This window comes from Hirundo rustica, chromosome 6 (genome assembly GCF_015227805.2).
Source record: "Hirundo rustica isolate bHirRus1 chromosome 6, bHirRus1.pri.v3, whole genome shotgun sequence".
Classification (NCBI taxonomy): Eukaryota; Metazoa; Chordata; class Aves; order Passeriformes; family Hirundinidae; genus Hirundo; species Hirundo rustica.
The window spans coordinates 27,649,789-27,791,429 of NC_053455.1; the positions used below are offsets into that span (position 1 = coordinate 27,649,789).

Genomic DNA, 141,641 nt, shown 5'->3' on the forward strand with positions numbered 1-141,641 from the left:
ATGCGCTGAGAGGGGGGCGGCCGGCGGCGGGGGTGCACCCGGGGCTGGGGAGAGAGGCTCACCCAGGGAAGAAGACTAGAGAGGGCACTCGGGAAGGGTAGGGGTTGCGAGGTCGTACCCCGGGAAGGGAACACGCCCGGCAGCTCCCAGGCGCCCGCAGAGGCGCGCCGGGAGCCGCCGGGCAGTCGCCTGCCCACCTGGGGGGGCCGGGAGCGGCCGGGGCACCCCCCCACTCCGCCTCGTCTTTCTCTCCTCCCCTCCGCCGCCTCCTTCCCTCCCTCCCTGCCCGCCTGCCTGGGATGGTGGAGGGAGTCGGGAGCACCCGGGAGGGCGGCCCTGGGCGCGGGGGGCTGCTCGCCCCGGCCCCGGTGCGGGGCGCGGTCCGCGGGGAGCTCCGCCGTCTCGGGGTCCCGCAGCCCCCGGCGCCGCCGCAGCTGCCGGTGATGGCCAAGGATGTCCTCGGAGGGGGAAGCCGAGGCGGCTGCTGAGAGCGGGCCGGGCAGCACCCCCGCGCCGGGGGCCGCCGCCGCCGAGCGGGAGGAGGTGAGCGGCGGCAGGGGCGTCCGCCCCGGGCCGGGGGAGACCGGAGGGGCGAAGGCAGCCCGGCCGCGGGGACGGGGTGCAGGGCCGCGGGGTGTGGGGAGCCGCGGCGGAGGAGGGCGCCCCGGCTGGGGGCGTTCGCGACGCGGGGAGAACCGAGGAGCGCAGCTAGAGCCCGCCCGGGTACCTGCAGGCGCGGTGCGCCGTGGGGCTGCCCCGCCGCGCCCTGCCGTGCCGGGGGCCGCCCGCGGGACCCCCGCGGCCGCGCCGAGCCCCCGCCGCCCGCGGGGCTTTACCGGCGGGCACCGCCGCCCAGCCCTGCGCCGGCTGCCGGGCTCGGGGCGGCGGCTGGGCCAGCGGCTCCGCGCCGGAACGATGCAGCGGGGGCGAAAGGGAGCCCGCCCGGTGGAAGTTTGGCCAAATGAGCCCCTTGGGGTTTGGCCTAGGAGAGCCTGCCTCCTCCCTGGGACTTGTGAAATGGTCAAGGAGACTGCAGCTCTGCGAGGCACTGCTGGAGGTGGCCGGAGGGACACGCGGGGCACGAGAACGGGCGTGCAGTCTGGGGCTCTGTGGCTTTCGGGTGTCTGAGGGCAAACAAGGAGGTCATGCCTCTCCTTCTCCCTTGGGGCCTAAGCACTCCAGTTGTCTAATCTGCAACAGAAAACAGTGGAGGAAATATAGCCTAATATGTTTCTTCAGATCATCTGTGAAGCACTTAGTGTGGCCTTGCACAACATAGAGAGGGAATAATGGATGTGTCTGAGTGTTGACACGGAATCCTGAGCCACAAGGTGTTGGCCAGACAGAACTGCAGGGCTGCGTGACAGTAGGTGACAATGTGTGTGTGCTATCCTGCATACTTGAGACCAAAAGCTGTCCTGTTTTAGAAATACCTGGGATTTTCTTCTACGCCTACTGTAGCCTATGCTTCCAACAGTTTAGACAGGTCTGCCATTTACGTCATGTAATCTATGTGCAGTTCATGGAAGTGAGTGAACTTTCTTCATAATACGGAGTTAAAAACGAGTGTACGTGCTCCTAGGAATGCAGAGAGCAGCTTGGAAACAGGCTTAGAGAAGAGAAAACTGAAAACAGAAGAGAAAGCAGCCCTGGAACATTGCAGTTAGTCTGCTTAAAGCTTTTGTCAACAGGTCCCATGGCTCATCAACAGTCACATAATCCTGTAGTCAAAATCCAGTGGCCTCAACAAAACCTATGTGCTGCTGCAGGATACTTAGCTGAAAACCAAACAGCAGTTTAAACTACCTATAATTGAAAATTGGCTTTGCAGCTCAGGTTGAAAAAACTGTCATCCATGGGTGAAAATTAGGGTTTTCTCCTGTTTGATTGCTTTTTAAACACCTGCGACACAGTTCACCGTGAAGAGCTGTGGCTGGATCCAGGATACAGCTGGTGTTCCAGCAGTAGAGCACACCAATGTAATTACAGCCCTGCAGATGATCAATAGATATTTAATGCTGGAAAGGATTTTTAAATTCATTTGGTCTACGACCAGGAGCTACTGAAGGCTTTCCAATGTATTAAGTCTGCCATAAAAACATCTAAGCCATTTGTAGAAGGAAAGTACTTGATCTCTCTGCTAAGCACTATCTGTATCTTGCTTCATTCATCCTGTTCTCAGTTTTTCTTCTGTTTCAACACACACATTTGCACATGTGAGTCTATATCTCAAATGCCTGTGATATCTTAACACTACAGTCCTACAGTGTTTGTCTTTCCTCATGCCTTCCTCATCGCCATGTAAATAGTCTTTTTGCACCCAGGCCTGCAGTTGTATGTAAATGCCCTGGATTGGTATTAAATGGGCATTTCATGGGCTCCTCTGTTAAGCCTTGTCATTTATGGATTTCACTTAGATCAAATGTGTGGACCTAGTGGTAACAATGACCAAAATTTGCCTTTTTTGAGTATTAAATCAATACAAACCTGAGCTAGTAACAGAGAATGTGTCTGGAGCTAGTAACAGAGAATGTGTCTGAAGTCATAAGGGTTTATTTTTGAAAGAAGGACAAGCAAAGCTGCAGCTGCAGAGCAGGAAGGAGAGCAGCAGTTCAGTTACCTGCCTCGGCCCTTGTCCTCTGCTGCCAAGGACCACGTAGGTTTCCTGCTGATTTCGCTGAATATCAGAGCAAGCCCGCAGATTACCTGACAGTGCTCTGGTTTGGGTTTTTTTCTAATGAAACATTATTTGCTTGAGCTGAATGACCTGGAACAGATGTGCTTCTGTTATTAGTGTAGGATTCTGCCATTCCATCAGCTCTTGTAAAGAGGAATCAAGATCTTTCAGGGGAGAGTATGCAAAGGATTCCTTTTTCTAAATGTTTCTGCAGTTACTGCTGAAGATTGATTCTCTGGAGACACTTGCCTTTGCTTTCCTCTCTGAAACAGCAGCACCTGCTGCTCTGTACTGCCCTGGTTAAGCAGTAGGCCAGCTGCTTTTCTTGTTTCTGTGAGAGCCTATGCCTACACTGAAGGGTTGATAGTGACTTTTCTTAATTTCTGCCAATTTATAACTCAGTTGGGAAATGGTCTTAAATATTAAAATATTTAAAAATTAGGTGGAAATCAAGAGGGTTTTTTTCAGGAAAACAAAGCTTGTGAGTAGAAACATCATTTTTTTGTTTCCGAAGCCAAGTAATCACTGAAGAAAGCTGAAAGCAGCAGCCACTTGACATTTTGAAATATGTATTTGTCTTGTCTGTACTGGCAAAGTCAAACAGCAGTTGTCCATGCCTGTTTTTATCTTCTCTTCCATATTTAAAAACTTAAATTGGGTATGACATAATATAATCAGTTAAGCTATTTAAATAAAAGGGAAAACCTCATGAGTCAATGTTCCTGAAACCCACAGTCACTGGCTTTCTGATGGAAATTTTACAGAAAAGAGGGGCCACTTAAAACTGCCTCATTTGCCTTGTGTTGCCACTGCAAAACACAACAGGGGCTAATTTGTAAAGTGCTGCTTGTGGTCTCAACAATGCCAAAGGGGTGTTACAGGTTAAGAAACCATACACAGTGTTTGTTTGCAGGCTACAGCTTTACAGGCTGTCAGATCAGAAGGGTAGCTGGGACTTTTCCTCTTCAGTGTGCCCTTGGAGAGACACCCTCTACTTGGGGCATTGACTCCATTTAGTTATCCATATTTTTTATCCTTCCCCCCAAACATTTATTTTATATGTCAAGGCTTATTTGATGGCATTGAAAACAGCAGGCATAAAGCCCATACTAACAGACAAGTTAGCTTTGGATTGTCCCCATCTGTGGGCTGAGTTGTCCCGAGGTGGCTGAGAGGTTAAGCAAAAGCTGCTGAGTTACCATTGGGTATCAATCTCTAGAGAGGGGCTATTTCCTTGTAAACCTCCTCCTTCAAAAGCTGCCCAGGGCACTCACACAACAGACACTGCCCAGAGAAGTGTAGGAAATGAGTGGGACATGATTCCCAGGAAAACTCTTCTGCTTCTCCTTGGCTCTTCCAAACCTCGTGCAAAAACCTGCTCAGCTAATCCTCTGAATGAGAGGTGCTGGTTAGCCTTGTGGAAGGCCGTCACCATCCCAAGTGAGTATGATTGACCAAACAGTTGCCTTTTTAAGGCAAAGTGCATGATATTCTCCCTCTTGCATGAAGGTCAAATAGGACAGGTCCCCTTTCTTCCCCGTCTGCCCTTGGTCTATTCAGCAGATAAAAACCAAAGAGTGCTTCTCATTCCTTGTTCCAAATTATTTCCCTCATAGAGACAAAGGAAAAGTCCATCAGAATTGGCAGTATTTTTCATGATCCTGCAGTTTCAGGCAGTATTTGCATTGCAGATCCTGTCATAAGAAAATCCATGCTGAGCCTTTGCATCTTTTTTCTGCTTTTGTTCTTTTTGTTGTCCCACTTTATCTTCTGATCACATGTATCTTCCTGGGGCCCTGGAGTTGGGTGTCTTCTCTGCATTTCACATGACAAACTGTCGAGAGTTTTTAAAAAATAGATAGGAAATACCAAATGAATGTGTCTGAGCTCTGAAGGGCAGCCTGGTCTCCAGCTGTGTGGGCCACTGCAGGCAGAGTCTTCTGCTCCTCACCACTGAGGAATGAAGTGAATTGCTCCATCAATTCACTTTTCCAACCCCTCCAGCAAGGGAGTTTTCTCAGTGAAGCGCTGGACTGTAGCAACTGTGGAGCTCATGGAGTTCTGCTATTGGAGGGTTTCAAGGACAATTTAGGCAAATGGCTGTTAAATGTGTAGAGGTCACTTGATGGGAAAGGGACAGACTAGGTGACTTGGTGGAAGGTCCCCTTCAGACTTTGTTTCTAATGCTGTTCTTTCAGGTGGACAGACAGTCACCTGATACTGGTGGAAGAGCAATGGGTCTGCACACTTTCTGGAAGCCCCAAATACTCTCCTTGTTCTCCCTTTCTCACTTCAGAGACCCCAGAGGATGATCTCCCCCAAGAAGGGAAGTGTGGATACCAAGGATGCTTTGCAATCTGTGCAAGCCATTGCAAGAGTGAGGTAGGAGGTATCTTCTCCCTGGAAATGCAGCACTTCCCATCATCATGTTTCTACATCTTGAAAGAAAATAGCTCAGAAACAGAGAGTAAAAGGAGTAAAGCATCCCCAAGTAATCCACAGTGAGTAGGGCTTGTTTCTCCATGTGTTCTAACACATTGTCATGAATTGACATCAAAAGTAGTGGCTGCTGAGCTATCACCAGCACTGTAAGGCCCTTCAGTTGTTACAGTGACGCTGTTGTGACACAGCAGATGAGGCTGTGTCTGAGTTTTCACAAGTTCTACTTTTTGGATAAAGTATGGTTAAGTAGTTAATTAGTTTTTAAGTTCTAATAATGGAAAATGTAGTTCACTTTCAGACTCCAATCACTCGTGCTCCTCAGAGCTTAAGACTGGTGAAGTTAAAAATAGCACATAGTGAATCTTTTTGAGGTCACAGTTGCTGCAACAGCTCTGTTAACTCCCCAAAATCCTAACGGGGCAGCTTCCTTTCAGCAGCGCTCTGCAGGGAGCCAGCCATGTGTTACAGCGAGGATGCTGCCGCAGTGGGGCTGGACAGGTCTGCAGCAGCATCACGCAGTGGGGCAGGGGTTCAGGCTGCCTTTGACAGGCGCCCATGCCAGCTCCTCCCTGAGCGCCGGCTGCTCTGCCCACAGCTCATCTCCCCTGCAGTAAAAGCAAGGAGGACAAGTGCCTGAAACAGGCGGGACAGATGACGAGTGGGAAGGATGGAAGAGCCTGGCTGCGCGTGGCACAGGGGGCTGGCAGCCTTCCCAGTGTGGAGTTAGGGTTGTGAAGCAGTGTCTGATGTAGCTGGCAGCCTCTCTCAAGGTGCCACACGTGCCACTGGGAGAGGATGGGGGGGCTCACACCCCCTGAAATGCGTGAACTTCTGACCTCCGTGGTTTTACATCAGGTGGGTAATGCACAGAGAGTCCCACCTCACACACAGCACCGTTCCTGCACAGCTGAGGTGTTGCACATCCCAGTGCAGGAAAGATTGGTAATACTGGGCCTCAGGAAGACGAGCTGGAAACAGCCACCAGCTGGTGAGAGCAGGGTCTGGCAAGGTAGGAGCTGACAGCGAAGGGCAAAGAGCAGGTCATGAAGGGTCCGGCTCCTGGCAAGGAAACCAAGGGTAGGTGATTGAGGTGGCTGGCAAATGAGGAGTCTGGATAATGTGACCTTACCAGGGAAGAGAGTGGCATTAGTCAGAGGCTTCTGCAGGTCATGGCTTTGAGAGAGAAGTGATTTGTGGTGATGGATTTATGGATGGAGGCCTTCTTCATACTAGTATGATTGATTGCCCTTAGGGGATGGCCCAAGAATTGTGGAGTACAACACACCCACAGGAATGTCTCGCCCATACTGCAATGGGCAGAGGGAGCACAGAGCACTGTGGAGGCTGGGGTGGCAGCATCTGCTAGTAGAGTCCTGCCAGCATTAAGGGCTCTCTAAACACCAAAATAAAGAAAACAGCTCCCTCATGGCTTCCTAGAGGTGAGGTGGCCAGGCAGAAATGCCAGTGCCTGGTAGAAGAGGAGTGTAGTGAGGGCATGTGCTGAAAGGGTGGGGATGCCCGTCCATCTTCAGGCCTGAAGTGTTCCACAGTTCTCTGCAGGGAACTGTCTGCCAGCAGACCAGGGCAAGGAGGTGAATCCTCTGCTTCCCACCAGCTGGTGCTCAGCGTGGCAGGGTGCAACAGCTCGCATGCAGATGATGTACCTTCCCTGGAGAGTGCTGCTGCAATGCTCATGTGAAATCATTTTATAAGTGCTATTTTTTTCAGTGTCTTCAGGAGATGTAAGAAGGTGTGCTGACAGCATGCCATGGGTCAAAGTCAAGGCAAGAAATAAAAGCCGGGTGTCCTGGCTCTCAGGATGCCCTTTAACCATTAGGTTTTTCAATGAATTTTCAGTGAAGTTTTCACCTGCTGTGCTGTCACATATTGCTGCAGAATGTGTCACAGAGAAGCAAGAGGGAGGGAAACATTATATTTATAATGAAAACTTGTTTCTCCCAGGGAAGCATTAGCTGCTGGGATACTCCCTTTCCTTAACCAGAGCACCGTTATAAAAACCTGACAGTGCTGGGGTCACAGCCGTGTTCAGCAAGGTGCAGAGATGGAAACACACTCCCCGAACCTGACAGAGCAGCTGAAGCCTGAGCAGTGGCTGTGTGTTATTGCCAGGGATGCTCAGCTCAGCAGCGGGAAGGACCTGGCATGGCCACAGCCTGAGCTGCAGCAGCCCAGCACCGTGGGGCTGGCACTGCTTCTGCTGAGGTGTGGCTGAAGGGCTCCAGCTGGGAAGTCACACAGGGGAAGGCTGGGAGTTGACAGTTCAAATCACAGAGCCGTGTTGTTCTGGTTTAGCTAGATAAAAGGATGGCATTGCAAATAAGTGAGAATAAAAATAAAATCCCGTGGTTCTGGCCAAACTTTCATTCACAGGTCCCTTTGAAAGACTTCCTCAGACTTCACTGGAGCTTGGATCAGTCCTGGATCCTATTTCTCCTGAGAACTTGAGAGCTGTTTCTATATCCTTCATTTAAATCTCAAGGTGTTCCTTTAGACTGAGCAAAGATTAGAAGGGATTCATAATAATGAACTATTTTTCTCATTTATGAAGTCTCTAAACAAGAGACTTTCAATGACTAAGCTGCAAACTAGAGAACTGGTGTGGAACTAACACCTCTCTGGCTTCCTCCTCACAAGGATGTCTTTACTGGCTCTCTGCTTTCTTCCCTAGGGCAGCTGGTCCATAGCTGTTGTCCAGCTTGGCTTCAGATCGGTCCCTCACTTCTCCATGTTGAGGCTGAGGGAAGGTTGGGCAGGACACAAGACCCGTGGCAGTGGTGAGAACACCAAGGCACAGGACATGCTCCTCAAGGATGAGGAGAGCACCAGCAACCCCAGCAACCTGGGTGTGGGAAGGAGCAAGCTTCCATACACCACTGGACTGTGACGCTAAGATCCCCTGCTGCAGGCTGACGCACAGCACAGCGCAGGAGGACACACACACCTGCTGGAGCACAGCCAGCCTCCTCTCCCTGCTTGCTCCTCTCTCACCCCTGGCGAGCTGCATCTCCTGTGTAAAGGTGGGAGCAAAGCAAGCATTACAGGATTCCTGTTGTACCCAGATGAGACTTTGCCAAGCACAGAGGCTGGCAGATAGCTACGCTCCTCTTCTCCCTTCCCTGCTGTTCCCATCCCTCAGGGACTGAAGCAGTGGGAGCTGGTCCCACTATCCCTTCAGTTTTCCCTGGGCTGGTGTCAATTTTCCCTTTCTCTCAGCAAAGCCACTGAGTGGGCAGCAGTCAGCAAGCTGCACCTGGCTGATCCCCGGGGGCTGTGGTACTTTGGTGCTGCTGGCAGCATGCCAGGGGTGCAGGGAGCTGGGTCTGGCTTTCACAGGCTGGAGCACTGCTGAGGATTGCTCCGCTCTGCAGCCACAGGACAAACGGATGGATGGATGCTGCTATTAGCCCTTTTTTTAGTGTGTCCCTGCAGTGTGGGAGCAGGGGCAAGGGCACCTGCCTGGGCTTCTCTGTGCAGTGTGGCTGGCTGTGGTGGGGGGCAAGTGGCTGCCTAGGCTTGAGGCAGGCTGCAAAATACCAAGTGGCACAGGCAGCTACGGCCCGTGTCATTTGCTTGGCCTTACTAATCCCACAGTGGCTGGGAACTGCATCCCAGGAGCTTTCCTGCGGTTATGTGATGTTTTTATCAGTTAACTGATAAGTGTTGAGTGGGTAAGCCACTTAGTTATATCTGGAAAATTTACCCTAGAAACCACTACTATTCTATTACTACTAGAAACCACTAATATTCAAGGCAGGGGAGTAGGTAATATGAGCTAAGTACGGTGGGTGCTTCAAGCGTAGGAAAAAGAGCTGTTCTTGGAGTTACTGCCTTGTTCTGAGGCAGCTTGAATCCCAGCTTTCCTCTCCTGATGAGCTCATACACAGCATTGGCATTAGTGGGAAAAATCCTCTGCCTCCAAGTATGCTCTTTTTATTGGTGTGGAGTTGAAAGCCAGTGGCAGCAGCATCAGCAATTTGGGGGGAAAAGCAGTAATTTTGTTAGTGCAGCATTTTGGTGATCTTGTTAAAAGCTGCCACTAAAACAGTCCTAATTTCTATTTTGTAAATCGTGACCATTTTGTTGCTAGGATTCCTTGGCACTGAAGATGCAACTGCACAATTTTCCTTGGAGCAGCATCACTTGTGGATGTGTCTAGGGCCAAATTCTTCGCAACACTCACATCTGCACCCTTGTATTGTACTGAGTGCCTTTCCCATCCTGCTGCAATGAGCAGCATATATGTTGGCAAGGATCCAAATGGCATATATTTCTGGGATTTCCTTTATTTCTGCTCAAAGAACTCAGAAGTATCCTGCAGGACCTAATCCTGAATCTGACATTTTAGAGTAATGTAGGCTCCTTCTGTCCTGACCTCTGCTTTCCTCCTCTTCAGATGCTGGCTTGAATTCATGAGGATGATTGGTGTGAAATAACACACTGTATTTGTGTGGTATTTCAGGGGCGTCCTAGCATCTGAAATTCAGGTGGATCAGCAAGGTTTGCGTCTTTTCATAGTTCTGACTCGTCCTGCAATAGGCTCTGCTGCTTAAAGGATTTAATGCTACCATTGTGTGCACCTACCTACCCTGAAGTGTTTCCCCTGGCAGCTCCCTTGATGGAAGGAGGAGATTATGTCTCCACAGGGAATTAAACCATGAGAAAGCAGACAATCCCTTCTCACCACAGGAGGGCAGTTGCCAACGCCTGAGCCAGTGACGCTACAAAACACGTGGAGTGCATGATGCAGGTTCTTATTTTCAAACCTAGTGACAGCATTTCTGCTATACATTGACATCATGGCCCTCATCTGCAGGATGTTTTTATTCTCACAGGAGTTTCGTGGCAGAGGAGCAAATAGATGTGCAGCAACCAATCTGCTGTGTGTTCAAGGACTGGAGGGATATAATCTTTGATGCAAAATGCGAAATGTGCCCCCCCCCCCCCCCCCCTTTTTTTTTTTTTTTTTTTTTTTTTTTTTTTTTGTTGTTGTTGTTGTTGTTGGTTTTGTTGCCTTCTATCCCTTGTATTTCCCTTTCCTTGCTACTGGCTCAGCAGGAGCTAGGAGTAATGGGCTTCTTGCTGTTCAAGACGGATGGCAGGAGGCATTTTGTTTCAGGCTCCCCAGGAGGGGATTGATGAGATGACTGTTGTAATATCTCCCTTTCTCCTTATTACTGATGCCCCATGTGGTGCCCAGATTGGGTCACGTGGTGGAGGAGCGTTTCTGCCCACGATTACACCGAAGTCTGGGCTAGCACAGCCTGTCAGGCTCCTTCTCACCGTGCTAATGAGCATGGGACCTGGGAGTTCATTTAGCCCTGGAAAGCAGTGAGGGGTTGTGCTTCTCCTGCAATTGTCATCTCCCTGCTCAGCCAAGACTTCTTAGGCTGGTCTTTCACCAGGATCACCTAAGGATCTAGAAAATGATAGCTACACCCACATCTGTTGTGGCTGCTTGGGGACAGTGGATAGAAATCTCCTTGGTTTTGCATCATCCCTGTCCACTGCAGAAGTGGTGAGGCCCTTCTCAGCACCAGAGGCTGGTCCTGGTGAAAGGGCTCTCCTCAGTTCTGAGTAATAGCACAGCCTGGGGCTTTTCTAGTAAGAACTCCGTGGTCCTCTCTATGTTACATCCTACCATCAGGAGGTGGAACATTTTCCCCTGCCCTGTCTTGACCAAGATTGAGGAGTCTGTCATGGTTAGGGACAAAATTCTGCTTTCATCCAGACTCTGGTCACCACCTGCCAAAGTGTATGACTTGTGGTTATTGATTACTCTTTCCCTCTCAGGTATCTCATTGGGATATATTAATCACAAGCATAAATCCACAGGGCAAGTTCAGTTATGACTCGTGTTAATTTATCCACCATTTTTTCTTCTTTCTTATCTGATTTTATCTCTTTTCTTCATAGTTCTCTGTCAGTGTTTCCCACATTCTTTTTTCCCCATGGACGGGAAGATTTTTCTTGCTAAATAAGAGGGGGAAAAAAATACAAGATTAACTCTTTGTTTACATGAATAATCACAATATGTGGGGTTGTTTTGTTGAATACAGTAAAGTCACTCTGTAGCCCCAAAACCAGGTTTTGGCAGAGAGCAGGAGCATGTTGTGATGCCACATCCTGCTGAGACATTGCTGCAGCCTCGGCCCTGCAGCGTGCTCTCAACTCTTTGGGAATCTCTGGTCCAGTTTAGCACAGCCTTATCCTACCCCCCCAGGCTGTGGGGAGGAGAGAGGGGCATAGGTCTCTTTTTTGGAGAAGTTCCCAGCAGCGAGGAAGCGAGAAAGCAGCTATTCAGGAGTATCTGCTTTCCAGGCCATGGATGGGCCGGGGTAACTGCTGGCTCATAGGATGCTTTGGTGCTGCCAGGCTCAGTGCTGCCTCCATTAATCTTCACCCAGGTCCTTTCTCTGGGTGTGATTCCCTCCTGCTCCTGCCCAGGCTGACTGGTCTCTATCCTCACCTGCCAGCCCCCTAGCCCTGCCTCAGTGGCACTGGCATGTGGAGCGTGTCCTGGCTATCCTTTTCCCTCTTTCACTTCTTCCCACCTTCCATGTTTCCCCCTCATTCCTCTAATTCCATTTAGGCCACATCTTTGCTGCTCTCTGTTTTCTCTCATTTTAGACATGATAGCATTTTCCTTCAGCAAATTTGCAGCTCTAGAGGTCAGCCACCAAGGACAAATGCACACAGGATTTAAAAGGACAGGAAATGCTTTTGATATGACATCCCCAAAGGAGAATTTTAATGCTTTTGAAAACGGGGAACACAGGTTCCTGCCTGTGAACCAGGCACAGACAGCCAAGCTTGGGCCCCAAACTGTCCACGAAACAAACAGAATAAATTCATGCTGTGGCAGCACATTTTCTGCTTATACAGCTCATGCAGGAGTTTTCAAGGAGAATGGAGAATAAAGTCTGACAGAAGAGGAAACAGTCATTTTGTCAATAGACACATATGGAGAAATAGCAAGGATAAGGCAAAATTATAGATCAAATGTGTAAAGAATGTGACTCCAGAATAGCTTGGTGTATTTCCTTTAGACATCACAGGCTATTTCTTCCCCTTCTATTGATGTCAGTTTGGCAACTTTCAGTTCAAATTTATTGTGCCGGTCAAAATCGGCAGGGGACAAAACAAGAGTTTTTTCAGTGTCACCGTAACCATTAGCGTGCCCTGAGCACTAGTGGGGCAGCTGGAACGAGAAATGCTTCAAGCCCACACTGCTACGCAGCTACTTCTGGAGTAAAATACAGCTACTGATGAAGATCACACATGTCAATCTAGGTGATAACATGCTCTGATGAAGCTCTGAAGGTTTTCTCTTAGTATGGTATGCAGAACTGCTCATGGAATTATTCGTGGCAGTGAACACTGGAAATGTGAGAAGCACCTCAGTGTCCACATAATGCTTACAGCCTTGTTTTTGTGATTGGTACTTAACTCTGTGAAAGAGGTTGTCTTGTTTAAGTTAATGGGGTATTTAGCTATTAGACTGGCAGAGTTCTGCAGGAATAATTACCAGATTTGAGACTGTTCACTGGAATTAGGCATTAAATCACTGCTGGTAACATTTACAGATGGCACAAACATTAGCAGGCAGGTCTATAATGATGAGGTGAGCACAGTTCTCCTTAGGGATCTCCCCCATTTGACAATTTCGTTACTCAGTCTGAAGCCAAATCTGACGTTACACATTTCAGGGGGGAGAGTGCAGCCAACATTTCAGCTGTCCTCAGAAAGAGTGACTCAAAAAATACCTGGGAGCTGAGCGAATGAGAGGTTGAACATGAACTCCTGGGATGTTGCTGGGTAGAAATCTCATAGTGCAAATCTTGAAGACGGTAAAAAGGGGGAATGAGTGGAAGTAGAAGGTGATTTTAATTTTTGGTATGATGCCAGTGAAATAAGGGCTGAAGTCCTGTATTTACTTGCAAAGTCCAGACTTAAGAGGACTCTCAAGGTGCTGAAGGCAGAGCAGAGCACCAGAAAGAGCTGGAGCAGGGAAGTGAAGGACTTGAAGACTTTGGCTCCTTTAAATGTCAAAAAGAAGGCTGAGAGATGTCATAATCAGAATGGAGGAATCTCTTCTGAGTGAGAAGGCAGTCATGTAAAAGAAGTCTTTTGTCATTTGGAGAATGGGCATCCTCACTGCCATGAATGGGGGCTGAAGTGAGACAAAATTACAAAGGCAATTTGTAAATTAAAAAAAAAAAAAAAAAAATTTACAAAGTTCATCACCAGAACAAATTTCAAAAAGAATTGCAGGTTCTTAATTTCTTTTAGGCTATCAGTTAAAACAGAGTGTATTTATGGAAGATGAACTTTTACAAACTGCCAGTGGTTTCTGGGCTGACCATAGGATGGCAGAGTGAAATTGCATTGCCTGTGAGACACAGGAGCTAGGAGGAGAAGGCATAGTGTCTCCCAGTCTTAAGGTGTAAATGTAGGTTGGGTTGTAATATAAGCTGAACCTTCCTGACCCAGCATAACTGTACAAAGTTATAGGAGAAATTTTTGTGACTGCCTGTAAGGGCTGAAGAACTGTCTGGTTGTTTGTTGTCTAGTAAGGATCCCTGCCACTAGTGGATGGCTAGTGGGTGAGTCCTGCTATCAGGTGTGCTTGGATCCAGAGGCCAGCAAAAACAGCGAGCCAACACCGGCAAAACAGAGGCACCAGAGTTTCAGGTTAGGCATTCAAAAACCTGGGCTGGTGGAATCAGTTTAGGCTTCTCTGAGTGTGGCTCTTCCTGCTCCTGCTAAGTGGGGAGCCCCTTTAGAAGAGCAGGGATAGACAGACCACCTTGGCTTCTGCCTTGAGGAATGAATTTGTTCCATGCACCCATCAAGAGAAAAGGGACCTAGAGTCATAAGCACAATTTGCTTATCCAGAAATGTGTTGTTCTCATTCTTTAGCATCAGTGTTACATTTTGAATAATACTTTTTAAGGAAAAGTCGGGGTTTGAGGGAAAGTAATTTTTTTTTCATTCTTGGCCACCCGCCATGCAGTCACTTTCAGGCTCACTTAGGGTGGTTACCAGCTACAACTTATCTACCAGTGTCCTAAATCTGGTCACTGGTGAGAAGTCAGGGGATGGGTCAGGGAGCCAAAACCCTGACCACCACCAGGGCTTTGCTCCTGCCACCAGAGCACGCTCGGCTCCAGATGTTAACCAGGAGGTGTGCCAGGCTGTGCACTCCCCATCGACTCTCTCTCCACCTCTTTACACCAGGCAAGACTGACAGCCCAAATCCGCACACTCCTACAACGCAGAGCACGTTTGAATGGTTTTAATTATGGTTGCTGCAGCCAGGACCTGACCTGCCTGCTGTTGAGCCAGGAGGAGCTGGGTGGGTATGCCTGTGCAAAGGAGGCTCCACCTCAGCCCTTGCAAACCTGCTTTTGATCTTGGGCATCTGCCATCAGAGGGTGCCTTTGAAGGCAATTGCCCTTTCAGCCCCTGCCTGGATGTTTTATCGTTTGCAAGCTGAGTTTCTTAAAGGAGAAGTAATCGAAATGTTGCCAGCCTGGAAACTCCTGTCTCCTATAGGTGTCAATTGAAATTCCAGTTCTCCATCAGCAGTTAGGGATTTCCAGACTGTTTTCCAGTGACTGTGGCCACAAATTAAATAGCATCTATCATTGTGGTGTCTCAGAGTTCTCCACACCACTAGACAGCAAACAAACCATATAGAGGTGATGAGTGCTACACAGTGCTCTGTCTGAGCTTTCTAGAAATGATGGGCCAAAAAAAAATCAAACGTGGAGAAGCGCTGTAGAGCTGACTGACTGCCTGGGGCCAGGGACAGCTCAGGGCAGGCTATCCCTAAACCTTGTCACTCTTCACAAGGTTCACAACACAGACACCCACAACCCTCCCTACTCATGGCATTTTCATCATTCATGCCGAGAACTGCTGAAGAATTTGGAAAATTTTTTTTTCGTTACTGTTTTTAAGTATTCTCAAGGGTTAAGTGAATTTTTGGCATATGATTGTGGATAGTTTCGGTACGAGTTACCAGGAGTTTCCAATCCAGTCAGGTGCAATGAGAAGGGAGGCCTCTGAAAGCAGTTCAGCAGCATGCCAGAGACTAGCAAGATGTTATTAACAGCATGTGTATTTAACACAACTAGAAATTCATAAACAGTGATACTGACAGCTCAGCTGTACTGCTTCACGGCATTCCATTCATAACAGGAGATTTTTACAATTTGTACTGTCATCAGACCAGGTTGGGACCTTTTGGGTGAAACATTTGAGTTGACAAATCCATTCCTCTTCAGAATATGTGGTTGTAGAATCACAGAACAGTTTGTGTTGGAAGGGACCTTCAAAGCTCCTGTGGTTCCAGCCCCTTCCATGTGCAGGGATATGCTGCACTAGACCAGGTTGCTCAAAGCCTGTCCAACCTGGCCTTGAACACTTCCAATGATGGGACATCCACAACTTCTCTGGGCAACTTGTGCCTCATTTAATCTGTCAGGATGTTTCTCAGGTCAATGCTGGAAGCAAAGTCCAAAGCAAGAGAGGGAGGACATCTCTCTTGGTTTGGGTTAGAGAACCAAGCCCCTTAGTCCTGGCTTGCAGACAAAGTGCCTGGCAACTGAGCCTCCATCTATTCTTGTCTCCGGCTCTGGCTTTCTGTCAGGTCCTCTTTCTTTGCTTTCTGCAATTGTGTTTCTCTATTAAGATTTTCCAGGAGTTATGCTTTTATTCCACATCAAAACATCACAGATGCCACAGGATTCCTCAAAGGATGCAACTCCTGTTCGCTGGCTAGCCCAAGTTATCATGGAAATTATTAGTTTCCTTAAGCATTTATTGTACTCACCCAGAAATACAAGCTTGCCCTGCTTCAATCTGAAACACTATGCACGGAAAGAAGAAAATTCCATGCAGTACCACAAACATAATTCTTGTAAGAAGGTGGTATGTTAATTAATAAAGTCTGGGAGCCACTGGTTTAACATATTAATGAATTCGTTATGCAGAGAGAGATTAAAATATATATTTCTTTATTAGATTTTTGAATGTCTGATACCTTTATTGTAGTTATGTTCTATTTTGTGTCTTTCTTACAAACATTTTAACAGTGTTTCTAATAGTATCATTGTTAGCTAGTATATATGTTAGATAATTATTTCAGCAAAGAGAAGGAGAAATGCGGGGCTATAGGCCAGATGAACATGGTCAGAACTTGAAACAGGCGAGACAGATGTGGGGGTAGACCCTGGAAGAGAGATCCTTTTATAACTGAGAACCTGCAGACACTGTGCTTAGGAACAACAGCAGGAGTGACACAGAAAAGCCAGGTGAAAGAATTTGCCTTTTTTACCAAAGAGTTTTGAACGTGAGGGCCCTGCTGAACTAGACTGGTAGGTGCGTGAATCAGATGTGGCAGCGGGCTCTATGGCTGCCTGTCTTCACTAATGCAGAGAGGAGAGAAGCTGCCTTTTTTGCAGGCTGCTGTGAGAATAGTGGAGAAAATCTGTCTTGGGCTGATCCAGCCCTTTCAGTGCAGTGGGTTGAAGGCCATTTTTGAAGTGCCTCGAGAGGATGCATACAGAAATGTCATCTTGGACCTGCAAACCTCTGAGCTACTGCCAACCCAGCTGGGTGCTGCTCTGTGACTGGTGGAACCAGAGCTATCTCATCCCCCAAAGGGGAGATGGCATTGCATGAAGATAAGCACATTAGGAGGCATTTGCCCACTCTGATATGGCCTCTGATAGCCCTAAGCAGCAGGGCTGGTTGAACCGCTCCTTGGGCAGAAGCCAGCCTGCGGGTTGTAAGCTGGGCCACAGAGAAGTTGTTAGTCAAAGCAGGTGAGATAAAGGAAGGTGGGATTGCAGTGCCTTTGGCAAACAGTGCTCTAACTGACATGGGACAGGGCCAGGCTGACAGTGCTTCCAGCAAATAATAGAAAAAAAATGGGGTTCCTGGAGCTCCACGGACGGCTTAAGCAGTCAGCTTCCACTGAAACTGACTGCTGGGCATTTTTTGGTGGGTCTACACACTGGCACTGTTCACTGTGTGAACCATAAGCAATTTTATCCCTTATATATATAAGGACAATATCCCTGCTGTTCCTTCTGCACAGTCTCAGTTGTAGAGAGTAGAGAGATGTTAATGTTTAAAGTTTTATTCACCTCAAAAAACCTTCAGGGGAGGAATTAAAAAAAAAAAAAAAAAAAAAAAAAGGAAAGAGCTTTGCAGTCCTTCATTACAGTTTATATTTTTGCATTACTATAGAAGTTAAAATCTCTAATTTCATGTCAAGAAGAGACAAAGAATAAAAGTCAGTGATTTCCAGTGGGTTTCCCATGAGTCAGGAGAGCCTGGGGCTCTGGCCTGGGGTCCAGCATACAGCTGGGGCAGAAGCCTGCATTGGGGCAGTAACCCACTGAGACTGAGCAGCGGGCATTTGATGAGAGTTTCAAGAGATGAAACTCCTCATGACTGCACATTGACTGCACATAGGCAATTCACTCCCAAAACTTCTCTAGTTACTGTTTAGCTGATTTCGGGACTGCCTGAAGCCACCTTGTGGCTTTCCTCTAAATTTCCTGCAATAGGCTAAGAAAAACAGCCTTATTCTTACCTACTTTTTCGCTGCCCTACCTACAGAAGTTATGTGCCCTGTACTTTATAACCCACTTAGCTTCTCTACATCTGTTTTAGCTGCTGTAAAGAGAATATGGAAGCCAGAATACAGCCGAGAATAATTATACTTTGTTCTGACACATGTACGAAAGTTTTCGGATAAGAATATAAACTTTTTACAGATTCTTTCTGGTTGCATCAGGAAGAATCAGGAGCCAGATTCTGCCCTAAGTCCTTGTAAGTGTATACTGGTGTAGCTTCTTAAAATCAATAAAATTACTCTGCACTTAGACAGTGTCAGATTAAAAGCTATGAGATCAAAACCAAACCCCATGAAATCTAGTTTTGCAGTGTTCACAGCAAGTCATAAAACCCTCTATGGTTACTTAAAAGTGGTTCTCTGTCTCAGGGAACAAAAAGAAAAAAAAAAAAGGAAAAGCAAAGCAGTACTAAATCTGACCCTACAGCCCTGCAAAGTTAGATGCTAATGCTTCCATCTTATTGAGAAGACAGCAAACTTCTCTTTCCAGTGGCGCCATGCTATTATTTCCTGAGTTACAAGATGCTGCTTCTTAAATTCCTTGCTGTTTCAAGATCACTTACTGAATTCTAACTGCTGTAGGTCCAAGAGAAGCTTTACTGTGGGAGAAATTTATCTGTGGAGAAAGAAAGAGAAGACATTTCCTGAACCTAGCATCTGTTGGCATCTACAGAGCAGTTTGATGCATTAAAGATGGGCCCTTGGGAGAAGGAGTAACAGTGTGCTTCTATTTTTGCATGAAATTAGGCTCGGCAGAGGGCATGATGATGCATGAGTATCAGTGTGTATCTGCTTTCTCACTGTCGTTTCCTCAGTTAGGAGAGACGCAGAGGATGGCAGTAACAAAAGGGATGTGAGCAGCCCTCCTCATTGCCTACTAGAGCAGTGGGGACTTTTTTCACGCACTCTCTACAGACAGACAGACAGCTGCCAGCCAGTGGTGTAACTCACCCTGCCGCTGCTCTTTACGGGGACACAACTCTGTTTCTGCTGGCTGCTTGGCTCCATTCGGCATTTTTCTTTATAGCTGAACATTGTGTGACAATGCAGCTGATTCACTGCACCAGGGCTGGGGTAAGGACTGCAATCGTGCCCTGTCAGGGGACAAAGTGAGAGTACAGGAGTGTGAACCCAGCTCTGCTCCCCACCTGACTTTGGGGACTTGAAAGAGGGGGGTGTGCTGTTTTAAATACTCATGCATGCGCCCTTAGCTTCAACACTGAAGCTTTCAAGTATTTTAGGTCAGAGCTCGTGTAACCAGCCTGAAGCAATGCTGCATCGTGCTGTAATCTTGACACTTTTTTCAACTAAATGTGCTTGAATCTAGTCATTTTCCTGATGGCTCATCTCCAAGAAAATGGTGTCGATCATTTGGTAGGTTTCAGGGTTGGATGTGAGTCAGCTCTGAGTCAGGCAGCAGCTTTAGCTGCGTGAAGTGCTGGTCCTCCTGTGCTGGCACAACCTGTGGGGCCACAGCTCTGCGACAGACGCTGCTCCTGAGCCTCCCCAACAGCAGCATGTGGGAACTGAAGCACGGGGGACTCACAAGGCACTGGGGCAATTCCACAGCCCCACACTTTTGGCTGTTCACCTGCTCAGCACCCTCGACCTCTGAAGATGGCAGGGTGTGTAAGCGATGCTGGCGGCAGGCAGGGAGAAGGAGATGGGGACCTATCTTGCTCCCTGCAGGGGTGCCCGTCTGAGCAGGGTGCGGGCACAGCGAGTCACTGCTGCACAAACAACTTCCCTCCCCAGAGCCAGAAGGAAGCAAGGAAAGAGCTTTGTCCAGAGCCCTCTGTCCCTGGCAGGGTGTTTCTGTTTATATTGACATTTATATTAAGTAGGGTGGTGTCCCAGTTCTCAGGCAGCCAAGAGAAAAGCCAGACACAGCCTTTATGGCAGCAGCCAGTGTGTGTGTGTAGTGCAAAGCAGCGTGACTGATGGGTTCCTCGCTCTCTCTTTGTCTTTCTCTCCCCTTGCACGGCGGTGTGATTGAAGCAACGCCCCGTGAAACAGTCCCTGAGTGCTTGCATGTGCAGAGAGTCCCACTGGAAATGCCTCCTCCTCTCCATCCTCATGTATGGCTGCCTGGGTGCAGTGGCCTGGTGTCAGCTGGCCAGAGTCACCAAGCTCAGCTTCGATAGCTCCTTCAAGGGCAAGTCTATGATCTACCATGACAGCCCGTGCTCGGACGGATATGTTTATATCCCACTGGCCTTCCTCTCCATGCTGTACGTGGTGTACCTGGTGGAGTGCTGGCACTGCCACGTCAAGAGGGAGCTGCAGTACAAGGCAGACGTGGACAGCGTGTATGAGTGCATCAACCGCATGCAGCAAGCCACTCCGTGCATCTGGTGGAAGGCCATCAGCTACCACTTCGTACGGCGGACCCGGCAGGTGACGCGGTACCGCAACGGTGACGCCTACACCACCACGCAGGTCTACCATGAGAGGGTCAACACGCACGTGGCTGAAGCTGAGTTTGACTACTCTCACTGTGGGTACAAGGACATCTCCAAGGAGCTCCTGGGCTTGGAGAGCTATACAGCCACCAAGCTGAGGTTCACCAAGTGCTTCAGCTTTGCCAACATTGAGTCTGAGAACTCTTACCTGACTCAGAGAGCTCATTTCTTCACTGAGATCGAGGGGCTAGACGACTACATGGAGGTGAGGGAAGGCATGCAGCTCAAAAATGTGGATTTTAAAGAGCTCATGATGGCCTACGGAGACCCGGATCACCTCCCGTGGTACGTGTCCCATTACGCTTTCTGGGTGGCGGCTATCCTGATGATCTCGTGGCCGCTCAGGGTGCTCATAGAGTATCGGACCGCTTACGTCCATTACCACGTGGAGAAGCTGCTGGGGCTGGAGTACACGGCGCCCGCGGCGGCGGAGGAGCCCTTGTACCGGTACCGCATGCCCCGGGACACCACGCAGGACAGCACCGAGCTGGAGTGGCACATCTGCACCAACAGGCAGCTGATCCCCAGCTACTCGGAGGCCATGCTCATGGACCTGGCCAACTCGCCGGCCTACAACAGCTACGCGGTGTGTCGGTACGGCGGGACGGCCCACGGCTGCGAGCGCTGCAACCGCGCCTCCAGCACCTCCTCCATCTTCTCGCGCCACGCTTTCCACAGCTGCAGCGGCAACTCCCGCCTCTCCCTCAACACCAGCCGCTTCTCCCTCTGCCGCATCCATGGCTCCCACAGGACAGGCCTCTGGAGGAGCCGCAGCAGCAGCATTGCAGACCGGGGCTGCCAGGATGAGCAGTGCTGCTCCTACTCCAGCCAGCTGGCTGTCAACGAGAACCCCCCAAACTACCACGATGCCCGATTCTTCCCTGTCCTGATCGTGCACAGGCCGGAGGGGCAGGACAGGCGGCATTTCTACATCAGGCGTTCCTCCTGCCTAGAAACCTCTCTGTGACAGGCCTCCGTGGTTACTTGGCTCCTCTGCTCTGGGACGGGGACTGCAGAGGTGACGCCGGTGGGGAGCCTGCATGCGTCACTGTCTACAGCGGGTCAGCAGGACGAGTTTCAGCTCTTTCCCCTGCCATTGCAAGAGGACATAGAGACTCTGACCGACGCCTAACCTCATTTCTGAGATTTTCTCCCCTTCCACCTGGTCTCCCATGTCTTTAATTCCCCATTCCTCTCACTCTTTCACTCCTCACCCTTTCTCTGCTCCTTGGTCCCCTGCCTCTCGTCCCATCCCACCCTTATTCTTTTTTTACATTTCAGTCACAGCATTTGGTTGTTGTGTCTGCTGGAGGATTTTAAACGCTTGTGCTTTGCCAGTACATTTGCCCTCCTGGATGCTTTGCAAGGTAAGAATCTCAGATAGAGCAAAGCACAAGGCACACGGCCAGCCAGAGTCAAGTCAGAAGGAGAATTCATATCTGCAGGGGCTGAGTCACCTCCTGCAAGCCCCAAACAAGGTGCTTTTTAAAATTTTTTATTTTTCCCAGTCTTTTTTCCTCTTCTTCTCTCATTCCTTCTCTCCTTTGCTCTTCTCCTCTCACTTTGCCCTCGTCTTCCCTTTTTTTCAGTTCTCTCACTTCTGCTTTCCAGTTTTTCTGGGGTTTTGCCGGTGAGGATGTCTTTCAAGGTGTAATTATCTTCCACTGGGAAAAAGTAAGGTATTCATGACACAAATGTCACTGACTGCTCACACAGCCACAAATGAAGTCCCTGAGAAGTGCTGAGGACTTTCTTTCAGGAGCCGTGGTGTACACCGATACTGCAAAATGCCCTTTGCTCACCCTGCCCTGCCTGGTCTGCAGCAGAGAGCTGCTGCATTTCCAGCTGCAGTTTACCTTGTCCAGCTCCACCCCTGATAGCAATCGTTGACAGCCATAATGTAGATTAGTGCCCTATTAACGCCACTATTTTTAGGACAGTAGACCTGGTTTGTGGTTGTCTCATTCCTTCGACTTGAGCACAGCAGCACAGCTTGACAAGAGGAGAGGGGCTGGAGAGGAAAAGGTAAATACGGTATTAACCCTCCCACAGAGAGTCTGGAGCTGTTAGGAAGCTCTTCCACCCACAGCATTTATTACAGCAGTTGTAGGACTGCCTGCATTACCTTTCAGCTTTCTGTGTGCCCTGGGGAGGGCTTTCGGTCTGTAGCCCACTACACCTTCCCAGGTGACGTGTGGTGCCACCCCAGCCCCAGGCAGGAGCCAGCCCCACTGGCCACTCCTGCTGGGGCTCCAGGCTCTTCCTGCAAGGCTTTCCCTGGAGCAGGTATAGCACCTTCCAGAATTAGTGCCAGCCTCTCCCAATCCAGAAGGTGTCTGCTCCTGACAGAGCATGCCACTGCACTCCGGGCCGTGGGCTCTGCCCCCCTGGCCCGGCCCCCTCCGAGAGCCAGGGGCTGGTCCGAGAACCTTGTGGCCGCACTGAGGACACACCAGGGACCTCGCGCCGGCCAAACCTCCGTCCCACAAGGGGTGGTTGTGTGCTGAGCAAGCTCCATGCCATTTTGACACCTGGCTGGTGGAGATTATTGCCCACTCTGACTCACAGGAGAATGCAATACGATCGTAATACATACGGTCACTTTCAAAACCGGTGTTGTCTCACCCTACCTTACAAGTAGGTAAGAAACTGAGCCCCCAGAGGGGTTGGCAACAAGTGCTTCCTCCCAAGTCCATTTTGTGTGTATCAACATGTAATATGAAATTTGTAAAGTCATATTGATATGTGTAGATTATGTGTAACTCTGCATACTTATATGGTGATTTCTTATGGCATTGACTGTTGCACCACGTTAAATACATTTTGGTTTTGTTCGATGACTCTCTTTTGATGTGCTGTGTTTATTTCAACTCCAGAAATGGAAACACTGGCAATACCTGGCTAACCTGCTGCGAATGGTGGCACCATCAGAAAGGTTTTCAAAATTCTTATGAGCTGATCTTTTTTAGGGTAAATACTTCATGTGTGATTTATGTGACATTTTCATTATGACAGCTTGGCATTTATCACAAAAGACAGATAACACATATGATGTGTTAGTTTGTCACCTCTAAAAAAAGAACCATCCCAGACATGTGGAGGAACAATGTTTGGGCTTGGGGTGATGATTATGATTGAGCTGGGGCTTGAAACTTAGAGAAAAATCCATATTTAGATCCATACAGTGACCCAATCCTAGTCTTCCTCGTCTACACCATGCCACCTGCCACACCCAGGCAGAACTGGGAGAGTTTGGGAACTAGGAAAGGATCAGACTGATCTCAAAGCTCAGACTCATACCTGATATCCTTGTGTTCTGAAGACAAAGTAAATGCAAGTCTTTAACAGAGTTCCCTGTCCTTCTCTTTACTCATGCAGAAAGTTAAAACCAGCACATATGAAGGATGTAAGAGCTGGACAAAGCTGAAACAGAGAGGCTGGAATATTTCAACACAGTTTCTTACTGAAGAAGGTGGTTGAGAGGAAGACAAGAAAGAAGAAGGGAAGAGATGGTAGAATCATATAAATTAAAAGAGAACAGAGTTCAGCTGTAGCTAAGAGAATTCCCAAATGAGCAGCATAACTCAGTTATTGTAAGCTTAGCCCAGACACAGCAGGATGAGTTTCAGCCTTCTTGTGAGCTGCTGTTGCTGCTGCAGCTACACGTGGCTTTAAATGCCAAGGTCTTGGGATGGCCAGTTTTGTCTCACGTGTGTGCCAAGATGTAGAGCTATATTTGGGTCCTCAGAAGTGGCCATGTTAAACACTATTATTATCTGACATGAGCAATCCATTATGGGTTGGGCAGAGAATGGAGACAGTTTATTCTCAGTTTAGTCCTTTTCAGTGACCTGAAAAGCCACGGTATTGCCCAGTAGCTCTCAAGTTGTGTCCTTGGCAAGTTTTGGAAAGTCCTCAGGGTTTGTGCTTCCTCAGTCACTGTATTCTGGCCCAACTTTGGGGAATTCGTTTGAGAAGCCATCCCTAAGCTGCAAAAGCCCTCACATACATGGAGCCTCCTCCTGTCACTTGCTGTAGCCTCTGGTGGTGACCAAAAAGCTGGGAGCAGCTTTTGTTCTAGACTGGAACTAAATATGCTGGCTTCAACAGACCTCCCCTCCAGGAACCTGAATAGCCATCCTGAATCTCCTGCACTGTAGAGCAGAGCTACTCCTGTAATCCTTGCAACCCTTGAATGCAACTTCATCCTTGCTCTTGCCATTGCTATGGCTTCCCGATGCAGGATGACGGACCTGCCGCCTAGCAATGGGGGGGTTAATGCTGCTTTTCCAATCCCAGCTCAGACGATGGAGTGGACAACTTGTTGAATCCCAGTGCAAACCAGGCAGCTCTATAGTGTCGCTGTAGGACACAAAAGAAAGATTAAAGACTCCAAGTATTTCAGAAGGCAAAGAGTACAGAAGGCTTTATTGTCTAATTCTTACCCCCTTTTATAAGGTGTTCCAATACAGACTTAACACGATCGGTGAATAGGAACGACACCTCTCTAATCCCATTGGTGAAACTAGAGAAACAGCAAAACACCACCTGGAGAAAGATTGTTTTGGGAAAGGATAGTTGTTTTGCCAAGACTGTTTTGAGAAGGGGCTTTCTCAAGAACTTTTCCCTTGGGAAAGAGTTAGCACTGCTAGCAGGCTAAAATCTCTTCAGACTGAGAAATGTCAGGCCCACACTATAGAAAACAACTTTTACAAAATGCAGGGATTTTCTGTTCAGTCTCACCTTGACTGCTTTGACAATGGAGCAGAAGCATGTGGCAGCAGCTTTTGTTGACCTCTTAGGGTTATGGCTTCTCATGTGGAAATGGGGGGTTTGGGCTTTTTCACTGGGATAACCTGTTCCAGATGTCTTGTTGGGTCTCAGTAGTTAGAAGAGGCTGAACAGTAGAGGAAGGTGAGGAAGTCCAGCAAATACTTCTCTTCCTTCTGCCTTCTCTCTTTCCCCTCCCTTTTGTCCTTTCTTCTCCTTTTCTTCATCTTCAGAAGTCTCCCACCAATGGGCATTCACCTCTGGATAATTGTATAGCTCTTCAGGTATTTTCTGGAATGTACCTTCACTTCCCACTGCATCTGGTGAGATGTGGCAACACGCAGTTACAGCAGAAGTAAGGGAAAGACTGTAATCCAGAGAGCCAACAGCTGTGTCCTCTGTGTGTGAACAGTGAGCACTGTCACTGATGTTACAGCCTGAAGAATAAAGCCATGGTGCTTGATTCAGTGCCACAAGAGGCCAAGATAATTTATTTGCCTCCAGTTCCTAAAAACATTTAAGAATCACCAGTTCCTTTGCTTTCTGCATGGTGATATTGCACTCCCATGTAAGTTTTCCCACTGCTGTTTGCACTTCAACTGGCAGTGGGTGCAGAATTTCAGTCCAATTTTCATATGGCTCTTCCTGCCTATCACTGTTAACACAAAGCTCTTCTCAGAACAGCTGAAGTCAGATCCCTTGATGGGGAAAATCCCCCTTGATCTACTGCTTCCAGAAAAGCTTTGCTCTCTTACACCAACCCAGAATCTGGCCTGTGCCATGTCACAACAACTGGAGCACTTCCTGAGACTATGGGACCAGTGTAGTGTAAACCTCTGTAATTGTAGGGCTGGAAGAAATCATTAGAAGGAAAGCACCACAGAAACATGTCATTATTCTAATGGCCATTATTTTTTTTCTCATGAGACAACTAAAATCTGCAAAAGTAGCTACCTTCTGGAGCGTGCTATTGCCATAAGTGCAGTAACACACCATGTAGCTGGATAGGTACATGGGGGAGAGGCAGCAGCGACAGCAAGTGTGCATGAAGCTTTTAGCAAGCACCAGCACAGAACCTCTTCAGCCCAAGAGCTGTAGTGATCCCGGCGATTTCCCCAAGTGCAACTAGACTTCCTACGAGCACTCGAATGGATGGCTTTGTCAGTGTCTCCTCCCAGCTACCTCATTGCAGCAGGAGGCACTGGGGAGGGAGTGACATTTCCATTCCAGCAATGAAATCTTCTTGGCATTGCTCCAGTCCCCTAGGAATTCCTATCAGAAATGCAAATGACTTAGGGGGAGTGGCGATTAGAGTTTGTAATGGAATTATATGAGGTTGTTGTGCCTCAGTTTCTCCTTCGCCCTCCTGGGGGTAATGCAGTTTCCCTGCACTCCTCGGTTTAGCCAGGTTTGCAGAGTGTTGCAGGAGCTGCTGGGCAAGCGCTGCACGCTGATGGCTGTGGCAGAGCTAAGAGCTGCATCGTGTTGCAACGATATTGCTCCTTATGGCGCCTTTCAACCCAGATTCTCACCGTAACTCCTACGGAAAGGCAGCGCCAGATTTTAAAAAAAAAACTGTTTGTAAGTGACTTTTTCCACGCCGTTCTACTAATCCTGTGGCAGCAAAGATCTCCCTCCTAAGCTCTCTCCCTACTTTTCCGCTAGCGGAAAAATGGTCAAGGCCGAGCCCATCCTGCTTGAAGGGCACGGGTGGATCTCCTCACCTTGCCGATGCTCCTTCACAGCTCAGCCGCCGGGATGGGGTGACCGGCATCCCCGGAGCCAGGGGCCGAACGGTGAGGAGAGCGTGGCCGAAGCGAGGAGCTGGAGAGGGCCGGCCGAGGGAGACGGGGCTGGGGATGCTGTGTGCATGAGGCGGGGCTCTGCACATCCCGGCGCAGCCTCGGCTTGGGGGGGTGAGTCCCGGTGGTGGCCCCAAGTCCTCCTCCCCTGGGGGGCTGGATGGTGCGCCGGGGCTCCAGAGGGGCCACATGAAGGTAGGAGGATAACCGGTGCCCCGGCAGCTCCCGCGGATGTGGGTCACCCGCTCCCGGCGCTCTGGAAACCAGGCCGCCCGGCGGAGCAGCCCTCGAGGGGCGCCGCCTCCACACACCTCCTTGACCGCTCCCTCCCCGTCCTGCCCCGCTCCGTCCCGTCCCGCCCTCCCGGGGCTCGGAGCCCCGGTCCCGTCCCGGGGCGGAGGAGCGGGGGCGGCGGGCGCGGTGATTCGCCGCCTCGGGGGCGGTGGGCGCCCGGCTCATGCATATTCATGACGTGATGTCAGAGGGGGAGCACAGCGCTCGGTGACCGCCCGAGAGCGCCATTTCCTGAAGGAGGCGGCGGCGGCTGGGCAGGGGCGGACGGACGGACGGACGGACGGACGGGCAGACCCGCAGAGTGGCGCCGCGGCGGCCGAGCCGGCAGGGGGAGATCGCCCGGCGGCGGCGACCGGACCGGACCCGACCCGAGCCGACCCCACCGAGCCGCGCCGTCGCCCCGCAGCAGGTTCTCCCGAGGCTCGCCCCGGCCGGAGCCAGAAGTTTGAGCGTCCCCGAAGCCTCCCGGGCGAGCCCGGTATCGGGCGGCGACGCGGAGCTGCCCCAGCCGCTGTCGCCGCCGCCGCCTGCACGGGCGGTGGGAGCCCCCCGCGGCGCCGGGAGCAGGGGGGAGGATGGTGGTGCGGGAGCGATGGAGCTGAAGCGGAGCATGGCGATCCCGCGGCTCCTCGTGCTGGGACTCTGGGCTGCGGCACTCCGGGACGTCGCTGCCGTGGCAGGTGAGCGGGGCTGACGGCCCGGTGGCTGCGGGGCGCTGCCCCCCGAGACCGGGGCTGCGGCGGGAGGGGCTGCAGGGCACGGCTCCCGCGCCGGACCGGGTCTCCCCGCGGGCAGCTCCCGCCTCGCCACCTCTACGAGTGTCGGCAGCCCGCTGAGGGTCGCCGGGCAGGAGCCGCCGGGCGCGGCGCCGGGGCGCCCGGTCCGCCCGGTGCGGCGGCCGCGGGGCCTCGGGCAGCCACAGGTGGGCGTCGGGGCCGGCGCATTTTGCCCCTCCCGGCCGGGCACGGGCTGCTCCGCCGCGTTTGTGGGACCAGCGACGTGGCGCTCGGGAGCCGGCGGCGCCGGCGGGGAGCCCGGGCTGTGCGAGCCTCGCCCGCCTGCGAGCAGAGTAGCGAGTAATCCTCCCCGGTGTTTGCGGAGGTATTGCGCTGGTATGTGCCTAGCGCGGGCCGTCGCCGAGGAAAGCCGGGCAATAACGCATTCCTGAGTGGCTTTTGTTGGTTTTTTTTTCCCCTCATGAACTCATTTTCCGAAGTTTCCCAGTCGGCAGGGAAAGGCAGCGGGCTGGAGCGTCTCGGCGCCCCGGCCAACCTCCTCCCGACTTCAAGCGGGAGTTTGGGCTCCGCGCTGTCTGTGGAGCGATGTGCGTGCCGTGGCACGGAGCTGGGGAGGCTGTGACACGGGCTGGATCGCTAGATCAGTGTCCTAGGGAGTCTGAGGAGCAAAAAGCCTTTACCTTGGCGTGCATGAGCAGACGTCTTCCTCTCTCTCCACTTCCAACATCATAAAAAATGCATTCTGTTCTTAGGCATTAAAATACTCGGAGGTAGCAAGTTTAAAAAACAAACAGATGTGTCATGTATTTTGACAACTAGTGTGTTCCCTTGCTGTCGATTCAGACAACTGCCTGTTAAGAAATTATATACAGTTCTATTTCCTATCTATACATTTCACAATCTGCAGCTCTCACAGGCAGGCTTGGCGGAACCTATTTGGATGAAATTACTTCTTGCACAGTCAAGAATGTTGTCAGATGAGAAATAGTGAGTGGGAGAGTAAAATGAGGAATAGGTGGAAATTAAAATCCCTATTTGCCTCCTATGTGATTCTTCCTGATACCTGCAGGAAGAGATGCTGCAGCCAAAACTGCATTTTTGACCTGTGAAGTTATTAAAAATACCTGTTCTGTAATTCTTCATTTCAGTTGAAATTGATGGAGGGATTATACTTGGACAATATGTACAGCTCTGACCGAATACTTGTACTGCTTGTTAATTTCCTACATCACTTATTTCTCTGCTAACTGAAAACTATGAAGGATCTCTAACAATATTTCCTGGTTTAATTAGTGGCTAACTCTTTCAGCAGGGCAGTCTGAAGGATGCTGAGTAGTCTGATTTTCCTTTAAGGCACCTGTAATGAAAAATGTCTGTCAGCTTTTGTGCGCGTGTAGCAGCCTGGCCGTATCAGTTTTCTGTAACGCAGAGAGAGCTGCTATGAAGCTTTCATGTTGCATTGCAGGACTGTGAGTTGTGAAAGGGAGGATGCTTTCTGGCATGCACTGGGACATGTCGTTTGTGTTACGTTTGAGTTAAGTAATGCAAGGTTAGATCATCCTCACCCAAGGTGATCGAATCCTTAGCCCAGCAAATGAGCTGTAGCAACTAAACTCAAATGATCAGCTCGCCTGTTTTCCAGTGCTCTCCATGAATTTGGTAAATGACTAACAGCAGATAGAAAGACAGAGTGTCGGGAAACCAGCTAGGGAATCTCATTAAGGAAAGGAATAAAGACCTTCTGCCTGTGTTCTGGGTTTTCCACTGGTACTCATCTGGGTACAGGCTACTGGTGGCAGAGCGCTGGCTGGTCCCACAGTGCTGGTTTTCCCTTCTCCCAGCTGTTACAACCACGCTGTGAGTTCCTCTGCTGCTCCTCTGCCCTGTGAGGTGGTGCCCTCATGGCTGTGGGAGGGTAGCATTTTAGCAAAAGGGGAAGTGGCACATCTGAAATCTGTGTTGGATCACCAGTAAGGCTGTAACAGAGTTTGAGAGCAACAGGGCTGCTCACTAAGCAGTGCTTTCTGACTGGCTCTGTGGGCTGTTAAGGCACGCTGTGAGAAGCTCACCAACCAGTGAACTGGGTGAAGTTGTAATGTACTGTGATACTTGGCCAGGCAAGAGTGATGGAGTCATTTTTTTCTGAAGGAGTGGAGTCCACTGCCAGGGCATAATGCTGTACTAAGCTAGACCTGTTCTGGTCTGTCAGTCCTGTGCCACTGCATAGGAAATAGCCACTCTCCCTAACAAAACTAACTTTACATTTATTTTCTACCTTCCTTGCTTTCCCACGGTCTCCTTTGATCTTCTGGTTCCTCCTTTATATGCCTGTCTTTCTTAAATGCGCTTAGATAGTTGGCTTCCATGTCTTCTCATGGTAACAAATTCCATACATTCGCTTCTGCTTGAGGGAAACACTCCCCATCCTCCCACACATGTAACAGTGCTCGGGGCCAAATTCTGATCGCCTCTGTGTCAATATAAACCCGAGCAGTTTCACCAGCTCTGGCTCAGCTGCTTTGGGGTCGCAGTGGTGTAGCTCTGGGTACGGTGTGGTCCTTTGGCTGGACTGAAGGGTCCTCCAGGCGGCTCATTCAGCACACACCCACATCACGCGACAGAAATATCTGTTCTCTACACAGTTCTGCTCCTCAGTGAGGTATGCTGTGGAATAGGCTTTGCTTTCATGGATTTTGCAAATTGTAGAGAAGCTTTCTGTAATGCAGAAGAATAGTGTACGCTGAATAACAAGACATAATTGATTCTTTCTCATATCCAAGCTCTTTACAAATGGAGCACACAATGGAGCAAGCATGATGATTTCTTAGCAGCACAAGAACACCGTAGCTTAAATCCAGGCCTGGGGAAAAGAGGGAGGTGTGGTAGAGTGTTGAACGGATGCAGTTAGCACTGCTGGATCGCTGACACGGCGAAGCTCCCGGCGTTTCTGTGCGTCTCTGCTTGGGCACTGCTCTGCAGAACATCACCCTGCTGTTACAGGAGTTGAAAAAAACCCCCGTGTACACACTGAACCACCACTTTCCTCTAGCAATTGTGCTTTCAGTGCTTGCATTTGCCTATTGCTTAGCAGACATAGTAGAGCAGTGCTGAGACTAACACACTCCTCTGCAGCGTGTGCTGGTAGGGTATGTAATTCCAGACCACCAACCTAGAGTAATTTGCTGTACTCCAACCCCCCTTCTTCTGGGGGTGGGGCGGAGTAGTATTTTTTTTTTAGGTATGAAATTTACAGGACCTCCAATCAAATTAAAGGTGTCCCAGGGCCAACCCGTGAAACTAAATTGCAGCCTCGAGGGAATGGAAGATCCCGAGATGTTGTGGATCAAGGACGGAGCAGTGGTGCAAAGCGTAGACCAGGTGTACATTCCAGTAGATGAAGAACACTGGATCGGCTTCCTCAGGTACAACAGATGCAGAGAAGGAAGAATATCATGGAAACTATTGCAATGTTTTCTGCTGTCAGCTATATCTCTGCAACCACAGTGCCCTCGGTGGGGCAGAGTCCTTAGGTCTGCAGTTCACTGTGTGGCAAGGGCATAACTGAGAGCAGAACTGAAGCCACTGAGTGCTGAGATTTTATCCACTGGAACCATATTGGTTTTCTGACTACTGTGGGGACAGGTGCTTTGCTAACGCTTGTGATGCTTGAGACGTGACTTCAAGGTGAAAGGATGGTCTTGCTTTGTTTGTTCATCTTGTTCTGCCATGCAGCAGTTTAAATAGGTTTTCTCTCTCGTACTCATCCTGTTCTCTTACTCTCTCTCTTGAGCTGTCAGTCTGCCTAAGGGGTGAGGACTGTTGATTGAAATGAGACTCCCAGGACTTCATCCCCTTCCTTTCTTTGGGGAGGAGTGTTTGTCCTCTGAACCTGGTTCATTTTGCAATGAATACTAATTTATTCCTAATACATTTATACTACGTGATATCAGTCCTTCTCCATTCAGAGGCATAAAACCTTGTGCAAAGCAGATCTCTGTCCCTTTATTTCAGCAGAAGAGGTATGTCAGCTAGTTCTGGAAGTACTGAGATAAATGAGACCCAACGTTCTGCTTTGTCTTTTTTTATGCATTATAAGAGCTTGTACAGGCAAACATACCAACACCACAAGAGCTCAAAACTGTTGACTTACTGAGAATCACTCTTTCCTGAGCTCTGGCTTCATCTCCTGTTACGTTTCTTGAACTGACATTGCACAGAGTCTCCAATTCCACCAGCTAAAAGTCTTTGTGTTAAAGCTTGTCCGTAAGAAACGTTTTGGTAGGAGAAAACAGCTGTGCACAGTAAAACTATTGCATAACATTATGTTGTGGAAACAGTTTGTATTGAAACAATGCTGTTTACTACTTCCCCCCAGTTCCACTAGTTAACTCTATCCTTCACAATCTCATTCTGATCTCCTTTCTTGCCTCTTGTTTTACTCCACTGAGAACTCTCTGCAGCACCGGAGATAAGTTAAGGTGCTAAATCTGGATGTGTCTGAATCTTTCTCTCCTTTTTCCTTTCTTCTCCTAAAGAGATCATTCTACCACCCACGTGTGACTCTCTGCTGTGATCACTGTGTTTCAGAACATGGGCAGGACAGCCGATGCCATTTGAAGGTCCAGCTCTGACAATCGGGCTGTAGTGGGTCCATTTTGTGCATTTCGGCAAACACTCTCCCCTTTCTCTCTTCCTTCCTGAGACGTCCTTCCCCTTCTCCGAGGAGGACTGCTAGCGTTAGAAAGGTGGGCATCAGCTCTGCGGAGGATCCCTGCATGGCAGCGGACGCATGGCCGCACGTCCCGCGGGGAGCAGTCAGCGCCGCTGCGCTGAGGGGCTCTCGGGGTCACGCTGTGGCCTTCGGTAGCTGAGACCTCCTCGCTTTGGGACCAGATCCTGCCCTTGCTCACCGTGCAACAGCGTAACCCCCTGCGACCACAAACTGGGAGGCCCAAGGAGTTTTGCGGAGCGAGCCACTCTTGGGGCCAGCATAGCGCCGAGCGCAGCTGAGGCGAGGGGACCCTTTCCTGACCCATCTGTCCCTGTACGAGGCTGTTGCCAGTCCTGTCACCTGAGGCAAAGCAGTCGAGCTCGCTGGAGGTTTGCAGCGCCGAGTTTCCTGCTAGCTAAGGTGTTGTAGGCCGAGCTGTCGCACTTGAAGGCTAGCTAGGGTCATGATTCAGGATGGAGGTGACCCCTTCCTAGCCTCAGAGGACGCAGATGACTGGTTTTCTGCGAGGATGTTTTGGAGGAAGACTGTCTGCTCTGCAAGGACTGACTCTCTCCGCCCACTTTAGAGAGGAGCCTCCCATCTCTGCTGTTTTGCCATGTGCTTTGTGCTGGCTGGCTGTTGATCTCCTCCCCAGAGCTGGCTGTGTCTCAGTGGGTGTTTTCCATGCATCTGGTTTGCCAAACACTGGAGGGTCCTTTGGGGCAAAAACATGCTTTATCCACATAAAATATCGATATGGCTTTTGACTTTTTTCAGCTTGAAATCCGTCGAGCGGACAGATTCTGGGAAGTACTGGTGCCAGGTTGAGAACGGGGGGAAGAAGGAAGAATCACAACAAGTGTGGCTCATAGTGGAAGGTAAGGAGGAGTAGTAGTGCTGGTTTCCTTTCAGGGCTGACCCACCAATATACTCTAGGTCGAAGTGGTGAGAGCAGATTGCTCCAGTGACAGGCTTCTTGGCTCTGAACCATTGCTGCTGACTGCAGGGAAACCGCTCCAGAGCAGGAGTAAGAACTAGGAGAACTGCTTCAAAGGGCAGAGCTGTCAGTTCATTGCCTTCTGGTTTTATTTTGGCATGTTAGGAAACAAGATCTTTTCATGCAAGCACATTTCTTTCCAGCTTTTAAATCCATTGTTGCGGTCGTCTCTAAATAATTCATAGAATGGTGAATAGTTCAGGTTGAGAGGAATCCATGGGGCTCATCTGGTTCAACTCACTTCTCTAAGCAGGGTCACAGTCTGTTTCTGTGTGTCAGCCAAACAGGTCTTTGTGGGCAGGGTACAGTTTTAACCCAGTTGTGAGTTTTGTGAGGAGCGCTGTACGTCAGCACTTCATAGCTGTGACTGCTCCATGTGGCACTTTTCTGCCCGGGGTTGTCTGATAAGAATGGCTTCTGCACGGCTGCCCAAAAGTCACCCGAGGCAGTGTGGATCTTACTGCTTCTAGTTTCATTTTGCTTGAGCCACGATTCTGTTAGATCCTCGGAAGCTAGTAGTCATTGGATGGCTTAATATTTGGTGAAGAAGTTGACAGGAACAGTGCATTTACAGCAAGAAGTAGTTTTTTTGATGTGTTTGGTAACATTTTGGGCCAGAGCTGAATTGACAGTCCTAAACAGGGGGGAGCAAAGGAGGGTGTTGTGGGAGGTGATGTGATCTGGGTGTTTTACAGCAAAGGTCCTGTTCACTCAGAACATGGGAACATTCATAGCAGCTCTCACAAGAAGGGTAACACATTCTGCCTTCTGTAAATCCCAGGCTTTTGTCCACCTAAATTTTCAGGCATAGTTTCAACTGGAAAACATTGTTTACAGCTTAGAACACTCTCTCATGCAGAGTTTCTGTTTCTGTCCAATTATTGTGGCCTGCTCCAGGGGTGGCTGCATTTGCATGGTGGATGTATTAGGAGAGATTGGGTAGCTCAGTGTACTAAGCTGTCTGAGAAAAACATGCCACCCTTCTGGACTGTGCAGGCAAAAAGTATCAAAGCCACAAAAAACCAGCTGCAGTTAGGTAAGGTGGAGTGTGTTGAGAATGAAGGCCAAAGCTTACAGCAGAAGAGAAAAAAATGGAACCACTTGCCTTTATGAGAAAAACAAGTATGGCAGAAGGTAGTTAAACTTGAACTGGGCATGTAGTCATGTATAAAGGGAGTTGGTAGATAAAATTAAAAATTAACAAGCAGTGATAAGGGGTGGAGTCTGAAAAATGTGTCAGCTTTTAGCATAAGGAAACACCTGGGAATGCAAAAGCCTGTCAGAGCCACCTTCGCTGTTATCTCTGCGTATTTCTCCCCTGGATGTGCCAGCTTTGTGTAGCAGTGGTTGCTCTATGGATATCAACTGTCCTCTGACTGAGAGAGGATCTTTACTCTGGTGATTTGCAGCCTTCAGTAGGTGCTGACGCTTCAGTGTGGCACACAAACAAATGTGGACTATTGGTAATCTAACTTAAGGTGAGCTTGACCGGATTTCTATGCTGTATAATATCTGCTTAGGGAGTCTGTATCTGCCAGATTTTCTACCAATGGTATTTGAACTGTCTTTACAATAAAAATGTTTTATCTTATGAAACACTTTTTAGAATTTACAGAACCAAAACTGTTTTGAACCTGTTTCCTGGTTTAGAAACTAGTCTCTGGCCTTACTGAGAACATGATACTGTTTGATTCCTGGAGAGGTGATCTCAGAGGCACACTGTGGAGTGTTAAGAAAACAGATTGTGTTTCTTACAGAACTTTCCATCTGAAATTACACCTCTGACTATGTGGCTGTTCCTGGGGCTGCTAGCCCCCATTGTGGCCACAGTCAGAGACCAAGCCACACCCATGTGGACACATTCCCCTGAATCAACACTGTCTCAAAACTGAGCTGTACATAAAAATCAACTTTAAAGGTTGGATACTGGCTTGGAAGGGGGAATAGGTGGCATCATTTCCTTGTTTTGCTGCTGATTTTCTGACTGCTGGCTGCTCAGTGCCTCCATGGGGCATCTGTGGAAAGGATGTGCTGACACTCCCCTCTTGTACCAGGAACGGGCAGGCTAAATGTGTCATGGGCAGCGAGCTGTCCAGGTAACATACGGACGGGGGCAGTGCCAGTTCCTCAGCTGGATGAGTCAGCTGCACTCCCTCAATTATGAAAGTTGTTAATTGTGGTCTTGTCTGCTCTGTTTAGCTGCTCCCAAAGTGAGAAAACCTGCTGAGCTGGGCAGGATCTTCCTGAAAGTTTACCTTGGGTGTCATGACAAATGGACAAGAGGCAGGGAACCTGCCCACAGGTAGAGAAAAGGTGATTATTTTCCCTTCTAGCCTTCCTTGGAGAAGGAGAGCAAAGCAGGCAGAGGTGTTGCAGCTGGTGTCTCAAAAGCTTACTAATTTTTATTGTTTATGTATGAATGCAATAAAAAAAAAAAAAAGAAGTAAAATATGTCAGCAAAAACAAGCAGTGTGCCGTGATGATGGATATACCTGTCCTGAACGTTAGCCTTTGCACAGATGGGCACTGACATTCCTCAAGAGACTTGGGTTTAGACCTGTTTTAGTCTGTTCATTTACTTACTACTCTAAGGGAAGGAGTCAAGGTAGGCACAAAGGAACTGCTGCCTGAACTGAGTCTTTCACAGTGACTGGACAGTCAGTGAAATACTGAGGAAAGCACTTTTGGCTGTAGCTTGGGGGAAACGTCAAATGTTAAGCTTCTAAATCCCTATTTAGACACCTGTGTTAATTGCCTGCTGGAGATGCTTGGGCCTGTCACCTTTGGCCTGGAACAGACTGTGTAATTTCAGCATTGAATGCACAGTGTTGTCAATTCCTCTGTTTCTGTGAGGCAACACGTCAGCAGCTTCCAGAACACGCTTTTTCCAGTTGAGAATACCTGGTTTTGATTGGGGTAAGTGCTGTTGGTAGCAGCAGTGTTTGACACATGAAGATTTCTGTATAGAAGGGAACTGAACATTTCTCTGGGCCTTCAGCTCTACCACCGATCATCAGAAGTACATACTGACTGTCCTGCATGGTCAGCACTACTGCTGATGGCTGGCAAAATTTGTGCTGCTGGTTTGGAGCACTGAAACCACGGGAGTTTTGGCACTGCCCATAAGAGGAACCACATCTCTTGATGTGTTGAATTACACTCAGCCAGTGCCACTTAGAGGTGACCTAAGGTAGGTAGCGTTGCAGCTGCGTTTTGCTCCCCGTGGGCCTAATCTGAGACGTGTTGTACCAACCAGGAGTCTTTCCATGGTGGGGAGCAGATCGTTACCGAGAGAGCCGTGTCCGTGGATAGCCTTCAGCTCCGAAACAAATTACCCCTGACTCCAAGGCAGCCTGGTTGTCGTGGTGTCAGAGTGTGCTGGAAGGCATCTCCATTCAATTAAGCTCCAGAGAGAGCATTGTAAATGCTCCCAGTCTCTCACCGCGGGGATTCTTTCCTCATTCATGGGTTTGTTAAAGCCGGTAGTTCAACACTTTCTCAAGCTTCAGTTTTTAATGCATGGCAAGAATATCTGCAGCTGGATTAGCTGTCTTTTAAAGTGGTGTCTGCCACCACTAAAGTTATTGACTGTTGCCTCTTTAAGCTCCAATCTCTCCAGCTGGAAAATTGAGAAAGCACTACCACTAAAAGCTGTTTCATAGGGGGGTCTTGAACTGAAAGTGGTTTTTCAAAGGCGTTGTGGGAAGCAAGCACTCTTTTCTCTCTGACTTCTAATGGCAGTATTTAGGCATTCGTGCCCTGAGGCGATCCAGCCTATCGACCCTTGGTTTTTGTGAAGGGCTTAGAGGGCGTCGGATTCAGCCTAGCAGCAGGACAGATGGACGTCCAGTGTTGGTATTAGTGGAAGTGAACAAGAGGCAGTTGCTCCAGTTATTGTCACTTGTCTGTTGCTTTTCCAGGTGTGCCCTACTTTACTGTGGAACCTGAGGATGTGTCCGTGTCCCCTAATGCCCCATTTCATATGGCCTGTGCTGCTGTTGGTCCCCCTGAACCAGTGACAATTGTCTGGTGGATGGGAGACTCTAGAGTGGGGCTTCCAGACGTCTCCCCCTCCATCTTAAATGTGTCAGGTAAGGCTGCTGCCGCTGCAGGGGATCACTTTGAGCACCAGAAGAGGAGAAGAGCTCTCTTCTGATCGTGCCCTGTACATAGTGTGGGAGTGGTGTTTAACTCTGCATTAAGGGTTGAGTGGTCATGATCACTTTAAGATATTATCTCGAGGGGTGATGGTTGCTCAGTGTTTTCTGCTGGCTTGAGGCACACAGGCTCTTACAGAGTTTGGGTGTGACTGGCACTCTTGTTGAAGATGCTGCTGAACAGATGATGCGCTGGGTGCCTCTTGTTCCACCTTGTGGAGGGTGTTCATGGCTATATGAAGTGACTCTGTTGGTGCTGTTTCTCTTGGAACTCTCCAAGCATTCACATGTACCTCTTTAAAGTAACTTTATTCTAGTTAGTTGTCCAACAGCCTTGCGTTATGTTTTCTCTTTGCTGCTGTTTTATTATTCTCTGTGGCCCTGACACAAAGTTGAACTAGTTGAACTGAAAAAGTTGAACTTTCATTTAGAAATAAAAGGTTTTACAACTAAGAGTCATCTCTAGGGCCTTTTAATCAGTGTTGATACAGTTACACCCAGGATGAGTTATTACATGTCTTTGGCCATCCTTTGAGCTATCCAATCCTGTTCATGATTCCCTTAGAACCTTATTTATTCGCAAATCAAAACATGGCTTGTGATTTGAAATGGTTTTAATCATCCGTTCCCTCTCTTAGCCACCGATGCTGTTCTAAGTTGGAAATGAAAACTGCTCCCTAATGATATAATCTGCCTGTTGAAATGGAAACTGAAAAGATGAATAGACAAAAGGGGAAAGACAATAAAAATATAAGTTGCCGTTCTTCCACTAAACTCATCCCATGGTGCCTCACAAAAATATCTGTTGTTGGGTATTGGAGGCCTGAGACAGGACATCTAGTTCTAGTGATTCTCCAAATAAATTGCTATTTTACAAATTAAGTGTCATCAGCACCTTTTTTGCTTCTGGTGTTCTTTGGGATGTCCCTTGGTCACACCCTCCTTCAGTGCACGTTCACCCTCTTTAGGGTGTCCCTTGGGCATATCTTGCCTTTCCAACTGAGAACATGTAGCAGAACACAAACCTGCACGGTTGGATTACCAAAGCATGTCAAAAAAGAAAACAACCATTGCTAGCTGAGGAAAGGATCACGCTCTGAAGAAAATAGTAGCAAACTACTTGGCTAGAAAGCAAGCGTTTAGAAGGTTCAGCAATGTTGTATTTGGAAAACAGTGCTGGCATGGTGCTAGGGAACATGCAGTTCCTGGTTTGTGGTGTATTTTGTAATTTCCTCAGGGCAGGGCTGTGTTAGTTTCTGTCTTGGGACAGACCTACCACACCAGGTGCTGCTCTGCTGTGCTACCTGGCCTTCAGGCTGCTGGCAGCATCTTCCTCTGGTTCACAGGGATGAGAGTAGCACTCTTTCCTCTCTTCCATTACACCTTCTTTGCAGGGCTGTTAGTCCCAGGCTTGGGAGGTGAGTCCAAGGTCAGAGACACTGTGAGAGCTACTCTGTGCAACCCTGAAATGTTTTTCCTTCCTAGATAGTATGCCCACAGTGAGCCAAACTTTAACTTTTCTCAGATAGAGCCTTTTAAGGCAACTGAGGGCCAAGTCACGTTACAACAGTTGCTGGGCACAGTTCTCCAGGCAGCCTTGCAAATCTATCTCAATTCTGATTCATTTGCCGTATCTGTATGTGTCCTGAAACAGCCAGACGTCAGTAGGATGCCATGGGATGGATGGATGCTCACAGAAGACATTCTTACTTGTATCACCCCTGGGAAGTGTTTCAGTGCTGACACAGTAGCATTTAACTTCCTTTGTGTGTCTTCAAAAGTCTGAGGGACAGGTGGGCATTGACTAGAAATAGGCAGCATCTAATTAAAAGTTTGTCTGGGCTTATAGCCCAGTTAGAAGATGAATGTTGCTCAGGTGTAGGCTGAGGCCCAAAGCATTGGTCTTTGTGTGAGCTCACACTTCAGCACAATCCTTGCTCCAAAGATGCTCACCAGAATATGAGAAGCGGACATCTACTACCTGAGCACTATGAACTGCTGTCCTGACAGATTCTTCCTTCTTTTTCAGTGCTTTCTGACACTTCTATGAAAGCTTTTCTACATTGCTACACTCCCTTCATTAAAAATGTGTTTAGCACATTAGTTACATTGAAATCTGCATGCCTTTGATTGGCACCCAGCTCACCCCTCCAATTCCCTGTACAACTTGAGCTGGATGTCACAAATAATTGAAATTCTGCTGGGGGTTGAAGTTGGATTATATAGCTGTTTGTGTTTCCTTTCCTTTTCTTGGCTGATCTCCAGGTATTAATCAAAGCACAGTTTTCTCCTGCGAAGCTCACAACGTGAAGGGATTGTCTTCATCTCGGACTGCCACTGTTCAAATTAAAGGTGAGACACTGGCTGCGAGAGACTGGGCAAGGGCCTTGGGTTTGCTCTTTGGGGAGGGAAAGTTGGCCTCCGTAATGCAAGGAGTTGCCTCAAAGCTGCCAGCACTGGTTGGAGCTCTCAGCAGCTGAAACAATGCTTTGTGTTCTAACAGCAGTTCCCACTTCCTGTGCAGGGCCGTATCCTAGGCTGTTGAAGATAATCCACATCTGATTCAGGAGTGGAAATGTGATGTCAAATGATAGCTTTTCCTTGAAAAGAAGAGAGCTGGAGTGATTGAGTTGTTTGTGAGAGGTGAAGCTGATGTAAATTTATAGCAGGGAAATCTTTCCCTCTTGGAAATAGGTGGGTCTTGTTAGAGCTAAAGAGGCCATTACTTCTGCTTGCTTTTATTAGCATCACATTAGATGCTGAAAAAAGTCAAGGAAGGTGATCACCCCTGGCCAGTAGGGTCTGCTCATCCACACCGGGTTTATGAATTTTATTTTCAAAATTCTTTGCTCTTTAAAAGCTCATTGAAAACAAATAATTCCTAGCCTGTGCCTGTTGCCATTTGAAAGTCTCCAGGCTGATGTGACATTTCCTCTGTTCCTCCAGGTAACTGAAACAGGGATAATCAGAGCAATCAGCTCTTCCCCTCTTCTTCATGTCAAAATGCTTCTCATTCGAATTTTTAGCATGCTTTAATGCACTTTTAATTACATGATCATCAGTTCCCGGAGAGGCATGGCACAAAAATCATTTGTTCTGAGTGGTAGCTTGTTGATCAGCACTAATACAAGCAATCCTTTATGTCTGGATCAGTATCATAACTCACAGTTGTAGTAGCTAGTGTTCATTAAAGGACAGATTGAAATCCAGCTGTTATCTACTGCTCTTGGAGTGTGTTTTTATTCAGGATGTTGTGGTTACCGCTATGCCAAGAATATGCAGTACGTTGGACTAGTAAGATTTATAACTTAATTTAAAACCGCTTGGAGTTGTTGCCTTAAAGACTTGTCTACACAAGGGAGGTAGTTATTGTAGGGTATATCTTCTATGGATATTCTATCCTGGGATAGAATTTAGTTCACAAAGCTATTACACTTTAAAAAATCTTGTCAAGCCATAATTTGAAAAAAACGTTTAGCATAAACAAGCTTTTAAAGTTTTTAATGTCAATATAGATTATTATTGTTTTAACCATTAGTAAGATGAAGGGGTAAAGACCTCAGAATTCTCTCATTTCCCAGCAATTATGTTAAGCTGAAAAGTGTTCCTCAGGGGTCATCAGCTAGTGAATCCACACAGCCTATTTAGGAGCGGCATATTGCCATTGCACACTTGTGTCACACACACATGTTCGAGAGCCGAGAAGGAGCAAGCTTAAGTCACTCAACTAACATTGCTCCAGTATGTGGCATGTCCTAGAGACAAAAATTCAGGTTTTGAATAGCAATTCCAGTGCTGTAGTCATAAAAGTTATGTCTGCAATACCTCAAAGATACGTCTCAAACAGTAGTTACAAATTTGCCTAAGTGACGAGGCTTTTCTAAACAGAAAAGCTTTGAAGATGTAGTGTGGCCCCGTTAAAATTAAAGCAAAGCTCCTACACAGCGGAAATAGGGCAGTCCTAAATAATATTTATTTAGTTCTCGATCTATGAATGTGCAGAATTCAGTGAAGTTACTCCTGGGAGTAGTTGTCTGCACATGCACGTTCATGGCCTTCGTCTCTTACACAAACCCATCTGCTAATGAGCACTCTTAAATCTTTCTACAATTTATTAAACGATTAGTTTCTTCTGTGTTTCCAGAGGCAAATATTTTTGCTGGGACGCTGGCAAACTGTTAACATTTCTTCCTATTTGCTGCTGTTGTTATTCATTGTCTATTCTCTGTAGTGCCCACAATGTGCTGGGTGTACTCCAAGCAGAAAATTACTGTTATTGTAGCCCACGGTCCCCTGCCATTACAAAGCCCCATTGTTAGCCACTCTCTAAGCACAGAGGAAGTTAACTCTCGTTATGTTAACTCAAGGTCCTGTTTTCTGACAGGCTTTTCTGTCCTTTATGTGTGCAGCTAACGCTTTCAGGGTCGTATCCCGTGTTTCAGAGCACGGCAGGAAGCAGCCGCCCGCGGTTTTTTCCCAAGAGATGAGGGGACGGTGCATGCGGCCCTTGCCTTCGGAGCCAGGGAAAGGTGTCCGCAAGCCAAGCCCTCCTCCGCCACCGGCTCCTTTACACGCGGGCTGCCTTAGCACTCGGTTATTGATCCGCACCCCTTCGGGCCTGCCATCCCCTGCTGAAATGTGCACCTTGCTAAACCCAAAAGTTACAAATGCGTCCGAAAAAGCTTGAGTTAGGGGCGATCTTTCGGCAATACCCAGCAAGCAGTAAAAGCAGGGGGTTTTTCCCCCTTAAAGAACTTACGGACCTGAACACAGAACATCAGAAGAGAATGAAACAAAGATGCAGGAAAGTCTTAAGTTAACTACCGACGACCTCATTGCCCAGCTTCCATCCCAGACCCTTGGTCTGCTGCCCATCCCCCACCCACACGCCCTGTTCTTATCCAAGTGGCAGGCCCTGCCCTGGGTCCTGGTCACTGGTTAACCAGACAGCAAAAGCTTTCTAGGGTTAATCTGTGTCACCATCTAGTCCTCTCCTCCAGGCCCTCTGCAGAGACCTGAGTGTTTGGGCTCTGCATTTCCCTTGCAAGATGCCCCTGTGGATATGCTGAAGGCAGCAGTATTGTGGTTGTCCTTGGTACACTGAAACACAGAGGTGCTCTGGCAGGGTAGACGATGCAGCTGGAGAAATCCTGGCTTGCAATTACTTTCTCTTGCTGCTTTCTGATGGATACAATTTGGGACATGTGGAAAATTCAATCTGCAGTCAGAGCCTTGTCCTGAAGATGAGTTTCTGAAGGAAGACTCCTGAGGGTACAATTTGTTGAGATGCGGCAGGAAAACTATTACAAGCATCAGTATATAATTTTTTGAAATGAGAAGAAGGTCAGGGGAGAAGTTAGTATTCATGAAGCTGCTAATTTTGTCAGGAGTGAAGTGCCTGAATGAAAACTCAGGGGTGGAAAAGAGACGGTGACTGGAAGGATAGGAATTAACTATGTGGAATTACAGTGAGAGGAAAGGAGAAGTCAAAGGGAAGCATCAAGGATCCTGAAAGGAAGCCAAGCAGTTTGGCGCTGTGCTGTGGTGGTAGGAAGCACGAGCCTCTGACTAACTGTCCAGTGTCAGAATCCTGATTTTGTTCCTGGCCCTGCCCTCAGTTTGTGGAGTGGTATCAGCCATGTGTGGCAGGCACTCCCTTTGTCTTGAATTTCCCCTCTGTAAAAAAAGAGTTTATTAATCCCAAGCCTGAGGAGGCAGTTTTCAGTCCAGGCTCTGTCCCAGAGTGTTTCAGTGGGAGTTTGCAATGGACACCTGGAGGCAGCACAAAGAGGTCTACTGCAAATCCAGCTCCAGGGTATTCAGGTCACCACAGCAAACCACCCTCCACCCGGTGCTGGCAGAGCTGGTGTCAAAGGCTGGACTGAGAACCCGAGGTGGGATTTTAAAGCCCTGATTTAGTTCACAATATGGGTCCACAGGCAACTCTGTGCAGGGCTGAGTCATGCCCTGCATTGGAGGGGGCAGGGAAGAGAGCTGAGTAGCAAAGGTGTAAACATCACACACTGACATTGCTATCAAAGAGATCAGCCACTGCCTGTGTGCATCAATGGACAATGTGATACTGGCTGACAATAGCTTGTCCAATGTTAAAATAAAAGTTTCATTCGCAACAAGTCAGGGATACTCTCTAAAAATGTGATATTTTACCACATTTCTGTTAGTGATTTCTTTGCATAATTTTTAGCCTCAAGCCTCTTCCACGTCCGTGTGAATACCTGCTCAGTTCTGTGCACACTGAAAGGTCTCTTTGTTTCCTTTCTAGCCATGCCTCTCCCGCCTCTCAACGTAACTGTAAGCCAAGTCACCAGCAGCAATGCCAGCGTGGTCTGGGTGCCGGGATTTGATGGCCGCGCACCTCTCCATTCTTGCACTCTTCAGGTATGGCCTCTCTGGGTTGTGCCCTGCCCTGCATGAACGGTAGGACTCTCCTAAGCCACATTTCCTGGGCCATCCTTTGCTCTCCCAACTTATTAGCAATGTTTCAATTCTTAATTCACAGCCTTAAAACATGAAAACTTAACAGGAGGCAACTCGTAGGTGCCAAAGAGCAGGTCATGAACTTCATGCTCAAAAGTTCAGTGTGAAAGACTGGTCAGGATCTCCTCACCAGCAGGTTACCAGTTGCTTCGTGGCAGCTGCTCCATGTAGGTTGTTACACTGCAGCACATGTGAGGCACACAGCACTCTGTGGGAAGTGCCCTGGAAGAGCTGCAGCTGCAGGGAGCCCTTCCTGCACGGAGCAGTGGCCTGTGACAGCTTGTTCCAGTGCAGGTGCCTGTGAGTGCCACACCAGATCAGGCCTGTGCTCTGTGATGTGCTGGAGGAACTGCAGGAATTTGGACATACCAATGAGTCCAAGGGATGAGGAGCTTGCAAAGTATAGGATGCAGTATAGGAAAGGTAGGAATGATGGAGGCAGATTGGGGTTTTTGATACAAGATCAGATCTATTAGTATGTTTTAGAGCAATTTTAAGCCCTGTCTCTAAATCTTGATTAGTTTTCCATTGTCAAAGACCAGTTCTTCCCAGAAAATCAAGCTTGATACTATTCTGTAGCTCTGATAGGTGCAGAGTACTCCACATCTCTGAAAAACTGGTCTGCTTCTTGAAGTTCCTGAGAACAATGGTATGTGTCCAGCCTCAGGCAGAGTTAGTTTCTATCATTGCATCCTTAGCTGTAGAATCAGGTCAAAGAAAAGGTGAGAAAATAAATTTATTTTCTCAGTGAGAAAATAAATGGTGATACCCAAAGCAGGCTGTGCAAACACAGCTAGGCACATTCCCCATGGATTTATTTGCCAAGCCCCTATGCTTTCCCTACCTGATTACAGCAGCATTGTGAGCTGGAGTGGAATTTCTATGCCGTGTTGCCAACTATGCAGAGGAGGATTATAAACTTAAGGTATGCTGGAAGCAGTCTAGCTAAATTACTTGCAGTCCTCTTTTTATGTGGGGGGAAACCAGAGGTTTCATGTCTGATATCTATTATATTTCAGAAGTAAAAGAACTCATCATCTACTTTAGCTCACTGGCAGAAAGAGCTCCTGAATACGGCTGGCCCTGGTCTGTGGGGCCAGCCTCTTGTTGCTGCTTCTGTTCTTGTTTGAAGTTGGAAACTGTTTTCTTCCTCTGTTTTACAATGCCGGTTATCTCGAGCTGGAACAGCCTATTCTCTCTGGCTTGCACGCTGCAATGATAATCATTCTGGGGTTTAAGTTCTCCCTCTCACTTTTGGCAGGGGCAGGGGTGGGGGATGGGACATGTGGAAAAGAGGCTGAATCAGAGCAGCCCAGTTTCTGTCAGCTCAGCAGTCTCTCACCCCTTTTTTAAGCCTTTTCTGTTCTATTTGGGGAGGACGGAGTTCCTGCATTTGAGTCTGGGAGCGGGATAACTTGGCAATGACCCTGCGCTGTCAGAAAACCATGCTTCCTCCGACTCCCACATTGAGAGATTCTGTGTGAGGCATTGACCTACATTTCCATGTGCAAATGCACATGTTCCTGGCTCCTCATGGTTGCACTTCTGCTGGGAGTCTCCCAGAAAGAGAAGGGGGATTGGAAGTTTGCTGTGTTTTTCTGGCACTCGAGCATTGCAGGGGGTGCCCCAGGGGCACCGTGTTCAGACAAGCAGATTGCTTCTGGGGACAGGGCAGGGAATGGCAGCGTTTTCTGACTGCTAACACAAGCCAAGTTCCAGGGTGTGAAAGGGGCAGATGCAGGAGCATCAGCTCTTGGGAGTGTTGAGCAGAAATACATCCTCCAGCAGACAGGGTCTTACAGAAAAGTTGTCTTGTTTTTTCCGCGCTGTGGATGACACTGATAATGACAACAATATGCTTTTCTATTCAGGGAACTTGAGCTTCTTCCTTTCTACCAGCCAAATAAATCAGTGTGCCAAAAGTGTGTGTGAGAGTGAGCAGAAGGGCAGTGAGAAAGGAAGAAAGGCTGCCATATAAAATACATAAAGTCGATATGACTGTTTCACTTCTGTCAGTACATCTTGCTTTTACTCTCTGCTTTGCTATTTTGTATGCACTTGAGGAGAAAGTCTGAGCCTGGGAACTATGCAGTGATTTATGCTATTGTTAGAGCAAAAGTAGGAACACTGACTCTGTCTGTGCATTAAAAGCACATGGTGATACCAGATTTAAATTAACATTCATGCTGCTTTGAAACTCAGATTTGGAAGCGAGAGAAAGAAGGGATGCAGGAGTGGTAGGAAGTTTCTTTTCAGTTTAATTTGAAACAGGTTAGTTGAACTAAGCCACCTATGTCTACTATGTCTCTCATCCACTACAAAATTGAAGATACACAAACTTCTGGGAAAAAGAGTTTGGCAAAAGGTGACAGTAGGCAACAGGCAAGTTGCTCTACTGGTTTTCATTCCCCAGATTTAAACAAGCCTCAGAAGGCGGCTGCTACATCTCAAAGTGACAAGCACATTTAGTTTTCTTTAAAGGAATAATGATCAACTGTAGAAACTGTAACATAGGGAAGGAAATGTTTTAAAATATGGAACCAAATTTTCATCTGGTGGAAAATTTTCATACTGCCCAAGTGACGTTGCTTCATGATTCTTAGTTTGACTACTCCCTTTTCAGTATTTTAAGCACCACTGGTGCTATATTTATTCTTACACATTCCTAAACTGACAAATACATGAATTCTTATCCATGTGGACATGTTAGTCATATTGTGTAAGGTAACACTCATCTCTGTTTCACTCTTGGCACAGGTAGCTGAGTCACCAGATGGCCAGGAGGTGTCCACTGAAGTCACCCCAGTGCCACCCTTTTCCTATGCCATGCAAGGCCTGAAGCATTCCACCAACTACAGCGTCCGTGTGCAGTGCAGCAATGAGATGGGCAGCTCCCCTTTCACCGACAGGGTTTATTTCCAGACCCTGGAGCTTGGTAAGAAACAGCAGACAAGAACAGAACAGCAGTTCTGCACCTGAAAAAGAGATGATTATGAATGTCATGAATTTCTTCCTGATTCTGTAATACGGGAAACATTGTGCTCTTACACTGCTCATCCACTCGGAGGGTCTCCCAGGACAAAACAATAATACGCAGTCAAATGTGGTTAACGTCAACGATGCATAATGCAGGAGTTGACCCAGCCATGGGGCTTCTGCGTGCTGCTCCCGTTAGCTCTGTGAGATTCTTGGGAGCTTGAGAGAAATGAGAGGTGCTGGCCTGTCTTCTCCGCCTGAAACCACAGAGTGCTGATGGCTTGCAGTTGTTCTCTCCTCTCACACCCTCTCTTTTCTGGATGATCTCAGGAAAGAGAGTGAAACTGCCATTTTCAGTGTGGGTAGTGCCTTGTTCTCCTGCACAAGTGATTGTGTTCTGTTCTCTGCTTTCAGCTCCAAACAGCACCCCTCAAAATATCCATGTCATTCAAAGAGATCCTGGTCTAATTTTGGAGTGGGAAGGTGTGGCTCCAGATGTGCTGAAAGAAAATGTCCTGGGATACAGACTGGAATGGATTCAGGATAATGTAACTCAGGTAACAGATTGAGAAGGTACTGAGCCATTGAACACAGAATTGCAGAAGGTTTATACTAAGTCTTCTAATTAAGGTCCCTCATCCACACCAGAGGATTAGATTGCTGACATTGCATTTGTGTAAATGGATCTATTCTGACTTTAGGGAATGCCTCAGTATTTGACTTCAAGACATAGGAGCATTTCCTCCTTCCTGGCATATTCAGAATTCCTTCACTTGAATGTTCATCTGCAGGCAGACCAGTTCTCTGCCATTCCTTGTGCAAGAAGGACAACACAGAGAGAATCCACTTTGTCTCTCTCTGCCTCTTTCCAGGCATTGCAGGATGTGGGTTTTCTGTCTCCTGTGACTGGGCCTTGGCTTTCCAAATCCTAGCAGCAAAGGTGTATTTAACGAGTGAATGAGTTGTGCTGTAAATCACAGAAAGAAGGTTGTGGATTCTTTAGCTTCATTTATAATGCTTAGGGAGTTGAAAGGACCCTGGCAGGGTAGAAGGCCTTTCATTTGTTCTTTGGCATGGACCTTTCCCAGGTATCCATCTGCCTTTGAAGTTCACAGCATTTCTTATGGTTTCTAGCTTCCTAATAGGTATTTACCAAGTGCTTATTAATGGAGAACAAGCCTGTAATAATAGACAGCTAGAGGGAAAAGAGACTTATTTCCTATTTTGTATGACCCATTTCACACTAGGTCAGCGTCATTGACTTTGATGGTATTTTGAGTTCTCATTGAATTTACTCTGTGTCAGTGGTGGAAGCCAAATATTCATGGGTTTGCTGCATGAAGAAGATCCATAAAAATACTGAAAAATATGTTGGCCTTGCTATCCCAAGTGAGAACTGGCGCTGAAATTCAGAAGCCGTTTAGGATTTTGTCAACAAGTTAAAACAGACAGACAGACTCCTTTCCTGGATTAAAACCACCAGATGCTTTACAGTAAACCACAAGGAGGAGGTATATCTTTTAATAGCAGAAAAAGCCCATATTTCTATAGCAACGTGCATGGGAGGACCTCAAAGGAAGGAATTATTAAATCTCCTATCTCCCTTATGCCTTGGGAAACTACTAGCAATTTTTGGGAACAGAAACGCAAGACAACAGCCCAAATCTCAGGCCAGACTGAGATAAGGACTTAAGTCACGATTCCCAGCCCCTGTTATAGCGCCAGTGAAGTTCTGTGCTGGGTACTGTTTTGGTTTGAAGGTGAAGTTTTGCATTAGATGCCTTTTAAGACAGTTCACAGTTCGTTGTCATTTGCACTCAGGGCGAGATGATCGTGCAGGACACGAAAGCCAATCTCACCATGTGGAATCCTCTCAAAGACCTGATTATCAGGGTGTGTGTGCTGAACTCTGCAGGGTGTGGGCCCTGGAGTGACCTCTTCCTGCTTGAAGCCCAGGAGGTCATGGGTGAGTGTCCACTATTTTCTCCCTTCGCTTTGGGAAAAAAGTCAGATATGCTGGGACTGCTGTTTTTTCTGAGTCTTTTCCTTTCAGTGCTTACTACTTACTGAAACACGTGGACTTATACAACAGCACACTTGATCAAGGAGACTAGAAATTCAATAATCTTTAAAGAGCTGGTATAAACAAAACAGTTTCTGGCATCTACTGTGTCTTCTTGGAACACGGCTTTACTGCGCTTACTGCAGAGCAGCAGAATTATCTATTGTGTGCAGACACAATAGATAATATGCAAATAAAGGTTTACACAGATTTACACAAGTAAATGTAACAGAAAACTCCTCTAATACAGATTGTCTTCTTTGATTTAATTTTATTCCATTCCTGGCTGGGTTTAGTGAAGCCTGATTTAAGCCACGGCCACTTGGGGGTTCATAATGGTTTTACTGAATGTATTTATAGTAAACCAGTTTAGCTGTCTCCATGGAAAAGCTGAGCTACTGGCAGAAGAGGAAGATGATGGTACAGATGCTGTACCATGCAATCTGAACTATGTGGAGGGGTTTCTTGGGAGCAAAGAAGGTGCACATGTGGAGGGCAGCTGGGCTCACCTGGGGTGATTTGCTTGCTTCTTGTATTTCACAGTGAGTGAGAAATGGGAGGCAGGCTATGAAGCACGGCAGGATGTTATATGAGGAGATGGGTGGAAGGGAGAGAATGCTTTTGCTTGTGAAGGGAACTGTAACAGAACTAAGAGGAAGATTCCAAATAAAGATACAGATTCACGATAAGAAGTCAGTGAGGTGTGACCATACAAAAATTCCACAGTCTCCTGAGGTTTTGTTTGCAAGTGCCTGTGGCACAAGATATCAGTCTCTAATTTCTGATGCTGACCCACCTGCTGCTGCTATCTTCCCACTCCACATGTCTCTGAGGAATTACATGGACATTGAGTTCTGCTGATCCCTCCACACTGAGGGTTGGCAGGGGGACTCTAGGGGGGAGCTCCCAAGCAAGCAGGAGGTGGGGGATACGGGCAGAGCAACCAGTAGAGAACTGTATCCTTACTTGCAGTAGTGCATTTAATGCCGGTTTTAGCATGCACATTACGCAGGTCCCTTGACAGCCCAGTTCCTGCCACAAAGTCAGCACTGAAGGTCAAGAGTGAGCACACAGTCACTGTGGGATCAAAGCCTTCAAATAATTTAAAAGAGATTGAAGGGTTGTGAAGATTCAGAGCTGACCCTACTGAGGTTGGTCACTGGCTCCACCAATTTTTTCCTCTTGCTTTTTTGATCGGGATTTTTCTGTGGCACCCAAATACAGACAAAAGTATCTGAAAGAACTAGGAGTTCCCTTTGGAAAATGGCCATCACTGGCAAGAAGCCCCAGCGAATGTTTAGAGCTTGCATTTTACAGGGAGCTGGAATGGTATAATCCTGACAGCACTCTATGTTGTTGCTTGACTGTTTTTATTTACAAACTACTTCAAAAAAAGTGGCATCAGGAGTGGTGCTTGTTTTGGCCAAATGCTGTTTGGAGGCACATATATTTCTTCACAAGCATAACAGGCTGGAAGTAAAAGTTCACCGTGGAAACACTGACAGGCCTTAAGCAGCAGAGCTGCAGAAAGACTGCAGTTTTGTTTCAGGCCTGGTAGAAAACATAAGTCGCTTCCTTTCCTAAAATAGCAAACTGGCACTGGTTGCTTTATGTGAGAAATGCCAGGGGTGGTTTCTGACCAGCTCCCAGTGCGGCAATAGGGATGACTAAGCTCGTATAAACTTTTAGTCGAATTTGTCATCACAGCAAAGCTAGTGGGAGCTCCACCCTACTTATGCTGAGATCTTGTGTGCTATTAACAAAGATTGTTTTAATATTTTCAGAAACTTTCTCAGTAGAAACCACTTTTTTTCATTGCAGAGCAAGGAACAGGGTGGTTTAATAGCCTTTTCTTATCTGTAATCTTCACTATTGTAGGCAGGAGAAGATTCTTAGATTATGTTCTTTGCGCACCTTTGAGATACAAACTTTCTGTGAAATAAAAGGGCTCATCATCAAAGGGCTCCTAAATTCTCTTCTAAACTCTTCTAATAATACTATCTTCTCTCTGCCTTGTGCAGTCTTAAGTCATATGCTGGTTGAAAAAGGTGTGCAGGAGATGGGAGAGAGACAGAGTTGAGAGAGGAGAGGCAACCTGTGGGCTGCAGCCTCCTCTCAAGCTCAGTGACACAAGTGGGAAGCAACGATGTGTGGGGCAGAGGAGGAGAAGCAGTGAATTTCAACATTCATTTCTATTTCTGATACATTTGCTATAAACTGTGGGATGGGCTCCTGGTTCCCAGCAGTTTAGAAACAGGGAGAATACTTTAGTTTTGTTCTGTTTTCTTTCGATACACACTCCTTTTGGAGGGGCTCCCCAGAAGCTGACTTAAATCCCTGCTCTCTCACCAGAGCAGGCAACAGACAGAGACTAGAAAAATAAGCCGAGAGGTTTGCCTCACCGGAGGGAGAAGGAAACCTTATTGTTAATTATCAGAGAGGACCTTTTACATCAGTGTTGTTAGCTGTTTCTACCCTGATTGTTAGGCATAAACAGCCCAAGTGATTGGCTTGGGAATTATGGAGGGGGTTGGAGTTACCTCTGTTTTATTTGAGAAATGCAGCTTCTATTTCTGATCTCTCCCTCCTCATAAACAGCCTTGAAGGCTGGGTTGAAAACTGGAGCCAGAGGGAGTATCATAAACCCCAGAGCCTGTAAAGCCTTCTGGGTAGTAAGAGTGTGTGAGTCACTGAAGGAGATAAGACGCTGGAAAATAAGTACTAAGGATCTGATAATTTGCTTCAAGTGGAGAAGTACAAATTTGCTTCCTCTTTTGTCCACAATTCTGGGTCCTTAAGCTGTACCTGTTTATTAGACTAATATTGCTTCTTTAAAATCCTGGATGATAAGGCCCCTCAATGTAGCTGTTAATCAAGCCTTAGAAGCCTCTTGCTTGCCAGGACTCTGCCAGTAAGGGTTGTCTGACTTTCTCAGATTCATCTATGCAGAGGTGCATCCAAGTTCCAGCCCGTGAGCCTAACACCTCTTTTAAAACAGGTTTATTTATACTGTCATGACTTATAACAGGATTACTTACATCATCAAAGATGATTCTTCCTTACCTTCAGGTAAAGGGCAGTCAGCTGCTGAGGATGAGCAAGTGAGCATGAAGATGAAGGAGGTGCTCAGGGTCCTGCTACCTTTTCTTGTTCACTCTTAAACAATTTGTAGATATGAGGGCTATCCTAGATTTTAATAAAACCATTTAAATTCACATTTAATCTTTAGTAATTGTATTTGGAGAAGAAATCTCTCAGAGAGTTGGATTAATTTATCATTCTTTGCCAGGCATACATAATATTCTTTTTATTCAGAACTGTATTGTTTATCTTCCTTGCCTGGCAGCTTGCTCAGATTGGCAGCATCTCCACTTCTTCTGTAGACATTTTGTAGTCAAAAGTGTAAGTGTTCTGGGAGCAAATATTATTTCAGTCTTAGAACCTGTAGGCTGACTAATTTCTTGACTCACAGGGGACTTTTTAAAATTCACCTTTTCTTTGGGGAGAGACACTGAGAAGCTGCAACCAACCAAACAACATTGAGAAGTTACAGCTAATACCAAGTCCCTCAGGGCGCTTCTCTTTGTGGGAAGGGTTAGAGGAAGAATGTAAATATCTTAAACCAGATTGCCATGAGGCAATTGTCCTTCTCTGTTGTCTTTCAAAATGTTGCCTGGCTGATGTTTGGGTAGTGCTGTGTTACCTGGTCAAGGTTCTGATGTGTGCCTCAAAAGGGACAGGGTGAAACCCAAACACAGAATGCTCACATTGAGCAACATTTTTGTCCTGAGGCTCCAGTCTGAAGTGCCCCAGATCATGAGCTCAAGTAAAACAGTATAATCTGGTGCAGCGCCTGTTACTTTCTCGTGGCTCAAAACCAACAGTTTCTGACAGCTAGATGGTTCTGCTCTGCTTCTTCTGTGAGAAGGAGATAATTTACCTGATGATTGGCTGAGTACCTGTTTATGCCAAGTTCCAGTATACAAAGATCCACCATGTCCAGCAGCATGGCTTTGCCATTTAAAAGCAAAAGGAGAAATTGACAGTCTTCTGTTTCCTGACTGGTGTTTTCTCCATCATCTAGGTGGCCAGAGACAACCTCCTTATGGGACATCCTGGGTTCCTGTGGCACTGGGCATTCTCACAGCTCTGGTCACAGCTGTTGCCCTAGCTCTTATTCTCCTTCGAAAAAGAAGAAAGGAAACCCGGTTTGGGTAAGGGAGTTTCTCCTTGTGTTGGTTAGAGAGTTCTTTCTCTTCTGTTGTGGTTCCTGGCTGAATTATTTTTCAAAAAGCATTGTCGATGGAGTACTTTTGGCAGTTTCTTTGGGTAACTGTATTGGTTGGTTTTTTTGTTGGGATTTTTTGGGGGGGGGGGGGGGGGGGGGGGGGGGGTGGGGGGGGGGGGGGGGGGGGGGGGGTGGGCGGGTGGTGGTGTTATTAGTTTTTTTCCATAGTTTTGGGGTGCCTGCCTTTTCTTCAAAATGGCAATACCAAAAATACAGTAGCTAGGCCTTATTAGACTTATTAGTTGAAATATAAATGTTATCAAGGTAATTCCTAGCACTGCTGCTTAAGAGATACAAAGAGAAAATATCCACATATGAAATACCTGTATTCTTATGGGCTGAGTCCTTTATCCCATGCTGGTTTTCAGTCTATCAGCTGATTGTCACTTCCTGACTGCCCAGAACTCTCTGGATCCCCAGTAAAGTTTCCTTTCCATCCAATGGACATTTGTCTGTGGCTTGCTCCCTACTGCAAACAAGGTTCCCGTTCTTTCCAGTCTCCCAGACCTCTCTGTCACAGCAGCATCTCTGTTCCTATGACTCCTGCAACCTGCCCCAACCTGCAGCTTCTCCCGGGCACTTGGGAGGAGTGATTCCCCTGTTTTGGAAGGCTGTAGGTGCATCAGCGAAGCAGCATAAACCCGTTGTCCCTCCTCTCCAGATACAGCCTCTCTAACAGAACAGTCTGCAGTGTTTATATGGCAAGGGTGGAGAAATCATCCATCCTGTTGAACACACCCTTTCAGAAGTGAATGGCCCATGTAATCATGGCCCTGTGTGTCTTTTCTGCCTTCTAGCCATGCCTTTGGCAGTGTGGTTGGCAGAGGGGATCCAGCAGTCCATTTCAGAGCTGCCAGGTCTTTCAACAGGGAGGGCCCAGAGCTCATTGAAGCAACATGTAAGTAAAATGACCTGAGTGATTGCCTGGGAAGCTGTGTTCATGCATTTACAAGGCTCTCTCTGTTTTCACTGAAATGGAGGTTTCTTGATCAAAAACATTAGATTAACTTACAATGAGGCCTAGACACTGAATTGCAGAGGTGAAAGGCCAGAATGGCTGTTGCCATACCAATTACACAGCCCTTCCTAATTACAGCTACAGTCATTATATATATTAATGCAAGGCATAAATTCACCACTCCCCTGCCCCAGTTTCACTCTACAAGGACTCCTTCGACTGGAATGTAATGCAGTGGTGAGATAAATGTGGCTGAACAATATTAGCAGGACTTTTTAAACTCAGTATGCTGAGCTGTGTTACAGGCATAAACCAATTAATCAGTCTTGGAAAGCCAGGAGTTAGTAATTTATCAAACAGGAGACTGAGTCCCAGGAATGCCCAGATGATCCTTTAAGGTGATCCATTCCTGTTTCCCGGTTCAGGAAGGGCGTGGCTCTCTGTGGCAGCACTGCGTAGCTGGGTTAGGATGATGCTGCAGACAGTCATCAAAATGGTGCAGCTCCATCAAGTTAATTTAAGCTGTATGAACCAGTGTCTCCCAGTGGCCTTTTGAACTGGATTTTGTCTTTTCAGCATTCCTTACATTGTTTCTGCATTCCCGTTGTTCTTGGAGTGTTTAAGGGTGGTATTATCACGCCCTCTCCCTTTAAGTACTTTAAGTACTATAAGTACATTGTCTGATGGTTGAAAGTTACTGGCTGCTTGTCTGTGGTGAGGTTAGAGGACATGGAAGGGAATTCTGCCTTTTTTCAGGTTTTCATGCTTACAGTGTGGGAATCGGATTGGAAATGGAGATTAAAACCACGTCACTCTTGATGTTGTGACAGAATATTTAAATATCCCTTATTTGATGCATCATTTGTTTTGTTGTTCTTGTTGTTTTGGTTTTTTTTCCAGTGGAGAGCGTAGGGATCAGTGATGAATTGAAGACAAAACTAAAAGATGTCTTAATCCAGGAACAGCAGTTCACCTTGGGAAGAATGTTGGGCAAGGGTAAGAACCAAAACTGAACAAGGCTTTACATTTAAAATCCCACTTGTGTTATTTTAACTGTTGAGAAGGGAGAAGAAATTACAAGCAGCCTGTTTTCTCTCCAGCTTGTGGATGGAAATTAAATGGAACTATTCCTTCCGCTGGGATAAAACATTTCAGAGGTTTAGCATAACTAAGAGGATATTGGCTAAGCCATTCCTATAATATGGCTCTACAAAATCATGAACTGCAGTCTGTGCTCAGCTTTCCAAAGTAGTGTTAATTCACTGGTGTGTGAATTTCTTACAGAGATTTAAACAAAGGAATATTCAATTAAACTTCACCTTTTCCTTTTTCTTTATAAGACTAGTTTTCTTGCAGGGGGTTTTGACCCTTTCCCACAGGGAGCATTCTTCCACTCCATCCCTCCTAGAACAAATATGCTTCTTTCAGAGCAGGAAGATGACCTTCCTGCAGAAGTGGTCTCAGAGGGCTTAACAATGCTAAGTAACTGAACAGCTGTGTCATCTGTTTGTGAGTGATAGCTCTTGGCCAGTTTCTGGGATCCTACTCCATGGGCAGCCCCTTTTGGGCTGCTCCCGTGACAGGTAAACTGAAATTGGCTGCAGAGGGGCCCCAGGGCATGGCCTTAGTGTGGGGATGCCGGCTGGCAGGATCTGGTCTCTGTTGTCAGCCCCACTGCCACAACCCCAGGCTAGAAGTTAAAAGATGACATAACTGCATTATCTTGGGCTCTGCTGACTCTGCGGCTGAGTAACAGTTCCATAGTATGGAAACAGCACAAAACACCTTCGTTGCTTCCCATTTTCCTGATTTGTGGTCGGATCCACTGCTCACGGTTTTTGTGAAGTAAGCGTGTGTCATTGAGCAGTGGAGGACACTGGTGAAAAGCTAGTGGAGGTACATGTATCTGGGGTAGATGTCCTGAGAGCCATATTTTGCTTCCTGCTTTTCAGTGTCAGAGTACCTCATACTAATGCATTTTGGGTGGGATAAGCACTTACAAAATTAGGGAGAGCAAATCTAGAGCCAGATCTAATGCAAAGAAGCTGTGATAATAAAGCCTCTTTAGGCTAAATATTTTGAAGAGGCTTGTTGCATTTCCTCTTAACTCCCTCAGAGAAAACACCAGGGCAAAACACTGCCTTCTGTGAATCAACATATCACACACACACACAAGTAGATACTCTGTGTTTTCTCTGGTCAGCTGTGATTCATAGAAGTCTTTCTCTGAGTTTTGAGAGATAAGGCTGACTGTGTTTCACATGGTTGAGTCCTGGCACTATCACTCAACTCTGATGGCTGTCACTACTAAGAGCTTCCTCAGCCAACCCATCCACTTGCTGCTCCAGCAAAGAGCCTCCTCTCTGAACAGAACCTCACTCAGACTCACCCCTCACAATATGGCTTCCCCAGAAATGTCTGCCCAGCTTAAACTCTCTCTCTGCATCATCTGCCTGCTCAGGGATTGCTTTTTTCCCCTCCACATTTTCCATTGCCTTATGGACTGCCAGCACAGTGAGCTCTGTCTACTGGTAGTGATATCTCTTCTAGACACACATGCTGAAAGCTGCTGTCTGGAACTGCAGAGTGAAAGATGAAGCATTTCTTATGGGTACTCAGTTTCTTTGCCAGTGACCCCTGAAGTGAACCTGCTGTGAATCATACTTTCTTCACAAGAAACTGTTCTCTCACTGTCTACTCTGATAATTTTACAGGGGAGTTTGGGTCAGTTCGAGAGGCACTGCTGAAGCTGGATGATGGCTCTTTCCAGAAAGTGGCAGTGAAGATGCTGAAAGGTATGTGGGAGCAGGGCTACCTGAATTACTTAAGAAGAGAGAGATTGGAAAGATTAAATGTTGTCTGTCATATTCTCAGCAAATATCCCCTGGTGCTCTTTATTTCTCTCTGAGCTTCCCACTCAGCCACTCTACCCATGTTGTCTCCCATCCCTTTCGTGTCAGCCTTTTTGTAGTAGAAGCTCTTCAGGAAAGGACCTATACCACCTTAGTTGCTTCTACAGCACATAGCACGTGGTGAATGCAACCAAAACCACTGCATCATGTAGCACAGACAGCTCAGACAGGTCTGCTCTGCCCTAATAATTCAGCGGTGGAAGAACAGTATTCCTGCAAGCACATAGCCTGGAATAAACACAAGAGTGCTTGGGCTGAATGCAGTGACAAGCAAACTCATCTCTGTCAGGACATTTGACTGAGCAGTCCAGCTCCCTTCTGATTTGATATTTGGTGAGCGTACAAAGCAAGGGCATCTAACGGGCAGAAGTCTGTAACAAGAAAGGCAATTAAAAGATAGGTATAAATCAAAGGAAATGTGTGTATATGTGTGTTTGTATATGTTAACCTACGTTATTTGATCCCTTTTGCCTTTAAGGCAAAAATTAACTGTGACTGACTGAAAGCAGCCACACTCACTTATCTCTGGAGCTCAGTTTGCTGTCACAGAATAACAGCTTGTGCTAAATACACTTGGTACCATTCTAGTGTAAGTTGTATCATTTTATCCAGTTTCAACAATAATTCTAATTAGTTTGCAAGCTTTATGTAGTCAGAATGTCTCCCTTTAGGCATCCAACTTAGGAACAATCTGTCAGCCTCCAGAGGCACCTTCCTGTCTTCTTTGACTGTAAAAAGGGAATCTCCTTTTGTCTTCTGAATCATATTGCAATTACTTGCCAAAAGCAGATAGTGTGAACACTCTTCTACAGGTCTGAGTCTAATCTTGCAGTAGGACTGGAGGACTCTTGCTAAATTCAGCAGCAGCAGCAGTGGAAGTAGTCGACTGGGAGACTTCTTGATTATATTGATGTATTTCCATAAATCTGGAGTCACAGCAATGAGAAATAATTTGCTCCAAAATTTTGCTGATGTATGTCACTGCTGAATTCGGTCCAAGCTGTCCAGTAGTGCGGTTATTTAAGAAATCTTAGCTCTAGCACTTTATAAGACTTAATCATGCTAAGAGACATAAAAGCATTCATCTTTCATGCCATCCTTGTCAGAGATGAATTATTGGGCCCTGCTGTGCCAGTCAGGGGCTCCGAGCCATCTCCTCAGTTTCAATATTTTCTTTCATTTTTGTGATGTCTCCTCTCCCTGACGTTTGTAGTTTAGGTTCTTTGACCTAATTAATTCTTACATCTTTAACCGCCACGCAGTTTTCAGAGCTTCCAAGAAAAGTTCTTACTTTTGAGTAGAGCTGCTCACCAGCGGTTCTTTACTCTGCCAAGAACCAATTCACCAGATGTCCCTGGTACATGCTTATTGCTGCCCATCCCAGGAGAGAGTGTCAGGCTCTGCTTTGTTGTAGAACGGCTTATCTAGCTATAGGTCTGAGAAGATGTGCTGTGCCACAAAGAACAAGCTTTTGACAGTCATTATTTGTAAAGTCCCTTGAAGCCACCTACAAAGAAAACTTACAGTCACTTTTTTCAGCGGACATCTTCACCTCAACTGACATTGAGGAGTTCCTGCGAGAGGCTGCCTGTATGAAGGAGTTTGACCACCCTCACGTCACCAAGCTGATCGGTAAGTCAGCGCTGCTGGTGCCACAGAGCACCTCCTGTTCCTGCATTATCCCACACAGCCTCGCTCTCCCCAGCAGGGCTGGTGCAGCCTGCTCTGCTCCCCGTGGTCCTGCGCAGGTCAGCACTGCTCCTTCCCAGGCCCCAGGGAGCTGGAGTGTGTGTAATGCTCCCCACACCTGCCCTCACGCATCAGGAACAACCATCTCCTATTTAAGCTGTTTCTTTGGTTCTTGCAAATTCATCAGGGAGACTTTGGCTGGCTGAGACATGTCTAAACTGCTGTGAAATGTGAGCAGGTGGGCAGGTAGACTATAAATAGGAGGAACATTGTGCCCTTCCAAAATACTGAGTAAGAAGCAAGACATTTGTGGGTGGACACTTTGGAATGCAGGTATTTTCCAGAATGTGAAGATTGCTCTGCAGAGCCTGAGGTTGGGGCTGGCTGGTCTGTAGTGGTCCTAGAAACATTTATAACATCTTGGTCCTGCAAGAAGAGCTGAGAAGCACTAGGCTCTTAGTACAGCCTCTGAGGTCAACAGTGTTAGAGGCATCTTAACACCACCTGGCATAAAGTCATAGAAGCTTGGAGCATGGAATCTACCCACCAAAACTGCACATTTTCCTCCAGATCTGTGAGAGAAAGGCGCAGCAGTCTGTAAGATTCCTCCTGGGAATAATCTGTTTGCTAACATCCCTTTGCTGTGTGTGTGTCTTCATTAGGAGTCAGTCTACGAAGCCGTCCCAAGGGCCGTCTCCCAATTCCCATGGTGATCCTGCCCTTCATGAAGCATGGAGACCTCCATGCTTTTCTGCTGATGTCACGGATTGGGGAAAACCCATTTGTAAGTCTGTTTTACTGTAGAATTCCTTCTGGGTGGGTAGGGATTTTCAGAGAACGTATTTGGAGCAGCTCAGGCACTGGCAAGGCACTGGCAAACGATTGGATTTTAATACCAGAGGAAGTTATGAGATGCGATCTTAAAGTATTTTGTTCCATGCATGTTGAGGACCAGCTCCTCCATCCCGTCCCATCCCCTCCCCTCCCTGTATTCCCCATCCCTGCTCTGTAAAGTGGCAGCAAACCTTGCAGTCTTGTCATACGTGCTTGAAAGCCTCTGGGAACAGAAGCTAAACTGTTATTTCTTACAGAACTTGCCTGTTCAGACACTCCTCAAGTTCATGATTGACATTGCAAGTGGGATGGAGTACTTGAGCTCAAAAAATTTCATACACAGGGACCTTGCAGCTCGGAACTGCATGTAAGTGATTCATGAGTTTTTAGAGAAAAGAAAGACCAGAGTGGGTGAGGGAGGGATGAAAAACCTTTTGCATGACAGTAGTGTGGAGAATGCTGATCTTTGCATTTAAGTGACAATCGACATATGGGAGTCATGGTCATTGTGGTGGAGTGTGTGGTGGTGCTGCTGGGAGCAGCTCCTAAAGTCCCACTGATCTTTCTAACAGACCCTCTTTATAAGGAACTCTTCCATCACTGGTCTGCACATAGAGTTTCATAGAGTTGATTACAATATCTGTTTGTAATTAGCCACTCCAGTGGCTGTGTGTCAGCATAGGCTATTTGTAACCAACAGGAGGGAATGGGTTTGGCTGTGTTAGGAGAAAAGAACTTTCATTGTATCATGAAGTCTGTGTTTCTGGTATCTATTTTGAGGACTTGATTATCACAATAAAGAATTGTAGTTTCCTTGAAAGCTTATGGAGAATGCCTCTAAAAATAATTGCATGATGAACACACCATATGATCCCACTTCACTGTTCTTGACACCAAACTACCTTGACTGCTTTGAAGGAAAGGAAAGTCCTTTTTTTAATCCTTCCCACTCTGCTTCTTCCCTGAGAATTGAGTAAGGAACAACTCATTGTGACAACAGAACTCTGCCTCTGAACAAAACAACGACAACCAATAAAATCCACAGTGAGACACAGATTTCCAAAGGCATTTCAATGTCCAGATGTACAGACAAAGAGCCTGATAGTTATGATGAAAAATGATGGGTTAGCCTGCTTTGACATTTATGAGAAACCCCTACTGATTTTCTATTTTTGTAGACATCCTCCAGAGGAAGCTGAATGCCTATTTCAGCACATCTTCTGGGGAAAGCAGTGAGTTCTTTTATGAGGCCTGGGAGCATGAAGTATTTGTGGGCTTTACTTGGACTGTCTGCCAACATGTATAGGTTTAAGTGGATGACAGAGCAATTCAGACCACTAACCAGGCTTGGAGAGGAGATGTTGCAGATCTAGCAGTTCAATCAGTTTTAACAGGCAGTCTAGGCAATCACCCTATGAATTTTTTGATTGCCAATATGAGGTGCAGGCCTTGGTGATAGCATTGAGCATTGCAGATGTCCTCTGATAATCTTGGAAACAACAGAAAGTATCTGAGTTTGCTTTTTGTAAGAGACTGAACCATCTGAGCCTAGCCACTTCTTTACTTCCTTAGTCATAATTAGTTCCCTGTTAGTCTGAAGGAACCAGTTTGAGACCTCTAAGCTATTTCACATTGGTCACCAAGTAGATAAAATCATTCTCCTTTTGTGTAATACTTGGTGAGCGATATATCTCAATTCTCTGAACTTTTTTTTTTTCCCCCCTGAGGTAGCCAATAAATGTTTTCCTTTCCTCAACTGTGAAAACTTTCCCACAGGTTGGATGAGAACATGAACGTGAGTGTTGCAGACTTTGGACTTTCTAAGAAAATCTACAGTGGAGACTACTACCGCCAGGGTTGTGCCTCCAAGCTGCCAGTGAAGTGGCTCGCTCTGGAAAGTCTGGCAGATAACCTGTACACAACGCACAGCGATGTGGTGAGGTTTGCTCTGGTGCATTGGGGACCACTTGTATCCCTGCTGAAGTGGAGGAGTCTCACTGAGGGTGGGAAAAGGACCTGGTGATAGGAAAGGGAGTTTACCTTGTGTTTGAGGGATGGTGCTACATCTGCCTTGCATGCTGTCAGAACTTAAGGCTAAGAACATATGAGTGGTTAATGGCAGAAGACATCAACCCCTTTCTTCTTGTTTTGTTCCTTTATTTTTCAATGTTTATCCCCATCCTCTTCGTCTTTCCACTCCTCCTCTTCCTTTTCCTGTCTTTATGCAGTTTCTTCTCTCCTACTCTTTTTCCTTTCTCTTCTGCCTGACGGTTTGAAGGTGACATTTGAAATGCATGTAACCCACACACTTACATACAAGTGCAGCAAAGGTACTCTGTGCTGCAGAAGGCATTGGTGGAACTCCATAAATCTGAATACATCAGTGCTTAGGCACTCCCCATAACTCTCCCCTGGGGAGCAAGGCTAAACCTATTCATCTGAAATTGTTACCTCTTTTCCCTTTGGGATTTTTTTTTTCCTGGTACTGTCTTCCCTCTTCCTTGCTGCCTTTTGATCTATTTTCACACGAGATTTGTCCTTCAGTCCTGTGGACTTGCTTTTCCAGTTATCCCTGTGACAATGTTCTTGAAGGGATAACCAAGAGTGCCTTGCAATGTGGCTGCTGCATTGCTGCATCCACTGTAGGCAGTGTTTAGTGATTGGTTATCACTAGTTCAGCCAGTTTACAACAGACATTGGACAGGGGGTTGCTTATGAAAATAATAATCTTTTTGCACCTCACAAACCTTGCAGTTTAGTTGAAAAGTACAAGTACAGCTGTGCAGTGTAGAGCAGAAATGAATGTGAGCCTTAAGTGGTTTGTTCCTTGCTCTACTAATTGGCCAAACTCTGCTTTCACTTGTGCCTGCACATTACTAGAAACTCAGAATCTGGTTAAATGAATTAAGAAACTGATTTGTGAGCCCCAAACCCAAATCTTCTTCTAGCTGGGAACCAAAAAACTGATACCACATACCTTAAAGAATAAAAGTAGGAAAGGTCTGCCGGTGGAAGACAGGAGTAGCTCCCAAATCTTCGCCTGCTCCACTGCAGGATGAGGCTGGGCAGGGCCTTCAGCTGTCTCCTAAGATGACGTGTGAGCATCAGCAGCATCTGGTGGGTCGTTTCTGTTTTCTGGCTAGAGTTTGGGTGGTCCTCGCATCACTGATGCTCAGATGACATTACCCAGCACAGTCTGGAAACTGAAACCAAGCCCAGTGAGCAGGGCACGGTCTGTTCACTTGTTCTGTGTGCTGTTCTCTTTCAGTGGGCGTTTGGGGTGACCATGTGGGAGATTGTGACCCGAGGGCAAACCCCTTACGCTGGCATCGAGAATGCAGAAATCTACAACTACCTCATCAGTGGGAACAGGCTGAAGCAGCCCCCGGAGTGCCTGGAAGATGTGTGAGTACTCCCTCACCCTGCTGACGTGATTTTTTGAGAAATTTGGCTTGCTGGAAGGAAACAGAGGCAGCTGGCTGGGATGCTGATCTGAATGTCTCCACTTTCCAGTACACAGAGCCATTCACTAGAAAGTCTCTGGGTTAGCTACTGGATATTGTTTGCTGGCAGAGCTCCCAGGAACCTGTGGTAACTACACAAGCAGCTAACTTGGCTTAATAGTTTCAACAGTGTCAACATTAGCAATTCTTGGCTTTGTGGAAACTGTAATTGTGTTTCCAGAATCACTGAACCCTGCCTTCTCAGGCCAGCATCTGAGCAAAGGATTGAGTTCCATGGCATACCCTGAAGGTTGAATAGAGAGACGATCTAGCAAGACTACAAGGAAACTGGATTGCGGAGGCAGTGGCCTGCATGTGTCTTTCAAAGTTTGGCCCAGTTTTCAAAATCTAATCTGCTACTCTCAGAAACAGCGGGCTGAAAGAGAAGAGATGGGACAAACTAAATTTGTGTAGATCAGTGTCCACCTTAAATTACATCTAGGAGCAAATCCAGGACAGTCTTGAAGATTCTGGTTGCAGACGTTGTCAGGCTTAGAGGAAGGACCTAGTTAGTCCATGGGACAGCAGGCAGCCACATGCTGCAGCCTGTGCTCCTGATCCCAAAGGATCACTCTTGGCCAGCGGGTCACAGGAAATGTTTGCTCAGGAACCCTTCTTCCCTGGGTGGTGGTTGGAGACTCCTGGTCTCCTCACTTGAGGCTGGGATCCCCAGGAAGTGTCACCATAACTTACCCTGCGGTAAAAGCTTGCCTTGCCTGGACAAAGTGAAATCATTTCACTGAGGGCCCAAGCAAGGCTCTGTTTTCTGCGTGTTGTGCCCAAAGCAAGATAGAACTATGAGCACTGATTTTAGTGGTCTAAGACCTTACTCTTTCTTCCCTCTTCCCTCCTGCTCTGATGGTGGATTATTTAATGTAGTTTCTTTCTCCTCTTCCTTTTTTCTTTTTATAGCAAATAATCTGTACTCATCTTACTAACCTGAATGCTTTTATCTTCTCAGCAGTTCATTTTAACTTTTACTGAGTATAAATGAAAACATTGTTATATCGCTACCTAAATTAATCACACGTCTGCATCTTGACTGCCCTGAGTAGCTTTGGTTCCAAATTGTGAAGTTTGGCTGTAGGACATTAGAGATGCAGAAAGTAGAGAAGAGGCTCAAAAACCTACTAGATAGGCACTGGAGAAAAATCTATCAAAAACTACTGAAAAGGTACAACCATTGTTTTGTGAGCTACAGGTTTTTGAGACCTGAGAGAATATTCCAGAAAGATCACACTGCATCCCCACCCTCAGCTTACGCATTTTCCCCAAGTGCTGCTACTGCACTCTGTCAGGCATAGGGTACTGGGGCAAATGGACTTCTGGGCTGATTCAGTACGGTATTTTTCTACCTTTCTTTCAAATGGATTATGCTGATTGACAGCAAAGGTAAAAGAAAGTATTTAACTTGGTTGCACAGAATTGGAAGTTTCTGTTTTATCTGCAGCATTTATAATTATTTCTACTGTTTGTGAGGTATGTAAATCAGCATTAAGACAACCGAACCATAGGAGCTTTCTGTAAAAGTAGTGCGAGTTCAAAAACACTCTTGTTAATCTGATCGCAAAGAATACAAGAAGTAAAATAAAACCTATCATGAAATGCTTTATTTCCCAGTAAAGGCCATATCAGATTTTTTTCCATTTGCAAGTTCAACTGAGGTTCATTTGTATGCAGTGCTTTTCGGTGCCAGCACTGTGCTTTGTTCTCGTTCCCTGCAAAACCGGCAACAATAACTCCGCAGGAATGCAGCTGCCCGTCTTGCGGGTGATGCGCAAAGAGGAGCAGGACAATGGCTCTGGCCGCGCTCCGGCGCAGCACCGTGGCTGGAGGCCCGGCCGGCGCCGACACGCAGCTGCGAGCGCGGGCCAGGAGAGCTCCTCTTCCCTCGCCCAAGCACGGGCCAGCAGAGCCAGGGATTGTCTCCTCGTGCTGGCCCTGGGGCAGCCAGAGCTCGTGTTTGACGGCAGGAAGGCTGCAGGATGGGAGCTGGGCCTGGAAATGGTCCCGAACGCGTCCTGCGCACCGAGCCGGTACCTTTGTAGCTGAAAGGCCATTTCGGCATCCCTCTTCCAGCAGTGAAGCTATTGTCCATTCTTTAACATCCCTCTAAACAGATCCAGTGTGCCTTTTTCCGGTCCTGTTGACAACCTGTCAGGACATCAGCAGCAGCAGCAGCACACTTCTGTTACTCCAGGAGCACGGAGTTAACGTGGTGTGAAAGAAAGAATACTCTGGAAATAACATGTACCTCCCACAGTTTGATGTTTGTTTTCTGCCTGTGATTTATCTGCTCTTGAACTAGAATTTGGAGGGATGGCTTCAGCTGTGGCAGAGGTTGTGAGGGTGCTTTTTGTGAATAAATTCAAAAGCTATTACTAGACGATGTCACACTCACAGTCCTATTCTAGCTCCCTAGAGACAGCAGAACAAGGGATTTACCAAGAAATTCAACATACCTTGACAGAGCTTTTGGGTTTTTGATACTATGTGAATAACTTCTTTGACCAAAGGGAGAATACCCTTGAAAATGGGAAGAAGCAAGAAATTAGACCCATAATGGCCATCCATGCTGTGTCACCTGTGCAAGGCCAAAGCTGACAGATTTTGGGGGAAGTAACTGCGTTTTTTTAAGCTTCACTGCCCAGAGCTGCTGTTCAGAGGTGCAGGCCATGGCCGCTCCGCTTCTCAGTGTTCTTCTCTCCCTCTGTTTTGCAGCTATGATCTCATGTGCAGATGTTGGCATCCTGAGCCCAAGCTACGCCCCAGCTTTGGAGTACTCCGGTCCCAGCTGGAAATGATTCGCGGGAGGATGTCCACGCTCTCTTCCAGTCAAGATCCTCTCTATGTCAACATTGGGAAGGACAAAGAGGCGTCTGCGAGTGACCCTGCCCTGCACGCCTCCTTTGGAAATATGGATGCTGAAGAGACTGTTGCTGGGGCAGCTGCTGCTGTCACAAGTGACTATCGCTACATCATGAGCCCCTTGTGCCTTGTAGATGATGCTGAGGGTGAAAGGCATCCAGACGGACAAGAAGGGGAGGACAAAAGCCTTCTCTATGAGCTAGAGACAGAAGGAGAGAAAAGTTGCTAGCCTGTACATAGCAGTGACACTCTGCTTCCCTGGGACTGGATGTGTGCAGCATGGTGCTGTGTCTCCTGGGGCTCTGATGCCGGATCTGGAACAGCTTTGAACAGCACTGGCCAGGGCTTTTGGGCAGCTTTTGTAGCTTTCACCACCTGTGTGGGCTGCAGTGGCAAATAGCTTGGAAGAACTGCAACCCCAACAACCCCGTGGATTTGTGGGGGGCGAGGCAGTAGGGTTACAGGTTGACCACATCCTGCTGAAAGGAGTTCAGAGCTAAGGCGGCAGGCAGAGTCTGTGCTCTGCTTCTTCTCACGGAATGCTGGAGCAGAGCTGAATACACCTTCTGTTCGGTCAGTGCTTGCTCTTGTGTAGATGTTGTCTTCAATCCTGGCTGCGTGACTTTGGGACTGGTACCTCTGAAAACACTAGTGGGTATTTATATTGTCATTCAGGACAAGAGGGCAAAATTCCCCTCGTGTTCACTCAGCAGTACTGCCTAGACTTGTTGCCTACCTCAGTGGTTCTCAAACTGATCAACGGATCTGCTCCTACCCAGCACTGAATTTGAACATCTGGCTCATTTCATGCAGTGACATTTGCCGCTTCCTCAGTCCAGGGCTCTTTTAAGAGTTTCAGACTCTTTTGGTGAGCAAGGAAATTGGAAAGAAAAAGGAAAAAAAAAAAAAAAAAAAAAAGGAAAATCCAGCATTCCTCTTCTCCCCATGTACCTTTTTTATGTCTTTCTTTTTCTTCTGTTTGATGCCAGTTCAGACCTGACTAGATTTGCAGCTGACATTTAAAATGCAAAGGGAGGGAGAGCAGCTGGCTTGTGTGAGGGCAGAATCCAACTTCAAAGGAATGGAAAGGAAGCAGTGTAGAGAGGACTTAACAGCAGTATGGGGAAACAGTGCTAATTAGTGCTAAGTGCTGCCCTCCAGGAGAGGAAGAAGACTGAGATACAGAATGACAGACTTCCTCAGTTTCAGCAGGAGTGGGATTCAGCATTTGCTTCAAAGTTGGATTCTTTCAGTCATTCTCTTTATTAGTCCTATGTCTTCTTCAAATAACCAAGAACTGTAGCTGCCATAGTGACATGTGAAATCAGTTTCAGGAGGATATGTGTCTTGGGGGGAGGAATCAACTGGAAGATCTCTTTCTGAAAAGAGAGGCCTCATTATGAAAAAGCGTGAGAACCACTGGCCTTCCTATTAGGATGTTTTTTGGCATGCTGTAAAAGTCACATAAAACATGGAGTAGTATAACTGCAGCCTTCCAGACAGGGCAAAATTAATGGTTTTGCTCTTTGAGTTTTGTTTTGTTTTCCAATCAGCATGTCTGATTCACTGTAACTGCAAGTGCTTGTGTGGTTTTTAATAATTTAATATTTTACTGTAAATCAGCATTTGTTTTGTGCAGTGGTTCCCAGCAAGGAAGTGCAGTTACATCTTACTCTACTTATCCTAAATATTTGCTAGATCTTAATTTCTTTTGTTTTCACCACGCTGAAAACTTGGCAGTATTACTTAGGATTCCACATTGCACTTCCTCAAACTAATACCACAAATGTCAGCATTTACTAAGTTGGCAAAGGTGGGACCAAAAAGTCAAATGAGATTGCAGACTTGGTATCAGAACACTCCACCCTTCTATAACCCAGTATTTGCTTATTGTAAGGTTGGGTTTAAACATAAAATTCAGGTCAAGTTTCAGCCCTTAGTAAGAACTCTTCCTAGGGAAGGGGAATTTCAGCCTGGGACTTGAGCATGGGTCCTTTCTGTTAAGTTTCCTACTGAACAGAGATGTTCTACGGGTGTCTCCAGAAATTCAGTGTGGTTTCTCAGTCACAGATACAAATTCTACCATCCTACACCCCAGGCGGTACAGGGTTTTCTTTTCACTTAGTTGGAATGCTGTAAATGCCGGTGAGAAGATAACACCTAACAAAGGGTAACAAAAACGTGTGCAGTGCACTTTTGCAGTGAGGGCAGAAGGCTATGCTCCCTGCAGCCGCCTAGGAAGTGCAGATGTACATATAGACTCTAACTCTGGGAAGCATGTCTTTAGTTTTTATGCATTTTTTAATAATAAAATCTGTACTGTGTTTGAGTCCCAGCCTCTTAACTGTGGCGGAACGTGGGATGATGCTCATTAACTGTGTGGGGTCATAACCAGCCCCAGCTGAAAGCCATCTTTCTTCCTTCACCAAGCACGGTTGAGCTACTTCTTGGGGGCGGAGAACATGTTTGGCCTGCCCAGGTGGCAATTACTCTGCCTTGCTCCAGCCTTGAGATTGTGAAAGCCCAAATCTGATGGGCAGGGGCTAGTGGTTCCACAAAGAGAGGCTCTGCGGCCACGTACTGCCATGTGGTGCCTCCTACCCAGGAATGCAAGACCTTCGCGTCACTTACTGTCACGTGCGCCCGTCCAGCTACTGGCAGTGCTCTCAGTGGAAAAGAGGTTTGGAGGAGGTGGGTAAAATTCAGCTCCTGACTCAGCTGTTCCAAGCACAACATAAAAGAGCCCCTGGATTTCCAACTTGCAGAGAAGGAAAGGCGTACCTCACGCTTTTATTCTTCACAAGCAAACAGCACGCTGCACGCCCTCTGCCTGCAGCTCACACAGAGAGGAAGAGTGATGGGAAACGGCACAAGCACTCACCCCCCCATCTGCAATGCAGGAAAAATTACTTCCAAAGCATGAAGCAGCTGATTTAGTTAATATTTTAAGGTTCTAGTGCCCAGTGATGTCCTTTAGATCCGATTCAAATGATGACTTAATCCTTTTACATAAAAGCCTGGACAGACCAGGTACAAATGAGGCTGTTTGTGGGTGGGAGAGACAACACCAGAAGAAGAACAAGTGAAAAAAGAGGGAGGGAAGGAGATTTTAAAATGGGGACAGATGGGATGAGCTGTCAAGAGGTAGTCAGAAAGCAGAAATGTGAAATTTTATATATGACATTCCAGAACAGAGATGGCATTGCCTCAGCTGGGACCAAGCAGGTGTCTGAGGTGGGGGCTGGCTGTGTGTTTTGGTAAAGGACCAGGTGCTCTCTCTTGTCCAGCCCAGGTGCCCTGCAGTGTTTTCCTCTCAAATTACAAAGAGGCTGTACAGAGATGTCTTGGCCCCACGTCTGCTTGGAGACAGCACTGTGATCCTGACCCTAGGGAAGCTCCAGCCTAACAGCTCTGATTTTGGCACCACCCTGGCACGCTGTTTCACTAATTAAACAAAATGTTTCTCCCACAGCCACCCTTTTTTCCCACCACCCCGGTACAACAGGGCAGACTCCCATCTTCCCAAGCAGCAGCCCTTGCCCAGTCTGCTGAGGCAATGGGATGTCCAACATCTGCACATTTATGCCGAAGCAACTTCTGTCCCATACAGTTAAACCTGACCACACTCCTTCATTCACATCTCCCTGAGGATGAGACAGGGTCTCCTTCCTTTTAACAGAGGCTCAAGCCTCGTGGGGCAGTTACCAGCTAAGTTGTGAGGCAGCATGACCCTGCAGCACTGAGCAAGAGCACAGCAGAAGCTCACAGCCCTGCCTGTGTTGTAGAGGAGTTAGTGCAGAAGGAGACGTGCCCCTGGTCCCTGTCAGCTCCAGTGCCTGGGCTGACTGATGAGCCTCAGAGCGGGCTGGGCTGGCAGCTCAGCCTGCAGGTACGGGGATGCTCCAGCCCGATCCAGTACGTGATCAGTGTGGGGAATGGTGCGTTCAGGGCTGACAGCTCAGCAGGTGCTTGCAGCAAGTGCACGGATATAACTTGGAGCTACTGCACAACTACCCTGAAACCAGCCACCTTCCTTCTTGACCTGTGTTTGGAGGGAAGTGTTGAAGTCTTGACTCTCTGAAAACACTCTTCTAGGAGTGAAATGCAATTAATTTTGAGTAAAAATCTGAGTCTCGCTACCCAGTGAAGGGAACAATATTTGCACATAGATATTTTCCTGATTTACATCCTATACATTGCTGGAATTATTTAAACTCCTCTGATGCTCAGCAATCACCAGCTTTTGCTCTTATTTTTTACCAGGGATTTCTGTGAGGAACCCTCACAGACAGTCCTAATTTTATACTGATTTGTTATTTCACAACTGCTGTGCTCCCTTAAAATAGCAAGTTGTTCTACAAACACTGGATTCCTTTGGATTTGGATCCAATGGGTGATTGCAACCTCTGGGTGAAGCTTGCCCCTAGTTAAGGTTCTTGCAAGACCTTTTCCCTTGGTGGAGTTTCTGGCATGCAATACTCATTGAATTTCCATCTGCAGTAAGGGTACTGATGTGAAAGTAATAGGGTCTGCCACATGCAGACTTTTTTCAGAAAACTTGTAGGAGCTTAATTATCCTTCAGACCTCAATCTCATCACATTTGGCTGAAATAAAGCAGTGGATTCAAAAGCTATTAGGGCTGACACGTGCAGCTGGTGATCAGAGAGCCTTGTTACCATGGGAAACAGAGCTAGAAATCAATTACTTAGTCCAAGAACAGAAAAGACCGATGGACATGGGGTTTGATTGCATTTTCTGTCATATAAAGGGAATTCAGTGTCAGTATGAATCAGAACTCAGTCACTGCACTGAGGTCTAGCAACAACAAAGATGATTGACTCCTCACTTCCTAATTACTCCATGGATCCTCCAGCTTGAGGCATGCCAAGCCAAGTCACTCCCAACTGCAGTGAGATGAAATGGAACATCTTTTGGTTATATTTGACAGTAGGACTGAAATTAGGGAACAGGTATTTCAGCAGCGTGGAAAGTATCTAAACAGCTTTTGTTTCCTCCAGTTTCACTGGCTTGAAATAGAACTGAAAGAAATGTGAGACCCCAGGAAACAGGTGGCACTTGTTGATTTAAGCTTTGCTCAGTTCAGTATAGATTTTACAGGACTGGACTAGTTTCTAGAAGAGTCTTTATAGGAGCTGGCTCTTGCCAGCATGTGGTGTAAGGAAGCACAAATTCGTGACAAGGAAAGAGGACTTGCATGCACAAATGATCCAGCTGGAGTACAGGAGATTGCAGCACAGGCTGATAAACATACAGTGCCAGTGAAGGTGATGGAAAGGGGGAGCTGGCAGAAATGGCAGGTCGTTGGAGAGAAGCAGGCTGTAACATGGCAGTTACTGCAGCATATTCAAAAGGGCTCTGTTTTCTTAGTTAGTATAAAAGACAATGATCCTGCCTGCTACCCTGTCATTACCTGAGCTGCGTGGGAGATTGCTGCTGCCTCTCTACCTCTGTTCTGCCAATGAATGCCTCTGCGACAGCGACTTCTGCTTGTGTGACATGGTGCTAGCCAGAGCAGAGACCCCTTTGGTCACTCACTGCTGCCTCTCACTGTTCCTTCTTATTAAACTACCTTTAAACAAGCTAAAAGCCCCCAAGGTTCACATTGCTAGATGATGTAAAGCAGCATGCCTCCCCGGCATCAGGCAAGGTTCAGAGCTAATTAATACATTTCCTGCTATTATTTGTCTACGGAATCCCTCTTCTTACACAAAGATACACAAAGAGAAAGAGGAGCAGAAATACTGTGCAGGCATGTGACAGGGCGTATGAGGAGGGACTGAGCTTTAACAGCCTTTTGGTGACCATGAACCTTGTACCTGACCTGCAGGGTGTAAGGGCAAAGGAAGATGCAGACGTGGGGCTTATGCAGGGGACCCAAACTGCATTCCAGAAAGAAGCACACTTAGCTGTTGTCAGAACCCATGCAAAGTAAAAAAAACACGTGTCAAATCTGAACTTGAAGGTTTAGCATGTCATCAGACAGTGGGGGCAGTTTAAGACCCTCTCCCCAATATTTGTTTGCTCCCTCTCTGCTGTAATTGGGGCCCCATCAGCCATGGCCAGCAGTGCTGGTGCTGCTGAGGGTAGTGAAGATAGAGCTGATGATGCACAGAAAAGGATGAAGCACAGGCACATGTTTCTACCAGCACTGCTGAGGGGGTGGAAATCTCTGGCAGAGCAAACAGCCGGTGACTTCTCACACTCCCTCCCCCCTGTCTGATTCATTCCAGCTTGTCTGCCAACACTCCCAATTACGCCAATGCACTTCCACTGAAGCTGATATGCTGGGCTGTACCTGAGGCAACCATCAGGCTCACTATGTGAAATCTTTCCCATATTTTCCCCCTATTGATGAAGCCTCCCTGGGTCACCACTGAAATTGATCAGGGCTGCTGCCCTACCGGCCAGTGGATTTTTCTGCAGGCATCATCAGCAGGCAAGGATCCAAATGAGAGGGGCTGAACCTATTCATTTATGGCAGAAATTAGCACTGCTCAGTATTTCTCTGTTTCCTTTCTTAATATACTGCACAAAATATTGCCAGTCTGCTAAGCTCTGTCAAGCTGTAGGGTAGGGAGCTGCAGTGCTGGAACTAGAGCCACAGTTGGCCCACAGGGACTCTTTTTCGGGATTTATCCTCACACGTTCGACCATTGTAGTCTCAGTGGAGCAGACCTCATCCCAGAGGCTTCCTGCACTGCAGGTCTGAACCACTCACTGCTGATAGTGGTGTAAATCTGCGAGAAAGGCACTGAGATCATCAGAGCTTGATTTCTGGCATGAAAATAGCACAACTGAAGGAAGGATGTGGTACGTAACCTGGAAATGCACCCAGTCTGCCTATATGCGATGCCCTGACCTCTCCTGGGTGAAGATGATCTGCTGGGTTGACGTTGGTTTTCTTCCTTGAGCCCGTTGAGCTGCTGAAGCATTATGTAGCACTGCTGAGTCCTGATGCTGATCCCACAGCAGGGGCACTGCGCAGCAGCTCACGGAAGTCCAGGGGATGATGCCGTCACAAGGCTGGCAAGAATTCAACATCGTGCTTTACAGCTTGCCTGTTTATCAGAAATCTGTGAATGTGGAAAATATGCATTTTCCTTTGTTCCAGGAAGGCTCTAAAATTTCATGAGGAAAAAAATTAATGGATTTATTTTCTCAGTAAATATCTCACAGAGCATCACTGACACTGAATTTGGCAAATGAAGAAAAACCTGTTCTTAGCACATTACACTTAACATTAGTGCAAATGCGGATTAAGTCTTAAAGAAGGCAAGGCTTTCTATGGTCTTGCCATACAGTAGCAGGATGAGGTGTATCTGTGTCTCTCCCACAGCTCTTTTCCTGGACCTGCTAGCACATATGGAATCAAGGCACTGCCTTGTTTTCACCAGGTGTGGTTAAAGGGCACAACATGCCTTTCCCTTGGTGCAGATGAACCCACAGACAATGGCTTTCTGTTACCACAGTTTCTTCCCACTTGAGCTTCTGCTTGTAGGGAGGATGCTGGAAACTTGAGCAGGCCTTGGCGGTGGGATCCTTCATGCACAGAAAAGCCCAGAGAAGCCTGAAGTGAGCAATCCTGAGGAAGTGCGGGGATCAATTCGGTTTTGCACCACCAGGGCCAGCTGCTGAGGACTGGCCAGCAAGCCAGTGTTGTCTGCTCCAGAGAGAGCCAGGACAGAGAGAGCTCAGAGAGGGCAGAGGTGGGATAATGTGCCAGCAGGGGACATTCTGTAGTCTCTAGCATGACATTTGTGTCTCAGAAATGCCAGTCTCCTCTCCTACAGAACAAACTGGAGCTGCTCTTGGGACTCTTATAACGGCAGACCTTGCCTGATTTTTAAAATCTCTCACATTCATTGTTTACAATCCTAAGAAAAATGCCCACGAAGGCAGATGAACATAGGCCCTTCAGAAAGCTGAAGTAATTTAATGATCTGCAGGTCTATAGAGGAAACATTTCCCAGCAGTTTCTGTTTTCCCTGCAGCTCTCCCTGCCGCCTGCTCAGCCATGGAATCCTATTTTGCATCCCACAAATGCAATTTCAATACCTCCCTATGGACACACTCTCCTTCCTGTCCCTGCCCCAACTCAGATTGAGAACTGCCTGGCTTGGGGCAGCCCCAGCACCACCAGCAGCCCCTGATCCCTGCTAGCACTTACACCCACAAGGGTGCTGTGCATGATCAGCCAAATTCTTCTCCTTGCTGACCAATTCAGGATCTTTGCCACCATGCCACTGAATTGTTCTAAGGGTCCTTGGCAGCAGGCACATTTCTTGAGATGGCCTCAGTGCTTTACTCTGCTTAGTGATCTTGCTGGTGAGCAGTGGAGAGTAATCCTGCTTATGTTTCTGAATGTTTTTTTAATCGTGATTCAGCTGTCAAGGAGTAGCAGATTGCTGAGGTAGAGAAAATTCTATATTCTGGCTCCATAAGGTCTAAGAGTTGGGAGATTTTCCTGGCCAGAGTTTATCTCTGCTCAGTTATACCTATTGACTCTTGCAAAACTACAGGAAGCAACCAAAAGGAGAATTTGGCCCCAAACTGCTAATTTTTGCTTGCATTGACATTCAGCATGCAAAACCTGATGAGATTTCTGGATGTAGATTTGGTGAGCTGCCCTATGAAGCATGCTTGGGAGGGATGCAGAGACCCCTTCAAGCGCCAGCTCTCAGACCATACAGAGTTCGTTGCTTGTTTGTGCCCTAAGCTGCTTGTGCAGTTTGTGATGTGGTTATGTTGTTTATCAGCAGCATCTATGAAGAAACTGCATATTTGGTGATTGCCTTTCCTGTGCCATTTTAGTAGTTTCTCTGGAACCGTTGCAGTGAAACACATAACATGAAAACACTGACTTGAGGTGGACACTTTAGCATGTCCTTGCTTTAGATAAGGATGCTGCGTTCATAGTGAATGTCCTGCAGCCTCCTCACTGCATGGGGGAGTTTTGACTGAGGCCACACTGGGAGATGGGCTGTGAGAATGCATCTTCTGCTCTCAGGCTGCCCGAGGGCTGCCAGTTCCCAGACCTGGTGAGAAGCTGGACTGAGGAAACCATCCCTGCCCAAATGAGTACAGCACAAGCAGCAGGCTGCTAATGCCAGCTGCTTTGGTCTATGAACATGCTCTGACTGCACTGCTCACCGATGCAGCTGTAGCTTTCTGAGCAAGACTTCTAGGCAAGGCAATCGCTTTTTTCCCTTGCCTCGGGCCAGACTCTGAGAGCTGGGGCTCTGCTGCCAGGTGTCTGAGCTGGTCTCTGGCCATTGCATGTCTGCCTCAGGAGCTTTAGTTTTCCTTTGCATCAGCTTCAGAGGCAGGATGTGGGTAGCAGACAAGTGCTTAGGGCAGTGAGTTGCTTTGGATGGCAAAACTGTCCACCCTGCTGCTCAGTCCTGCCAGGTCAGTGCTGCTGGGGCTGGGAGACAGGGGAGGGGAGAGGGTGCCCTCATGCTCAAGTAGCACAGCTGATACCTTGGGATCCTGTCACCTGCTGTTGACCGCTCAGATACCCCTGGGGAGGGCAAAACTTTCGCCAATGCGTGGGAGCCTCTAGATGGTCCACAACGGTCTAAGAAGGGTTTCCAATCCACCCAGAAAACCTGTGACCCCACTGCTCCCCCTCTGCGCAGTATACCAGCGCCTGGTGCCTGCCTCTTCCCTTTCCCCTACTTCACTCTCTCCCTTTTCCTTCCCCCGTTACCCACAGGCTAGGCCTCCTGCTTTGGGCAAGGTCCAAGGCCTTGGGCCCAGTATGCCAGCGGCAGTCTGGGCTGCAGGGGCAGAGCTCTGCCCCTTACAGGAGGGACGAGCTGCGCCTGCTTCGCATCTCCTTTCACCGGGAGAGGCTGCAGGGCACAGGTAGAGTCTGTCTGTTAGATCCGTAATATCGTTTGCTGCTCTCTAAACTGCTATAAGTGAGGATGTTGCAGCATGAGAACTACTGGCTTCACATAGCTGAGAAATCACCACCACTTTCCGTTTAAAAGAAAATAATTCTAGGAGCCAAGGAGAGGCTCGGGCGCTGTCGAGAAGTTCAGCCAGGAGGGCTGCCTTCGGATGCCCCCGCACCGCAGCTGCTTTGGCACCGCTGCCGGCAGACGTGTGCAAGGGGTTCGCAGCTGGAGCTTGCTTCCTGCCGGGGCTCCAGGGCAGCTCCGTGCTCACGGGGAGTGTGTACGGTCACGGAGGAGCCCCGGGCCCCCCGGGGGACCCTGGGGCTCGGCGCAGCCCCGGCCTCCCTGGCAGGCTGTATCCCCACAGCTCTCGGGGACAGGTTTGTGCCCCGGCCCCCGCCCCCATTCACCAGCGGGGCTCGGGTGGATGGCGCTGCGATAGCGATCTGAGCCCGGGAGCTGCTCCGGCAGCCTCTCCTCGGAGCTTGCGTGGGGAAGGTTTAACCCCTCGCGGGCGGCGTGCCCGTCACCGCGAGGAAGGGGCAGCCCAAGAACCGAGGACCAAGGGCTTGAACCATTCGGGCACGAAAGGGTTTGTTAGGCTGCGGTCCCTTCCGAACGGGAAAAGGAAGGAAAAAAGATTGGGCTCAGCTAGGCTTGCGGCAGCAGAAGAGCCAAAAACTGCGGCACACAAAGCAGTTGGGAAAGACGGCGAGGCTGGGAGAGCTCCGCCGGGTTGATCGGGGCTGCTCCCTTCCGCGAGAGACGGTCTTTGGCCAGATCCCAAAGGTACCTTATGCCCGTTAGGAACTCGCCTACAGCAAGGAAGCCAAATCCCAGCGTCTCATCACCGAAGCATTCCCAGGGGGTTTTTGCGTTCCATAAACACGGTGCCAGGAGTGAAGTGCGCAGAGACGCGCCGGCGCCAGCAGCTCCCCTTCTGTGGGTGCTGCCGCAGGTCTCCCAGCTCTGTAGAATGACTGAGGATGAGGAGCTGAAGTGCAGCCTTGTTTCAGCCCTGCCTTCTTTGGGCCGGGGAAGGCAACAGCTTGGGAATTCGGAGGTCGCAATTGTCCCTGGCCCTCATGGAGGGAAGCTGGGATGATCCCTGTGAGGAAGACTTGGCCACCTTGTAGTCTTCAGTAAAAAAGAGAGCAGAATTCCAGTGTCAGAAGCACAGGCTCCTGCAAGTGTCCAGAGGCAGGAAGATGTAAGAAGGAAGGGTGCAAGGGGGAGCAGTCCGGAGACCTCCATGAGCTCTTGCAGGGCTTTATCACATCTGTGAAATAAAAACAGCAATAAAGCTAGGGGCAAGCCTTCTGCCTTGCCTGCCATTTTTCCTTGTTGAATTATTTAAGAAAACCTGGACAGGCTTTCCTCCCAACCTTACCTCTCCAGTGCCAGTGCCTGATTTGTGGCCTCTCTCTTTGGAGAGAAGAACCTCTCTTGCTGTACAATTACACTGCTACCTTTGCAGCTCTGGTGACCAGTATAAAGGGAAAGTTCAGGTTTAAATTGTGGCGAGGATGCACAATAGCAGCAGCTCCAATGTAACCAAGGGAAACTCTTAGAAAGTAACCATCATCAATGAACCCTTTCCGTGTACTGAGATAAGATCATTATCTGGAACGTAAAATCCATGCTGCAAAGCAAGTAAATGTCAGCTTCACAATTATCTCAGCAATCTTTATCTGGTTCCCATGTGTGTAATGCTGATTTAATGAAAAATTCACACGTTATTTTCTTCATATGATCCTGACTTGCTCAGTGCCCAGGAAGTTGCATCCTTGATCTGACATTTTGCAGGCTTTGAGTGATTGATTAAAGTGTTTAAATAACATACTTCAAACATAAGGGTGGTGATGGTTGTTAAATGCAATTATTGTTGTTTAAATGAAATTATTTTTACATCTTGATTAATTATAAATGGATATTATTAATGAGAGAACAAAATATGTTTATAGGGGTTTGATTTCTACAGTCATCAGGAATCAACAGAGCAGGTAATGAGTTTGGCAATAAAATGCCAGCCTTAGGCATAGACCAGATTTAGCACCACCCTTTCTCTTTGTATCACACTTCCTTCCTCCCACGAGCTCAGCCCACTCAAAACCTGCATAATTTCTTCTTATAAAAGGATGTGCCTGTTTCTGCTCAGTTTTGTAAAGCCTTTATTTCCTAAATATGCTCCTCAGTGGGAACACTCCTATTGGATTTCCAGGCCCGTTTTATCACTCTTAATGGGATGGGTGGGGATGGAAGTGCTGAAAAAGTTGGGTGTTGATTTCAAGTGAAGGGAAGAGGCCCACAGTGAACAATGTGTGAACAGGAGGGTGGAGAGAACTGGGCCAGTGAGTGGGAGCCTCTAGGTAAAGAAATGGTATTGAAGAGCAGTGTGGTCCCTGGGCAAACACACCCCTGGAAGAGGTACTGACATACTGACTGCTCCTTCTCCACTTCCCCCTTTTAAAGGTTTTATTCAGAAGGGAAAGGAGGGGGAGAGAAGGATAATTCTTTTTCTTGCTTATTTAAGGTTCCTCAATCTCTAATGAACTTTAATTTCCAAATACTTTTCTAAAAAAAAAAAAAAAAAAAGAGACCAATGAACAAAAGGATTTTCCTGCAAAACCTCATTTGTAATTTAGGCATCTCTGCTTCAAATGACATGTACATTTTAAAAGTTAAGATTTCCCAATCTAACTTGCATAGGAACTTCAACACAGCAGTCATGAGATCTACCTCTTTCCAATAAAGGTGGTTTTTTGTTGGTTTGGTTTTTTGGGGTTTTTTAAGCTGTAACATGCAGTTGGCTCATTTCTCTGATATTCACAAACACCATCAGGTTTCCTTCAAAACTACTTTAGTCATATCTTTTCCCTTGAGAGATTATCAGACTTACTTCCCCACCATGTGTTATCTTCTGTTTTTCCAAAACTCCACTACCTTTGATTGCCTTGGCATTACTTCTTTATCCTTTTATATATTTGCAACATCATTACAGTTAATGTCAAACAGTAAAATTTATTTGAGTGACGTTTCCTCTGTTTGGCCTACTAACTAAAACATATCCTGCAGTTGGGAATTAGGCACTTCATCCCTTATAGCAGCAGGAATTTCAAAGAAGCTATCCCTCAATCAGCCCAGAAATTCCAAAAAGATTGCTCCTAAGCCCATCAGTGCTTTCTCCATTGACACCCAAACCCTTCTGTAAGATTGTAAAAGCCCAACAAAAGTTTAGCTTATGTACCAGCTGATATACGTTACCTTTGTATACAGATTCCTCAAATATACTTATCTAAGGCATGAGGGGAGGTATCTTTGAGCTTCTCAGTGGTCTGAGAACCAACCACTCAATTTGGTGTCAATTCAACACGAAGTTCAATTTTGCAGAAGTATAAATCTATGTCTAATTAGACACTTCCCTTCTTACATCCCTCATGAACTCCCCAGCCATATTGTCACACATTCTCAGTAATGTCACAATGCCTGGGGAATGCAGATTGATGCGACGACTTAGCGCCTTTCGAGGCCAAGACCTCCAACACAGAAATCTCAGCCCAGGGCTACATTACGGTGCTGTTTACCACCAGCTTTTGTTTAAATTTTGAATTAGTTTCCATTACATGTGATCTGCCTTTACCCTAGTCAACCTGAAATTATTTTTCAAGACTGCACAAGAGGCCTGGCCTTCCTCACGTTACAGCCCTGGATTGCAATTGCCACACAATTCAGCCAACTTGCACATGCCCAAGTTGCCCAGAGCTCAGGGGGGTTTCTTCATGTATTTTTTTTTTTTTTTTTTTCTTTCCTTCAACATTTGTTCCATCATTTCACTGTATACCAAATAGAGACTTTCTAGGTAAGAATCTCCAGAATCGCTCTTTGCCTAAACCGCGCAGGGCTGGTATATTCAGACATATTAGTGAATGCATCCCTATGCTGACGGGACTTTATTTAACTCTTTCGGCTCTCACATAGCCTCAGGTGGCTTCCAGGTAACTCGGGGATTGGTGTGAGCACAGTTCCGTGGGCGTTCGACAAACACTCCTGACCCCGGGAGCCCTGCGGGGTCCGAGAGCCTTGTGGGGGCGGCAGCAGCACCTACAGCGTGAGAAATCCTTTTGAGCCCCAGCATCGCACCGTCGGCGTCCGCTGGCAGCTCCAGTTACCGCCAGAACATCGCACCCCGCCGCACACGGAACCCCTGCTCCGTGATTTACAGATGCTGCCGGGCGGAAGGCGGAGGAAAGACGAGGAGCCGCGGGAAGGCGCTGCGGGCGGCCGAAGGGAGCGCGCCCGCAGGGCCGAGGCCGGTGCGGCCGTGGGAGCGCGCTCGGGGCCCGGACGCCCCTCGGGAAGGGCGCGCACCCGGCACGACCACCGGAGGCGCTACCGCGCGGCCCCACGCGCGAGCGGCGTGTTATTCCTCGCGCACGGCCGGAGGAGGGGCGGGAAGGGCGTGGCCGGCGGCGCCCGAGGAGCGGAACTGCGTCGGCGGGAGGCTCCGGCCAATCGGCGGCGCGCCGCTGGCGGGGCGTCGCGAGGCAGCTGCACCGCACGGCCGCGGCCGGCCCCCGCTGCCCCCCGCGCTCCGCCCGCGCGGCCGCGCTCCGGTACCGGCCTCGCGGGGGCGGGAGAGAAGTCAGGGGACGGGGCAGGGGAACGTGCGCCGCCCACGTGATAGGCCGCGGCGGCCAATGAGGACGGCAGGAGGTCGCGCGTGGCGGGCGAGGGCCGCGTGGGCCGGGGCGTTGCCGAGCGGCGCGCGGAGCGGGCGGCGCGCGGAGTCAGGTAGGAGCCGCTCGTCCCCCCCCCCTCCCCTTTCTCCCTCCATCCTTGGAAGTTTTTCGCTCGAGGTGGCGCGAGGCGTGCGCGCGTCACGTGAGCGCGGCGGCCGCCCAATCACGCGCGCGCCGCCTGTCCGCGCGCTGCCGCCGCGCCCGCGTTTGAGGCGAGAGGATCGCGCGCGGGACGGAACGGGACCGGCGGCCGCACGCTCCCCTCGCGTGCCCCCGCGCCGCTCCGTCCACGGGCGCGTGCGGGCGGGGGCGCGGGCAATGGGTAGCGGCCGGCGGTCACCTGACCGGGGGGTTGTTAAAGGAACCGAGCGGCATCCGGGCTTCCCAGCCGGGAAGGGTCCAGTGAAGCCCGGCCCCGGGCAGCTGCCGCTGCTCCCTAAGCCGTCGCGCTCCCGGGGACCGGCCCCCGGTGGGGGTGTGGCCGGCGCCACCTACGAGACGGGGCCGGGCTGCCGGGAGAGCCTTTCCCGGGAAGCGGCCCCGGTACCCCCTGGGTGCCAGGGGCCGGCGGGCTGGGCGGGGCCCCTCGGCCGGGGGCGGGGCGGCCCGCGGGCGGCGCGCGTGCGCCCCGGCACGGCGCGGGGGCGCGCGGGGCAGCGGTCGTTGGTGGCCTTTGGTCCTGTCCTGTCTGAAACTCGTCGTATTGAGCTGACGAGTTTAAAGGGAGTCGAAGCGCGAAGGCGAGCGCAAGTGAGGAGTAGGGAGGCACGAGGGCCAGCGGCTGTTTCAGCAGCCCGGGGAGATGAGTGGTTTCCCGTTACGTAGTTGGAGCTTCTTGCCTGACTTATTAGGATGTCAAATCTTGCACAACAGTTACGCTGCCTTTCTCCCGACGTGAACTGTGTGAAGGCATAGGCCGTCTGTAATCGCACTTGATGGGATGGGCTAGAGCCCTGAAGATTTGAAGTTGCTGCAGACTCTGAAAACCGAGGACAGTGTGAAGAAAGAGGGGCAGGCTCATGCTTTGGTCTTGTCGCTTGCAGGTGTTCTGCCCGATGCAGCTGCAGCACCCTTTCAGTGCTCTCGGGCACAGTGCCTTGTGAATCTGTATTGGGAGCTGGAAAGGGAAATCGATTCGGCTTGAAAAGTATTCCCATAGATGGGCATTTTTGTGCATCTTCATGTGGGAAAAAGCCACGTATTTCTTAAGTCTAGTGGAGACGGGCAGCATTTGTTCACTTCTGTATTTTGTCTCACAGCTGCTGGCTGTTAACCTCACCCATTGCTGGCTCAGTATTGATGCAGACGGTGTTGTTCCTGCCATGAGGGGGAAGCGTGCAACTGAAGGAAACCACTTGTGAATAAACTTGTTTGGTCACCTTCCAGGGGAAAAAAAATAAAATAAATTCTTTCTCTTTGACTATAGGCCACTTCTTCATTCATACACAAATCCACTATATCGTTTCTGAAGTTCATGGTTTTTAAACCAGGTTTCTAAAACCTGGTTTCCTAAGGAATGGGAAGTCCAAGACATTTTCCATACAAACAGTGAAATAAGTCTCTGCCTAGTGGACTGAGAAAGAGCTCTTCTCTATGAGGAGGCTGTTGTCTGTTTGCTGCTTCATAGACTGCAAAGGGTCTACAGAAAAAACTCAGCCATGGCATGTGCATAGGGAGCAATGCCATTAAGTGCGGTACCAGCAGGGCTCTCCTCTTGTCTTATTCTTCCATAGGTATGGATGTGTTGTGCTGTATTGGTTTGCTTTTTTTAGTCATATTTATTACTGGGTAACCTTAGAACAAAGAATCAAAGTATGATGGTGGAGTTGCTCTTCTCTCTCCACACAAAGATGGAATGTGCTTTTGCTGTTGGATTTTGGCTAGTTTTAGTACCTGGGATAAATCCTTTGCAGAGCTGGATAAGGAAGAATGCAGTGAGAATGATATGTGTTAGAAGGATGGTGAAGGTGTGTCATGAGAAGAGAGCAACCAAGAAAGCTCTTTTGTTTTATTTTTTTTAAAATCAAGCCCAAATCAAAAAGGCATTAAAGGAATGTGAATGGCATAAAAGAGAGAAAATGAATGGGAACCAGATAAAACCTATCTACAATAAAAATGCATTCTTTGTTCCAATCACTATCTTCAGGAAAAGCCAGTTTGGAGAATGACAAGACTGTGAGCCAGTTGCTGTTAAACAAATACTTGTGATGTTGGAATTGTGTTTTGCTAACTTTTGTGCAGTGCTTTCTGTTAATGTGGTGTGGTCTGCCTGACCACAGGGTAAATCAATAAGCAGTAATGAAGATGGATATAAACCTGGAACACATAGCCAATGGTCTGTACTTTAATTAGTGTCACTTTTTTTTTCGTCATAACTTAAAAGGGGAATACGGGTTCCTTGGCAGTTCTAACTTGCTGAGCTATTGGTAATTCTGTAGCAATGAGTATTGCTATAAAATAGCTGGATAAGTAGGATAGTCCTGAGCTCAGGTGAGGGCTTTTTTTTTTTTTTTTTTCCCTCCCTTCTATGATATGGACAAGATCCCCAGCTGAAGATTCATGTGTGTGATAAGTGTTCCTCATGATGGTCATCAAGGGATTGAAATCATGAAAATGGTGCTATTCCTGCTGATTATGGCTAATTTCTGCCAGTGTTGCATGACTAAATGCATAAAGCATTGCTTTATTGTTTTATTTTGTGATTTTTTGGTAGTTGAAATAATAGTATATTAAAAAGTACAGCATTCATTGAATGTGTGAGTAATGGGCATATCACTGACTGGTGAAATATGGAAAGTAATGTAAATTACATTAACCTAAATATAACATGTTGTATAAAGCTAAAAAAAAGAGCATTTATTTCTAGTTAACATTGGCTTTTTCCCCTGCCCTCTCACCAGTGGTGCATTCTTCACAGAAACCACAGAATCATTTAGGTTGAAGACCTCCAAAATAATGAAATCCAACCTTTGACCCATCACCACCTGTCAACTAGACCGTGGCACTGAGTGCCACATCCAGTTTGTTGTGTTTCCATTTTGCAGTCTTCAGTTTGGGAAGTGTTTCCCAAAAGTTCAGGTAACTCTTGAGATATGCAAAGTACTGTGCATTGTACTTGGCAGGATTAATGTTGTTTGACAAACTAGTGACTTTATGGGATGCTGGGAGTTTGGACTCCTTGGCATGGTATGGGTGTTGGAGAGGTGAAACAGGAGTTTCTCCCTTTCCTCCACCCCCCCAGGCATGTGCCCACTTCCTCCAAAAGCAGCTGCTGTCCTTGCAGGTGTGTAGCTCTCAGTCGGTGAAACACTTTCTGAACTACCACCTATTCATCCTGCAATAGTCAGGGCTCTGAGTGTGACGTGAATTTGGTTTTAGTATAAAGCCACGCTCTGGGCTGAAATCTGGCAGTGCACAAGCTGTGTCAGACTTTTTGTGGGGATAAATGCTTTCTGACTGCAGCTGGAGCATGTGTTTCTGCATGTTTACATCAGCAAGAAAGCTAAAAATCAGTTTAAAAATGCCTGAAAAACTATTTTCTGCAACAGTCCATTTCTTACAATATTTTTTTTTATTAATCTCACATTTTGTCTAGATTCTTCCATCTCTTATCTTCTTGGCACTGAACTGTACTTCTTCACTAAAGCGAAAAGACGATTTTAAGCTAATTTCCTATAAAAAATAACATTATGTAAACTTTTCTTAACGTACGTTTGGGCTGGGGTTGTGTTACTTAAGGACAGAGGTCTGGAGCTGACATAGGTGCTGCTAATTATTAAAGACATCTGTGTACAGCAGACATTCAGCTCTGGGAGATTACTGCCTGTCTGGAGAAGCAGTTGGAGGCCAGTGGGGCTGGTTATGGCACAGAAAGTGGGATTAGATACTTTTCTATATGCAGTTTAATCCAGAGTTGGTTGGATTAACATAATTTCCTGTGGCTTGCTACTTTTAACCATTCTCCAAAGTGGCAAAACGTTGTCTAAAGAATGTTTTTTGTATTTTAACTCTTCTAGTGTGTATATTGCACAACACTTCTGGCTGTAACATCACTAGGTTTTCAGCTCTTTAAATGCTTGTGGATTTTGGTTTTTTATTTGGTGGTTGGATTTTTTTTTTAATGTTCAAATTGTGGGATTTTTGAGCCCAGTCAGGGCTGTCTGGTCGTAGTTAGTGATAAACTTGTAGACTGCTGTCATAAACTGCTGACTGCTGCTGTGGGTGTGTTACACTGGCACAGCTGGTTTTGATAGCTGTTGTTTCCAGGGAGTGAGTGTAGTTTCAGTTGTTGTTGTGAAAACAGTGCTTTTTTTTTAGCAAGTGAATTTAAGAGCTGAAAGCCTCCTTTATGCTCCACTAATGCTCCTGTAGTAGTGCCTTTCACACTATGCTGTGTGACAGAAATGTACTGTCATGTATCTACTTGTGTAGTAGCAATCTTTGTATTCAGGGGATTGCTAACAAAAAATGTAATCGACACCTCTTGTGTGTTTTTCACAAGTTGGCAGCTGTTCTGTTTTGCTTAACTATGTATAGTTGCATGTATATATACTCTAAGAGGTATGTTGTTCTCCCACATCTGCATCTGTAGCGAAGCCTGGGACTTGTGACCATCCAATTCCTGATTTATTACTGGATCTTTACCTCAGGTTGGACATAAGAATGGCTGAAGAACAGTTTGTTGCTGCAGATCTAACAGTTACAGTCTCTTGTTACTTGTAGCACATAGGCTTGAGTGGGTGCTTTATAGCGCTGTGTAGGTGTTACTGAAAACAGGAGTGTGATTTACTGGGTACTGAAATACGGCTTGTCAAAACTGTGGCTGATACCTTCAAGGGAATAGATCTGAAAGAACATTTGAAGGAGGGGTGTACAGCTTGGTAGTGAACTTGAGCATTTCAAATACCTTGTACTAGCCAGTAATGGGATGGTTGTAACTCCCTCTGATCAGGGATTCAGTAGGTGCAGGCCAGTTCATTTATGTGCTGCCAATTCATGTTTAGCATGAACAAGTCTTTAAAACTGTTGTTTGTATTGATCTAAATGAGATGTTGTTCTTTACTGCAGCACTGCTGTTTATTGTCAGCTTTAAGCTGCTTAGAACTGGGTTACTTAAGCTGATGGGAGTCTGTAATACTGCTGTGACTTCTAATGATGAATCCATTCTCTTGATAAACCAGGGGTTCAATTTTGGTGCAGGCACGCATTTCTATCTGCCTTAGGTAAAATTGTGGCAAAATCTCTGGTAATGTCAGTCATGTTTCTGGTTTGTTCCTTTTATCATGACTGAAATGTGGCTTGTGGGCCATGAACATGGGGCACTGTCTACTCTTCAGTTCTGTCTGCTCTCAGTTGTACAAATTACTCTCTTGCTGAAGAAACCCCCACTTATTTCTGTATTGTCATTGTTCAGAAGCAAATTGGTTAATACAAAATTGCATCTCTATCCTGTGGCCCTAAAACTTGATGACCGCTCTACAGCATATGTGATGACTGTAGGTATAAAACTACTATCCCTGAAATCAGTGTAATTATTTCTGACTGGATTTGTTACAGGAAAAATACTGTGCTGGATCTGACACCTTGAGGCTGTTGCAGCTCCACGCCCACAAATATGACCAGTAATAAGGCTGAAAATGCATTGCTGGTAGGCACAAGCCCATAGAGCACATGTACACGTGACATTTACATGTTTGGCCACGCTGATCAGGCAGACACAGATAGAGGAGCACAGCAGACAGCCACATTGGGCTCCCTTCCCTATCTGAGCAGGAAGAGGTCACGCACATACACATATGTGTGTATATACATATATAAATATATATATTTATATGTATGGTAGATACCCTCCAGCAGCAGAGTTCAGACACTGTTGGTTCCTGAATCCCAGTCTCCCTGGTTGCTGGCATGTGGACACAGCAGCTCTGGAGGCCACAGCGCTGTTCCTGGTGCTGGCACATGCTCTGTCTCTCAGGTGGCTGAGACTGCCCTGCTTACCTGATGTCCAACACCCCTCCATCCACAAGACCCTGCCCATTAGAGACAGAGCTGTGCATGCACACACAGAGCTGGTGGCTTTCCTCTGGGCCTCCATACAGACCCACCTGTATTAATGTTTTGATGCATGTTTGTCAAGTCTCTTAAAATGTATTTTCATTAATTCTGTTCTTCTGAGATAGTTTCCTGTAGCATAAACTTGTGTTGCCAAGAAACCTCCAAAGGGGTGCTGACGTTTTGTAATGTTGCTGGTTTTCTGCCCATTTTCAAATAAGACAAAAAACCCCAACAGATTGAGGAGCAGTCCTGACAGAGTTAGTTTGTGGTAGACAATGGTCCGTGCAAAATTTGGGTCTACGGGTGATCCTGGACCTTGGTGTCACCCTGCTAACTGATGTCTTTGCCTTCTGGCACCATGTGTAAGTCTTTGTAGTTTCATAGTGGATGCAGTGTTGTAAAATAAATAACCTTAATGGAAAAAGGGATAGGATAGGGAGCTTCATGGAGGTGTTCTTGCCTGCAGCCTTGATGCATTCTGAATTCCCTTAACGTTCAGAATTCTGTTTTAGTGGGCTTATTGTCAGAAGTGCCAGGCTTATAACATGTAACTAATTCCCTTGGTGTCTGTGAAGGCCTGCCAGGCTAGGCACGGGGTGGCACCCGCTCGGTGCCGTTCTCTGTTGAGGCCGTGCCAGGGCTGCACTGAGCCCGGGCTCTGTGTCGTTCAGCGCGTCGGTAACACCGCCCAGGGCCCGGCTCAGGGGGCGCGGTGTAACACATCTGTGTCTGCCCTCCCAGAGGCACGGGGCCCTTCTTCAGCTGCGGCGGTCAGAGTCTGAGCCGCGCTTTGGCCGGTCAGCGAGGATTTGCTCAGACGGTGGAAATATAGCTGACTTCGTTGCTTCCTCAGCTGAGGGCTTCCCGGGGCGGCGGCCGGTTCCTGCCGGCGGCAGCACTCCGAAGTGTGGAGGCGCGGTGCGCGTTGCCCGCGCAGAGAGCGGTGCCCCTTTCCCGGAGGAGGCGGCCGCCGCCCTGGGCTTGGGGACGGCGACGCGGTGCCATCCCGGCCGGCCCGCCGGGGGGCGCGGTGCGCCGCGGGCCTCGCGCGCACTCTCGGCGGGGGCGCGGAGGGAGGCGGAGCCGCGCGACCGGAGCCTCGGAGCCTTCGACGGCCGCCGGCGCGCGAGCGATGCGCGCGCGCGCACGTTCGAGAAGCTTCCCCGCGCGCGGGGCGCTGCGCGGGCCGGACCGAGCCGAGCCGGGCGCCGGGCCCCGCGCGCGGCGCGGGCACGTGACGGGCAGGCGGGAGGGAGGGGGATGCCGGCCTGATCTGCGCCTGCGCGAGCTGCGGCGCCATGACGTCAGCACGGTGCGCACGCACGTTGTCCCCAGCTGGCGGACACACGGTCCGCGTGAGAAAGGAAGCGGGAGGCCGCGCGCGCTTCGCGCACGGTAACGACCGGGGAGCGGGGCCGCGCCGGGGACAGCGGCCGCGTCGCGCGCGAACTCCGCGCGCCTCTCCGCGCGCCCTCTGCCCGCCGCCCGAACTGCGAAAATTGACACCAGGCGCGGGCACGAGGCGGCCCGGCCCGGGCCCGCTGGCCGCACCCCGGCGGCCGCGCGAGGCGCCACTGCGCGCGGGCCGCTTCGGGAGCGCCGGCAACGCGAGCCCCGCCGGGCAGGGCCGCGCCGGGTCCCGGCGAAGAGCGGCGCGGTTTCCCCACGTGCGCTCGTCCCGCCGCCCTCCGCCAGCCGGCGCGGGCGGTGCTTCCAGCTCCCGCCGCTCCTGGGCGGCTGCCGCTCCCCGTCCCGCAGCTTCTGGCTGGGGTCCGTCCGGCGCGGCCGGGGTGGGGGTCGGGCGGGCGGGGGAGGGGAAGGGCGTTCAAAGCGACAGGTGCTGCGCTCGGCCCGCAGCCGTGACGCCACCTGCCCGGGGCGGGGCCCTCGTCTCTCGCCGCCGTGCCCCCGGCGGCCCGTCCTGGTAGCCGCTCGGTCGGTCGGTGTTGAACGGCGGCGCGGCGCGCGCGGCGGCCGCTGCCGCTGGGCGCGCGCCTTGGGTATCCCGGCGGCAGCGGGCGGAGCAGCCCCGGCCCGGGGCTCGCGCCGCCGCCGCTCTCCTTCCCACGGTGCCTCCCGGTGCCCGCTCGCCCCGGAGCGCCGTGCGCGGAGCCGCGTCCCGGTTGCGAGAGGAGTTGGGTTGGTTTGTGTGTTGGAGAAGGACGCTTTCGCATCTCGTTGCCGTCCTGTTTTTGGCGGGTCTCAGAGCGACTTGTGAGTGCTTTGGCCACTGCTTCTCAAATACAAGGTCTGCGTGTTAGAGAAGGGAAATCTCTGTCACTATGCAGAACTTCAGCTTCCACAAATACACGTGTTTCCCCTGAAATACTGGATTAGAGTCTGTGTAATAAAACAGGCTCCCGTGTCACCAAATGTAATAAAATACATGAAATTGCGTTCTGGTAACAGACTGCGCTAGTGCTGAAATAATGTAGATTTTGATTACTCTCATTGCACGTAATCATATTTTAACCACGCGCATCTTAGTCTGACTTGATGCTGCGTGTGGTGGTGCTTGTGGTAGAAATAGTTACAGCAGTACAATGTAAGAACTTTGTTGGAGAACAGAAACTGTTACTCTGTAGGTCTTTATATGCATAGAACTTTTGTTGAATGTATGGTTGTTGAGCTTTTTTTGTATTTTTTCCTGGTCTGTCTTAAGTAAAATAATTTACTCAAATAAATGTAAAGGAATTAAGTAAATTTAAAGCTACAGGCATTCTGCATATCTTAAACGAGATCTGAAACCACTTTGATAGTGTGTTTCCTTTATGAGCTGATACAGTCTTGGTGCATACTGCACAGCATTAATGTGAACTCACTTTCTGACTGTATGTTTACTATACATATAAATGTGTTATATGAGTATATGCAGAGTAAGTTGGTGGAAAATCATATAGATTTTTTTCACCACTCTGTTTGTCTGAGATTTGTATTTCTATGCTGTTCTGCCATGTGAACATGAAAGTGCTTATTTCTTTGGGGTAGGTAGCTTTTTGTGTTCCTGGGACTTGAGGTGTAATAACTGCAAAAGCAGAGCAATACACTTGAATTCATTTTGTATCCTACACTGTTGAGTCCTCGGTGGGTAGGTGGTTGTGGGTATATTTGTGGGGAAGAATTTCCTCTGCAAAGTTAAACTGAAAACTAGACCTTGTAACTTCACAGGTATCAAAAATCTGTGCAGAACAGTTTTGGTTTATTTCCACCAGTTTATTAACTTTTACATTAAGTTTTAAAATATACAGTGTAAAGGGTGGAAATGGATAACACAGAGGAGATTTTTCACCTACAGTGCCCCAGTCCTGACAAAATGAAGATGTCTTATTAAATATCCTGTTCACTTAAGACTTGTGAATTAAGACTTAATGCTCTGGAAAGAGATGTGGTTGTTTTCCAACTCATACAATCATAGAATGGTTTTGATTGGAATGGACCTTAAGGGTCACCTAGATCCAACCTTTCTGCCATGGACAGGGACACTTTCACTAGACCAGGTTGCTAAAAACCCCATCTTCAGCCTGGTGTTGAACACTTCCCAGTGTTGGGGCATCTAGAGTGGCTCTGGGTAACCTGTTCTAGTGCCTAACCACCTGTGTAGTAAAGAATTTCTTCCTAATATCTAATCTAAACTTCGGTCTTTCATTTTGAAGCCATTTCACCTTTTTCTATCCCTGCCTTTGTAAAGGTCACTCTCCAGATTTGTTGTAGGTCACCTTTAGGTACTGAAAGGCTGCAATTACTAAATCTCCCCAGAGCCTCTTCCAGCCTGAACAACCTCATCTCTCTCAGCCTGTCTTCACAGGAGAGGTGTTTTCTCCTCAACATCTTGGTGGCCCTTCTCTAGACTTGCTCCAAGCAAGGTCTGTGTCCTTCCTGTGCTGGAGACCCCAGAGCTGAATGCAGAGCTCCAGGTGGGGTCTCATGGCAGCAGAATAGAGGGGCAGAATCCCATCCCTTGCCCTGCTGGCCACGCTGGATGCAGCCTAGGATGTAATTGGTTTTCAGGACTGCAGGGGCCATGGCTAGGTCGTGTCCAGCCTCTCACCCACCAGCAGCCTCAAGTCCTTCTCAGCAGGGCCACTCAGTTTCTTCATCCCCCAACCTGTGATTGATACTGGGAGTTGCCCCATGTCAGGTGCAGCACCTTGCACTTGGACTTGTCAGACCTCTCATCAAGCTTGTCCAGGTCCTTTTGGACATGATTCAGGCATGTCAGCTTTACTTACCTTGCCAGTATGGTCTCCTGAGGAACACCACTTGTCATGAATGGTCCCTGGGACTCAGAGCTGTTGATCACTACCCTCTGGATGGGTATCAGTTTCTCATCCACTGAACAGTCCACCCATCAGATCCATTTCTCTCCAGTTTAGAGAGAATGACTTTGTGGGGGACTGGTTCCAAGACTTTATGGAAGTCCAGATAGACAACATCTGTAACTCTTCCACTGTCCAGCAGTGCAGTCACTTGGTTGTAAAAGGCCACTGGGTTGGTCAGGCTGGACTTGTCCTTGGTGAAGCTGTGCTGGAAAATCACCTCTGTCCTCCATGCACCTTAACATCACTTCTAGGAGAATCTGTTCCATGATCTTACCAGGCACAGAGGTCAGGTTGACAGGTCAGTAGTTCCCAGAATACTTGTCTACCCTTTTTTGAAAAATAGGTGTAATATTTCCCTTTTTTCAGTCACCTGGACTTCACCTGACTTCTTGAATATTAAGGAAAGTGGCTTGGCACTCTGGGATGCATCTCAGCTTCTAGCAGTGGTGATTGACTCTGGTCTCTGGTTCCCACCAACTAGGTATTTGATACAAGAATCAATAATTGTTTGTCAGTGTTGTGTTCCACATACAATAAGGATCAAAAGACAAACATCTGGATGTGGAAATAGGATTTTCGTGAGTTACCAGAAGTGCATATTTTAAATTTTCACATAAAGAAATAAACAGGCTATTTGAAAAAGGAAGTAGTTTATGATCTGTTTTTACAATGTTGACATAATCCTTAATCTGGGAGGTAGACACACAAAGTGGAATTGTGTATATGCAGATAAAAGTAACTAAAGAAGTTACTTTTATCTGCATATACACAATTCTAAACAGTGATTATGCTAATCATAACAGTACTAATGTTTTCTTGTTTGATTTAAATTATTTCCATAATTCAGAAGATAAAGGAAGCTAAGGCTGCCCAGTGCTTCACAAAGTTTGTGTCTTTTTCCAAAGATTATCCATATTAAGTATTTTGTACCTTCTTTTTCTCTCCCCTTGACAGATGATTAGAAATCCTTGGAGTTGATGGGGAGTGTAAGCAAAGAAATTGCAAACACAAACTTTGAGGATTTCAATAAAGAACTTCAGAGAAAATGTTTTAAACTTTTTTTTCCTTTCCTCGTGTAAATTTTTGACAAGTTGTAGACTTCAGGGAACTCTTTCTTTCTTTCTGGCAAGACTTTTGCCTTTGTGTCTGAAATGTACCATTTGCTCTCCTGAAAACTTCTGCATATTTTACCTAATGTTGTTAAGTGAATGATCTGAAGACTAGAGGGAATGTCAGAACAAAGTGCTTAGAAATACCAAGCAAAACAAGGAGTTCTTTTTGGGCAAAGCCTGTATGAAAAAGCAATTTAAAGGTGTCATACCCCCTATGTCTATATGGTCAAAGCTGTATGCACACATGCAACATTGATTTGTGACACTCTGATTGTGCTCTGTTTTGTCGTACTGCTTATCTTTTAAGTTTATGATGTGGAGAACTATTGCAAAAAGGATGTCTCACGTGACTTAATTACTTTCTTAGACGGTGTTGGAATATTTTTAACTGTGGTGCTATCCTTTTCTTCCAGGATGGTGAACACACATAGAAGATTATCAGAACTCTGTAGTATTTGCATTTGGTTTGAAAGCTTGTGAGAGTGCTCATCATGGAGAAACAGCAGATTGTCTTGGCTAGCCGGGATGGTGGGACTGTGTCTGGTGCAGCGCGTGCTTTCTTTGTCATATTGAAACAGCAGCAGGGAGATGGAAAAGCTGACCAAGGAATCCTGGTAGCAAACCGTGATGCTTGTGCTCTCGCCAGCAGTGTATTGAGTCCAGTCAAACCCAGAGTCAAGACCTGCCTCCCAGCTGACTGTGTCTCAGGGGGCATCACTGTCACCCTAGAAAACAACAGCATGTGGATGGAATTCTACCATTGCAACACAGAGATGATCCTGACGAAGCAGGGGAGGCGAATGTTTCCATATTGCCGATACTGGATTACAGGGCTGAATTCCAGTCAGAAGTACATCCTAGTCATGGACATATCTCCTGTGGACAATCTCCGTTACAAATGGAATGGCCGTTGGTGGGAGCCCAGTGGGAGGGCAGAGCCACATGTTCTAGGACGAGTGTTTATTCATCCAGAATCCCCTTCCACTGGCCAGTTCTGGATGCATCAGCCGGTGTCCTTCTACAGACTTAAACTCACCAACAATACCCTGGACCAGGAGGGTCACATAATCCTGCATTCTATGCACCGATACCTGCCGCGACTTCACTTGGTGCCTGCAAACAAAGCCACGGAAGTCATTCAGCTTAATGGCCCCGATGTCCATACATTTACCTTTCCACAGACTGAATTCTTCGCGGTCACAGCCTACCAGAACATCCAGATTACCCAGCTGAAAATAGATTACAATCCTTTTGCTAAAGGGTTCAGAGATGATGGGCTGAATAGTCGACCTCAGCGTGATGCGAAACAGAACAGCAACTTAGAATTGGAAGGAGGTGATGTTCTTAGCAGTCCTGACATTTGTGGTCACCCTGCTGAAGTTGATCCATTAGATGTGCATCAGAGAAGTTTAGATTCTTCTTTCATTGGTCAAAACTCATCAGACACTGGGCTGGATAAAGAGCCCCTTAATGCAGAAGGAGACTTCTTGGGTCTCCTGGAGAGTGACCTGCCTTCAGGTGTTATGCCAAAGCTAAAACAAGAAGTCTCTGAAAGGTGGGTTAACACTGCATTTTCAGTACAACCGGTGGTTAAGTGGGATATTTTGTAAATAAATAACAGGATGCTCAGTGTAGAGGTTTACAGCTAAAGGATTGAGTCCTGTTGAGCCCTAACACTTCAGCTAAACTATGGCACCAAGTGCCACATCCAGTCTTTCTTTAAACACAGCCAGGGATGGTGACAAAGGTTGCATGACCTGAAATGGTAGAACAGTTAATATTACTAGCAGCTTTTCTTTGCTCAGTCATATATCAGTCTTGACTTTCTCAGGTGTCTGGGGAATGCAAGAGTTCACTATTATTTTCTGTGTTGCTTTAGCTCCCATGGTTGAGAAGCATTGGGGGATTTCTCTTAACCCTTTTAGCATTTTAGAAGGCTAATTTTTTTTTTTTTTTCCCAGAGTTTTGGGCAGAGCACATTGCAGTCCTCAAAACACTGCCTTTGCTTTTAGGGTTGCTCACCACATTGACATGCTGTCTAGCTATAGCTTCAGTTTTCATTCCTGAAAGTGAATGGCATGTGGGTATTTAGATTGCATATGTGTAGGGATTGCTGCAAGGCAGTTGTAATTGGCAGCAAGCCACTGTTTTGTCAATAACTGCTTGGTGTGAATTCTTTTATTACACAAAGAAGCGTGAGGTAGCCTGCCTGTTGGTAGTCAGTTGCCTCATATTTGCTGTGAGTTAAGGGAAGTACTTCAGAACAACTTGGTTTTTCTAAAGCAAGCCTGGCAAAACCTATTATTTTACTGCATTTTTACTTGGTTTTGAAAATCCAAGCAATAGAATGGGTCAGACTTGGTGAATAGTTAATGTTCATGTAGAGAAGCTTTGAGAAAAAATTATTTTAAAAAACATAGTGGTTTCTTTTCTGCCATGTTGCTTCATGTCAATTTGTTAATACCACGCTTAATCTGCCAAAGATTTAGTGACAAAAGCAACTTTTCATAGACCAGAACACAATAAAATCACAACTGCAGAATATCAGGATGATGTTAATGGTGAAATTAGAGGTCAGTTCTGATCGGAGGAGAGTTACATTTATGATGTTGTTATACAAAGGCTGTATTACTCTACAGCTGTATTACACAAAGGCTGTATTACTATATAACTGTAGTGTGTTTTTACAGAGGACAGAGGTTTCCTCAGTTGTTTTTTTGCCTTGCAGGAGGGATCTCCTTGCCTTTTGAGTAACTGAAAAAACTTCAAATTACAAAGTTATTCATACTTTGACACTTCATTGAGTTTATTTGTAATAATTCTTAAAGAGTCCTAGAATTGTTTTGAGTTCTAGAGTGCAGTATTCTCATGTGTTGTCAGTGTATTAGAAAGAAGGTCTTCACTTTGTTTTCAAAAACCATTGTTCTAACTCATCTTAAATACTGAGAATAAACCGATTACAGAAAGGATGGATTTTTTTAGTTCTTAAGAGCATGGAGAAGAGTTTAGATAACTTTGCATATTGGAAGTAAGACTGCAAAAGGTGTTTTTGTTGGCTGGCTTGGACGCACCTGTCACTTGATGAATAAATGTTACCACTGTCCTAGAAATACTTTCAAGCATTGACCAGCTTTTTGTTGTGTTTTTGTAACCTGTGGGAAAAGTCAAATTCTTTACTTGGAAAGAGAAAATTGATCTTACCCAAGAAATGGCAAAACTATCTTTGTAAGTGCTGGAGTTTTTCAGAACATTAGTTCTCCTTTCTTCTGATCTGTTCAGAAAACAGTGTTTTAATGCCATACAGTTGAGTTTAGAAGTATGTCAACCTTTCAAGGCCAGCACTGAGAGTGTGACATTCTTCTTTATTAAACCAAATAATTTACATTAATTTACATTAAACATTAATATTTACACATTAAAATTTACATATTAATGAAGACTCAGCAGGTTTGATTTTTTTTTTTCTTTTTTTTTCTTTTTTTTTCTTAAGTGGTGGGTGCTTGATAGGCACTAACTTTCTTTTAGTCAGAGTTGTGATTTCTGCTGAGCTTAGATTTGAGTGAGAAGCAAGTTGGGAACTGTTACCTATCAGATAATCCTCTGCAAAAGAAGTGGAGTTCCTAGTGCTGTTGAGAGTGGTACTCCCCGCTGATACTCAGTTCTTCTGACATTTTTGATAAGAGAACCATGTAAAAGTTTGCATATACCTAAGAGTAATTTTAATCCTGAGTTATTAGAGGACTTCAGAAATAAAGGACTGTTTTCTTTATCCAGGGTACTATGTGGGTTTTTTCCTTCTGCTTCTGTGGTCTGATAGTATGTTTAGTTTAACTAGGTGTGTTGTAAAGAAAATAAATGTTCAAGTTGTGGATACTTTGGTAGAAATGCTTACTCCTGGATATACCCAGATGCTTAGGCCATGGAAGGTACCACAAACAAACTTTACTGTTTCTTAACTCTTGCAGGCTAATTAATGTACTCTTTCTCCTTTCCGAGGTCTTTTGAATTTCCTCCTTCAAAAATAAAAAGTCTGTGGGACTTTCAATGCTCCATTAGTCTTGTTATTCTAATTTAGTTGTCTTGTGTCTAATTTAGTTTTGTCTTGTGTTTAGTCTTGACAGTTTGAGGTTTTTTTCTTTCTTGGCTTTCTTTTGGGGGAGAAAGGCAAGTGATTATCCTTCAAACCTCTGCCATAGATTGCTAGATTAATTCCACAAGAAATCAGATTCCTCCTCCCCAGTATTTTAAAATTATCTACCAAAAAAACCCCAAAACTTTGTGCTTTCAAAAAATGATGAGCTTGATGGTTTTTAATTTGGAAAATGCCAAAATGGTGGTCTCTCTGCTTTTGTTGTTACATTGCAAGGGTGCCAAATGCATTACTTGGGCTATAAGAAATGAAATTGCTTCAGTGCTAAAAAGCAACTTTATTATTCTTTGAGAAGTTGGTTATTGTATCTGAATTTAAAACCGGCATTTTGTGCAAACCCGTTATCTTCGCATACATACATGTGCCTGGGTCATACATCACTCGTGTCGCCGCCTGGCTTGTGGTTGCATTATGCAGAATAAAACAATATTTGTGCCTAGAAGTTTCAGTTTTACAGCAGGGCTTTTTAAGTTGGGATACTGTCAGATCCCAGTTCGAAAGGTAATCCTTAACTTAACACGTATACACCTTGCAATAGATAAAGGAAAGAAATCTAGAGAAGTCCAGGCTTTACTGGGCTTCCAACTGGAAACGGTAAAACTCAGAGGAGAAATTTATTCCTGGCCTGTGAGTTTGCTAGGGTTTTTTGCCTCTTGATTTTCAAGAACTTTAAAGCAGCAGAGCAGATGAGTCTTAATAATATTCATATTAATTGTGCGTGAGCTGTACTTACTCAGCCTCTTACCTTAATATTGTGGCAGGATTTTCAGCTGCCATTAACTGATAAGTAGTCTGCATTTCTTTCACAGTAAACTCACTGACCGAGAGGGGCTTTTTAATCTTACATTTCATATTATTAAGTAAGTGAAAGTTAGAAAATTTCTAATAGAAAACTCACTGTCCAGAGAAAACAGGAGACAAAATAGGACTGGTATTCCTGTCTCCTGCTGCCTGCCATTCCCTCCGGAGTCAGCTTAGTTAAGCTTAGTGCTGGCTACTTAGTGTCTTATGAGTTGCAACAAGTTTTCTAGATAGCGTCTTTCGTTCTTTAGAATTTTATATGCTAATATATTAAATTTATATCTTGATTGTCAGCTCCCTGTTTTAATACCGCAGTGTTTCTTCATGAGGGGAATGCTCCCAGCTCCATGTTGTGATTTCTTGTGTGTCCCAGCTCTTCTCCCTTAAGTCTGTGTCAGTCTACACAAGAAAGGAATCAGCTTCTTCCTCACTACTTTTTCCCTTTCTCAAACCCAGCTGTAGGTTCAGCTGGGCTTAGCACTGCTTTAAAGGTGTAGGGATGGATAATATTAACGATAAAATAGACACACTTCCAGTATATGTAAAGCAATATTCGCTCTCTATATACTATATTAGTACTACAAATTTGTTAAATTTTACTTGAAATTGTCATTATTAACAAATAATTTTAATAACACCAAGTTGGCAATAATAATTTAATATAATTAAATTCTATGTGGTGTATAGTATAGTAAGTATAAAGGTATTATTGGAATACAATGTGATATGTTGAGTAAATAAGTTCTGACATTTTTTTGAGTTTTATTCTGGATATGAGTTTCTGGCTTCATACCTTAGTAGTTTTCTCTTATGACAAGGAGCCAGGTTCTGATACACTAAAGAAAACTGATGACTGTAGTTCTTTGACTGATGTGTCTGGCCCTCAAAGAAGCCTGTTATGAGCTGCCTGTACGTCTTCAGTATCTAATGCATGGTATTTTGAATTCTGGTTAGGTTAGGACTCAGACCTAGCAGAAAATGCAGCAGGGTTCAGTAGGATATTAGTATTCTGTAAGTGTTCAAAAAACAGTTGAATTTAGGATTTGTCTGTGTGTGGCTTCAGGGTGCATTAACTAAAATTTTGGTGCTTTAAGTGTTCTTACTTGCAAGCACAATGGCTTTAGGGTCTTAACGAGATACAGCAAACTAAGGCCACTTCTGAGCGTTTCAAATATGACAGTTTAGCATAAGTTCATGCTGACTAAAAGAGGAAAAAGTGCAAATGTCACCCTGATATTAGTAGGGAAGGAATTTGTGCTGCTGCCTTCAGATAAGAAGTTGGATTGTTCTTAATAATGGCAATTTCTTGGGGTTCCTTGAGTGCTTCTAAAAATGGAAGCTTGTAAATGACAGCTTATTTAGCAGACTTATGTCTGGGAGCATTTTAGAAGCTTTTTACAATATAGCCAAGAGTTACGGGAGATGGTGGAGTTTTGGTAAAGGAGATTTGATTTGATGAAGTTCTTACATTGTATTTTGGTTTTGTCCCCTCTCTCCCGCCCCAGTCCCATTGCTAGCAGTTACGAAAGCAATTCCTGTGTGGCATCTCCGTTGGACCCAAATGGCCACTTCAACGTAGTTATTAAAGAGGAGCCAGTAGATGACTATGACTACGAGTCAAATATTTGCACACAAGGAATAACTGTGAAACAGGAGGACACAGATGAAGAAACGGACGAATTTTCCAACACTGAGGAGGATGATCCCGTTGTACAAAAACACCTAATGAGACGCTGTGAAGGAGATGAAATTGATGGAGAATTCAGGTCTAGGAAGCATACGCTAGCCAGGTCTTCTTCAGGTGTTGCCAAAGCAAAAATGTTAAAACTGGACAGTGGTAAGATGCCTGTGGTCTATTTGGAACCTTGTGCAGTCACAAAGAGCACAGTGAAGATATCTGAGCTGCCGCAGACCATGCTTTCCTCTTGCAAGAAGGATAAATCCCCTTTGGGTGCAGTCCTGGATTCCTTGCCTGTATATTTTGAAAATCACAAAGACTCTTGCTCAGGCACAGCCACTATTCCTGAGGAGTTAGTTATGAAGAAAGCATCTCCTGAGAGTAAAATTTCACAGAAATACTGTTCAATCGGAGAGGCCCAGTGGGCTCTTTCCAAATCACCTAATTTTAATCTCAGGGGCTCAGTAAGTTGTGACTTTCCAGATAAAGAGGTCTGTGGCAGAAAAAGATCTGGTGTACTGAAGAACCCTGCGTCCCTCAAAGGCTCTGGTAACAATCAGAGCACCCTATCATCAGTTTCAAATAAAAGAGGAAGGCCCCGGAAACTGAAAATTTCCAGGGCTGGTCGACCACCTAAAGGTATAGGGAAAAATGTAGTAGCAAGCAAGAACGCTTCTCTGGGGCCTGGGAATATCCTTCCAGATGTTAAACCGGACCTTGAAGATGTTGATGGTGTTCTTTTTGTGTCCTTTGCATCAAAGGTAAAACCTCATTGTTGTGAAGTGAAATCCAAAAAGCTTTTAAAGCCTTCGTGCTTACGAGCTGAAGTTATTATTTTCTTTTAAATTGAGTTTGGAGTTTTGTGGCCTCTTTCCAAATCTCTTATTATTTTGACCCTGTGTTATTCATAGCATGGTCTCACTTCTTGCAGCTTAAGAAAGAAGTAGGGGGATCTAGAGTTCTGTATAAAAGCATGCATGCTTGTTTATGAAACTGTCATGTTTTGAATGATATGGTGATATTTGATGTGGCCTACTTTGCATCTAAGTGTTTTAAGGTATCTTGACTTACTCAAGGCTCTTCATGTGTGTAGGAAGCTCTTGACATTAACACTGTTGATAGAGCTGGTGGAGAAGAGTCACAGAACCTTCAGGCTCCCCTGTTGTCTACAAGTGATCCAGGTACATTTTTTTTCTGTTTATTTTTCTTTTGTTTGTTTGTTTGTTTGTGAGTGGCTTTTCCCTGCAATACGGGAATTTGTAAAGACACTCAAAAAATTAATAATTAACTCAGCTTTTTTGCATGGCAAATATTTTTTATATTTTTTATGTTCTCTTATTTTTTGAGTAGATTGTCAAGCAAGAATACAAGTGCTGGAAAAAGAGTTGATGGAAGAGCTGAAGACCTTGAGGCATAAACAAGTCATACATCCTAGCCTTCAGGAAGGTAAGTGGTACTGTACATACTGATGCACTTGGTTGATCATTACACTTAGTCATACTCAACTAATAATTTCCTACTGGTGCCAGTACTGTGTATGCCTAACACAGCTGGGACGTTTTCATCCGCAACACATTTTTGATGCAAACTAGAAAATATGGAGGTGGCAAAAGGTGACTCCTGAATCTCCCAACAGGAGTCTGCATTTTGTGTGCCTCATGCAGAAGTTTCTGAGCCTTCCAACAGTGCCTGTTTTGTAATGACCTAAACCTGGTTGAAAGCAGAGTTGGTTTTACTCCTTCATAAAAGTAGGCATTTCCTGGCGAGTAGAAGAGCTAGAGATGCAGCAAGACTTAACCAAGACTACATTTCTGTGATTTGAGGCGTTATTTGAGTGCCTGTTCATCTGGTTCACCAGCCATGTAAAAGGGCCAAGCAACATACTTGTAGTTTGTGATCTTCTGTTTATATATAATGTTATCCTGAGGTAGATGGAGGAAAGCCAAGGATCCACAGAGTGGAACTTAATGTTCTCTCTTCTGATGATGTTGAAAGACGTCAACAGTAGTAGTCCTGAGACCAATGACATTAATGTGGGCATTCGGAGCAAGTGATGAAATTATTGATACACTTGGAAACCTTGTACTTCATACTCCTGAGGTTCCGGCCCCGAATGTTTCAAAGGCATAACTGTAATACAGTTGGGACTGCTGCTCCAATTACTGATCTTGACTCTGATATGAGCTGTTCTGGGCCCTCACAGAGCTCCTCTGGTGAAGAATATTGGATTATCTTGAATGGTTTATGCGTGGTGTATGATGAGAACCAGCAATAGTAACCCATTTTAGGATTTTATTGTGGACCTCCTAGGTGTTACCTTTACCCCAAAAAAGTATCTTAAAATTACAGCTTGTTGGCAACTGTGTGATACATTGGCAACTACAGCACTTGTGAGGGCTGTTTTACTCTTGACGTGATCTTGCAACAGGGAACATGTAGAACCCGCATGCTTTTTCTCCAGATGAAATGTGAGGTGCCTTCTGAAGGGTTTTGAGCAGTTCACAGGTTCTACAAAATGGACAAGAAATGCCAAGCATTAGGCTAAGATAAAGATGTCTGAAAACTTTTGATGTTTTTGAGCGGTAATGACCATCATTTCCAGTGTTGGGTGGTAATTTCCTGAGCCTGTTAAATAGTGAAATTGCAATTCAGCAATGATGGAGACGAACCACAGCTTCTAATTTTTAGAGGGAAAAGAAGGTACAGGAAAACTATTTGCAGCAAGAGCATTATGACAATAAATGCAGTCTGATTTGGCTATGAAGTGAACTACAATATGAATACTTTTATTGTTAGACTTCAGCTGCTGCATGTGAACAAGGAACCAGACTTTCTCCAGATTACCTTCATGTTCCAAATAATTACAGATCTCTTGCCTTGCAGACTTGAGATCCTGGAAGGAACAGACATAGCAGTTTTGATGTTAACTCTGGTTTTGATTCTCAACAGTATAGTTGAGAAGTTTATTTTTGAGATTCACTGATGAAATGTTGAAGCTGTACCTGAACCCTGCAATTTCTCTTGATCTGTGAAGTTAATAACAGGGTGCTGGAGGCTGTCTAGATTTTAGAGGTGCCAGAATTGCAGGAATATGCTTCAGAAAGAGGGGAATCCAACTTAAGTGTGTTAAAAGGAAAGCTGCTGGAGCACTGCAAAGCTGTGGGATGGTGGTTTTATCTGTACTAATTTGAATCCCTGACTATGTTCTTGAAAATTGGAGGCACTGTTGTCATGTTTCATATTTCAGATTAATTGGCTGCAGCCGATGGAGAGGAGAAAGTTCTTATAGTTCTTCATTGCTACTGTTTGCTTACAGCAACTGAAATTCAGCAATGCTCTAGAAATTACAGAAATTTTTAAAACTGATAGGTCACCTGTTGTGCATGGGGATATCTTTATTGACTTTACTGTTACCATTTGTTCTCCCGTGGCTGCCTGCAGTCATTCCATGTTGCACTTCTTGGGTTTTGTCTTGGATGTTTTTTACTTCATGATCCTAAACTGAAAAAATAGGTTCTGTGCATGTGTGATGTTCTTATTTTTGTTTGAGTGTAAAACAAATATAGGCTTGTTTTTGCAGGTGATAGGAAGGAGTGTAAAGAAAAATAAACTCTGTACTCTTTCCATTTTATTTGAATAGCAAAAAAAAAAGGGACGGCATCTTGACATTTGTCAATTGACATGTTTTTATACAAAACACCAGATGGACTTGCTTCTTGGTTTCCCTATGTAGATATGAAAATTACATCTCGCTAGACTGTCTGTGATAACAGTATTTGTTTAAATAATCATGCCTGAGATTTGTTTCATGTCAATTGTTTTCAGGCTGCTAGTAAACTGGTCACTGTGTTTCCACTTGTGAACATAAATGTGTATGGCCAGCACAAGATTTCTACTGTATGTGCAAATACGACTTTGTTTCTAGAGCCTTGTCAAGTTGTACATTTTCAGTTTCAAGGTGCATACATTTCATGTATTTATTTCAAACTTGTGGGCAACAGGAGCAACATTTCTAAGTTTCTGTAGCTAAAAATCAAAACTAGAAGTTCTCAGCTCCCAGCTGTGAGGTGAATTTGATTGACAATGATTTCTTGAATTCTGTGTAACAATATTTTCTGAAAAGGTGCAATATCAATTTTCCTAGCTTTTACTTTTTTCAGCACTTCTATATCTATATTTGTTCTGCTATTGACAAAAATAGTTTGGTTACCAAGTAAATCTTTCATTTTGAGTATTGGGGATTTTTAATGAAGGAGCATTAATGAAGGAACCACAAATGCACTTCAGTGCTTTTAACAACACAAGTTGTTTAGTTTCTGTATAGCCATTTTCCTCCCTGCTTCAGGACCGAATGAGTCCTGAAATTGCTGTCTGAACTCATATTTATATTAGAACAGTCAAAGAAACACACACGCATTCTTCACAGCTAAAATGTGGGTTTTTGTCTCTTATTGCTGGTTGAAGCTCATGTATGTGTGATATATGTTCTTACACAAGTTAAGCTCAGTACAAAAAGGGATGTGTAAGTACTGCTGGCAGGCTTGATAACATAGGGATATGAAATGTCAGTCAGCTGAGTTGGGTTCAGAGAGTAACTCTAGCCTCCAAAGACGTAAATGGTGCTGACTTATTCAGAAAAACAGACAAAAGGTTTTATCATGAGGTTTATTACAACACTGGCACAGTGGTTAATAAATTTCTGTAAAAACGTCAGTAGCAATCAAAAAAACTGTGAAAAGTTATTCAGATTTTTTCTCAAATTACCATTGCGTAAAATGCTCTTTAATTTATACCTGCTATAAATCCAGTGTAAGTAACTGTTATGGCACTAATGCTTTTCTCAAATCTCTTAAAATGTTGGGGGAATGCCAGAAAAGCCCATGGTAACGGATTGCTTTTTCTTTTGGTGAATATCTTGTTTTTCTCTTTCTTAACATCTTGCTGCATTGAGACATTTACTGTTATTTGTTTCTTGTAGTGGGACTGAAGTTGAATTCTGTGGACCCAACAATGAGCATTGACTTGAAATATTTGGGTGTGCAACTTCCTCTTTCCTACTCAAATTATTCTCTGTGGAGCTATCCGGGTACCAACCCCAATTCTCCAGGTGGGTAGAATATGAACTTGCTGTAATCTCAAGTGTCACCTTTTTATTATCAATGATGTCCTGGTTTAGGGCAAATTTGGGAGAAGTCCTCCAAATAGGGTCCCTCTGGGAAGCAAACCCAAATGGCCCCTCCTGCAACCAGTCCGGGAAGGAAATTCCTGAGAGAAAAGTGGAAAAAGCTATTTATTTAACAAAGTGCCCACAAGCATAAAGAATGAATAATATGAAACAGTAAAACCTTTTGTTGTTCGGAAATGAGATGGCGAATTCAGAAAGTCCTTGCCATGGGTAGCTCAGCTCTCTCAGTCTCTTATCAGTTCCTCTGGAGGTCCAGGCCCCAGTTGGCCCCAGTTGTGAGCTCCTGGTGCTCCTCTGGGTTTTTCAGTCCAGGGCAAGTTTAAACAGTCCCAAAAAAAAGGAAAAAAAAAAAAATAGTCCAGAGAGCTTCTCTGCCACAGCTGGCTAAAAACAAACGAAAAGCAGAGAGATCTCTGTCCCACAGTCTGTCCAAGCCTCAGACAAACACAGTCCCAGGGAAAGAATGTGCATGAGTTAGGCAATTTTCTCCAAAACAAACTCCGCGCTGCTTCTTTCCCCTCTTTGCTCTCAGAACCAGTCTTAAAGGTACAGAACTCAATATACAGCACAAACAGAACAGACGATTGGGGATGCAAGCATCATAAAGTCATCCTAGGACAAATGAGAAGGAGACAATGGCTATTTAGTTCAACTTGGTATCTAAAGAGATTAAAATGATACTAAAATGACAAAATAGGAGAACTTTTTAGATAGTTTTGTGCTCCTTTGGGCAAGGAGTCCTGAGTAATTGTGGCTGGATTATTTTGAGGGTTCCCATGTTGTGATAGTTGTGATCCAGTAATAGTATCTCTGTATTTTATACTGACCTCTCAGATTGCTCAGAAAAAGCTTAGGCAATCTGAATTTGCCTGATGTTGCTCACATACCAAACAAAAACAAAAAGTTGTCTTTCACAGAGCTTAGTATCAGAATTTTCCAGAAGAAGACCTTGAGATGCCGCATCAGTTACAGGGGGCTACCCTATAACTTCATGATAACTATTTATTACAAAAGTTGTGACTAATTGTTCTTTCTTAAACTTGCTTGGTATCCAAACATTCTGTGATTGTGGTTCTCATACTGTTGGTAGATACTGTTCTTAATAGTGAACTGGACAGAAAAATTATGGCTTATCTTATATGCTTATCTGTCCTGCTTAGCTGATTCTTCCTCTGTAATATTCTGATTATTTATGTCTGTCTTAATCTACTGCTTTTAGGATCTGGTAGAAGCAGACGTTGAATTTCAGATTGTTAACGCTTGCAGGAGAGGAGGATTCAATTCAGAAGACCTCAGTCAGCTTGGTGTCCAATGCAAATATTTCTAGCCTAAGAATATGTTAAAAGGCCACACAGATCCCTGTTAGTAGTTTTACATTGCATTTTAGCTCCCACAGTTGGTGCATAACTTGACAGAGGTGTAACTGTTTGCCTTTTGCGATTATTCACTGGCTGTGCCTGTAATAGATACTCATCTGAATTTGACAGAACAGCAAACATTAAATGAAGTTTTTGCAGGTGTTATCAAAGTCATTGACCCAATGGAGGGGAGAGGAGAGGATCAAATTACTCTTCTTGCTGAGTGAGGCTGCTGTATGAGCTCAAAACCTGCTTCTTCCATTTTAGCCTACTAATTAGTTGATCCACCCATTAGACTTTTGGAGCCAACTGCATTTGCACATTGCTAAGGAAACTAAAACAGAAAATAAAGGAAACACTTTTTGTGTGGGATAGCACATGCTTGGCCATAGAGCAAAAAACTCTGCAGGAAGCTTGGCCTTCTTGTTAAGTATTCTATTAATTAAAAATAAAATAGTAAAAATCAGGTAGTTTCAAATCTTTTCATTTTGCTACTATTCACCTGTCCCTGAAAAGGAATAAGCAGAGCTTGCGAACACAGTGATACAGTTTAACTTGGTTCATAAACTGAGGCTAGCTTTCTTGTTTTCCAGATACTGGATTTCCCTTTGTTTCCAGGACAGGAAAAACAAATGATTTCACAAAAATCAAAGGCTGGCGAGGGAAGCTTCATGGTGCTTCTAGAAATGAAGGTAAAAAAAAAAGTAAAAAGTGAGAGATTAACATACGTATTTCCAACATGTGGCCATTTTCTTGACCTTCCATAGACATTGCAATTTTGGTATTTGGGTGTGTCTACATGAGAGATGTATTTTTTTATATTGGGACTGTTAAAATTAAAGAATTTTTTAGTACTGGTTCCATAGTCAGAATGGAGATTAATGAGGGAAGAGAGAAACTGAGTAAAATAAAAATACGGTTCTGTTCTGCACAGAAGACTCGAGTGAAAATCAAAGCTGTAATAGTTTTGGTTTTGTTTTTGAGTTCATATGGAAGTATGGTAAATCCAGAATTCTGTTGCCTCAGGGACCCTAATGAACCTGAGTAATTTTCATTTATATTGGTGTATTTTTAACTCCAGTTAGAGCAGGTATGTATGCCTCACATATTTGATTACTTTCCCATACCTCAAATGGATTGTTGAAATTTGTCAATATTTTACTTTAGATTAAACATTTATATTGTACCTTCTGCATTTCTGTAGTGTTGTGTTGAAATATTCCAGATGCATTGTACTGTACCGGGTAGGCCAGGTGTTTAGGACAAATAAAGCGAGAGTGGAGGCACAGAAGGCCTGTAGTGGTTTTGTGAATGAATGCTGCGTGGGGTCTGGCTGAGCTGGAATTCATTTTCTCCACAGCAGCTCTCACAGTGCTGTGCTGTGCACTGGCAGCTGGAAAGGTGTTGGTAACACATCAGTGTTTTGGCTACTGCTGAGCAGTGCTCACATTCCCCCCTCAGCAGTAGCCAGTGGGTGGACATGATCTTTGGAGGGGACATTTATTGCTTATGATGTTTGTTTTCTGGAGTAACTGCTACTTGTTCTGAACCCATGCTTCCCAAGAAGTGCCTGTACGTCGCCTGATGATGGGATGTAGAGAATAAATCTTTGCTTCCACATGTGGCCTTTGCTTTTACTTTATTGAACCTCGTTTATATTGACCCATGAGGTTTTTTGGAGCTTACTTTCAACCCCCCATTCTGCTGAGAAGGTGAGTGATAGAGTGGCTTGGCGGGTGCCTGGAGTCTAACCAAGGCCAACCCCCCCCAAATACATGTGTAAGATCTCCACAAAAACAATTGTGTAGGCTACTGGTTGCGTTTCAGAATGGATTATATTTGGTGTGCCTATATCATATACAGTTCTTGTAGAAGAGTGCATTTTTTAGAGATGTTTTTGTCCTACTGTGTTCTATTATTATTAAACTCCAGGAGTTAAAGTACTCTTCATTTATTTAGGTGGCAGTTCGGAAGGTTCACTGAAGAATCGCTCGGCGTTCTGTAGTGACAAGTTGGATGAGTACCTGGAAAATGAAGGGAAATTGATGGAAACAAGTATGGGATTCTCTTCTAACACTCCCACTTCTCCTGTGGTGTATCAGCTTCCCACTAAGAGCACTAGCTACGTTCGAACACTCGACAGTGTTTTAAAGAAGCAGTCCTCTGTGATTCCATCAACGTCTTACACATTGAAGCCTGTTCCTCCATCATCTACCTCTAGGAAAACAAAGACTCAAACCAGACAGACAAACAGCAGAGTAAAATCATCTTACAGACCTATTTTGCCTTCACCTTTTCCTGCAAAGCAGAACCAGAGCTCATCAGTGTCAGGGGAAAAAGCTGCTAAGTTTGCTAGCACCTTGAGTAACCAAGCAGATGGTTTTGTGCAGCCAACTGTGGATGAAAATGCGTTTCCAAAACAGATCAGTTTGCGTCAAGCACCACAGCCTCTCCAAGCACCTCGTCCACCAGGTTTATCTAAATCTCAAGTGAAGTTAATGGACTTGGAAGACTGTGCTCTCTGGGATGGGAAACCACGGACCTATATTACAGAAGAGCGAGCAGACATCTCTTTGGCAACTTTGCTTACAGCTCAGGTACATCTGGAATAGTTTCTTTTCTGTACTGTTGCTTTTTTGAATCTGCCCACTTACGCATGTTACATAGAGATACAGAAAATAAGACTCAAGCTGCTGAGGATCATGATAAGGCATGAAATTGCTTTGTGGTGTAGTCTTTGTAGTGAAACTTGAGGAGTGCTGACATAGCATTATGAAAAAACTAATTGTGAAAATAGTGTATTGATACCAATTATTAATAATTTGAATTGTTTAAACTTCTCACTATTAAAATTTGGGTTAATACAATTGCTGTTCAGTAGCTGTATTTCCTTGCTATTTTCATTTTTATGTTTTCAGTCAAGCTAACTGCAAGAAGATCCTGGTTATGTAATGTGGTTGTCCCATGGTAACTTCTGCTTTTTTCACATCCTGCTTTTTACCAGAATGGTTTTGCTGTCTCCAGTTACCTCTCAAAAGACTTCCAAGTCCAGACTCTGTTTTATTGGGGTTTTTTTTGTTTTTGTGGTATAGAGGACAAGTTTTTGTACGTAAACAATGTAGCTCGAGAGGTTTTCTGAATGAACTTTGAATAGCAATTTTGCATATGCTTGGTTTAATTTTTACCTCTTAATTTTCTTCTTATGAAAATTTGAAATTCATGCTTCTCTAAAACTTTTTTTAGGCATCTCTTAAAAACAAACCTGTCCACAAGATAATAAGACGACGAGCACCTCCTTGCAACAATGATTTCTGCCGACTGGGTTGTATATGTGCCAGTCTGGCACTGGAGAAACGTCAGCCTACCCACTGCCGCAGGCCAGACTGCATGTTTGGGTGTACCTGCCTCAAGAGAAGGGTCTTAGTGGTGAAGGGAGGAACAAAACACAAGAAAATGACGAAAAAGGCCATGCGTGGAAATCTTGTGCTGTTCGGAACACAAGGACAGCAGCAAGAGGATGAAGAGGTGGAAGAAGAGGGTGATGGGGAAGAAGAGGAGATGAAGCACAAGGATAGGAAGAAAAGAAAAAGGGTGGAATACAGTGAGTATTGGTGGTTATTACTTAGAGCAAACCACCAAGCTCGGTTGGCATTTTTTATTAGGATGTGGTAGTGGTGCCATTTGTAAATCCAGCTTACTTGCAGGAAATATCCTTTTTTTTTTTTTTTTTTTTTTTTTTTTCTTTCTTTTCTTTCCAGTTCTTACATACTCAGCATTTGGGGCATTGTAGTTATTTATTGAATCAAATAGTTGGAGTTTCTTGGTAGTTTAAACTCTTGTTCAGCTCTTCAAATATCTTTAAATACTATGGATATGGGATAATTACTGCTGTCGTTGTTGGTTATGTTCACCGTTACAGTGCTGTTACCTTTCCCTGTAAACAAGTCAGTATCTAGAGCTGCATTTTCAGTTGCTGTATATAGCTGTAGAGTTTATGGACTTCCTTGTAAGTATAGGTATTTATGGTCATTTCAGATCTGGCCTAAGGTATGCTCAGAAAACCAAATTGGTAGAAACTGCCCATGAATTTGCATTTTCAGTTTCTTCCTGACAATACTCTTAGCAGTATCTAAAACGAAAGTATTTTCTGGTGTTCTACTGGTATAAATTATTTCTTCAATATAGCTGCAGTATACAGGTCTGGATTTTTTTTTTTTTTTTTTTTTTTTTTTTTTTTTTTTTTTTTTTTTTTTTTTTTTTTTTGTAATGTTTTGTGATTTTTCAGTATGCAGCATCAGTGGAGGTCACTAATTTTCAGTGGTTTTGGAGATCTTCTATCACAGTAAAAGTGAGAAATAAGGATTAGTGTAGAAACATCTGTATTTTCATCTCTTCTTCCTTGTAGAGAAATCCCAGTCACTTTTGACTAGAATTTGAGGCAAGAAAAGCAACCAGAAGTATTTTGTGGCAGTTTGAACTAGTGATTGCTGCATGGCTAGACTTTAAACGCAAACCAAAGATTCTCTTACTGCTGTGTTAGATGGTGTTTTATTCGTAAGTAATTTTTGTTTTTTCTCTTTTTTTCAGCTATCTGTGACTCAGAGCCAGAACAACCTGTTAGGAATTGTCCATTGTGGGTGAAAGTGGAAGGTGAAGTAGATCCAGAGCCAATTTATGTCCCAACACCATCTGTTATTGAACCATCTAAATCTGTGGTACTGCCCAGCCCAGAGGTCTCGCTTCCTAGTAAGAACAGATTTTTCACTGTAACAAAACCAGGCAGAGTGTACATTCCTAGACCAAATCCAGTGGTAAGTGGAGAAAGAGATGCATGTTTTTCCTTGTACTGAAAATTAGATAATGCCAAAAGCTTCTGTGCTACTCTGTAATTTTAGAGAAGTTTGAGGTGAAAGCCTAGGACTGACTGCCTGTAGGTGTGTTGATAAGCTAGGATGGATTGCTTGTATACAGATCTTTGCCATGTCCATCTTCTGTTGAGAATTTACTGTAGCAATATGGAGATGGTGGAAGGTGATTATGATTCACTAATAACCTCATTTAAAAATACAGTAATATATGCTATTTTTGTCAAAATTATTTTTAGTCCTGTAATGTTTATAGAAGTTATTAGCTACATAATGTAGCCTATCTAGGTATGAATTACTTGCAAAAAATGTTGGGGTACAGACACAGTGTTCAGAGTAATTCTGGAGTTGGTGGGTTTTTTTGCTCTTTCTTGAGGTTTCACTGACAGTGTTCTTAGAATCTGGCTTTGTGTCTCCCCTCACCTTAGTATTAGACAAAAGCAACAAGAGCAGTAGAGGAAAAACAGCCTAGAATGGAGTGGTTATATCTGAAGAAAAGCGTACCAGAGTAGCTATTTAAAGTATACCAGATAACGTTAAACAACGCATGGCACTTGGGATTTGTTTCTTCACTTAGAAGAATGTCTGAATGGGTTTGAATTTCAGGAAGCTGGTGGTGGCTGTGTGATGATACTGAGAAGGCAGATCTAGCTTTAAATGCTGAACTTTTCTTTTGACCTTTACTGTTGAAGCATTTATGTTGAAGTGCTTTTAGAAAGCAAAGCTGTTTTGTGAATCTGACGTGCATCCAGAACAGAGAGGAGGGTTTTGTCTCTTTTTTTTTTTTTTTCCTTCTAGATTCGAGAGGAGGACAAGGATCCTGTCTACATGTATTTTGAAAGTTTAATGACTTGTGCAAGGGTGCGAGCCTATGAGCACAGGAGAGAGGAAAAAAAGCCGCAAAAAGACAAAAATGATTCACAGAGTTGTACTGTAAAGGTAAGAAGTCACACTGTAACTAGTGTGTATTATAGAACAGGCAGAAAGAGTGAAAATGTTGAGATAATTTTTTCCCCAGAAACTCCTACATGACATGAAGGCTTGACTTGCGTTTGGTGGTGGTAGGGCTGTGGAAGGTGGAGCCTAAATCACTTTGCAGTGCTGGTAAATTTACCCTGTTACTGTGATTGTCTTGTCTGGGGAAATTCCTGGCTGCCACAAGTGCATTGTTGTGTAAGGCTTCAATATTCATGTTAGTAGAGCCCTTCTGAAATAAAGCCTGTAATGTCATCAAATGCAGCATAATTCTATGATTTGGGGTGAACTAGTTCATTTTGTCCTGTGATTTTTAGTGTGGAAGTGAGTTGTCTAGGGTGAATATTTTCTTGCATTTCTTTCCTCCAGCAGGAGCATGAGCCAGAGCTTCGGTCTCCTGAGAAGGCAACCTGCGAGGTAGACAAAGACACTAATAAATCAAGAGGTAAGAGCTGAGTCAGGAGTATAATTCCACTTCTTGGTTACCTATTTTTGTGATATTTCTTAAAAAAAAGTAGCTACTGATGAAACAGAAGTCTCTTTGCTGGGGGAGTTGTTATACTTGTTAATAAAAATCTTATTACATACATACAGTTTCCTGTTTTCTTAGCAGCTGGGGGGGGCCATATGGAGGTACAGCAGGCTAAGTATCCTGTGCTTGCTGCTGCTCTAAGTGTAAAATGACCAGTGCTGCCAGTACCTTGTTTAGCAGTAAAGTACAAAACTACACAGCAGGCTTGTCTTCAAGGCAGATGATTTGATACTTGGAAAGGAATGGAGTTTAATGGTTTTGCTTTGTTCTGGGTATTTTTTCCTCACACTTTTTTTCTCTTGCTATCACTTTGTACTTAACTGAAGGATTAAAATATCCAAGTAGTCCTGGGAAGATGGCATCCTCATGTTCTTCACGTAGAACTGGATGGGACAAGGAAGTGCCTGTGCCTTACTTGGAAGTGTTTGATGTTGAATTTGTTTAGAGTTGAGATTGAAGTTTTGCTATGTTAGAGATACTGGGTTTGCGTTTCTAGCTCGTGAAGAAATAGGCTAGACATCCATGTTCTCTTTCCGTCTGAAGCAGCCCAAATTATGTTGCAAGCCTTAAATGAGACATATACTAGAGGCACTGTGTCATCCGCTAATGAGCCACGTCTGCCTTTCTGAGCTGACTTTTTAACTGTTTAATGTATACAACACTACATGCTACATTTAAGAATGGGAATGGAAAACCAATACAATTAGTTGAAAATGCTGGGGTGCATCAGTAGGTGAAATTAAAATGGCCAGGACACAGGGCTCAGCATCCTTACAGTTTTGCAAAAAAAGGGACATGTATCTCTAATGATAACGAAAGGTCATGCTTCTGTTTACACATCTTCTGCAAGACAGTTCTGCTAGTGGCATGTCCCCTCATGCCATTGTAGGACACGGGTGCTTTTCTGACTCAAAGAGAAAAGTGCTCTCTCTCGATTAACCAGTGATGTTTTCTACTGTGTTGGTGTGCTTGGAGAATTTTCACCCACGTATTGAAACAACCCATCTTTGTTTAGCTTGTGATGCAATGGGATACAAGCTGACGTGGTATGGCTGCAGGGATTGAACCATGAGAAATAATGACATTAGTTTTGCAGTGAGTTTTTGCTTGCTTGTGAAGCTCTGCAAGGGGAAGTGATGCTTTGAACAGTTCTTTAACTTGCTGTTGGCCTGCAGCTGAGCTGAGATAGGGGTGGAGGTGTGGGCAGAATGAAATTGTTTGACTATCCAGGTGCTTAAAATACCATAGTATTGCAGAAACCTATTTCAATTCTTTCTCAGAGAAAAGCTGGTGTTCTTCCCGTAGTGAGGGGGACTCTTTCTCCACCTCCTATGTTCATCACACCACTCAAGGTGAATCAACCAAACTTTTCGAGATTATCTCTGGCTGCAGCTTGGAGGAAGATCACAATAAGATCTTGACCATCTTATCACAGCATATCAACAGTAACGCGCCACAGTGCCTCAAAGTGGGTAGCTTCACTCTTGAATTGGCTTCGGAATACAAGGCCCAGGATGAGAACCATCCTTCTGTCTGCTCCTCCAGAGTGAAAATTTCAGTGCCATCCTACCAGGACAAGGATGAGAAGCCTGAGATCCCTCTCTTGGAGCCTCCTGATAGCGCAGTGGCGTCATGCAATAACTCAGGAGATGTAAAGGTCATACGGGCAGACCCAGTGGACAAACTGCCGGAGAAACTGCAGGGGGGCAAAGGCTTGCCTTTTTATGCAGGGGTTTCTCCTGCAGGAAAGCTGGTTGTCTACAAATGCAGTGCTAATGCGAGCCCCTCGGGCTTGATTCAGGTGGGTCCCTCTGCCTTTACTGTGGAGATTAGATTCAGTTTCATCCAGTACTATCCCAGAGCTCCTTGAAGGGGAGAACACTCTTTAATATGTCTTTTGCCTGTCCGGACAAGAGTTCTTGGTATCTGGTGTCATTCTTCTCCATAAGCTTGTCCATTTCAAGATTTACTCAATAACAGGAAATCTGATTGGTATCCTGAAATCTGATGGTTTAACTTGTCTTTTTGGCAATTTGGGTCTTGTTGACCCAAGTGCAGAATCTCTTTGAAAATCTTTTTAATTCTTGCATCTGAAGGTGCATTTGACACATAATGCTTCCAAATGAATGATTGTATGAGTCCACAGAAAGAATATTTTCTGGGGAACTATACGCTGGGACAAAACTTTAAAATGAAAAGATAAGCATTAAATTGCTTTTTTGCTACAGCTTACTATTAATCTTCACTAACACCCTTAATCCTCTTTGTAGACTATATGTTTTTCATTATGAGACTTCATAATCCTAAATTCAAAGGGTTTTTTCCCTGCAGTTTTATATTGCTGACATGGCGTTAAGAATTAGTAGTAGGAACTACAGGGTTAGGAGAAAGATCTTTCTCCATCATAGCTATTTGTGGTTATAGTAAAACCACTTTGAGGAAAACCATATGATTTAGAAAAAGGGAGGAAAATATGTTTTCATGACACTTTGCAGATAGGACATCCTCAGAAAGAAAAGCTAGTGGAGAGAAAAAGATCAGGAGATTTCTTACCTTCAATAAAAGTTGATCAATAAAAACTACTGTTTATTTAGTAGTGTCTTAAATACATTTGGCTTTTAGAAGGCATTATCGAACAGCATGAAAGCAAAATGCAGCATTACCGAAACTTCCCATTGTCCACCAGGCATAAGACTTGATATTCAGCAAGGTGTTGGTTTGTGGGTTTTTTTGTGCAGTCCATTACCACTATGACTTGGAATCTGAAGTTAGGGAACTCATCATACCTTAATTACAGTATCAAAAACCAGCATAGATAAGTAAAAAGTTGATGCAGATTTTACAGGCTCTTTAGAGTTTTGTCTCAATGTATATGTCATCAGTATTCTTTCTTTTGTGATGCTAGGTCTTAATTAGGTTTGAGAATTTTATCCAAAATTGTCCTTCAATTAGGGAACCTATTTCTATTCAGGATTACAGCATAAGCATAAGACAGGAAAAACAGGTGTTAGCTTCTTGTCCAATTTCAGTGATTTCGCATGTTCCTTGGACTCTGGTTTTATGCGAGAGTCTGAGCAGCATTTTAAATCTGTATTACAAAAATAAAGCAAGAGTTGTTTGGAGTTCTCCTGGGCAATAAAGAAATCAGGAATTCCCATTTTGGAATTACAGTGGTTTTTTGAAAAGGATATTTAGAAGTCCCACTGATGAAACACTTCTCCAGAAGTGGTGAATTAGCGTTCTTTTCACAAAGTTTCCCTTTTCCCCTTTTTTCAGGTTAATGGTAAAAGGTATCCTCAGGCCAAACTGCTTTTGGGACAGATGGGGGCATTACATCCTGCCAATCGGCTAGCAGCTTATATCACAGGCAGGCTGCAGCCCACAGTACTTGATATCGCAGCCCTCAGTACTGTGATCTCCAAGGTAGCATCCAGTGCTAAAACTCCTGCTTCTGGGACACCATCAGTCCAGGGGCCCACAACATCAGCTTCTAAAACTACATCTTCCACCAGCACTACTTCAACCCCCACTGTGACGACTCTGAAAACTCATGTCCCAGCAGAGAGACAGATAGGTAGGTTGGAACTTATTACTGTGTTTTAAATTGCGTGAAGCTGAAGTACAGAGTGAGTGTACAGCGTTAATGTTGATTTCTGTGCAACAGTGCATGCTGCCGTTGGCTGCATTGCCTACCTAAGATGCTTCTGCAATAAATAACGTCTTCAAAGAAGAAAGTTTTGTTTGGACTTCAGAGTAAGATTACAGATGTTGACTGTTAGTTGTTTTATTAATGCTACTAGAGCATATTTTCAAGAGACAAGAGTGGACGGAAACTCTCCAAATACTAAATGAGATTTTTGTTTGGAGTTTCGTTACTATCATTTTTAATTGCTTTTCATCAAACACAGATTAATTTCAAATGAGTAAAGTATCAGTAATATGTGGTTCTTCGCTGTTAGATTTTCTGCTGATGTTGCACCCATAATTCTTGTGACTGCCAAAGATGCGTGAAGCAGCAGTGAAAGACAAGATGGTCCAAATCTGGATTAGCGAAACAACAGGTGTGCAGCCAATAACCACGCCAGCCTCTAATCTCATTGGATTTCACAAGCTAAACAGGGTTGGATTTAGGCAGCACTTAGAGTTTAAAAAAAAAAAAAAAAAAAAGTTTGGAAGATTCATGAGTTACTTGTGTATCTGAGTTGGTACTGAAATGGTTACCCCAGTGTGGCAAGAGAGGAAGTTGCCCTTAACTGTTACATTTTGCATGAGTTTAGAGAGAGAAATCTAGTACCCATCCACATAATCCCACACATTACTTAAAGATCTGAAGAAGCTTGGCAAGGGAAAAGGATGTTACCTGTGTCCTGGAAAAACTTTAATTTCTGATTGATTATTTTCTTCCTTTCTGCCTAAATTTTTATTGCCTCATAAATGGGTGTGTTGTTTTTCTTGTCCTGTAGCAAAACTTATTGTTTTGTGTGTTCGTGCAATGTGACAGAGCTGGCTGTGTTTCACTGGTGGGTGGGTGAAGTCATTGCTGCAGATGTGATTTAATTAAAAAGTACCAGTTCTGGCATAGTCTGGGTTAAAAATGCTGTATGCATAAATAACTGCAGTGTTTAAGTTGGTCTTGCTTAATAATCTCTGTGCTGTTGTACTCATCTGTAGACATCTGGAGTGATATAAATGCAGTGTTCTGGTCCCTTGGAGAGCAAGGGATGAGGTAAAGGATCTTCCTAACAGGGACTAATTTCCATTGGTTAAATTTGTTCCATCCAGTCTGCAGTTGCACGAATGTCAGTACAGTTAGAAGGGGAAACTCTGTGTCCTTCTATCCATTTCCCCTGTGCCTGTGTAAGTTGAATACAGTAGAAGGGGGGTGAAAATCAAGAAGCAGCAAAAAGGGAAAGGTGACACAAGCTGTTACACAAAGAATTTGAAGCTTAGAAGATAATTGGAGCTCATTATTTCACTTAGGTGTTTGTTTTCCTGCACTGTTAGTTAGGATTGTCCGTAGTTTCACAATGAAGAACAATGCTTCAAGACTTGATTCTTTTGTGTATCTGGGAAGAAATGCGATAAAAAGCTACAGTAGTGGAATAAGGCAGAGGTATTTCCAGCATGTAAGGCATATCCAGGACTGCCATAAAGGTTTTGATTTAATTACAAGGTACTTAGAAAAAGGCTCAAATTCATGCTGAAATTACAGTTGTAGCCCCTCATGAAAGGCAAAGAGGGAATCTATTAAAATTTTGACCTTCAGGTTTTTATTTGCAGCTGCCCGACCCTCACCTGGTGGTGTGTTTGCCCAGTTTGTGATAAACAAAGCGGGAGCTCTGCAGCAGAAGATTCCTGGAGCGAGCACACGCCAGGCTGCCTCGGGGCGGCAGCTTCTCAGTATCAAATCCACACCGATCACGGTTATTGCTCCCATGGCTTCGGTGCCATCTCCAGCTCTCTGCACAGTCTCTCCTGGGGTCACTGCAGCCAGCACTACTTCTCCAGTTACTGTGGAAAGTACCAGCACAGCAGCATCTACTGTGACCACTCCTAGCCAGACAAAAGCTGGTGAATCTCCCTGCTCGCCTCCTGCAATTGCAGTCACAGCTGCTCCTGCAACACCTGGAATCAGCACCTGTACTACTCCATCCACCTCTCCTACTGCTACTGCGAACACAGCAAAAACACCAGGGATTGTCACAGCAGCAGCAACAACGTCGTTCCCAAAAACTGTAGTAACACCACCAACTGTTACTTGTGCTGTTGTCACATCTACTTCTACAGTAGTAGTGACAACAGCTGCAGCAGCTACACCTGTGGTGACCACACTGACTTCCTCTGCTGTTTCTGTTCCAGTGATACTATCAGGAGTTAATTCAAGTCCTCCACAGAATCCAAAAAGAGGTAATGCTTAGGTGCTTTGGGTTATTACTGCAAACACTTGCTTTTTTAATTCTTATTCTTTTCATATCTATAATTCAGTCAGCATCTGATTTCAGCTTAAATATGTACTCATTTGCCTTTGCCCCCCTTTCCAAAATAGGATAAAAAATGTCATCTCTTAAATTGCATTTTATATTCCAGCCTGAACTGGTAGAGAAAGGAAAGAATATAGCTATCTGGTCAGTGATGGCTATGATGTGAGCTGGAGCCTCACATCATTCCTTGACCTATAGAAATGTATGCACAGTTATGACTGCTAGAATTTCATGGTTTGCACAGAGTTCAGGAATTAGGCATGGTGTTACTGCCTTGTGTCATGGTTGAAAAATACACAGAAAAAACCCAAAACCGTTCTGACGTGGTTGGTTCCATGAATTCTGTGAATAAACAGAGAAAAACTTGTCTTTGAATAAATTTGAAAGAGATACACTTGTTTCCAAAACATCTGCATTTGTATTTATTAAGAATAATGCCTTATTTGTAGGCAGTCTCTTAAACTGAATTTTTTTTTTTTGTAACTTGTTTAAATATTTCAGAAGATGCTGTTCCGCAAGCTGCAAATAAGACTCCCCCAAAGATAGCTCCTGGAACAGACAAACGCGTTGGACCTCGATTGCTGCTGATCCCAGTGCACCAGATGTCTTCTGCTCTGCGACCACTGAACAACACCCAGGTGGCTCAGAGGCAGAGGATGGTGCTTCAGCCTCTCAGGAGCCCTGGGGCTGTGAACCTGTTTAGGCATCCCAATGGGCAGATCATTCAGCTTGTTCCTCTGCAGCAGGTTCGAGCTGCGGGTGCTCAGCCCAGCGTGCAGCCGGTGATGCTGCGCAATCCAGGTACGAAGTCCAGTGCTCCTTTCCTGGCTGACCAGTGTGTTACTCAGAAAGGAACAATGAGATAAATGTCTCTGTGATGCTTTCACCTGCTGAAAGTAATTGAACAGGGTCTAATTTGGTTCTGTGTGAGTAGTTGAAGACAATTGTGTAATTATTCAGATGCAATGTGTATAATATTCAGAAAGTACAGTTAATAGCTGTGTCAACAAAATTTGGGAGTTCTGTGCAGCAAGTAAAAGAGCCTATGTGTGTGTGTGTGGCAGTGGACCCACGTCCGTTGTACTATCACAACTTACAAGACTCGACCTGGTGATTGAAAAACAATTCTTGCTGGAGATTCTCTTAAAAAGAATGAGCTGTTACCCATGTTTCATTGGATGTGCTGCTCTGTTTTTGTTGGGTTTCCAGGTTGTTTAGTCTGTTTACAGAAGATACTCAGATGAAATGTTACACTGCAGTTCAAAATTATCAGGTTTTTGCCTCCTTGGGAGTGTGAGAAGAAAAATAAGTGTGATTTTCAGCTATTTCTATAGTACACAGTTGAAGATAGGGTTGGAAGAGTCAGAAATTGCAGGTTGGGTATGCTGTTGTACGTATTTGTAAATTCTAACCCAAATGTATTTTAAATGCCGTTTTACTCTGTAAGTAGGACCTTTTCTTCTGTTCTCCCTATATCAAAACACATCTCAAAGAGAGGGAGAGGCTGGAAGGGAGAGCAGAAGCAAGCACAGTAGATAAAGCTATGGGGGAGGAGCTTTAGTTGAGGTTTGTGCGTGAGGTGTAGTAAAGAATCAATAAGTTTAATTTCTTTCTGGTTTGAGGCTCTTGCTGAACAAGAGAAACTAGTTGCTAGTGGTAAGATTTTTCCTCCTTGTTTATAGATTGTTGAAATGCTGCAGAAGAGTTCATAAAGGTGAAAAAGATGGTGGTATGATTGTGTAATTTTGACATAGTTTTTTCTCTTTGGAAGTCTTTTTCTGAGAGGAAAAAAAAAGATTTTATAACTAAATACTATTTTTACTTTCTTTTTATTTACAGAAATCCCAATTTCCTTGTTTTCCAATAAATGTAAAATGGGAAAGTAAAATGCGGGACTTTCAAAGCTATGCCTTTTTGATCAAAAAGTTTAATGCTAGAACTTAACATTAAGTCTGTTAGTTGTTGATTCATGTGTTTTATTGGGGTGTTACTTAAAAAAAATTCAAGTTTATATGCAGGATCAACTTTTTCACTAAGAACTTGTCAGACAACTGATTCCATTGCGATCCTTCTGAGTCGTGTCTGTTTCTGCTACACTATCAAATACTAGAACAGGAAGAAAAAAGTTGCTTTGAGAAAGTCTCAGCTGATGTTTTGTTTTTCTCTTTTTACAGGATCTATTGTAGGAATCCGGTTGCCTGCACCTTCCAAGCCTCCTGAGTCACCTGTTTCTCCCACTTCCTCTGTGTCTTCCACTTCTCCTACTGCAAATTCCACTGCAGTACCCAAGTTATCCCCCCCAGCCAACCCAGCCACTCAAGCATCTTCTCTTCTTCCATCAGTACCAAGTTTTGTGTCCCAAGCAGGCACTCTGACTCTGAGAATCTCTTCCTCTGCCGCCAGCAATGTCACAAACCAAACAGGCTCTGAGTCTAAAATTACCTGCAGCTCGGGTGGTCTGCCAGCCAGCACCGCTAATCTCGTACCTTTACAGTCCGGAAGTTTTGCTTTACTTCAGCTCCCGGGACAGAAGACTGTGCCAAACTCTATTCTTCATCATTTTGCATCTCTTCAGATGAAGAAGGATTACAGGAAAATATGCAAGAAAGAGGACTCAGATGCTGCTCAGCAGGAGAATGGGAAGGCTCCATGCTCAGGTGACACAGAAGTTACAGAGTCTGACATCACAGTGCCAGATGGGAAACAAGAAGAAGATGAGTTGTCAATTAACCAGTCAAATGCTGTGGAAGGGTCAGCATCTGGCACACCTACTAGTGATAGAAATTCCACTTCATTAGAGATAGTGGAGAAGAACTCAAAGGTGCTAGAGAGTTCTTGTGATGACAGCTTTTCTTCTCAGCATGGTGTTTCTGCAGATGTTGTATCATCTGACCATTCGTACATCAGTGAGAAGCCAAATGATGAGGAAGAAAAAGGGGCTTCTGAAGAGAAAGAGGATTCTGTCAGTTCTGAAACTGTTGTGGAGGCGGTTTCAGCTAACTCTGAAACTGTTTGTGGGTTATTAGATGAGTCTTCAGTTGCTCCTCTGGATAATGCACATTCACAGAGTCTTGAGAATCGGGAGACTGCACAGTTGAAAAACCATGGGAAGGAATATGCTGAACAGGAGGAGAAACCAATAAAAGAGGAGGAAGGAGATGCACAGACACAGATGAAGGAGGACAACAGAGCAAGTTCTGGACAGTTGTGTAGTCAACAAGAGCGAGATAGACAGCTGAATATCAAGGAGGAGCAAAGAGAGGCTGAACTGTTTGAGTACAAACAAGAATTCCAGGATGATGCTGCACAGCCAGATATGGAAAGGATGGAGTACAAGGGCTCTATAGAAGTGGAAAACATAGGAGAGAAAACAAGAAGTAGGTTTGAAATTGCTTCTGCAAAAAAACAGGATAATGCTGTAGTTGATACAGAGGAAGGCAAAGGAAACATAGCTGGGCAGGAAGGCAGTGACAGCAAAGAACAAGGTGCTTGTGATTCTCTGGAAGAAATAAAAACAGGCCATGATATTCTAACACATGTTAACAGTTCTTGGAGCAAAATATCTAGCATTGTACCCCCTTTAGAAAACAGAAGTGAAGTGGATAACAAAGCTGATGCATCAGAGAAACGTGACTTCTTGACAGCAGCAGAACAGAGGGCGCACAAAAAGGGTTACATGCCCACTATTGATATAACTGCTGATGATATGGAAGAGGATGAAGAGGAAGATGAGGAGGAGGAAGAAGACGATGAAAAAACTGATGATTCAGCTGATGAGATGCTGGATGGTGCTTCTGACTTCCCAAGTGAAGAGGAAGTAGATGTTGAAAGACTGGTAAGCATTTAACTATTTAGGAAGGGATTTTTTTTTTTTTTTTTTAATTGACTGAATAACGTCATAACCCATGGATTCGAAGGACAGCATATGATGTTTCTGTTTTGGACTTCAGTTTCTTTAGGAAGTGTAAATTGGGGTCCCAAGTGGAAATGTCTTTTAGTTCTTAGTTGTATGCTTTTTTCTTTTAATTAGCAGTGTAGTGGCCTTGTAGAAATTGCCTGGTTTTCAGATAACAGGAGATACATTGAGCAATCTCTAATAGAAACGTTGCAGGTTGTCCTTCTCCAGTATTTACTCGAATAATTTGGTTACTTGTGATGTAAGTAATGATCCAAAAACGTAGTGACCAATCTAGTATTTCTGTTATTTTAAGATGTTTTCTTCTACCTAGTTTTTGTACCCTTAGTTAACATTTATTTCTGGAAGGAATGTTTGAATCCATCTTTAGATTCCTTTTTTTAAGTTAACAGTACATTTAAATAGTACGTGAGAGCTGTCATTCCCCATTTGATAGAAAACAAATTGCTCCAAAAGACACAGAATAAGGGTAAAATGTTATGGTTAGGGTAGTTAAGATACATTTAGGTTTTAATGCTCATAAATTCCCATCAAATTTAAAAATTAAAATAAAGTAATCGAATGTGTAATTCCTTTACTTCTTACACACCACTACATGACCTAAGAAACACTGCATTGTTATTTAAAATTATGAAGCTGTTGTTTCATGGATCAATCAAATGGACAAATGAACTAAGATAGCCTTTTCTTGGGATGAGATACAAGTGGAAAGAGAGCGGTTAAATTGGAGAAGAGCTGAAGAACAGACAAATTAAAAATAGGAGAGATAATGTTCGTGTTTTCAGGGTAGAATTCTTTTAGTCCTTCTGCGTTAGTGTAGTCCTCTTGCAGTTGAAAATCAGACTAGAGTTCTTTGGTACAAACAGGTCTAGAAGATTCCTGGAACATCTCGGCAATAACTTCTTGATACGGGTACTACAGTTCCCAGCTAGGAAAGGTGCTCTCCTTGAACTGCTGCTCATTAACAGAGAGGGGCCTGTGAGTGAAATGGCAGCTGGCTGCTGTCTTGGCCACAGCAGCCACGAAACAATGGAGTTCAAGTCTCCAATGACAGGAGGAAAAGTGCCAGCAGGACTTCAGCCCTGGATATGAGGAGACCAAACCTTAGGCTGCTTGAGGAACGAGTTAGGAAGGTCCCTGAGGTTACCCACCTAGATGACCAGTGGAAGCCAGTTGATTTAATCTTTTTGGCTTTCAGTTAAGTTTTTGAAACTTTCTCTCACAGAATCCTTCTGGACAAAATGTCCAGCACTCAGCAGGATAAACGTGATGGGTGAGCAAGCTGGCTTATGGGTCAGGTGTGACAGGTGATAGTGAATGAGGTGACATCAGACTGGTGAATGGTCACTAGTGGGATTCTGCAGGGCTTCATCTTTGGCCCTGTGCTCTTCAGCATCTTCGTAAATGACTTGGAAGCACAACTGGAAGGGATACTATATAAGCTTGCCTGAGATGCTAAATTGGGAGGAGCTGTTGACTCTCAAAGGTAGAGAGGCCTTGCAGAGAGACCAACCATATGAAGTTTAACAAGGGAAAGTGCTGGATTCTGCACCTGGGGCAGGGCAGCTCTGGATGTACAGATATCCTGGGGGAGGAGAGGCTGAAGAGCACTGCCATGGAAAGGGACATGGGGATCCTGGTCCGTGGCAAGTTGGATATGAGGCAGCAGTGCCCTGTCAGCTGAGAGGGCCAGCCCTGTCCTGGGGTGCATCAGGCACAGCACGGCCAGCTGGGCGAGGGAGGGGATTGTCCCCTCTGCTCTGCTCTGCGCTGGGGCAGCCTCACCTCCAGTGCTGGGGGCAGTTTTGGGTGCCACAATATAAGAGAGACATGAAACTATTACAGAGCATTCAAAGAAGGGCTGTGAGGGTGGCGAAGACTCTTATGGGAGTGAGGAGAAGCTGTATAATTCATGGCTGAGGTAGCTTAATTTGTTCAGCCTGATGGAGACTGGGGAGGGGAGACCTCATTGCAGTCTGCAACTTCCTCATGAGGGGAAAAGGAGGGGCTGCCACTGACCTCTGTGGTGACCAGTGACAGAACCCTGGGGAAGGGAATGAAGTTGGGTGGGGGGGGTTTAGATTGCATATTAGGGAAAGTTTTTTTCTCCAGAGGATGATTGTGCACTGGAACAGGCTCCCAGGGAAGTGGTCACAGCAGCAAGCCTGACAGAGTTCAAGAGAGTTTGGACAATGCGCTCAGGCACATGGTGTGATTCTTCGTGATGGTACCTGTGCAGGGCCAAGAGATGGACTTTGGTGATCCTTGTGGGTCTCTTCTAACTCAGGATATTCTATTATTCCATGATAGCCAAGTGAACAACTCTGTCTTTTAGAGAATCTCTCCAACTTCCAGAAAAATAGACTAATCAGTTCATATTCCAACTCGCTGTTCTCAGACAAGATGATAGCATCCAGCTTCATGAAGGTGAGAAGACTAAATGTTGATCTTAGCTTTGGAAGTTCTTTTAGGTTGAAAACTGAATTGTTGCTGTCTTGTCCTCGTTTGGATAGCAGCAGTTTCGTACGTCCTGTATCCTTCAATAACTTGAGCAGAATTATCATCAAGTTTTGAGAACCACCATTAATCTGTTCCTGATGCCAGATAAACTTTCCAGACATGGTAGTCTTAGGAATTTGTTGGTAAACCAACAATAGTGACTAGATCACAGAGTATTCTGTTACCAAGGTTGACGTTTGAAAGCTGTATTTTCTTTTATCCTGCAAAAATATGATGAAGCGAAAGAGTATTAGAGATTATGAGAAACATTTGCAGTACATTTGGAAGAAATGTATTGCGCAGATTTTGACTAATGGAGTTTGGTAAGCCACCTAAGGGCATGTCTTCACTGCAAGCTCACATGAATACGATAAGCTAGCCTTGTTCTAGAGCAGTAAAGCTGAAGAATGAGATCTCAGGGGGCTGTAAAAACTGTCTGGAATTTGGATTTGTTAATGTCTGTTGCCAGTGAGTTAGCACATCAATGCCTAACGGAGAAATCAGTTTTGGATTTAAACGTGTTAATTTTTGCTGGGATGTACTCTTCTCTCAGCGTACTGCTTACAAGATTCCACTGGTACTGTCAGACTGGACAAAGTCAGATCATGCAAACAGGCTAATAGAGGATACTAATCTGCTTCATTAAAGTAGTGGAAACAAAGAAGCAAAGAGTGCATGTCCACTAACAGTTTTCATTGAGGGAAAATACTTAAGACAGCTCTTTTTCTACTAGTTTGGAATGTGAACTGTTTTTGGGTGCTCAGCAAATGGCCATTTAAAACCTCAGAGAACTCCAGTGAGAGTCAGAATGATTGCTACCTACTTTTAGTAGCTACTACTGTTTATTTTTAGCATATTTTTCCGCACTGGTTAATTGTTCCTTGTTTTGTACATCAGTGCCCTTCAGATTACCTTCTTACCTTGTGCTGACTTTATGTCCTTGACTTAGAGACTTTTGTAGTCTCCTCTACTCAACAGAAAGAAGCTTCCTTAGATGGTATCTTTGCCGTTTTGCATTTCCTACCCTGAGTTGCATCAAGAGAGGCTTAGGATGGTTAATCATTGTGGGTTCGGTGATATGAATAAAACCTTCTGGGAGTATCTGTGGAAGCAGACTAATGAATATCAGGACCTGCTGTCTGAACAAATTCAAGTGCAGTTGTGTGGGAGGTGATGTTAAACTCTTGATCTCTAAGGCATGATGATTGCACACGGAGTTCCTGCTGGGAAGGATGGGTTTGCTTGGGCTAAGTCACAGACTGTGGCTCCTGATTGTTCACAAGTCCTTGTTGGCATAAGCCAAAACCATGCCTGGGGCTGGTTTTTCTGGTGATGCTACAGGTAAGAGTCCCACAGTTCAGCTTGTCTAAACGCGGGTTCTGTGTCTGGCAAGATACTGTATTGTAAGTGTTGTTTAAAAGTGTTTTTCAGTCATTCGTTTTCTGAGCCAAACATTGAAATTCTAAGAACTGTTATCAATGATTATAAAACGGTAAGTTTAGTGAGAAGTGAAGTGATAGATTTTTTGGACAATATGAGTTCTAACAATCTCTTGCTTTTCGTTCAGACCATGTGTGAAACCTGCAGACACTGTGGCACAAATTTCCACATGTACTTGGGTAATGTGTAAATGATATCCACTGTCGTCTAACCTCCTTCCTCAGCACTGTTACTGAAGACCCTCTGCCTTCAGGCAATTTGCTCTTAAGGTATCAGCAATAGGGGTTTAGGTTGCCAGGAACAGACAGAAAAATCAGAGGAGAGGGCTTAGAAACAGGTATTGAAATGCAGAGGGAGAAGTGCTGTCATTTCCATAACAACTTCAGAACTCTATTGTGGGGTGGTATTGCTCTGCTAGTGTCTTCATTCCATAAGGTATTTTACCCTAACTCAAAGGCATTTAGAATTTACATAACTGCATGAAACAGTTTGGAAAGACTGAAAGTCGTATGGATTGACTGATGCTAGAAAGGTTGGGCTTCCACAAGTATCTTCAAGAACCTTGCTGGGCTATGAATAAGGTTCAGCCTATGGCAGGTTGGCAGTAGTTTTATAGGAATAGCTGTTCTTAATGTCAGAACTACTTCTGGTGATTTTCGTGATTGTGATATTTTTCCTATTGCTAGGAATTCAGGGGTAGAGGGGAAAGATTTGCAAACCAGAAGCATTTTCCCCTCAGTTGCTAGATGTAAGAATGAAAAAATTAATCACTTCTGGTTTTCATATGTCCACATTCAGAATGTGTAAACTTAAAGATGTTAAGTTCTTGGTGGGCAACCGAGTTTTTTTACTTCTCTTTTTTCTTCTCTTTTCATGAAAAAGATGCCACCTATTGGGGTTTGAGTAGCGTTTTTCTAATATGATAGCATGCAGAACATTTCAGTTCTAGAGCAGCTCTAGCCTGGGTAATTGCTATCAACACTTTGATTAGCCCAGTATAACTTAGCAGCACTGGAAAAGTTTATGACAACAGTGTTTCTGCGGTAAGCTAATTTCACAGGGAAAGGGCTTTTGCCCTTACTCTCTGGATTGTTGCATCTTTTTTGAAGTACCCTGCCTTACCATGTTTCCTGCAATGTAATGATGTCCAAATGTAGTTTAGACAGGGTGGTCCTGCCTGCTGAACAAAACCAGTATGCATCTCTTGCTGGTAAGGGTCACAGAAATGGTACTGTATAAAGCAGAAGAGCTTAGAGAAAGCATCAGGGAGCTTTCACCTTCAAAGTAAATGACCCAGGAGAGCAGGCAAGAATATGAAGTACTCTTTGTATAAAGAAGTAGATCGGTGTTGCCACTACCTCTTGTACATGCACTATTTTCAATATAATGGCAGTATCTGTTTAGTAGTTCTGTGATTTAAATAGTATCTTTCTTTGAATAGTCAGGGTAGTGCAGGGAACTGGGTGAAATACAGTAGAGAATGGAAGTGTAATTACATTTTCTTGCTTAAGGAGAAAGAGTTCTTCGTTGCATAACCAGACCAAAGGTCATTATATTAAAAACTTCACTAAAAACTGTAATAATACAAAACGATTGGTTGAATAGGCATGTCTTCTTGGGAGAGGAGGTATCACCTGAACTTAGAGATGGCCACAAGATTGATACTTAATTCTAGTCATTGCTACTGAACTGCAGTTGTTCCTTATCTCTCTCTTCACAAAGTAGCAAGTTTTCTTGGTCAGGCAAACGGGGAGAAAAAGTACTCTTCAGAACACAACAAATATTTAAGATAATAATTTGGCAGTATTTTGTAAAGACCAAAGATCTTGCTCTTCATCATGTAGGCAGTTTACTATATGATCCAAAGAAGCCTGACTGTATGATGTTCTGACGTTTGCTGTCTTAGGGATGAGAAACCATTACAGAGGTGATAACAATTTCAGATTTTGTAAAAAAAAAAAAAAAAAAAAAAAAAAAAAAAAAAAAAAAAAAAAAAAAAAGGTCAATTAGCAGGAGTATACAGTAGTAGATTCCAAAGGCAGTTTAATCTTACTTGAAAATAGGGGTGGGAAAACTCTGTCCTATGAAAGCTTTTCTCTCACCCATAATAAAAGCATAAATGACAGAGATGGGTTCTGCACTTACCAAAATGCCTTTTACAGAGTTGCTAGTGGGAGGATTCCTGGAGGTGATAGTTGAAGTAACCGCCTGCTTAGCACCGTTTATTGGCCAGTGTAGTTGGAGATGTTGATTCCTCGATGGCTCTAAATGTTACAATGTAATCTCACTTGAGACTGAAGTGAAACTGTTTTGGCCTGAGCGCTCTTGCTGAGTAGATACTCATTTTAAAAAAACCAAACAAAACCTGTTCCAGGACGCGTGTGAATACAGAGAGGATGACGAGCAGGTGGACATTGAGACCGTGGAGGAGCTTTCAGAGAAGATTAACATTGCCCGTCTGAAGGCCACAGCCGCTCATGTCGAACCCCCCTGCGACCAGAAGTAAGCACCCCTGGAGAGCGCCGCGCGCAGTCGTGTATCCTACTGCTGGGCTGGCGTCGCGTGATCCCCTGAAACAGCAGGTGTCATGTGATGGCAAGATAAGCAAGGCTTCTGTCATGCCTTCCTCAGCACTGGGGCTTCCCAGTGCCTGTGAAGATGGTGCTGGCAGCACTAAGAGTAGTTTCAAGGTGTCTTAGCCTTTTTCTTTTTCCCCTCCAATTAATTTGTTTATGGGGATGTATCTTGTAATGTAAAATTAATGAGTGAATAGCCTCCCTTCCTGCAAACTGAAAATTAGCAGGGTTGTCTTTGTTTTAAATGTGATTTTGCAAGCTTTGTTTATTCTTGCTGGTGGGCTTGTGGGCAGGAACAGTTATTAGGTTAATCCCTGACCCTGTAAATGAAAGATTTTTCTTTGGGGCCATTGCCCCAGCAAAGAAAGTATTTTCTTTTTGACATACAGGCTGCCGCTGAATAGCTGAATAGCTTGACTTTTTTTTTTTTTGGTTGGTTTGTTTTTGTTACTGTTGTCGTCCTTGCATTTATAATGACAAAGGTAAAATAAAAGCATGGCTTACTTGAGGAATGTAATGATAATCATGGCTGTTTCTCAGTTGCATCATCAAACAAAAGAATGGGGAACGTTGCATCTATAGTTCTTTTTGTTTGAAGATTTATTTTGTTTTAACTTTGAAAAAACTGTTTGGTGATATTATACCAGACAGTTACCTCTTTTTTCCTCTTCTTTAAGGATAACAGCTCAACTTTTATCCTTAGGTGGTGACTTTGCTTTAAATTTTGAAGATTTTTCAGTGAGAGAGAAAAACAGATGTCATGTTTTGTGAAAAATAATTTTCAAATGTGTGTTTTCTTCATTTGGTTGCAGCTCTTGGGATATGAGGAAGCTGCTGTTATTATATATTAGGATAGTAATAAATGTGAGGATCTTGATTGGTGGTTCTTGGTGGGGGAAGGATTGCTCTGCCATCTATATTAAATCTGTGTTTATTAAAAACAGAACCAAAACATAACTAAAAAAGATAATTTATGCAGTTAACAGTCACAAGCTGAATTTATTCTCTTTAGCATATAGTGAAATAGTTTGTCTTCTGCACTCAGATAATTTCACAGTTTTCAGAACAGGTCAGTTGTTTCCAGGATGATGGTGTTTGAGATAAGAGTTCACTTTCTTGAGAAAACTCAACAGTATACTGCTTTTATGCAGTTACACAAGAAAAGTTAATTTCAAGGCAAAAAAATGAGGAATTCTAGACTGTTGGAAGGTAGTTAGGGAGGATAGAGTGTATGAGATGAGTGGCATTGGGAAAAACTTTTTACCTTTCTTCCAGATACCATCCTCTTGATTCTTCGGATGAAACATTATCAGAAAAACATTCAAAGGTATATGTTTGCTCTCCTCTTTCCTTTTAGTATCACACCTCTATTTTAAAGATAAACTTTTCATCTCACCTGCAGCTCTTAATGTGATTTATCTGCCTTGCAGATACTTGTGATTAAATGTAAGAAACAAAATGTGCTGGGAGGGGATTTGGTCGGTCCAGATCTCCATAAGGCAAAAGGGCTGGTGCTGGCATTGGTGGGTTTCAGATTCAGCTTTAGCTATGGGAGGAAGATCTGCCTTTTATTTGTGACAGCATTTGCTTAGGGTTTGTATGCCTGGCATGAATAATTTTTACACAGTTAAAATAATAAATGAACAAAATATTCATGTGTTGAAGAAGACATTATGTAGAATTATGTAGGTACAACACTGCATGAAGGATTTCTGAAAACAGAAGTTTAAATATGTGTTTTGATAAGTTAAAGATATCACAGAATCCTTTCAAACTAAAACTCACTGAGTCCTTCAGAATCTTGTGCTGTATTTTCAGGTGGCTCTGAAGCCAGTTTCTCTGTCCACAGCTGTGTGTGATACACTTGACGTCAGCTCTAGTTTCCTGCTGTGGTGGGGTGGGGCTTTGAGTGCGGTGGGAACCTGGTGTATGTCTTAGCTATTGGAGCAGAATGGGATGTATGCCTTTCCCTGAGACAGGGATGGGGTCTAGAATGCTCTGTCTGCCTCACCTTTTCTCTGTGTCCTCCTCTCTGCCCATGAGTTTGTGTTGTAAGGCTCCCCTTGACAGGAAGCCCACAGCCAGCACAGGAGCAGTTGCAGTTGTACTGTGCTCAAGTCTGCCTGTGAGGGTAAAATGGCACTCAAGAGCAAGATTTCAGGAGACAAGTCTTCAGATTCCTCCTAGGCCAGCAGGCTCAGAGATAATACTACTAAACCTGAGGAGTCTTTCTGCTGATGCACTGGGGTTTGAAGCAGACCTAAAATTGTCTAAAAACCTGCATTAATTACTTCCCCATTACATAAATAGCATAGTTGTACGAAACCTGGAAAAGTAATGATAACATTAAAAACTTTTAAATCTGTAGAGACCAGTAATTTTGCTTATTGTCTGGCAGTCTTTTTAGAAACTTTAGCAAATTCAAAACCAGAGGCTCTTGGCTGTATTCTGTTTGTTGGTGGATGTCTGGGGTGATAAATGTCAATGCCGTCTTTCACATTCTGACTTACAATGTCTCTTTGGCACCGACTCATATGAACCTATGAAGGAAAATGGAAATCAAATTAGTTTAACTCCAGGGAAAGATTCAAGTCTACTGTATTTGATGTAATTATTTCATTCATTAGTAGACGTTCTTGACAAACAAAAAACACTTGGCTCAAACATCCGTGATTTTGTTGTAATGCTGTGATTGTATCTAAGTAGCCTTGTGTTGACAAAAAAAAAAGCTTATGAACTGAAGGGACTCATACTCTTTTCCATTAGGGTTGATGTGATTATGTTGGTCACTTCTTTGGTCAGCAGTTAATTTCTTACTTGTGTGCTTCTGATTCTGTACTTCCAGGAAGACACAGCAGCAGGATAGCATGACGTGGAATTTTCCAGGTGTCTGTAGAAAGGCTGTAAATCACACAATTTGAACATTGTCTGCCATTACATTGCTTTCTTTACTTAAACTGGTCAATCCGGTTACTCCTTGCAGAAGCATCAGACCTGGAAAAGAAAGCTGAAGTCCCAGGCAGAGGCCTTTGCTCATTACCGCCAGACACACACAGCAAATGAACGTCGACGACGTAATGAAATGAGAGGTCTCTTTGACAAGCTGAAGAAAGTTTTGGGGCTGCTGAACCTTCCCAAGGTCTCCAAATGCTACATTCTCAAGCAGGTAGGTATTTTAGAGCTTAGATGAAGAGGAGAAACATTTAATCTGGACGGTGTGATTACGTTAGTATGAACTCCTCAAGTGAGTCTCAGTGTAGAGGGGACTTCTGTCATCTCTGCAGGACTCTCTCAAACAAAACCATACCTGAGAGAATCTGTATTCCAAAAAGCTTAGTCTTGATGATATGAGCATATATTTTGGATTCGCCTTCCCCTTGTGTTCTTTGTGAATCGTGGAACATTATGTCTTAATTCTTTAGTGGTTGACTGTGTACATAAGAAAATCTTTAAATCCATTGAAGGCATACATTTTTAATGCTTGAGAAGATGGCGTTCCATTAGGCATTCTACAGACATAAAAGCTTAGTTTGTAAAGATGTAAATGGCAGGAAACTAAACATGAGTGGTAGATATGTAATTATGCCTATCAGCTGTACCTAGAAACTGGGAGATAAAAGTTTGGGGTATTTCTTAAAAATTGCTGACCTTTGGAGGAAAGACAAACAAGATGTTTCTCACTCTTCAACCGGCATTTAGGGAAAGCTGGTATTCATGGTACTTCACATGCTTTCTCTCAATCCTGTTTTCTCAGGATTATAGAAATTTGAAAATAAATTTTGTAAAGGTTTCTGGGAAGGAAAATTACTATTTTGTGTGTCACTGGTTTATAAATCAGTTCCGTGATACTATTTTAGGCCTTTGAAGAAATCCAAGGACTGACAGATCAGGCAGATAAATTTATTGGACAGAAGACCTTACTGACACGCAAACGAGATGGTCTGATTCGAAAAGTATCCACGCTTTCAGGTGAGACTGGTTTTGGATGCAAACTAGCTGTAATAATAGAAGAGAAGGTTTTTAGGAGTGAGAATGTGTGGAGTGATCTGTGGATCCGGGTGTGTCTTTGGTTCACATAAAATTCAGACTCATGATGCCAAACAAAGTCATTCTAAGCTCTGACTCAGTGATAAGCTCATCATGCTGATAAAAATGGCTTTTTTTTCCCCCCGTCATGCCTTAAAGGAAGTGTAAAACGCTCTTTGTGCTGGGAGGCACGGGCTTGTGTTCCTTTGGATGGGTGGGGTGATGGTGGTGGTGTCACTTCATTCTGTCACTTCCTGAAATGCCTTTTCTGCTCAGCCCTTCACAGTCCCAGAGAGCTGTCTTTGGTCAGTACCGAAACCTCCTACTCCTTGCAGAGCTTTGCCGATGAATCCTTGTGCTGCTTTCCCAAGAGCCAGTGCTCCTAGGGGCTAAGTGTCAGCTCTGCACACAGAACAAAACTGCAGTAGATTGAGCTGCTGCTCATCCAGACATTTCATCTTGTACTTACTGTGTCTTGTGTCTCATTTGTCTTGTGTCTCATTTGTAAGTGTAGGAAAGCTGTGACACATTCTCAACCAGTGTCAAAATATGAACAAACAAAATATTTTTCTAATCTTCTTGCAGTCTGGGAATATAAACAGGGGAATACCTGTAAAGTAGAAATGAAAGATACTTAAATCTTCTGTATTTTAAGTTAATCCATTCATGCATATATAAGGTATTTGATTTATAAAAAGTAAAAAGTGTTTTAGTGAAGTCTAGTAATCTAGAAATGTATGAGAGGCTTTTTGAGCAGAGAATGAAAGCTGATAACTTCACAAAGTAGTTATCTGATCTTTCGCATTCCTAGTGACAGCCTTAAATTTGGTGAGGAAAAAGCCCTCTCACAGGAGGGTTAGTTGACTATAGACTTAACTAAAGATATACCATGACGTTAGAACATAAATGCTAAGCAGAAAACAAGCTAATATAGTTACTTGAATTTGGATCATATTGAACTACGTGTATATGCAGAAAACAAATTATTTATAAAATCTGTGTGCTTGTCCAAGGTTGGAATTTTCATGGCAATGGTAAACTGTATGTGGGATTACATTCAAATGCCATTTGAGTAACAGGGTCCATTAGTCCAAGAAATTTCATTCCAGGTAACACTAATATTTTGTCCAGTAGTCGTATGTTTATCATTAGGAGATGTGGGAGGAGTTTTTCATAGCTGTGGGTGTTTTCAACTAGTACTTGTTCAGCAAGAGCCTGTGCTTGTTCAGGCTGATTTCTGCTTATCAAAGTGGCAGATAAATTCTAAAATGTGTGGATGTTTCTGAACGGGAAAAAAATACTGGAATAAATTGTTAATTGCTTCCCTCTGATATTAAGTAAACTATTTACTTGGTGGGGATGATGGTTATCTGTTTTACAGTGATTAAATAATGTCAGCTTAACACCTTATTAGCTCTACCTTCAGCATTTTAGTTTTGGAAAAAGAGAGTTTGAAGGTAGGCTGACTCTGATAATTTTTCTGTAGGAAAGACAGAAGAGGTTGTCCTGAAGAAGCTGGAATATATTTATGCTAAACAAAAAGCAATAGAAGCACAAAAAAAGAAGAAAGAACCTGAGCCACAGAAATCAGCTGCACCCTCCACTGCTAGCACCCAGAAGGAAGGATCCTCTGCTGCCCCCAGAGAGCAGACCCCGATAGCGATGACAAACAGAAGGGGCAAGCCATTGATACTTTCCAGGAGAGGAGTCCGGGCCACAGGTGGGTTACACGTGGTGCGTGTCCTGCATCAAGGGGAGACAGCCACTGAAGCTGCACCCCATGAGAGGGCAAAATGCCAGCTGGCTTGTGCAGGCAGCCTCACTCCTGAAACAGAATTGTGCATAGGACTGGCAAATGTCCATATGATAGGTGTGGAAACCACTTGCTTTCAGTAAGGATGAGACCAGTACGACTGAGGTCTTCAGGTGAACGTAACTCCAGGGTTTCAGAATGATGGGAAGTAAATTCTTACTAAGTTGTCCCTTGATCTCAGGGACTTTAACTGCAATCCAGCAGTAATTTTTCTAAGAGTTGAAGCTTTTTCTGCTGACTCAAAACCTGAAGTTCAACCCTCAGAATGTTGGGGTTGCTAAAACAGACTCTTTAAAACCTGCCTCCTCAAAATGCTAGCTCTCAATATGGTGGAAGTTTGCTCTTAAATTAAATGGCAGAGTTGTCAGGCACTGGAGAGTGTTTTTTTTAGCTGAGAACTTGTAGACAAGTGTTCAGCATTTGTGGAGACCTTCACGTCATAAATGTTGGAAGGAACAAAAGAATGACTCCTTCCAGAGCTGTACCTAATGCTGGCTCGCAGGGTGCTGTGCCAGAGCAAATGGGTGTTTTACATACTCCTTTCCTTGCAGAGGACTCCTCAGCCTCCCTCACACTCACGGCTGCAAACGTAGTGATGACTCCACAGGGACAGGTGCTTACGCTGAAGAGCCCCCTGGTCCCAGGGCAGGTGGCAGCTGTTCCTTCCACGCTGTTGCAGGCTGAATTAAAGCCTCGAGGGGTTAGTACTACCCCGACAACACAGCCAGGTAGGATCACGTGGGGTGATGTTTATCAGTATAATGCTGTTCATAGATGTGCAGAGCAGTTTATGAAGTTACTAAATTTTGTTTTAATGCTTCAGATTTGTTTTACAACTTGACCGAAGTAGAACTTGACTCTGATAAGAGAGATTAGGTGTCATTAACTCAAAATGTTAATTTATCAACAGGTTAAGTAAAATATGTTAAAATGTTGCTATTCAGAAATTAGGGAAACATAGGGAAGAATTCCTAATCGCATAACCAGTCTGCATTTTTGTTTTTACTGTAAAATGTTACTAATAACGTGAAGTCTTGCCTTGAAGTGCACAGCTCCTGTTTTCCAGGAGTATCTGAAGTACCTGAAAGTGCTGTATCTGAGTATCTGAAAGGCTTTTGTTTCCACTTCATCCCTTGTTTTGCTTTTCTTGGATAAGGTATCACTTCTGTGATGATTCAACTGCCAGGATCAACAGTTCCTGTCCAAGTAAAAGGAATTCTTACGAACTCCACCATTCCTATTACACTGTCAACTGTTGCTGGAAATCCAGTGCCCTCCACAGTGGCATCAGCTACAGCAGACCATTCAGGTAAGCTCTTTGTTTTTCATGGATCTTTGTGCTTGCATGCAGGGAACATTGTCCTTGCGAAAGTGAAGGTAAATTGTTTTCTCGCTAGGAAGTAACAATAAGTGGTATTGTCTGGGTATTCAGAGAAAATTACTGTTTTGAACAGTTTAGAGGGACCTCTAGGAGATTATGGATTAGAGCTTTTTAACTTTCCTTCCTCTCACTGAGCCTGCTTGCTCTCAGGAAAGTCAGGATAAGTGGATACCGGGATGTGTCTGTGATGTAATGCATCCTCCTGGGGAAGCTTAAGTTCAGAGTCATGGTGAGGCTGCTGAAAATCTTTGCCTGTAACATCCAGACTCTTACTGTGGCACAACCCCTTTTCTTACCCTGCCAGCTCTGCTGCCCATGGGAGGGCTTTTTTTCAGGACCTGGTGCTGTACATTGGATCTAGGTGTGGGGTGGTTCCTGCCAGCAGGGTTCTGCTTGCCATCTGTTGTGCTAAAAGCAAGCCACTCTCTTTCTGCTTCCTTGTAGTCGTTTGATCATAGTGAAAAAGGAAAGTTCACTTCAGATTTAGGGCTGGGAAAAACCTGAGTGCTATTAACAGGGAACAGCTTGGAGGCAGAAAATAAGTAATCATTTAGTCTCTGAAATGTCTCTGTAGTGCAAAAAACCAGTACTGCATACTGTTTTTATGTGATCACAGAAACAAAGCATAAATTCTTACTTTGTTTGCCTTGTGCATCACCATCTGAGCTGTAAGCATTGCAGTTGGTTGCACTGCAGCTCTTGGTCTACAAGTTGAAAACTAAGCTATTGGTCTGTTAAAGCTTTAGTTGACCAGAGCTGTGTAAGCAGTTTAAATTGCAGTTTACTTGAGGAAGACCTGAAAGTGAGCAAATTATACTTAGTTATATAAGTTATATGCAAGTTATAACCTTGCAGTTAATGCATATCCTGATGGATGCTGCTTTGTGTGGTTTTGCAGAAAGCGAAGATTCATTCATGATGCCGAAGATTGTTAATGTAACATCACTGGCTGCTGAAGCAGGCATGAATCTAAACCTGAACCGAAACAAAAACACTAATGCAACAGCAGGTTCTCCAGCTTCTGAGCAATCCTTGGCTGTAGCACCCCTTGAAACTAGCAATAGTGATGATGTGCTTTCAGAAGAAAAACCGTGTCTGGGGGATGATGACAGAGATGGAAGAATTACCACAGGTCCAACAAAAGTTGTCTTTGAAAATAAAGATGCCCTTCCACAACTCTGGAACGTCTCGTGTACAAAGGAACCTCCAGAGTCCTTTGGCAAAAAGCTCTGCATTGGTGAGTTTGTAGGAAGCCAAGCCAGGAGGAAAGAGGGTGATTTTAGAGGGGAAAGATTAAAATCCAAAGAACTGTCATTCCGCAAGCTGCAGATCAAAGATGCCAGGATAGAAATGGAATTGAGGAAAGTAGCATCAGCAATGGAGGAGGCAGACCTGGACACAAGTGATATACTGAGCAGCATCGAGGAGGGTGATGACACCGATGAAACTCTCACTTCGCTGCTCAATGAAATCGCCTTCCTCAACCAGCAGCTGAACGATGATGCCTCAGCCATGTCAGTGCTGCCTGGTGCCCTCAGCTCAGATTTCTCTCACAAAGATGCAGAAGCTTGTCGGGGAACAGCCAGTGATCTCTCTGCTGCAGATGGGTCTTCCTTCCAGTTTGGCCATTTGGGAGGCGGTTTTAAGGATCTTCCTGAAGTTCCAGAAAGTGGTGGCTCTTTAAGCCCCCTCCTGCTGCACCTGGAAGATGATGACCTTAGTGATGGGGACAAGAACTCCGGGGAGCCTTCATCCGAGGCAGATGTTTTAAAGATAGTGATAGGTACTGAAATGAAGAATCCGCTTTCCAATCTGTCTGTAACCAGTGGTGGGAATGGCAAAACAGTAACAACCTTGTCAGATGCCGCTAACGTGACTCCACCAGTTTTGCAGATGAAGACTAATCCAGAATCCAGTAATGCTGATGCGTTGTGGAGGCCCATGCCCAAGCTGGCACCACTTGGTTTAAAAGTGGCAAGTCTGCCAGTGGACTCAGAAGGGCCGAGTAATAAAGTGATGCCCTTGCTGGCGCCTATCATCGCAAAACTGGCACCTAGTCGGATAAAAAATTCATTATCTGCAGCTCTTCAAGAAGGACAGGATAACAAAGTAATGCCCACATTAGCACCTGTGGCTGCGAAGTTGGATACTACTGGGACCTTGCCTTCAAATTCAACAGGCAAATAAGTGCAGATGTTTTTTGTCAGACTGAAAGAGAGATCTTAGAGCAGTGTGAGCCAGTGTCATTGTTCAGCAGCCTCCTTTGTCTGCAGCATTTGTTTTCTGTGTAGCATCAGCACTGTGTTTATCTGAGGGGCAGGCCCCAAATTGTCAAATAAGTGTTAGGAAACTTAAAGCATGTTGATGTACTTTTACCTCACTGTTGTATTCTGGATGTTCTTCTCCCCCTTCTCAAGACAACAAAGATGATCTATAACCATTGCTGGGCACATGGTATCCTTCCAAAATTGGGTTCTTCACAGAAGTAGTTTGTCAGGGGACTGAGAAACTGAGGCTGTCGAAAGAGGTATTTTTTTCTTTCCCCAGTAGGGAGGCAGCTGTCTTGTTGGGGAAAAAAATATGGATTGTTTTTGTACCAGGCAAATTATCTATGCAGAAACGGCATTGTTCACATTTGCTTGTTTTAATACATGCAGAATATGATAAATATGCAGAAATCAGGTTGTAGTTACTCTCAAAGTTGATACCTAGAGCAGCAGAAGGGAAATCTGAAACTGCAGAGGGCTGAAGTGAAAAGGCTTTTTCTTTGGTGCTAGATAGTTCTCTAGCAGAGACTTTTTAAGAGCTTATGCACAGGAAATTTGAATAAACATTTATAACTCTCACTGCTTGGGGAAGAAAAATATATTTCCCAATGTAATGAGAAGGAGGACAATATGTTAACTTCAATAATACTGTTCTCACTCTCACCTCCTGCCCCCACACAAATACTTCCCCCTTTGATGCCTAGAACATCTGTAACGAAAAATTGCAGAGTTGAAAGAAAATGTGGGCACCCTATTGCTACATCTTTAAATACATTGCTGAAGTAGCTCCAGTGTTTTCCCAGGTCCTATTTTCTTTCCTTCTGTCATTCTTCAAGATGTATGTGATGGCTGGGAATGTTAATACCAAGTAATGCTTTGTGAAAACGCAGAATGCTTTCAGGAGTCTTGTAGCCTGGCATAAGTGAGCGAGGTGTACATGTGAATGTAAATATGAAAATATGTGTATAGCTTTCCAAACCTTTCATTTCTTTATAAATTCAGGAAAGGTACTCAGAGGTTTCTCACTGCATTTGCACAAGCTGTGTATAGCAAAAAAGTCAACAAAAATGCTCATTACCAGGGAAATAGGGCAGTATTGAATCACAAGATGTATTTTTTATTCTTCTCTGCCACTGCTTACTCAGTAACCTGTAGATGCTCTTCACTGTTCAACTGTTGAACTGTGAGGGGCCTGCAGACTGTAAAGATATTTATATTTTTGTACACAATTTCTGTTTTCATAGTTTTCTTGACAAATGAAGTTTTCAGCCTCGGAGAGATGATTTGCTAATGAGTGTATACACAATCTTTTCCTATCAAGTTTGTAAATATAAGTTACGGTGCGCTTGGGGGGCTTCTTAACTGTTCCGAAAAGGTCAAAAAATGTTGCCATGAAAATTGAAAAGTATACAGAATTTCGATGGTGCATTTTGTTTTATGTTTAGGAATGTAATTCCATGTCTTAACTGTTCCAGCGGCAGCAGCTGGGATTACCCCCTGGCCTCCAAATTGCCCATCTTTGGTGATGCAGTAATCTAGGAATTTTCATCCTTCCAGCACTGAGGTTGTGCAGGTGTTGGGAGTGATGCTCTTCCACGGTGATGGAGCAGTGTTTGTACAACCCAGTGCCCTGTTCAGCACGCTGCATCTTCTGGATCCGTGTCTAGGTTAGATTCATCAGGGAATTTACGTACCTTGGCTGTTTCCTCATCTTTTTTTTCTTTATATTATGCCACAGAGGAGAGAAGCCCTTCAAGCTCAGTGTGTGTAAAGGTACTCCAGAGACTACTTAAAAAAGATTTTTCACTTGGCCATTCTAAACAGTGTGTTTTAAAGTAGTTACGTACAACTCTCTTTTGGCTTTGGCATATTTACAATTCTAATATTTTGTACAAGTCTCGTATTAGTGATTTGGAAAAGAAGAATGTAGGTCATTGTGAGAGTTCTGCAGGGTCTTACAGTTGTCACTTACTGCCTTAGGAAAGGGGATTTACAATCCCAGTAAGTACTTAGACAAACGTGGCTTATTTTATAATTTTGTTAAATTATAACGTAATTATAAAATAATAATTAAGCATTATAATTAAGATTACAATTGCTTATAATTAAGCAAGATAAACGTTGCTTAATATTATTAAGGATTTTAACCTTATTTTAAATTAGTAGAAATCTGGAGTAACTAAATTATTTTACTAGCACTACATCAGACTTAAATTTATTTACCTGGGAATCTGGTTCTGAGCATTTCCAATAGGCTGAAGTTGCTTATTTTTTTTAACTTGTGACCATTTGTTTTGCCAATAGATTTCATTCCTCCTGTGTGAGAAACAGCAACAGGACTTGTGCTGTGATTGCTTTTAAATTCCTAATCACTAACCCTTGTTTCTGCACCTCACTTTTTTACGGTTCCAAACAGCCAATTTTAATTAGCGCACAGAATTGTGTGCTCTCTGTGGGACAGAGAAGCTTCTATTATGATAACCGATCACGCATGATCTAAAAGAAATGCTGTAAGGATGTTCTGTTTATTATCTGGTAGCATAAAATTTCTGGATATGAATTTACTGTTTGGCACTGGGCAGTAAATTTTTTTACTGCAGTAAAAATGTAAAGCTGTCAAGATGACAGCAAAACCTTTTGGTCCCTGAATGTTTTTAGTAAATGAACTAAGGACAGCCCCCCAGTCCGGCTGTAACAGGTGGCATTTGGTGCGGTTCCGAGAAAGATCTTTGATGGGTTCTGCCAGCCAACAAACCGTGTTTGAAACACACTTGGGTTTTGCTCGTTTCACTGTCTCATGTCTGCAGCACAATATTTTGCTATGAATTTAAACGCTGACTCTTTGCTCTTCCCTTAAGCTCCCAAACATTTTTAAAATTACATATGCTGTCATTTGAGGCAATAATCATAGAATATGACACCTAATGAGAAGATTCTGGAAACAGGAGAACCAAGGAAACCCCTGCAAGGCGCACGCTCTCGCTTGACCAAGAGACCTGGAGATTTTGTTTTTTTACACATCTGTAAATAGACTGGAATGTTTTTAAGAATATAATGAAATGTCAGATTTAGCTTTTTTCCTTTTATATATTAAAATATATCTTTCCCTCTTTTTTGCTTTTGAAAAATTGATATTTTTGTAGAAATCTAACAGTACAAGACTCTTAACTGTATGTGAGGGACAAAGTGTAAAACTAAAATAAACCAATCAAGGTCAACTAGAAACTGGCTTTGAAAGTTTGTTACAGGGAGAGGGAGAAATGAGGTGGTGGTGGCCTGTTGGTGACATGTGCCATTGGACCTGAGAAAATGGTACGTGAATGCTCTGAGGCAGAAATTTTGGCAGCACAAACATTTGGGTTTGGTTCAGACAACTCAGAGATTTTTGTCTTTAGTCTTAGCATTAATGCAGGAAATGTCATTGCTTGTTAGAGGGGATTTTGACTCGCTGAGTGCAGAAAAGGCACCAAAGGGACTTTATTTTCTACAAGATGTGTCCTGAGCAGGAAGCCAAGGGGGTTAACATTTGGTCATGGCACTCAAAGGAAAAAAAAAAAAATAAATCCTGAGAGCTGAGAGATTAAGCCCACAGAAAAGCATTCTCCAGATTCCTTACCCAAACCCAAGCCGGGTTTTATCCTTTGTTTCCTTTGGAGAAGTTGAACACGAGGGCTGTTCTAATGGGAACAGGTTTGCAGATCTGCCTTCAAGTGAAGCGAAGAGGAGAGAGGCTTTTTAAAATG

General features: G+C 45.1%; 3 protein-coding genes across 10 annotated transcripts; all 3 read left to right on the top strand.

Annotated features, from left to right (window-relative positions):
• The first annotated feature begins 474 nt into the window (after positions 1-474).
• On the top strand, positions 475-23,058 carry LOC120754813 (transmembrane protein 151B-like). 3 transcript variants are annotated; one of them, XM_040068833.2, is made up of 2 exons: positions 475-543; positions 19,788-23,058. In XM_040068833.2, exon 2 carries the CDS (start codon positions 19,821-19,823, stop codon positions 21,216-21,218), a length of 1,398 nt encoding a protein of 465 aa, XP_039924767.1. In that variant the 5' UTR covers positions 475-543; positions 19,788-19,820; the 3' UTR covers positions 21,219-23,058. The 3 variants fall into 3 exon arrangements, with proteins under 3 accessions (XP_039924767.1, XP_039924766.1, XP_039924768.1); XM_040068832.2 differs by lacking the exon at positions 475-543 and adding an exon at positions 4,926-5,059; XM_040068834.2 differs by lacking the exon at positions 475-543 and adding an exon at positions 5,074-5,178.
• A 4,582-nt stretch (positions 23,059-27,640) lies between these two features.
• On the top strand, positions 27,641-68,636 carry TYRO3 (TYRO3 protein tyrosine kinase). Of its 2 annotated transcripts, none has more exons than XM_040067565.2 (19): positions 27,641-27,797; positions 31,093-31,276; positions 33,343-33,443; positions 37,483-37,653; positions 39,985-40,071; positions 44,003-44,118; positions 46,975-47,152; positions 47,608-47,750; positions 49,015-49,159; positions 53,340-53,469; positions 54,341-54,441; positions 55,402-55,497; positions 57,216-57,296; positions 58,953-59,045; positions 59,765-59,886; positions 60,194-60,303; positions 61,713-61,872; positions 63,205-63,341; positions 66,161-68,636. In XM_040067565.2, the coding sequence occupies exons 1-19, from the start codon at positions 27,710-27,712 to the stop codon at positions 66,534-66,536; spliced, it is 2,619 nt and encodes an 872-aa protein (XP_039923499.1). In that variant the 5' UTR covers positions 27,641-27,709; the 3' UTR covers positions 66,537-68,636. The 2 variants fall into 2 exon arrangements, with proteins under 2 accessions (XP_039923499.1, XP_039923500.1); XM_040067566.1 differs by lacking the exon at positions 27,641-27,797 and adding an exon at positions 32,442-32,599 and having other exon boundaries at positions 31,141-31,276.
• Positions 68,637-88,324: 19,688 nt separating this feature from the next.
• MGA (MAX dimerization protein MGA) lies at positions 88,325-141,123 on the top strand. Of its 5 annotated transcripts, none has more exons than XM_040065947.1 (25): positions 88,325-88,419; positions 92,869-94,010; positions 98,912-99,845; positions 100,178-100,265; positions 100,435-100,530; positions 104,063-104,191; positions 106,221-106,319; positions 107,587-108,224; positions 108,871-109,228; positions 110,215-110,438; positions 111,291-111,431; positions 111,837-111,912; positions 113,280-113,800; positions 115,276-115,573; positions 117,280-117,906; positions 118,482-118,781; positions 120,155-121,815; positions 128,210-128,337; positions 129,687-129,738; positions 131,395-131,577; positions 132,269-132,380; positions 133,924-134,157; positions 134,802-134,978; positions 135,407-135,559; positions 136,530-141,123. In XM_040065947.1, the coding sequence occupies exons 2-25, from the start codon at positions 92,947-92,949 to the stop codon at positions 137,816-137,818; spliced, it is 9,582 nt and encodes a 3,193-aa protein (XP_039921881.1). In that variant the 5' UTR covers positions 88,325-88,419; positions 92,869-92,946; the 3' UTR covers positions 137,819-141,123. The 5 variants fall into 5 exon arrangements, with proteins under 5 accessions (XP_039921881.1, XP_039921883.1, XP_058276826.1 ...); XM_058420843.1 differs by having other exon boundaries at positions 88,334-88,419; positions 111,840-111,912; XM_040065949.2 differs by lacking the exons at positions 113,280-113,800; positions 115,276-115,573.
• Positions 141,124-141,641: the final 518 nt, after the last annotated feature.

Coding starts and splice junctions, on each gene's coding strand:
- TYRO3 (XM_040067565.2), top strand. CDS start 27,710: ATGGAGCTGAAGCGGAGCATGGCGATCCCGCGGCTCCTCGTGCTGGGA. Junction 27,798..31,092: donor GGACGTCGCTGCCGTGGCAG/GTGAGCGGGGCT, acceptor TTTTTTTTTTAG/GTATGAAATTTACAGGACCT. Junction 57,297..58,952: donor GGCAGTGAAGATGCTGAAAG/GTATGTGGGAGC, acceptor CACTTTTTTCAG/CGGACATCTTCACCTCAACT.
- MGA (XM_040065947.1), top strand. CDS start 92,947: ATGGAGAAACAGCAGATTGTCTTGGCTAGCCGGGATGGTGGGACTGTG. Junction 100,266..100,434: donor GTTGTCTACAAGTGATCCAG/GTACATTTTTTT, acceptor TTTTTTGAGTAG/ATTGTCAAGCAAGAATACAA. Junction 113,801..115,275: donor GCCCCTCGGGCTTGATTCAG/GTGGGTCCCTCT, acceptor CCCTTTTTTCAG/GTTAATGGTAAAAGGTATCC.
- LOC120754813 (XM_040068833.2), top strand. CDS start 19,821: ATGTGCAGAGAGTCCCACTGGAAATGCCTCCTCCTCTCCATCCTCATG.